The sequence below is a fragment of the Sardina pilchardus genome, chromosome 6, assembly GCF_963854185.1.
Source record: "Sardina pilchardus chromosome 6, fSarPil1.1, whole genome shotgun sequence".
Lineage (NCBI taxonomy): Eukaryota > Metazoa > Chordata > Actinopteri > Clupeiformes > Clupeidae > Sardina > Sardina pilchardus.
In genome coordinates, this window is record NC_084999.1 from 11653782 (window position 1) to 11797066 (window position 143285).

General features: G+C 41.9%; 10 protein-coding genes and 1 non-coding gene across 17 annotated transcripts in view; 3 read left to right on the forward strand and 8 right to left on the reverse strand.

Annotated features, from left to right (window-relative positions):
* Positions 1–15878: 15878 nt before the first annotated feature.
* si:dkey-7j14.6 (uncharacterized protein LOC556585 homolog) lies at positions 15879–21092 on the reverse strand. The gene is made up of 7 exons (XM_062538426.1): positions 20956–21092; positions 19237–19424; positions 18970–19071; positions 18633–18689; positions 17851–18015; positions 17485–17604; positions 15879–16201 (listed from the first exon to the last, which is right to left on the reverse strand). Exons 2-7 carry the CDS (start codon positions 19405–19407, stop codon positions 16103–16105), a joined length of 714 nt encoding a protein of 237 aa, XP_062394410.1. The 5' UTR covers positions 19408–19424; positions 20956–21092; the 3' UTR covers positions 15879–16102.
* A 5558-nt stretch (positions 21093–26650) lies between these two features.
* LOC134082600 (semaphorin-4B) lies at positions 26651–38493 on the reverse strand. 2 transcript variants are annotated; one of them, XM_062538427.1, is made up of 14 exons: positions 38285–38493; positions 36680–36834; positions 34709–34774; positions 34513–34608; positions 34046–34139; positions 33776–33898; positions 33490–33617; positions 32895–33070; positions 32357–32492; positions 30941–31121; positions 30701–30816; positions 30167–30330; positions 29634–29704; positions 26651–29284 (listed from the first exon to the last, which is right to left on the reverse strand). In XM_062538427.1, the coding sequence occupies exons 1-14, from the start codon at positions 38394–38396 to the stop codon at positions 28647–28649; spliced, it is 2256 nt and encodes a 751-aa protein (XP_062394411.1). In that variant the 5' UTR covers positions 38397–38493; the 3' UTR covers positions 26651–28646. The 2 variants fall into 2 exon arrangements, with proteins under 2 accessions (XP_062394411.1, XP_062394412.1); XM_062538428.1 differs by lacking the exons at positions 36680–36834; positions 38285–38493 and having other exon boundaries at positions 34046–34136; positions 34512–34608; positions 34709–34719.
* A 687-nt stretch (positions 38494–39180) lies between these two features.
* Positions 39181–70311, reverse strand: adam15 (ADAM metallopeptidase domain 15). Of its 4 annotated transcripts, XM_062538429.1 has the most exons (25): positions 69584–70311; positions 67441–67544; positions 60895–60971; positions 59858–59936; positions 59508–59584; positions 56880–57090; positions 56334–56399; positions 55883–55954; positions 55247–55416; positions 54780–54864; positions 54078–54226; positions 53372–53549; positions 52729–52821; positions 51553–51748; positions 49738–49846; positions 47259–47454; positions 46878–46955; positions 46529–46640; positions 45995–46157; positions 44436–44538; positions 43119–43184; positions 42616–42702; positions 41770–41826; positions 41401–41570; positions 39181–40817 (listed from the first exon to the last, which is right to left on the reverse strand). In XM_062538429.1, exons 1-25 carry the CDS (start codon positions 69891–69893, stop codon positions 40748–40750), a joined length of 3078 nt encoding a protein of 1025 aa, XP_062394413.1. In that variant the 5' UTR covers positions 69894–70311; the 3' UTR covers positions 39181–40747. The 4 variants fall into 4 exon arrangements, with proteins under 4 accessions (XP_062394413.1, XP_062394414.1, XP_062394415.1 ...); XM_062538430.1 differs by lacking the exon at positions 41770–41826; XM_062538431.1 differs by lacking the exons at positions 41770–41826; positions 42616–42702.
* Positions 70312–73268: 2957 nt separating this feature from the next.
* Positions 73269–78548, reverse strand: dcst1 (DC-STAMP domain containing 1). The gene is made up of 14 exons (XM_062537961.1): positions 78475–78548; positions 77830–77955; positions 77670–77744; positions 77446–77574; positions 77096–77235; positions 76831–77002; positions 76570–76713; positions 76177–76298; positions 75645–75802; positions 75390–75489; positions 74517–74625; positions 74116–74232; positions 73500–73577; positions 73269–73467 (listed from the first exon to the last, which is right to left on the reverse strand). Exons 1-14 carry the CDS (start codon positions 78530–78532, stop codon positions 73295–73297), a joined length of 1701 nt encoding a protein of 566 aa, XP_062393945.1. The 5' UTR covers positions 78533–78548; the 3' UTR covers positions 73269–73294.
* A 192-nt stretch (positions 78549–78740) lies between these two features.
* dcst2 (DC-STAMP domain containing 2) lies at positions 78741–87242 on the forward strand. 2 transcript variants are annotated; one of them, XM_062538435.1, is made up of 15 exons: positions 78741–79114; positions 79232–79402; positions 79746–79847; positions 80627–80821; positions 82339–82404; positions 82640–82853; positions 83496–83653; positions 84137–84301; positions 84612–84779; positions 85217–85317; positions 85700–85830; positions 85929–86056; positions 86182–86275; positions 86582–86800; positions 87011–87242. In XM_062538435.1, exons 1-15 carry the CDS (start codon positions 78841–78843, stop codon positions 87219–87221), a joined length of 2397 nt encoding a protein of 798 aa, XP_062394419.1. In that variant the 5' UTR covers positions 78741–78840; the 3' UTR covers positions 87222–87242. The 2 variants fall into 2 exon arrangements, with proteins under 2 accessions (XP_062394419.1, XP_062394418.1); XM_062538434.1 differs by lacking the exons at positions 78741–79114; positions 79746–79847 and having other exon boundaries at positions 79238–79402.
* Positions 81066–81137, reverse strand: trnaa-cgc (transfer RNA alanine (anticodon CGC)). Its single transcript has one exon. It is a non-coding gene; the product is annotated as a tRNA-Ala (tRNA).
* Positions 87243–92655: 5413 nt separating the features above from the next.
* nadsyn1 (NAD synthetase 1) lies at positions 92656–95509 on the reverse strand. The gene has a single exon (XM_062538436.1). It carries the CDS (start codon positions 95442–95444, stop codon positions 93351–93353), a length of 2094 nt encoding a protein of 697 aa, XP_062394420.1. The 5' UTR covers positions 95445–95509; the 3' UTR covers positions 92656–93350.
* A 301-nt stretch (positions 95510–95810) lies between these two features.
* On the forward strand, positions 95811–114657 carry trim33l (tripartite motif containing 33, like). 2 transcript variants are annotated; one of them, XM_062538437.1, is made up of 17 exons: positions 95811–96514; positions 96784–96881; positions 97256–97394; positions 97623–97740; positions 98907–99023; positions 99293–99407; positions 99781–99924; positions 100175–100286; positions 100381–102260; positions 104800–105102; positions 105198–105273; positions 105439–105572; positions 110388–110560; positions 110960–111065; positions 112392–112460; positions 112981–113115; positions 113942–114657. In XM_062538437.1, the coding sequence occupies exons 1-17, from the start codon at positions 96283–96285 to the stop codon at positions 114161–114163; spliced, it is 4173 nt and encodes a 1390-aa protein (XP_062394421.1). In that variant the 5' UTR covers positions 95811–96282; the 3' UTR covers positions 114164–114657. The 2 variants fall into 2 exon arrangements, 1 of the variants encoding a protein (XP_062394421.1); XR_009939639.1 differs by lacking the exon at positions 113942–114657 and having other exon boundaries at positions 110960–111145; positions 112981–113042.
* Positions 114658–114739: 82 nt separating this feature from the next.
* zgc:171704 (Ras-related and estrogen-regulated growth inhibitor-like protein) lies at positions 114740–116796 on the forward strand. Its single transcript, XM_062538438.1, has 4 exons — positions 114740–115240; positions 115361–115414; positions 115509–115585; positions 115690–116796. The coding sequence occupies exons 1-4, from the start codon at positions 115105–115107 to the stop codon at positions 116101–116103; spliced, it is 681 nt and encodes a 226-aa protein (XP_062394422.1). The 5' UTR covers positions 114740–115104; the 3' UTR covers positions 116104–116796.
* Positions 116797–120714: 3918 nt separating this feature from the next.
* On the reverse strand, positions 120715–131299 carry plin6 (perilipin 6). The gene is made up of 8 exons (XM_062537962.1): positions 131261–131299; positions 130678–130876; positions 129328–129410; positions 128283–128520; positions 127279–127460; positions 122084–122155; positions 121510–121707; positions 120715–121224 (listed from the first exon to the last, which is right to left on the reverse strand). The coding sequence occupies exons 1-8, from the start codon at positions 131288–131290 to the stop codon at positions 120781–120783; spliced, it is 1446 nt and encodes a 481-aa protein (XP_062393946.1). The 5' UTR covers positions 131291–131299; the 3' UTR covers positions 120715–120780.
* Positions 131300–140343: 9044 nt separating this feature from the next.
* The window catches only part of syt11b (synaptotagmin XIb), a 17102-nt gene continuing 14160 nt past the window's right edge, over positions 140344–143285 (reverse strand). The window contains exons 3-4 of the mRNA XM_062538439.1: positions 141666–141786; positions 140344–140654 (exon numbers count right to left, since the gene is read on the reverse strand). Coding sequence (XP_062394423.1) covers positions 140344–140654; positions 141666–141786 — 432 coding nt within the window. The remainder of the gene's footprint in view (positions 140655–141665; positions 141787–143285) is intronic.

Below are 143285 nucleotides of genomic sequence, written 5' to 3' on the forward strand. Positions count from 1 at the left end.
AGTTTCTCGAAAAAAATGTTTGGGGTTTCTCACCATCCATTGTCAGTAGATCCAGTTCAGAGGTCTGTACTGTATGAACTTTCCGACAAGCGGTGTTGCTCTTGTCAACTCTTTCATCCCCAGTTTGTAAAGATGTTTTATCGAAAAGCTGAATAATTGAGTTTCTTTTCAAAAAAAAAAAACATTATCATTTTTACTCTTTCTGGGTTATCTGTGAGTTTGAGTTGGATGTCTCGACTCTCGAGACCGGTCTTGGTCTCGAGACCACTTTTACGTGTCTCTGCTTGTCACAGTCTCGACCGTCTTTGGTCTTGTCTTGGTCTCGGATCCACCGAGGTGAAGTTAGATTCATATTGGATATTCAACAGATATTCAGATTTTGTTATTTTTATTCAACAGATATTCGGATTTTTTGTTTTTATTGAAGTATCCCTAAGTATCCCGAGGTCTTCATGTGGTCAGATAGAGAGTCCAAAATGAATTTATTCGAGCCAATACCTTTCCGGAAATGTTGCTGCTCCTACGGACTTGACAGATGACAGCTGCAGCAGTTAACAACTACATTCCCGGAAAGGATACGGGCTTGATTAAATTCATTCTGGAGAAAGTGTCTTTTTCTCAAGATAGCCTATCCGTCTTTACAGTAGATCTGTCCCCTTTCTCACCACTCCTGTCATTGAATAACAGCCTTCTTACGGGGGGACTTTACTGAACTCAAGATTAAACTTCTGCCATGATCTCAATCCTCTAATCTGATCTAGAAAAACAGTTTGGTGAGCCAAAGAGGAAAATGCATAAGTGAGGACCAGGGATTCTGGATTCTGTAGATTTTGTTAAGAGGAATGGTCTAAAATCCCATTCACTAAATGTAAGGGATGTTATATACTTTAGAAAAAGATTATCAACTGTTTTGGTGGCTAAGGGGGCTTTATAGAGTATAAAATAGGCATACAATGGATAGGCTAATTCATAATTGTGGCACATATTTATGCCCTTCAATGATTTTTCCTTATTGGTGTCACTGTAGACCAAGACAAAGGGCTGAGAAGCAAATGGGGCGTAGTGACATTTCACCAACTTTACAGGAGAGCCAAAACAAATCTAACTGCTACTATATGTTCACAGTTAAAGACCTTTGGTTTTTGTTCAATAACTTTATATTTCTAAATATTTTACTTCTATAATTTTGTAGAAAGAGCTCATCAAGAGCTTTCAGGTGATATAACTCAATTTTGACCAAAATGTCACTTACGCCCCTTTGCTTCTCAGCCCTCGATATATTTTCAAAACGTAAGTCATTTTTCAGGCTTTCTTTTTCCTCGCCCTCTTTAGCAGTCTCTTTTGTCTCATGGTGGCCATTTTTTGGCTGAGGGCATCCCACTTGGAAGGAATCGAGGCTTACCTGCATCAGCTACTTCCAATATAATTGTCAATGTTGGTAGGGTAGGTTGGGTACCGACCCTGTACTTTTACCAGTACCGACCGAATCTCATCGGTATTACCGGGTATTGGTTCACATGAAATCGTTAAATTTCGGGACTTTCATGTGCATCAGGAGCGGAGTGCACCATCTGAACTCATGTCTGAGTGTAACGTTACAGTATGTCTGTCTTAAAAATGAAAGTAACTATGGCTAACTTAATAGGCAACATTTAAGGGGGGCTGAGTAAGTCGTTTGAACAGTTTGTCCAGGTCGGAGAGTGCGTTGGAGGTGACAGGTGACACACATACATGGAAACCCACAAGCACCTACACACACATGCACACCCACAAACACTTACACACACACCAAGGTGTAGATCTTATCTCTCATGTTCTGCTGATGTTAACTGGAAGAGAGGCAAATGTGAGAGGGTGTGAATGTCCCATCCCAAATCTCTAAAATAAGGTTAAAAAATGTTATTCTTTTCATCAACTTGCTCACTGTCATATCATACTGTATGTACAAACATTCATGGCATGGTTATTACCATGGTCAATTGGAAATAAACAGACCACACAACTTAACAGACTGCAGCTGAAGCTCTACATTAGTGCCATGTGTGGCCTTACAGTAAATATCAATGATTGATATGTTTGCAGTTTGCACCTGTTATCTTTTAGCCTCCATATTAACTAAGCTACCGTCAAAATAGATTGTCAAATTCCCTCAGTCATTGTTGTTGTCATATTATGAGTAAAACATTTAGCCTACATGGTAATTTGTGAGATTTGTGTTTTGTGTGTGTGTGTGTGTGTGTGTGTACCGGCACCGGTATACAGTAGATATCGGTTCAAATGCGATAGGTACCCAACCCTATGTTAGTGTAATTGAGTGTGTAAGAGCAATCATTTAATTTTGTCCTGTAATAACATAATTCTACAACTCGTGATACATTATACTGTAGGCCTATTACAATAGCAATATGTGTTGATAAACATTTATTGTTGTAGCTCATTTCAATAATGATGACTTACAGGCTACTTCTTTCTCTCTTTCTCCTTGATCTAACTCTGCATACATATTGGTAACAAATTGTGAGTCTCTCATATTTGCCTGTAGATGGAGGCAGAGATTGAGGATCAATTGTTCACTGCTGTGAGACAGATAAGGCATTAGGGTAGTCTGGCTATCACCATAAGATCAATCTTTTGAGATTGAACATTAGTCTGGGGAGTCTGCGCTTTATTTCTACTGCAGAAGAGGCGTGATCAATGGGCATAGTTCAATGTACTGTACGTTTGGATAGTCCTTCAACCAATCAGACAAACAATCTGGATGTGCCTGGTGGATAAGTCAGTTTGTGATTGGACCCAGCAGATGTGGACAGGAAGCAGGACAGATAGATATGCAGGTTTCCAGCCTGAGCTGCCGGGCGAAATCCAAATCAGATCCAGATCAGGCAGGGTTCACCCAGCACCAGGGTGTAGTTCATCGTCACCTCTATGCAGACCATTCACCACAGTGAGCAGAGTCGGAGACAGGAATGGGTGTAGGTGTCTGTGTTGTATGTTGCAAGTCGCTTTGGTTAAAAAGCGTCAGCCAAATGTAATGTAATGTAGAGGTGTGTTTGCATGCTGACATATTGTAGGCCTATTTTTACATTTTAGATTGGATTGCAAAAATGAACTATTTCGATCATTATAAATAATGACATTTTCTGTTACATTGCACTTGTTGAAACATGTTGACATAATTGATATCTGTGTTTGGATGTGGTAAGATAAGACACACTTTTCCATGTAGGCTACAGAGGGAAAGTGATAAAAGGAGAATTCAAGAGAGACATGACTTAATTTTCATTAGGAAGGCACCACCCGCGTGTAATCATCTTTGTCATATCTCTTTTTTTCTTTTTTTTTACCTACAATCTTTTACCTTTTACCAATCTTTCTCTTTTACCTGCAGCAATGTCTGCAGCAAGGAATTTGCACATCACACGAGTTTGTCGAATCTAAAGTACCACATCAATGCAAAAAAATAGTGTTGACAGTGAGGGGCGTATTAATTCCATTATGTCCCCTAGGTTATAACTGTGGCCTGTGTCTGATTATTCAGTGATTCCTTTGAATTGAAATATTATTTTCACAGCAAAAATTGTATATGCGATTAATTTAGATGAATTACTCACAGAGTGTGTAATTAATTAGAATTGTAACAACTTTAATCGATTGACAGCCCTATATTTAACCCATGCTCATGTAACATGCATTGTGTCCAACCAGCGCGATTCAGCCCTGCACATGCCAGGACTCGAACCCGCGAAACAGCAGCACCTTGGATAGGGAGTTGGGCGTGGTGGCAATCGAGTTAAAAACCTAGGCTTTCTAGAAGCGTCGAGGAGTGAGGTTTACCAACGCTCCACACGCACAGCTCAGCCAGAGAGGGTTAAAGCGGAGTAATGAAGGATCTTTGGCTCAGCTAGCTGGCATCCGTTACACTCATAAGACTTTACTATCTCCAATGATGAGTTACACATTGACTGTCTCTCTCTATGCAGTCTCCTGGTGAAAGGCTGATGTGTTTTTTTTTTTTATTATCATATATTCAGGATAGGCCTATAGTGTTTACATTAACATAGAGAAACCTGGTCATGAAGATGATAAATACTTTGACTCCGGTTACTCATTAATGCGTCATATTAATGTGTTCTAGTCGGTAACAATCACAAAACAGTGATAAGGCATACAGTATGTATGCGGAAGTACCACAATTTATTTTGGGGTACCCAAGCTAGCGTCACTAGGTTTACAAGTACAAACACAGAAACGGAATCCTTCAAAAAACCCTAAACAGGATATGAAGGTCCATGTAAACGCACTCATTGACAATTATAACAGTAGATCACAATAAAAAGAGGTAGATTATGCAGAAAAACACAGGCATATACTGTACAAGTGGATCACAATGAGACACAGGAGTTAGGAACAAGCCATGTACATTCCTGTAAGATATTAGCCTGGCTGACGACCACATCTCAATGAGACGTGGTCTGGCAACCATACGTTAATTTTCTCGTATTTGAAGAAATGCCCGTTCATTGGCCGCCACAGATGTCTATCAAATGTGTCTGTGCATAGCTCACCATCGTCTTGCTTTCCCTGCTGTTCTGTGATTGGTCCCCTATCTCAGGCAAAAATTAGGGCGGTAGTTTCCAGGCTGCCTTTGCAGTGTGAATGAAATCGCGTGCAAAGCAGCATGGCAACACCCAGGCTAGTAAGATATAGTCTTTTAAAAGGTCATGCAAATACTGTCAGAGAAATACATTAATACGGCTTAATTCATTTCAGCTTTTGGATCAGGTGTCTCCCCCTCAGTTGGACCACGATGAGGTTCTGTGTCTGTGGGGCACAGTGGGTCGGTGGTGGTGCTGGAGACGGGCTTTGGCACTGGGCTTCCCTAGAAGGAGACAAGACATGAAACACCAAACACCAAAAACACACAGCAAACAACTCATGCATGTTTTTCCACCACCAAAGTATAGGCTATAGGTATCATATTGCAAACCTTGTTCGCGGCCACAAGCTCCATATAGACAGTCTTTCTGACCTTTGCTTATACTCAAACAACCATTGGTGTGTGATTTCAGATTATACAACAATTAAAATATACAATTTGTTGTAAAGCCACTTGTTGTAATGTCATCCAACTTGCACATGCTACCACAAGCCTTCCTCCCATGTTCCTTGTTGGTTGAATGCACTACCAGTTACTACTAGAGTAGGAACATCCCTCTCCACATTCTTAACTTCTGAAGACCCAGACACTACTTAGAACTAGCCTTGCTGAGCTTTGACTCACCACCTGATTGTGCCTGTTGAGGTGTCCACGACCATGGCAACCTTGACAGGGACAACAAGATGGCGGACATTCCCAGCTGCATTCCCCCTCCGGACAATTGCACTCATTGATGCACTTACTCTAACTGCACTCTACCTTTTTTTGTTGTTGTTAGAATTAGAATTGCTTTAAAAAGCTTAAAATGTTTACCATGTTGTAATTCGCTTTGGTTAAAAAGTGTCAGCCAAACGTAATGTAATGTACATGTAATGTAATGACTTGATTTAAACGTGTGTTCAGTGAGTATTTCCATGCAACTTTCCATGACTGGAAGCAGTTTTCCCAATTTAAACAGTATTGTGGTTTTACAGCTATATAAAACAGTAACACTTGTTATGAATACTTACTTCTGATTCACCTGAAGGTAGTAGATTGTACCCATAACATACTATGTAAAGTCCAAGAAGAAATTCCAACGCCGACATACCAATCAGTACACGTAAAATGTTGTTAACAGTGTACTGCAAAGCAAAGAAGAAACATATCAATGGGACATTTGTGGTGTGGTTTCATTTTGATATGAAAGGTATTCAGTCATGTATAATTTGCTTGTTTAACTCTGCAATGGTCCTTTTCCGGAATATCAATTGGGAATATTTCAAATATTCAAAATGGTAATGTTAGCCTCCTTTATTAGCCTGCAATAGCCTACTATAAACTTCAGTAGCCCAAATATCAACGCTGTCCGTCTTTCACTACTTTATGTTCACATAAGAATAGGCTGCTTCCATAAAGGGAGACACTTGGAAGACTGTAAGCAGGTTTACAAACTATTTAGCAGACATTACAATGTCGTAATGTTAGCAGCTACATAAAGGGTATGTCCGTAATAACCTTTTTTTGTCCATTTCTCACTGTTTAAAAATCTAAGGGGGGAGCTGAACAAGTTTAGGCTATGTGCAATGTTTTAATCCAACATCATGAGGTCTCCGTTCCTTCTGCTGGTGCAAATGCAAACAGTAAAAAAAGCCCTCAGAACTGTGTAGATCTAGGGCTATCCTAGAACCGTGTTCTTAGAACTATTGTGTCCAAAAACACCTTATGACATTACACAACTTGTCTCCCTCTAGAAAATGAGCTGTAAGGTTGTAATCAAATTGAAATTGAAATCAAGGTTTCAAGATTTCTTTTACTACTGGGGCACATAGGAAAACCTACAGATATTCCGGAAGAACTCATGAGTCTTGAGTAAAGTCTTGGGAGTTGTGTGGGAATCTTTTTTTTTTAAGATAAACAAAACGTACCTCAGCAGAGGCTGTTGATCGGTATGGTATATTGCTTGCCACGAATCCAACACATACAAGACTGAACAAAGCATCCACTAAGTGAGCATAGAGATTAAATCTTATCTGTGGACCCAAATACAATCATAATCATTTGAAACAACTGCAATACTGTTTTCAGTTTTCATTTCACTTTCCAATATTACACCGACATTATTTGACTATGAACCCCCATTTTACTTTCAGGACAGCAACTGAAAATTACAAAGCACTGTAACATACAATAAACTGAGTAGGAGGAATATAAGTTCCAGATATTTTAGAGTAATTATGGGTGTATGTGTAGCCTATGTGTGTGTGCATGCACGAGAGAGAGAGGGGGGAGGGTGTGTGTGTGTGTGTGTGTGTGAGTGTGAGTGTGAGTGTGAGTGTGAGAGAGAGAGAGAGAGAGAGAGAGAGAGAGAGAGAGAGAGAGAGAGAGAGAGAGAGAAAGAAATGGGCTTACCAAAGAAGGTGATGGCTTTATCCCAGGAAGCAGAAGACACAGTCCTGACAGCAAGATCTGAGTTAATACGCAGAGGAAGACAGGCTGAATACAATATATGTAATGGCAGGGCACCTTAACACTTAATAAAGTAAAAGGACAACTCTTCTGTCCGTCTCAAGTCTTACCATATCACACATCTACACTTACCGCGGCAGCATATGGGAGAAGCGCAACTCTTACTCGAATTAACGGGGTGTACTCAACATTTATGCGCTGCAACATCACAGCAAGTGCAAGTACCAACGACCCAATGCTAAGTTCAATGAGCTGGGAAATTAAGAAAAAGAGAATTATTATTACCCTGCCAGAAATCATATATGACAGAGCTTTGTTTAGCACAGCGACACACAGTTGGTAGACTCAATACAGTTGAGACATTTTTTGTTTTTTTTTTGGCTATTCCACTACCGCACAAAAACTGAAAAGAAAGCGATTTTTCATGTATTTCTTTGCTTGTCAAGTAATTGATATTTTCCACAATTAGCTCACAAACACTACATTTTTGTTTCAACTGTACCCATATGGGGTCCACTCCGCACAGTAATGGCACATACTGTATGTAGCTGTGCCCACCAGTGGCACACTTCACAGGTGACCACATGCCACACCTGGAGCAGGACACCCACTGCTCTCCCGGCTATGACCTTGAAAACCACCCGTCGCACACCAGGCAATGGGTGTTTTCTGTGCTTTTCGTTTTTCCCCTTTTCCGTTTTTCTCTGTCAGTATCTTCATCTTCATCTTTACGGAGGACAATTTTTCCCCTCTTCGATGACCTCCTTTACAGGGGTGTCAGTGAGAATATTGGCCATTCTGGAGCCAGCTTTTGGGTAAGGCCTGATTAGTTAACTCTGGAACATGCTCCTGGTGAACATAAACACACACACACACACACACACACACACATTGGGTCAGCTTTGATCAGCAAACTCTGGCCACAAACACACACACACACACACACGTGCGCGGGCAAACAAACAAACACACACAAACACACACACACAAACACACACACACACACACACACACACACAGACACACACACACACACACACACACACACAGCCTCTACATATGCTCTTATTGTCTTTACATAAACTCTGTAAGAAACTGTAACATCATAAAGGGTGAATCCCCCTGCCTATTTCAAAACCTGCTATTATCATATAATATTCATGTTGGAAAATATGTCCAGTGTCAATAGACAGTTAAAATATTATAAATATCAAAATCTATTTTCCTTTGTGTCTTACATGGGATAATTGTGACTTCCAACTTTTATCCCTGCACAACTAAACAGCATGTGACGTAATAGTGCCGAAGAAAATCAGGGCTGGGTTTCTAATGGAGACAGAATTAATTACTAGGCAGTGGAAACGGGTAGCTAAATTACTGTAGCCTATACCCCGCTGACCACCTTGCATATTTCTCTCGAGTTTGCAATAGCCTGACACGATGTCATGAAATATGATATGAGTTTTTAGGGCACAGAATATTATTTGTAAACATACAAGTTTAACAGTAGCCTAACAGTATGGATAAGGAGCCATTCATTGTTGAAGAGATATGAGGTAAAAAATCTTACCTTAGGGGGGAAAAGAAACGTTTGCCGATGTCTTCCGACAGGTTGTTCCAATCTCTCCCATGATCACAGAGAACGCATGCGGGTCAAAAATAACAACGTGGGTTTGCTGCGCACGCTGATAACAAGATAGGCTTAGGCATTTGAACTGTATGCATACAATACAATGTCTCAACTGTACTTAGTCTGCTCTATAAGAGCCTGCGTGTAAAAACATTTTTTAAAAAGAATTTCTATTGACAGAACAGATATTTTCGGAACAGACAGCTTTCTCACCCCAAACACTGCGAACATGAAATTCCCTGCCATCATGTAACCTGCAAGCCAACAGTATAAATGATTTGTAATTATTCCAGTCTGTCTACTGTAGGCCTACATGCAAAACAACTATGAAAATAGCCTACTGTTCAAAACGTCAACAACCTAAGATTGAACCTGTGGTTATAGCTGCATCAGCAGAGCAGAGCCAACGATGTCTACAATTAAGTTGGCTAATATTTTTGATTCGACCTAAATGGGAGGGCTCAAGCTAGGCTAATATCAATCGGCAAATAATGCACTAAATTACAGCATCACACTCGCATGAAAACCTCTTGTCAGAGCCAGAGCTGGTCAGAGCAAGTTGTCAGTGCAAGGAAGTGATTATGGGATGAACACGCCCCAATGAAGTCATGCATGGATAGTCCATTGTCGGCAACAGGGCTCTACAACCTGTCTTTTTGCAGTGAATTCAATGAAGTATCTTTAATTGAATCCTGTATTTTGGGATAGTTCAATCTTTGGGAATATATAGTCTGAGACTGTCACCACATAAACAAATCAATCTTAAAAGTGAATGTATAGGCACACTCATAGCATACTGCACAAAATAATGGATAAACGTTATACTGTAACATTTAACATTTAAACATATCAGCTCTGTTATGAGTTCTGTGTCCTTATCCAAACTGAGAGGCAGGAACATGACTGGCTCATTTGGCCATAGCAACGCCATTCTCCAGGATAAAGACAAAGCATCCAGCAGCCTCAGGCAAAGCTAGAAAAAGTCTGCTTACAGTAGGCTACATCCGCAGGCACTTTAGTGAGGTTGGCCTTGATGTTTCCCATATTGCATTTAGGCTACTTCAGCTCAGATCATTTACCAACATTACATGAGGACAGGAAGTGTGCGGCAAAGTGATTATTGATTAACTGAGGATGCATTTGCCCACTCATACACAATGCATGACAAAACTGCCTTCGTATTCAAATGGATATACTACACTGTAGCCTACTGCTAAACCGTACTAATAAGGCATATACGAAGTACAGGAGAAGATTGTAGCTTGCAATAGATGCTCTCTGTGATTTAAGCCTAACCGTGTCACTGATTGTATATTGTAGAGAACAGGCAAGGTTTTTGCAGTAAGTCAATATTGCGTGCAAAATTCTGTGAGATACTGTACAAGTCTGAGGAAAAAAGTATGAAAACTACAATTAACAGCTACAGTACACCTGGTCGTCTGTATATATCATGTAATAAAAACAGGAAGGCCTGCAACATTATCAAGTGTGTGTCTGTGTCTGTGTCTGTGTCTGTGTCTGTGTCTGTGTCTGTGTCTGTGTCTGTGTCTGTGTCTGTGTCTGTGTCTGTGTGTCTGTGTGTCTGTGTGTCTGTGTGTCTGTGTGTCTGTGTGTGTATTAAGGACACTAAAGTAAAACACAACCTTGTGGCACCTTCCTTCTGATGGTTATTATCAGACACAAGCACTGTATTAATAGTAATACTTTGTAGTTGGATATTCAATCTATTGAGAAAGAAGGAGTTGCTAGTAGGGCCTAAGCTCATTCATTCTGACAGTTTTGTAGAGGGAATGTTGTCAGACAGCTGTTGACAGTACCCCGCCGGCGCCGGTATGCCAATCCAAGCTTTTTTCATCTGTTGATCCTCGTTAGCGGAACCAAAGATTGTTAAGGCAGAGCAAGATACTTCATCAGAAGTCACTTCCTGGAACCCGAATCGCATGAGGAGTCAAAATCCTCCTGAGCAGAGGCAGAGACTATTCCACTGAAGTCTATGGGCATAGCTCAGCAGCTCACCATATGCTAAGATTTGGGATCTGTAGCGACTAGGCCCTGAGCAGTCGCTGAGAGGCTAAGTTATGGGTGTAGCTGCTTGTATGACGCGCCGTGCAAAAGAATATCCGCTGAGTTCCAGGATGCGTTTGACCGGTTTATTGAAAAAGGTAATCCAACAACTTAATCATAACGTGCTCAAAGTAAATATGTTCTCAGCAGTCCAACAAAAAAGAACGTAAACAGTGGAAACATCGAAAACAGCGTTAAGCGGCGGTCAACAAAAAATACGGCCTCCCAGTAGCTCACCCTCTCACTGTGTCTAGCTACTTCCTCCCGTGCACCTGTTGATAAACTAATTAGATGTCACCGCCCCCAATTACCGTGTCATGAAAATAAACCACAAAAGACTAACAAAATACAAAACCCAATTAACCCAAATATAAACCATGAAATTATATTACTTACTAATTCACCAATAATCAAAATCTATATATTTATAATAATAAACATAATCGTGGCTCCTACATACCAGCCCCTAATTATTAAGCTATTACATAATAATTACTCGATAGGAGTCATGCAATAATTAAACTAAACAAAATACATTACATTACAATCTTCTTTGTTGTCTTCTTCTTCATCATCCTGTAAGAAAGTCAGTCGTAGGGCCAGAGGTTACTAGCACATAGCCCTGTGATCTGTGTTCACCACAGTCACTATTAGTCATGCGTCAAAGTCAGATGTCTAGTCAGATCTAGATCTTGTCCTCTGGAACAGTTGCCCCCCCTCCAGGATCAGCCTCCTGCAGCAGACATGCTATGATGATAGTAAGTGCCAGAGCAGGCTTCTTAGTCTTGATGCGCACCTGATGCACATAGCCCCTTCGGTCTGGAAAGGTTTGAAGGACTCGTCCTACGACCCAGGAGTTACGAGGTGGTGTGCTCTTCCAGAACAGGCCGGTCATGTACTGGACCCGCTTCCATCGCCTCCGTGTGTACATGTCCCCTTCCAGGAAGACTCCTGGTGGCAAAGATGGCATTGTCTTTAAAAGCAGTAGGTGATTAGGCATCACTCTCATCCGTCGGTGAAATGAGGAATCCTTCTGAAGCCTCTTCTTCAGATGTAAGGAACGCTGCTCAATGATCACCCTGTTTGGCATACTAACGTCCTTATTCCTCAATTGCAGATTGATCTGATGACCATTGACCGGTCTTGCAGAACTCGTAACCGGCTCCATGAACCTTTGTTCCTCTCTTGCCATACCAGGCTGTTCCTCCATGCTGCACTCAGGGGTCTGTCTGTGGCTGCTGCCACAGTTCGTTCAAAGTCACAACTGACACTCTGTTGACCGTTGGCTGCTCACCTTCACGGTCTTCATTCAGTGGCCCATTCACCGTCCAGCCCAACATTGTTCTGATCGCATAGGGTCCTTCTCTGACACTGTGAATCACTTGCAATGGTTCCAAGGCTTTGGAGACATTTGTCCCAATCAACAGATCAATCCCTGCATCAATCTCAGGCAAGTGAACATGCTTCAGATAATGCCATTTCTGAATGTCACTCTGCTTTGGAATATTTCTTCTGTGAACTGGCATGTGTGTTTGTGTGTAGGCCTTGGGCAGCTCACAGAACTGTTCCTCAGTCAAGCCAGCCACTTCCAGTTCTGACACCACATGGCTGCTCACCACTTTCTCTTGGCCCATCGTCCGTAGAAGAATGTGGACCATCTGTCCTGGGACGTTGAGTTTCTCCCTTAGAGCCTCTGAACAGAACACTGCCGTACTTCCTGGGTCCAAGAAAGCATAGGTGGCGACAATCGTACTGCCCTCCTTGGACTTAACTTGCACCGGAACTATTGGTAGCTTACAGTCATGATCACCAGCCCCTGTAAGCCCACTTGACATCAGGGCGCTGTCGACGGACACCTCTGATTTCCTCTCAGCTTGGTTCGGATCTTCGTCTTTTTCTTTTTGTGGAATGTGAAGAACAGTTAAATGTTTGTGGCTTTCATGTGACCTCTGTGGCACAAATGTCTTTGCTTTAGCACGGAGGGTTTGTCCTTTCATTCCATCTGCGCGCTTTGATGCAGAAGTTCTCTCTCTCAAGATGCTCCGAGATTTGAGCACATCCAGTTTTGCCATGTTTGCTGCAATTTCCTCGTCCAATTGAAGTTGTTCTTTCCTTTTGCGCAGCCGTTCCTCCTCCTCTTCTAGTTCATGCTTATCCTTTAATAATTGTTGTCTCGTTCTTAAAGCTGCCAAGTCAGCCTCTGCTTTGAGACATGCTTTCATTTTATTCACACTCATTTTTCTTTCATTTTGAAGCCTTTCAATATTGTTTGCCAGAGCCTTTGCTGTAGGCTTAGATTGCCTTTCCTCACTCTCCATTTCAGAGCTTGAAACTTGACCGTTTTGACTCATTTTCTTCTTTCCAGTTACTTATCAAATAAATGTGCATCCAAACAATTTCAAGAAGTACAAAACTTCATACACATTAGCGAAGCAGTGGCAATTTCAAAGAGTCAACGCTGAGATTCAACATAGCATAGAGGTAGCTAGGCTTCAATGCATCCAAACATTTCCACGGATCCACAATCGCCACGCACATTAGCAGAGCAGCGGCAATTTCAAAGAAACAAAGCGGAGAATCAACGTAGCACGGAGGCAGGCTATAGTGCATCCAAACACTTCCACAGATCCACAAACGTCACGCACATTAGCAGAGCAGCGGTAATTTCAAAGAGTCAAAGCGGAGAATCAACGTAGCATGGAGATATAACAGCACCAGATCCACAGAGTCAATGCCAGCGTTCGGTATGACCAACTCAAACGGTGTTCAATCCAATAATGTCCCCAATGGACAGACAGTTCATGCGTGCCGCATTCTACAGCACGATGCGCATTTAAAACACCAGCAAGCCTACCTGGCTTTTGAGTGCGTCTTCCGAAGCTGTGGCCAGTGATGTATAAAGTACTAGAGATCCAGACTTGAGTAGAAGTACAAGTACTCTATCAAAAAAGTGACTTGAGTAGAAGTAGAAGTGCTCTTTAAAAAACGTACTTAAGTGGAAGTACTAAAGTATTAAACATGTTTTGTACTTAAGTATTGCAAGTAGTTTATTTTTTAAAATACTACTCAAGTACTGAAAGTAAAAGTAGAAGTATTATGTAATTAGCTGATTTGCGAACGAGATGGGTGCAAAAGGTATCAGCACAATCGTTCAGTGCAGGCCCCTTGGCAGACACACGGGGGCCATAGCCTAGGCCCTAGATTAGGCTATAAACATGTGGTAGTAGTTAAACAAGGTGAATAAATATGTAGCCATCTATCTATCTATCTATCTATCTATCTATCTATCTAATGCATCAGTCAGTAGCCATAGCATGAAAAATACATGATAAGACTATAGTGTCACAATTGTTTTAGCATAAGTTAAGAATTTTGATACTGATTTGATTTGGGAGCCCCACCACACCAGTGGAGACCAGACATTACAAGGCATACTTCCCCACACTCAGTGAAAAGGTGGCTTCATATCATATTTGTATTTCAAACATTTTGAAATTCATATGAAGTTTACATTAGGCCTATTTATGATCTGCACAATTCAAATACATAGTATGTTGAGTATTTGATATAGATTTTTTATTTTGACTCACATTTTACACGATTGTCATTGACTTACATTTATCTTTAATGTCAACTGTCTAATTGAGTGCCTGTCACTTTAAAAGAACGTGAGAGTAATTAGGCCTCAGTCATGGTAGGCTAGGTTATCCGGCTAGTCTAGAATAGGCATAATGCATAAAAATATGTGGAAGCAATGCTTATGTTTTCTATGTAATTTATGTAGTTTAAATAAATGTTCTAAAACCAAACAAGTGGAAGAACACAATATTGAAGTAGTAGGCTTATTGTGGGGTGCTACACACACTGAAGTCGGAGACCAAGAAGAAATGTTGCAATTTAAAAACGGGATTAGGCCTACTCGAGAATGACTTATTGTACAAATGAATGCTTCTCATGTAGCCTAACTTCACCTTGATTTTCTCGCGAACCCTTAATTACAGTAACTATTTAACACCATTGGAAAGCTAAGATCGCGCTGTCAACAAGTGACACGCATCAGTGTGACTAGGACTTCGTGAGCAATCCGGAACGGATTTGTTCGTGACCGACACACCAGTAACGAGTAACGATGGAGCACATAAAAAATGTATCGGAGTAAAAGTACTATACTCATCGAAAATATGTAGTGAAGTAAAAGTAGAAGTAGCAGAAAAAAATAATACTCCAGTAAAGTACAGATACTGCATTTCAGTACTTAAGTAGAGTACTTAAGTAGTTCTACTTCGTTACTATACATCTCTGGCTGTGGCCTAATGAGCGAGAGTCCGTGCAGTCTTCCTTCCTTTATCTCCGGTGATCCTTTCTCCCATTGATCCTTGAGACGTCCGCATTTGCTTTCCTAATGCCGTTTTTTGTTGACAAAATGTAGCGACTAGGCCCTGAGCAGTCGCTGAGAGGCTAGTTATGGGTGTAGCTGCTTGTATGACGCGCCGTGCAAAAGAATATCCGCTGAGTTCCAGGATGCGTTTGACCGGTTTATTGAAAAAGGTAATCCAACAACTTAATCATAACGTGCTCAAAGTAAATATGTTCTCAGCAGTCCAACAAAAAAGAACGTAAACAGTGGAAACATCGAAAACAGCGTTAAGCGGCGGTCAACAAAAAATACGGCCTCCCAGTAGCTCACCCTCTCACTGTGTCTAGCTACTTCCTCCCGTGCACCTGTTGATAAACTAATTAGATGTCACCGCCCCCAATTACCGTGTCATGAAAATAAACCACAAAAGACTAACAAAATACAAAACCCAATTAACCCAAATATAAACCATGAAATTATATTACTTACTAATTCACCAATAATCAAAATCTATATATTTATAATAATAAACATAATCGTGGCTCCTACAGGATCTTTGGAGTTATGTGAATTTTGGCCAAGGTCTCATGACCCTCAAACCCTTTCGACAATGTCAGGTACATTTTTTAGCGCCTAAATTAATGTAATGTAATGATGGACAACTTTGTCAGAACGGATGACCTGTGTAACATGAGAGAACTATTAAAAAAATATGGTAAAAATAAGAGTCATCACCTTTATTAGACTAGTGTGATTAAAGTACATCAAATTACATTAGTTTAGAACAACACACAAGATGCCTTAATGGTAGACTTACAAAAAGGAGTTTAGAATATGTGCCTCTATACTTGTACTCTATGCACTATGTTGTTCATTATTCAATTCATTAACAGGAATCATGATAATGAGTCTAGAAAAGGTGTGCAAACGATCCTTCTCCTTTCCTTCAAGGTGAGGCAGGAGCAGCGACGTCCTCTTCCTTAAGCAGAGGAACAGTGCTATCAAAGGCAGCGCCAGGTGCAGTGCTGGACCCTTTATCACCAACCTGGAATACAGCGAGGAACCATTTCAGACAATCCGTGCCGTTTATCAGCATAGGTTTGAACTAGGGCCGGGACTTTAGCGCGTTAATTACGATTAATTAATTACACAAACATTAATGCGTTAAAAAAATTGACGCATTTTAATCGTATGCCTATTTATTTTTGCACCGCGGAACGTTTCTCACTGGATGAGTTTCAGACGGACCGATTATACTGGAGCACCAAGTAGTTCGGTTCAGACCATAGACTGTAAGGTTCAGACAAAACAAACCACAGTGGCACGGTGAACATGAACAAAGAAGCTGATGTGACCGCGTTGGTTGGCCCCGTGGATGGGAAATGTTGTTACAAAAAACGAACGGATGGAAGCGCAGATAAGAGCATGGTTGTGTGCAACCTATGCAACAAGGACGTATCACCACAGGTATCACCTCAGTGCAAAACATAAAGCAGCTAGCTGCTAGCGTGGACAAAGTATTGTGATACTCCAGTCCAGACACTTGAGGGAAACCTCTGAGCTTTATTTATTATTAAATAGCAACCGAGTTGCTGTTACAGCCACAACTCACGCTAATAACAGTAATCCACCGCACCTAATTCCATGTCCAACTTTCATAGACCTAAAAGAAACTTCACACTCAGAACCGCATACAAGCACACACGCACACACGTAAACTCCGCCCCCCAGTTCCCCTTAAAGGGACACAACAATTTCATGAACTCAACTCAAGGTAACAGGTGACACAATTAACAGGATATCACAGTATTATAGTTTACAGAAGGTCTATCTATCTATAGGCTACATGAATTTCTGAAAATGTACTATTTGTAAATATGGTATTGCTACACTTTATGGCAAAAATTGCACTGGTCTGTTGGACTTATTAATAAACAATATTTTTGTTGCTTAAGCTTAGGCCTATGTATTCAGTCATTATCCAATAGTAGGCTATACTAAAAATCCATGTGAAAAAAAAATACTTCTCACTGTTCTCAGGTCATATATTTATATACAATTAAAATGCGATTAATTTCGATTAATTAATTACAAAGCCTCTAATTAATTAGATTAATTTTTTTAATCGAGTCCCAGCCCTAGTTTGAACGCATCTTTATGGAGGAGTGATAGGTCATTTTGAAAGAGTGATGGACTATCAATTGTTTTACTTCAATATCAAAAGCAACTTTTTGGCGGGTGAAACTACACACAATGTTTTTACTCCATACAAAAAGCAAAGCTCAAACAGTCCTGGCATCTACAGAGGAGTACAAGTACAGAACTAACCAGTTGATCAAAAGACTGCTGTTTGATGGCTTTCACAGAGAAGACTGAGATTGTGGTGGAAACACAGACCTCGAACACAGCCATGACCAACAATAATCCTTTCATTCCATTGATCACACTCTGTTTGAGAGAAACAGTAGATGAGGTAACAAACTGTTAGGAAAATCACCACTGAGCTGCAAATGTTGATTTGAATATGTATGTCGGTAATTAATCAACTCAAAAGTTAACCAAATTTAACACTGTTAACTACATGTATGACCTATTCTTCTCAAAGACGCCTAAGAAACGACAACAAAAGCATAAAAGTGTAGGTATTCTTTAACCCTAAACAGCAGCAAGTTTGTGTTTTGGCATTTCACCTACCTTGTGCTGCACACAAGCTGAGAACATACGATCGTAAGAACGATCTCCGTCTTGATAATTTTGGCATTCAACATGTCGCTGATTGGCCAGTTCCCAGCAAAAGTATCCAATGGCAGCTAGGGCCAACAGAGAACTGATGATGTTCATGGCCAATGTTCCTTTAATCTGACAATGAAAGGTCCCGTATCATGAAAAATTCACATTTTCAGTGCTTTTAAACAAGCATTTGGGTATCTGGGATGGTTACCGATGTAAAAAAACACTAAAGTAACAAAATCCAGTCATTTGTTTATACGCTGCCTAGGTCTGGAAATATGTAACTTAGTGAGACGTTCAGAACTTCCTGCACAATACAATGTGGAAACCTTATGGTTATGGATGTATGGTACTTTTTGGCAAATTCAAAATATGTGTGTTTGTTCTACCTTTTGGTATTTTGACCAAAGTTTGACATAGATGTAAGACCTCAAGGAAACCAGATTTCAATGTGCCATCTGACACTATTAGCCTAGCATAGCATAACTCACTGTAGGCCTAAATGGCTTATAGCAGTTAGCCTATAGTTCCATTTTAGCCAGTTTTAGGCTACCTGTTGTAATCCACTTCCCTATGTTACTCTGGGGCCGAATGCAAATTTGTCAAAATGCTGGTGTATTCCTTTAAGTACATGATAATTTGTTCATATTGAAATGTATGATAATGTTGTCAATAATCCCTGCTGTTTTTAACTTAAATTAACTACATTTTTTGGGGAATAAAAATGTAATGTAAATTATTTTTACCAGACGAACATGCCTTCCTTTATGTGCCGCAGCAGATACTGATCCTGAAATGATAACCTGTGAATTAAAATGAGCAATTTCATGCAACACCAAATTGGCAACCATGAATAAACATAAAATCGACATGAATGGCAAGGATGGAGCAGCTGCATCACATAAATCACTATGTTACATAAATAAGGCTGCTGGAATTAAAAAAGAGTTGAGTAGACCTATAATCTTTCTGTACTTCATTCATTTGTATGCACAATGAAAAAAAAAATCCTCAAACACACTCGGAGGGGATTTGTTTTCAAAATCAAATAAGTTAACATCTTCTGATCATTTCCATTCTTACAAATATTCCTAGACACAGAGGGACCTCCCCAAGGATCTCAGATGACAAGAAGCCTAGCACACCAAGTGATACTGCCATCATCCCAAGGAATATCTGCACCATCTGCACAGGTAAAAACAACAGACATCATTACAGGACACTGTAAAAAACTGAAAAAACAAAACAAATAGGCCTATGCATCAACATATCAGTGATGGTGTAGTAGACGATAAAATACAGTGATAAGGTCAGTAATTGACCTTTTAAAAACACGTCTTGAAAACTTACTCCAAGTTGCATGGGATAGCCTTTTTGAAAGAGCCTGGTCATTTCAGGCACTTTTTCATATTGCATGGCCGGCTTTTTAGATTCTGTAACAGTAACATTAGTCATGGGAAGGTCACAGTGGTCCTCCAGTGGAACCACTGTTGTGACAACCTTAAGCCCATTAGTAGGCATTGCTGACGACAGAAGTTCTGAAATTAGAAAAACAAAAATGTTGGAATACACTTGGATTTAATGTAGGCTTGCACAATTAACGTGATAAATTGTTGTTAAAACGTGAAAAAGATAGTGTTATAACAATAAACTTCACGGACGTAAGACTGAGCCACACTAATGTTCAATCAAAAGATTGCGCTTAGTATGGTGATGGCCAGACGTGAGCCTTCTACAGACCCGGTGGCTGGACAACCCATGTGGCAGCTGGCTTATGCAGTGAAGGTGGAAAGAAAAACACACTTGTGACAGTACAACAAGTACAACAAATAATCGAGGGCACACCTACTCCAATTATTATAGTGGGTGTTAAATATTCCATAACCACTCGAGAGAAACATGACGCAGTGCACTTTATTTCCTGCGTCATGCTGCCATCTAGTGGTTAAGGAATATTTAACATCCATTACCAAGTGCCCTCGACTATTTGCAAAAGGAACACGGCTATTCACATTTGTAGGGTAGCCTACATCTTGTGAATGATCTTAAAGTGAACTTCTTTCACTTTGTTTGTAATGCAATAATTGTTAGGTAATAGCAGAGAGGGTTAAAGCGGAGCTTTGGTAATAGCCCTTTTCCTAGTTGATATATTGGATTAGACCATTCCAGTAGCCTATTATCGGTTTATTTTTGGTTAAAAACCGTCAGGCAAATGTAATGTAATTTGCAATTTTCTTAAATTGAAGAGTTTGACGAACATGTTTGTTGTCACACTTTTTGTCAAATATTTTAATATCATTCAAGATTGTGTTATTACTGCAGTAGAAGGTAAACCATGTGACAGGTGACTTTTAATGAGACGTAATCGTCCTTTGGGCATAGCTTTAATTACTGTATGCGTGCGGGCTCCTAGATCTACGAGAAGTAGTGCTGACGCCATTGTCGAAGGAAGGTGAAATCCGAAATCTTAGCTGAAAGCCTCCCCCCAACCAGATTTAGTTGCGAGCATAAGACACTATGGTGATCAAAAAACAGAGCCACTTTCGTGTCACACCATAACCTCACTTTGATCGCAACATACCTCGCTAACCCACGAATCGAGGTTCGTAGTTCACTCAACTGGTAGCAACTTCTTTGTTTAACAGAAATATTGATGTTTTAGGATGCTAGTTAATGAAATGAACTTTCTTGACGGCAGAAACAAAAACTGAAGTGGGGTTAGGGTGCCAGATGATGCGTAATGCACCGCCCTGGCACACTCCATAATAACAATTTAGATATGAATTTCCCGTAGGCCTAATGAAAAAAACTGATGAAAGCACTAATTACCACTCTCAACCAGAGTATACTTCCAGTTCTAGCAAGACTACTAAAAGCACGGCATCATGCCATGTATTTTTAGACACAAAACGTATGACAAGCCGAACTTTTTGAAGCTAACTGTGACATGATATATAACGCTTTATCTCCTTCGATATTTTAACTTCGGTCTGTTATGAATAAGGCTAGCCTACTACATTATGTCAAGAGGTGTTTATGGGAAAACAAACGACAAATAATATTTCTCACCTTTGGAAAACAGTTGCACAAAAATAGAGGAAGTAAATCTCAGTGAAATCTACGCGATTCCCAGTCGGAAGTAACTTTCGATTTGAAACGGATGTCCTTATCCATACGCAACGCAGTTGATTCGTCCTCCTAGTTTTATTAACCCTATGCGGTGCCCATTGATTTATGTAGGCCTGTGGCACAATGACTGTAAAAAAGTTTTGCTTGTAACAGTCTTTGAAAACTCTTTACAAAAAAAAAAAAAAAAAAAAAAAACCTGAATGCATGCACAGACATTATAGGAGCAATTTTGAATTGAATTGGGGGGTTGCATTTAAGCATGTGTGTAGTCAGTGGTCAATAAATACTGGCAATACTACATGTTATTGTTTGTTTGTTAATTTGTTTGTTAACAAATACACAGATTGCACGCACGCACGCACGCACACACACACACACACACACACACACACACACACACACACACACACACACACACACACACACACACACGCACACACACACACACTGGAGCTTGTAGCTGAGAGCCCCCCTGGTCCCAGAGTTTAAAAGTAGAGTAATCTTAAGATACCGCATCTCCTTATTTGGGCAAAGATGGTAGGTAGTTCTGTTGATATTTCTAGGTTGGCTACTGCTTTAGTTGAAAGCACTTTTCTTTCTTGCTGCATTGCATAGGCCAAGTTATGTGCCTCAGATGTTCTGCAATGTCAATGAGCTTATTTTCAATTCTCCTTTTCATAAAATAAACAGTCTAGTCATCTGTAATGCATAATTCATTATAGCTGTTGAATCTAAGACTTTAATATGTATTGTTTTACTTTCAGATGTTATGTTGATGTGCCACCCTCTTTGAGTTTTTGCCTCAATCCAGCCATACCATCAATTATTTTCTAGAATCACCACTGCACATCACACGTTTAAGTCCAGCACTAGAAGTGATTTAAACAATTTGTTTCCGTTTATCTCATCCTGTCTAAGAATATACAAGATATATGCACTAAGAAATAAGACATTCACTGACATTGAAGACAATGAAGGTCGCCCTCATGATCAAATAAATAACCACAAGAATAGCACAAATGCAATGATACGCCATCATGACCAAAAATAAAATATTGATGCACTGCAAGAGAGGAAGTGTGTCATCAAGACACCTCAAGGATACAGTATACTGTATACTGTGTTATTATTTACATTAAGAAAAAATGTTTTTAATGCAGGGTTTGCAGCTGCGTACCCAATCAAATGCATTCAGTCGGTTGAAGTATATGATTAGAATCAGATTCACAGCATCAAGTACTGCGGTCATAACATGAATGATCAGCACAAGCAGCATCTGTGATGCCAAAACACAATTAATAAATTACCATATGCAATTCTAATTACAAAAAATCTGGATCTTTTTTCAGTAGAGCCATATAGCCAAAGTACATTCACAAATGTAACAGACCTGCTGAAATGAACAGCTAGAAACCAGCTTATGATGCTAGCTGATTTTAGCTGGTCTCTGCTGGTTTTCTGCTGGTTTAGAATTTTGGAATAAATGTTGATGTTTTTGTTTAGGTTATATAGACAGCTTGCTACCGAGGAAAAACTAATTGGCTCCAGTGTAAGGCATGATAAAAAAAAAAAAAAAAAAAATGCCAACCCCATGCATTAGGCGTCAACTCAGTCAGATTTTACGTCTGACGGTGTTGAGGTTTCAGCTGACAGAGTTGAAAAAGTGCTCCCAAGAACTCTATATGTAATGTATAGCAACCACATAAAACAATTCATTATGAGCTAATGAAGTTAGAAGAGGCCATGGGACAAGTGTGAGTCAGTTAAATCAAATATCCATTGTGTGTAGGCTATAATAAACTCAGGGAAGTTGTAGATTGAGACTCAGAACAAGTAGGCTAAGAGGTGTTTTTTCGAGCCTGACACAAAGCAATGTCCCAGAAATCTCACTTAGCTGTTGTGGAGCATTTGTAACCTATGCCCTTGCTTGCATAGACTATGACTATGACAACGCCCTTCCAAATGTGTGTTCACCTTGGTTTGGTTTGTCCACTGCGTCAGACTTTGTCAACATAGGAGCACACAAGGCTGCAAATGCTCCTGTATTCCTTTTCCCCTTTCACTGGGTAGAGTACGCCTATCGAATACAGGTGCCATGCGCTACCTACCTCTACTTCTTGAGAGGCTTGGAAAGACACTCCTCCTGTGCCAATAAGCGGTCACTTTTCATCTGACTATGGCTTTTCATTCTAGCTGGACACCTGCACTGGTCAATGTTCTGCTTGTGTTACTTTGTCGGCCTGCAGCTAAAACTCCCAGCTGTAGGCCTACTGTACACTGTGTGAGTGAGTGCCCTTGTAAGGAAGTTAGTTCGGGATGGGTGTGAACACTAAGAGTCATCCGATTAGAATGAGAAATAATGAAGGTCCACACTGCCAGTTTCTTCAGAGTGTTGTATTACAGTAAATTGTGGTCAGTACAAGGCACTTAAATAGTATAGGTAGCCTATGTGTGTGCATGGTTCGGGGCAGCCGTGGTGTACTGGTTAGCGCACCGGGCTTGTAACCGGAGGGTTGCCGGTTTGATCCCCGACCAGTCCACCATGGCTGAAGTGCCCTTGAGCAAGGCACCTAACCCCTCACTGCTCCCCGAGCGCCGCTGGTTGGGCAGGCAGCTCACTGCTCTGGGTTGTGTGATTCACCTCACTGTGTGTTCACTGTGTGCTGTGTGTTCACTAATTCGGTTAAATTGGGTTAAATGCAGAGAACTGAATTTCCCTCACGGGATCAAAAAAGTATATATTCTATTCTTCTATTCTGGTTCTGCAATTTAAACACACAGAAAATAATACACATTAGCATTATATGTAATGTTTCTTATAAACAGCCCTATCCTCCCAGCCTTGTGCCTGTGAGTAGCTCTCCTGTGCCAGCAAGCTGCCCCTATCCAGTACTTGCTGAAGCTCCGCTTGCCTTATGTTTCTGGCTTGTTTCATAAATGCCAACCATGCATGCATAGCACCCTGGAGGTGAGTTTCATTGTGAATGCTTGTCCTTCACAAATGAAGGGCTGTGTTACAGTATGTAGTTAATGTACAGTGAACTCAACTGAGAGAGAGTTATCAATAGCCTCGCTCCTTGGGAAGAGAACACACAAATTTACACACAGTGTCAAGTGCATGCAGTGTGGTAGAGGCAGCGTGCATACACTGCCGTTCAAAAGTTTGGGGTCACTTAGAAATTTCCATTCCACTCCATTATAGACAGAATCAGGGCAATATATCAGGGCAGCAGTTTTCAAATTACATTAGGTGCTTACCGGTATATAAAAGAGTTCTCCAATGATTTCTCAGATTGTCTGTTATCAGAGCAGTAAAACTGAATGTGCCTTTAGAGCATTGGATGACTGGTAGCCTAGCTGATAATGCTAATCTATGTAAATAAATACTGTATTAGAGATCAACCATTTCTTTCTACAACAGTCACTTACAACATTAATGATGATAACAAGGAAATGTGTAAGTTACTCCAAACTTTTGAACGATAGTGTACCTGTAGGCTATATATAAAATCACCATAATCAGTGGAAGGAAAGTAGCATTAACCAGGTTTTCTCTAGCCTGTAGTGTTAAACAAGATCAATTTGTAAAACAGAATCCAAGCTTAACCCCAGCTTGCCCCCAGCTTGCACACCAGTTTATCGATGTGAACTTTGAATGAAATTATAGGAGGACCTGACTTTAAAAATCCCGACCTACAAAAAAATGTGTTTTTGAGATCAACACAGAAAACAAAGTGTTTTAATATAAAACACGTTTACAGTATATTTTTGTAGCCAAAACTTGTATACATTACTTTTTAGAATCAATACACTTTTTAAAAAAAAATATTGAAGTGGTTTTGTCCCTTATCTCAAGAATCAGTGAAATATTCTAGAGATGGATCACTGTTAAGGGGGTGGCATCTTCTGATTTTTCGTGAGTGTGTGTTGTTAAGAGTATATAAGAATTGACCTCAACCACAGATATAGGCCTACTGTATGGGCTTGTTATTTTGACATTTCATGTGGATAACATGCTCCCAGTATCGAGAATAAAGCTGCAGTCTCACATCAGTTGTCTTGGATACATTTTGACCACATAAAGTTAAAGGACTTCAGTATCACGTTCAGTTTCAAAGTAACTGTCACATTTGAAGACGAGCCCTTAAAGGAATAGTTCGGAATTTTGGACATAGGACCTCATTTCCAACTTTACCGAGGTGATATAGGCTAACGCTGGTTTTGAGCTAACATATTTCTACGGTAACATCAGTCTGACATCAACAACAGTCTTACTCACTCCACCGCACACCCGATACAAGTAAATTAAATCGTCGGATCGATATACATGTCCGTGTTGATAGAATAATTTTAGAAATAAAACTAACCTTGCAACTCAATGATTTATTACATTTTGAGGGACTAGTTTCTCAATATCAATCCGCCACTGCCATACAGGGAACAAAGTAGGCTATTGCAATGCGATGCAAAGTTCGTTTTATTTCTAACATGGTTCTATCAACACTAGGCATGTGCATCGATAGTCTGACGTTAAAATGTATTTGTTTCGGGTGTTCTGTGGAGTGTTTTCAGTGGCAGGCTGGATGTTACCTTTGACTTGCACTATCTTGGCACCAGATTAGCACAGGATGAACGCTGCAACTCATAGGAAGGGCAGAAATTCACTGAAAATGGTCTTCACCGACCTATATCACCCAGACTGAGTTGGAAATGAGGTCCTATGTCCAAAATTCCGAACTATTGCTTTAAACACTGTGCTGGGTCCATCGTGCCTACTTAGATTTTTGGCTTGTCTTTCCCATCCGTGGCCTTTAGGTGGGGCTGTGTGGCTCTCAAGTGTGTTTGATTGGCGCAGGGCTTCTGATAGTCGTCCTCTCTTGTCCCTGCGCTGCTTGTCATACATACAGTACACATTCTTGGTTTGCCTCTCACCTGACTTTTGTCATCACTTGATGTCCACATTTCCAAACTATTCCTTTAATGTGAATTAATCTAAAAAAAAACTGCATAGGTCCATTAAATCTAAGTCTATAATCACCCAAACTAGATACCTCATCCTTGATACTCAAGATTCTCGAGACAATTGGACAGAGCATCCCTTTTGTATGAAGCATAGGCCATACTGTGAATAGGTCGCATATAGGTATATGCACTACAAGCTTACACATGTAGGCTACTACTTTTTCTTGTTTGTGCACATGAAATGCTTGCACACACCCTATCTTTCACATGTAGATGAAATGCTTGCCCATACACCACGTTTTCATCCACATGAAAATAAAAAGCTTGCATATACAGTAAGCCAATTCTGACTTGTACACCCCTGTCCAAAGCTCACATCTGCAAGCTTTTTGTGTGCATGTGCAAGACAAAGTTGAGTGTGCAAGCATTTCATGTACACATGCAAGAAAAAGTATTACATTTGAGCAGAGAAAGTAAAATGTTTTAGAATGCAGTGAGGCCAGGCAACTGTGTGTGTGTGTGTGTGTGTGTGTGTGTGTGTGTGTGTGTGTGTGTGTGTGTGTGTGTATGTGTGTTACCGCCGTGCCATGTCCTGGCTTTTTCACAGCACACATTAAAGCCACCACTGAACCCAACATCTGAGTAAACAGAAATAAAGAGGCATAGAGGCAATATCACTTTAATGTCATATATTATTATAGCCTATTATATATCATATCATATCATCATATATTTAGATATATTATGACACGGAAAGACAAAGCAATCTTCAGTTGCATGGACATGGTAAAAGTAATGGGAATATGATCTAATGAATCTTCAGGCCTATCTAGGCTATCGAGTTCTTCCAAAGAGGCAAGAAATGCCCGACGGCATCTAGACATGGCGTCAGATCAACATAACACGCCTAAAGATTACCTAATATCCCACATCGAATATCCAACGTCCAATATAAAACCAACTTTAGACACCCCCCCTAGTCGAGTGTCGATCACTTGCTGTGCAACATGCGGATTGACAGCTGTTGTTGCTGCGAGCAATTGATTTAGCCAATGAACAACATTGCTTCAACATTGGTGTTGGTGTTGCTTCTCATGACAATTATATAAAAACATAAACCATTAAAACATACAAACATTTATTTACAGCTGGGTTCAAGATCACTAGACACACCAAAGGTAGGCCAATGATTACTGCCAATCTGTCTGGCAATGTGAAGTTGCCTAAAAGGTCTGAAAATGCAGCATATGATGCTGCGATCTAAAGAAATTCAAGAACAGATTATAATGCAAGTCACTGACATCTATCGGTCTGGAAAGAGCTAGTTACTGTACAGTACATAGCCATTTCAAAGGCTCAAAGTCTCCAATGAACGCGTTGTGAGAGTCATTATCTACAAACGGAGAAAACAAGGTGAACCTTCCCAGGAGTGGCCAGCCTTGGTCAACGAATAGTATAAAAATTAAAAAATAAAAAGGAAATACAAAACATGCAAGGTACATAAAAGCACGAAAGGGCAATAGTTTAAAAGTGTTTAAGAAGTAATACTTAACACATAAAAATAACCAACACAGAATGATTATATGTATGGCAGAAAATGATGGTCATTTTCTGACACAGATACCCAGCCAACACATAAATCTATACATCAGATTACAATGAACAGCAGAGCAGGTAGGTAGGCCTACCCCAACACAAACAAGGGTTAGGGATGAAAAAAACATTTTTCCGTATAAGTCTCCTGGGGCTACATGCCCACCAAGTTTCATGTGCCCCGGTGTTACAGTGTCCCGGGAATCGTTGACCAAAAATTCAGGAAGTAGATGACGGGAGAAAGAAAAAGAAAAACTTTGACAAGAACTATATGACCGCTACGCTAGCTACGCTGATGATAATGGTCCCGAACTGTGTGCACACATGTTTCCTTCCAGGGCCAAAATGGCTGACCACAGGGCTTGATAGTCCCTCTTGTGGAGTATTAACACCCAAATAGTTAACACTCAGAGTTTTAAAGAAACCTGATAGAGCTGTAAAGAACAAGCTGTAAAGAATGAGTCATCACAATTTATGTGACATCTTTAAGTATTTTAGTTTTCGTGAGAAGCCGCATTTTGTATCATTTGAAACTGTTTGATGGTCTTCTTTGGAATGCCTGTGAAAAGCCCATTGCAGTAAACAACCCTACTGGAGATGAATACATGAATACATCTTCTAGACAATGTTTTGACATTAGCCCTCTAAGTTTGGCAATATCTGAATGCTTGAGATGGTAAAAAGCTGATTTAGTACAAGCTTTCATGTGGCTGTTTAAATTTAGATCACTGTCAATTATGACACCAAGACTTTAAATGGTATCTTGTCAATACACTGACAAAGATTCAAGGGGATCTAGTTATTAGGCGATAAAGCTAGTAAAATTGGGTGACCCAAGATTGACCCCTGAGGAACACCACAGGTCTAGGACGTTGCTGTGATTTTGCCAATAAAAGGAAGATTGAATATTGGCCTGTAGTTGGTGGCCTCCAAATTATTCTTCTTGAGAAGGGGCCTAACAACAGCTGTTTTCAGGGACTTAGTCATTTAGAATCTTCATGTCTTCAATTAATCAATTAACTACAGCAACAGCTTAGATATAAACTGACCCTTTCACCACCCATACCACCTAATCCTCAAGTGTCCGTCTTCCCCAGAGATGGCTCTTTCTCCTTCCCAAAGCTTAAAGTGGCTCTGCGGAGACTTCTAAGATGCCACATGTAGAGCCCAGCCAGCATCAGCATGCAGATGGCCAGCAGGATTGAGACAGCCACCAGCTCCCCGTAGTAGCTCTTGACGGAAACGACTTCACTGGCTTTGTTCAGAGCCGCGTTCTCCATCTGCGTGGTGATGACATATCCCTTCGGTTCCTGAGTCACAACGGTGTGGCCAGTCTGAGTACGTGTACTGGTAGTGTGGCCCGGGCTCTGCTCAGATGTTGGTGATGTCTTCCCTGCTGTTGTAGTCGGAGTGTGTTTACCTGACTGCGATGTGGTGTATACCTGCACGCTTGTAGGCTTGATTTCAGAGATTCGCAGTTTCACTGAGAAGATGCCCAGGGTCTGCTCAAAGCCTCGCTCCTCTGACATACAAACATAGCGCCCAACAGTGAGCGGACTGCCAGCGAAGACCAGACTGTTGTCTCCTGGCTGAAGGAAAATGGCGGGAGGCAGGTGAGTATTGTTGGAGAACCTCCAGGTGAGAAGTGACTGGCTGGAGAGTGTTGGGCAGAGTAGCACTGTCAGTCTGTTGAGTTCCTGGTAGAATTCAATTTCTGGAAAAGATTAGAATCAGAATCAGACTTAATTGGCCAAGTGTGCTTGCTCTGGCTCTAGATTCCAGGAGATTGTGTTCTAGTAGTCATAATAACAATATACAATATTCAATATAAAGTATATAATACACAACATTATTGACAATATTACAAATTTTTGGATCATGAAAACCTGAGAGTAAAAACATAACTTGGTGGTTTTGGTTTTGATTGTTCAGTAAATGGGCTTGGTTGGTTAATTGGCCGCTGTAGGAAATCCCTTACTGTACCTATTGCACTAGGAATTTGACACCTCTCTGGTTTGTATATGAAATGAGTAATTCTATTGTAAACAATATCACAAACATACCTTGGGGACCTTTCTCAGAGACAGTAGTTTTACATTGTTCTGTCACATTTCCGTGTTCGACATCTTGTCGCCTAAAAAAAAAATGATAGGTAGACATTTATAGATGTCACTATAACAGCAAAGTACATTGTCCAGGCAGACCTTACATTTACATTTATTCATTTAGCAGACACTACAGTAACTCATTTAGGAGGCATTCTTATTCAAAGCGAATTAAAGAGAATACCATTCAAGCTCCAGTACAGGGGAGACCCTAACTAGGAATTACTACAGCATCTGTCAATACTACTAGGGGATATTGTGCCAATATTAAAAGTACTAGTCCACGTGTTGTAGGAGGAGAGAAAGTGGTAGAAGTAGTGGTAGAAGTAGATTAGGAAAGAGGGGAAAGGTGCAAGGTGTGTGTGTTAGACCTAACTTTCTCTGTTGCCTTTTTAGAATAATTTCTAATGGATGCCTTCAAAAAGTATAAAATCTATAGGCTATATGGGGCTTATGGATGAATGACACATTTGTTTATGGGTGAAACTTACACATCAGATAAGATGTCGGACACCCTGGCACAGACTCCATTGGTGGGATCCCACCCACAGAAGGGATCTCTGGCCAACACACATTCAGCACAGGTCTGATGAAAAGAGCAGTTGGACACTGGGACCTGAGATATCCCCTCAGGTGACCCCACAAACACCATACCCTGAGGAAGAGAAAAACACCCACACCCACAAAGGATGTGAGGGTAAAGGATTAAGAGGCATTCTTTCAAACTGGACTCAAAGAATGATGAAGACTTGACCTCACTTAAGGTAACACAATGTAACTATTGGGTTACCATTCAGCACTACGAGGGCATCCAATTTGTCTAAAACCAACAAAAAGGGTCAGGCTCCTACTTGTGACAACAATGTTACATAGTGCATTCTGAGCACACATTGCCTAAAAATGAGTTTGAAGCTTTAATTTTAAGGGGGAAAAACTACATTGTGTTGCTTTAATAGTTTGGTACCTATTTCCATTGTCTACGGTATAGAGCATGAGATGAGTTCAAAGTAGCAGCAGAAACGTACTATGGAGGCTGACAGAATGATGTTTTTCACTGTCTGTGGAGATCTGAAGACTTGAATCTCCTCTATGATGTGGGGACCACCTTTCAGCAGAACCACTTTATGAAGGTATCCAGATTCTGACAAAAATAAATTGAGAAGGATTTAAAGAATGTACAAAGTACTGTATATGCATCAATATAACATAAAATATAAACTTTTCACTTCAGGAATCATAATTTGAATTCTTCTGTTTGTACACACCACTGAGTAAGAAAAGAACAGTGTAGGCTTGACCATTGGCTGCCTGAGTCTGTTGACCCACTACACGACTGTATGTCTGGTCTGGAGATAAAAGAACCATATTGTCCTTTGTTTGCACGTTCTCAGCCAGAAAGGTATCTTTCACCAATCCCAAGCCTTGAGTGTTGTTTGCCAAGTCACACTAACAAAACAAAAAACAAAACATAATATTAATATCCTTTGGAAGCATGTTATTTATTATGACACACACAGAAATGTACTCTTGGTCTGGGATTTCCCATAGTGACCGATCAACAACCAAGCCTATTTTTCATTACATGCCGTAAGATTCAACAGAAATGCACAATTGGCTTGTGGCAGTCACAAACACATTCACATGTTGTAGCCAATATCTGTAAAGGCCCTGCTTCACAGTCCAACATGCGCTGTCACAGAGGCCAATCAACAACAAAGTCTATATGAAATTACACAACAGAATGCAACAATACATTATCCACTGGCAGTCGCAAAAACCTGATTATGTCTCCAGGTGTCGCAACCCTGCAAATTCTGGATTCTGATTCTGATTCTGATTCTGATTCTGATTCTGATTCCCACTTTCAAAATCCTACTTCTGCCCTTCAAAGCCTTCCATGACCTTGCTCCTCCTTACCTCTGTGACCTTCTGATCCGTTACACTCCATCCCACTTCCTCAGATCCTCTAACCTGAATCTCTCTTACTGCCCCCCACACCAGACTCTATCCTCTGGGTGGCAGGTACTTCAGTGGTAATATGGCCCCTAAGCTCTGGAATTCCCTTTCTCAACCCCTCTGTGACTCCCCCTTCTTTCCTCTGTTCAACACTCAGCTCAAGACCTTTTGTTTCATGAACACTTTCAAGGAGAAATCCGGCGAGTTTTTCACTTCTGTTTTCTCGAGGTCACCGAGTACTGTCGGTACAATAAAAAAACGAAAACAATCGGTTTCACCTAACTCGAGTTGCTACAGCCAGCAGCTAACTCAGCCAGGCAGCTGCAGCGCTACAGTCTGTGGGCATACTGTATCCCTGAGCTCCCATTTACATGCCCCTAGAGTTCTATTTTCCCTCCTAATAGATACACTTCTATATTTGCTTCTACATTTGCTCAGTCTCACCATACCGATTCAACTAGTCTAACAGTCCAAACGCTGAAGTACAGCGTGAATATCCTCAAAATATGCCCAAACAATTCCGATCTTTTCAGGTATCGAGCTGAAAGCATTCCACAGCAGACTGTATGGAACTGATCAATCATTATTTGCAAGCTCTAAAAAGACCAGGTGTAATACACATGTCAACTATAATAGGCTACCATCTATAATGAAAGCTTTACTTCATTTTTTATATTTAATGTATTTATCTTTTAGCATCGTATTGGCATTGTTTGTCCTCTCACCTTTCCAAACTGAATGTTTTTTTCGGTTTGAGAAGTATATCTATCACCGCTCCATTTCCTGTAGCTCCTTGAGAAGGCCGTCTTTATGTCCTGCAGCTTAAAGGCACACACAGCAGACACCCCTGAAGTCAGGGACCTGTCAAGAAAGACCATGCTGGGGATCATTATTTTTTAGAGAATCCGTATCTTTCTCTGTCCACCATTCACTGTATGTTCTTTATAATAGTCAATGCTGTCCACAAGTTACTTTCATCACATGAAACTACACTGCATGAGAGTAGGCTAAATGTAGTCCATAATATAAATATCCAGCTCTGAAAAAAAAGGGACCACTGATTTTTCTGACGTCATCCTACCACAAGTCTATATATATATATATATATATATATATATATATACTGTATATATATTTGTCTGCTGTACCTAGCACCAAAAGTACAGATGTCAATGGCAATGTCAGCTGTCAGTTTTACAATACAAGACAATACAAATACAAATCTATACTGACGTGACTTTTAATCTGAGCTGGGGAACTGACCATTGAGATCTAAAGACGCCGTAGAAGGTGATGTCTTTTGAGGAGTCTCCCTCCGAAACAGGCACAATGTCATGGAGGATGTTAAATGGAAGCCCCTCTCCTTGCTGGCAGACGAGTTGAGCCTTAGCAAAAGTAGTCCAGCGTTTCTGCAGGACAAATTCCCCTCCAACATCATCCTGCCACAAGGATATCAAGTCAAGATTTAATTATGCTTTAAATATGATTTCCAACTAATTACAGTAAGTGTTCACTAAGACATATGAACAGATGTAATTCAATAACAGTGAATCTTTACAAAATAGCAGCAAACTTTTGCAAAGCGTTCATAACATATATTCATATTCTAGGACCAAAGATAACTCGGATTCTTAATATAGGCTAGTAGACAATAATACCATATGGTAAATGCTATGGTATTATGGTGTTTTTAGTCTTTAGATTAACATTCTATTACTCAATTCTCAATCTATTACTTTATTTCTTGTTATTGTTCATTTGTATTGTAAATTTACATATTGTACATTTTAAGAATCTTAGGGAGTTTTGGGAGAAGGTGTTTCCACATTACATCTTAGTGCATACAACAGGCACCCACCTTGCAGACCTGCGCCACTCGAGAGACAGTCAGCTTGCTCATAAAGTTGTACTCATTACCAGTTTCAGAGAAGAAAAAGTAGACCTTCTCGTCACCAGGTATGGCAGATGACTTGATGAAAGTTGGTTCTGAGATAGAGACCCGATAGAGACACACACACACACAGACACAGAGAGACAGACAGACAGAATGAACACATCACAGACAATTTGGACTTTAAAAACATCACCATATGAAAATGTGGCTGATGTGGTCTGCTATTTTATGGGACGGTTTTCAAACAAACCTTGTAGAACTTTCATAGGGTTGTCGAGACTCACGTCCACTCGACCATTTCTGCTAAGGAAACGTGACACACTTGGCGTCTTTCTCATATAGTCTGAGATTGTAGCAACATACATCTCACCATCTGTGGGGGGTCAGAGTTGGAAAAAGGCTGAGAATTTTCAGATAATATACCTGAGAGCTGTCAGTCGGAACACAGAGATAGCTGGTTAGCTGAAAGCTATAGCTGGCATTCCTGGCAATTATTTTTGCTTTGTCTTAATCTACCCACCAACTGAAATTGCTGTATTTCTTTCCTCTGGGGTGAAAGGACAGCGACCTTTGGCCCCTGCTGGTTTTCTAAGATGTGTCAACGTTTCTATATCCTAAGAGATAGGGGGGAGAGATAGAGAGAAAAAGAACAATTAATTAAAAAGCAAATTCAGACTTGTCAAATGAAACCATAAATTGGATACTTAGTGCGGCAGATTAGTGAAACAATTATCCCCTTTGTGGTACAAGCATCAAATGTGGCACAAATATTCTTTGGGACCCACTTTATCCAAAAAGCACATTAGCCATGCAAAAAAAAAAAAAAAAAATCAAATGGCCGCCATTTTCCAAGATGGCCGCAATTGAAAACCATTACACGTTATTCATGCCAATTTTGGTGCTTGTACCACAAAGTGAACGATTGTCCTGGAATATGGACTTAACCTGCCACACTAACTGTGCAAGTTTTTTAAAAAAGTGTCTCACGATGATTGTGTCATGAGGCTGGAAGGCATGGGTCCCACACACATACAGATGGGTAGCATTGAGATGTTCCAACAGGATGTAGTTGTGGCAGTTCAGCTGGGAGAACACATCGCTTTTGTCATTCTTATGGCTAGATGACACACTAGAACATTATATTAGATAAGTGATAATATTGGCTGACGGAAGAGCAAATTACCATGCCTTTACCACCCCATCTCCCCTGGCAAGTAGTAACATCCTTCGTAGGTGGTGCCCATTCAAGCTGCAAAGATATCATATGCACACAATAAGGACAGAAATACACAATATGTATGTTATGTTATACTATGTCGTGTTATGTTATGTTATGGCACCCTGGAGGACATTTTTGAAAAACCTATTATGACTTCTGGCAATGGACAGACTGAGATGTACAAATATGACATAACCATCAACAGATTTAAAGGTAGGGTAGAGGATCCTGGGAAACGATTCCAGCAAAGCTGCATTTTGAAAATACACAGGTCAGAAGTCCCAACCTCTTTCTTCAGACTTCCCCCGAAGTCACACCTCCAGAGTACAGGAACATGAAATGCTTGTTCACGAGCGGGAGGGAGGAGCAGATTGCAGTTTGATAGATGCATCAGAATCCAATCATCGTTAACAGTCCGTTCAGTATGATTGGATAATGTTTTTCCTGGATTGTTCGTTCTAGCTCACAGCTCTGCACACCCCATTACTCTTGGTGAGCTATCTCACAAATTCTTCACTCAACACATGACTCAAAACCTATATCATGATGAACAGCAGACCTTACAAAAATCATGTCTCTGTACAATACTGAAAGTGGTTCTAGAGTAAATTTGAAATTGAAACCACATTTCTACATGGTCTCAAACTTTGGGCCAAAATTCTGATGTATTCTAATATAAACTATTAATGTCAGAACATACATTTTTGTAAATTGATTAGCCAAAGACTATCCCACCATCATGGTTCTAATATTGCCAGATTCCAGACAGTCCCACTCACACAGATATCAATATGTACAGTATTTTTAGCATGCTTCCTTGTGACACAAATGCAAAAAATAATGAGACATAAAATGAAAGGAAAAAGGAAGATATGTATACTGTAGATGGCAATTACAATGGCCAAGATAACTATCTTATTTTAGATGAACTGCTGAACAACACCACTGACCACTTTAACATCATTTGTGCTGAAATGTACACTTTTTTGACCATATCTGAAGTGACACTCAGCAAATTTGTTTTGTGGTTGGGAACTTATTGCAGCATCATCATAACTCTACCTCACAGTACAAATATTTCCATCCATAGATAAAAACAATAATAATTATCAAGCCCAACCTCTGAATTGTGTTTCAAACTGCACCAGATTGATGCATTCAATGGATGACACAACATCAGAGGAACGCAGGCTCAGCCAATGATCAAAATGTGTATTTCAATTTCTATTTTGTTTGATTACAGTTCATGTAAATCTCTTTAAAATTGCAGTGGTCCTAGATCCCTTTATCCAAATGTTAATTTAACTCTGGGATCCTGGTCCCAACACTGAGATCCAAAGATGGTATGAAATATTTTGTTTTCATTTTTTGCTGAACAAATGTTTTTTTTTTTTTTTTCAGCAACATTTGCTGAAAATAAATTATTATGGCTACTACACTGACAAACTCTTAAGTCAAGAGCTGTATATCCTCTGATTTTATTATTTACAGATACAGTATACAGGCGAATTAAGTCTGACTCAGTTTTATCAGAAACTTTAAGGCCAAAGTTGGAAAGAAATCTGCTACAACTTCAAAACCGGATTAGGCTACTCTTGAAAGTGTATTTTAAAGGGGACTGCAATTCAACGTGTGTTCGGTAAGACTAATTCTGATGTAGCCTACAGTTTGTTTGAGCGAAGAGTTTGTGAGATATTCCACCTGTGCTGTGGTCTAGTAGTTATCCACAGAAAATGAACAGATCGAAAAAAGAAGAATGGATCTGGCATGACATTTCTTGTGCGTGAGATTGATGCTGAAAGTGTGACGCCAGATGTGTGAGAGTGGCAACCCTGAATTTTAAATTATTCAAGCATTTCATTATTTATTCAGATGAAAATCTTAGTGAACCAGATATTTCTATTCAAACAGGATGTTTGTCCATTCTATACCCACCTTTTGTTTCAGAGTTAGAACTCCAGACTGATGTACATTCAGTGAGAGGATGGCATCACGTGCGCCCGCATACAGAGTGGCACCATCATCACTTAGCAACAGGGTGGTTGCATTTTCAACATCAGAGAAATGAGCTGTAACTCTGACTGAATTTCCTGTAGCAGAGGAAACAAAACACACGTTTTCTGGAAGGCATGTGAAAAATTATGAATTATGAATATATGTAACTCTTGACCGTTACAACACAGGTGTTTACCCAATGCAAGTCTCGGCTGAACATGGAGAGACAAGCATCTCCATGTAGGCTACAAATGTAATTTTTGTGCAAGAGTCACTCTCGGCTGACCTACCTTTTCTCATGCAAACCAGTTGGGTACATGCAACCTGCTCTAGCATAACTCTATTTATATTTATAGAACATTCAAACCACATCTATGTAGCCTACGACGTGTCTTACAGATGCAACTGTGGTTAATGACATTGATCTGACATCACAAGACACACATAAACACAAAGAGAAAGCCAAGTCCGTGGAGACATCATTGTGACATGTTCCACTGGCATATTCTAAGCATCAGGAAATGGGGTACATCCATTTGCTTTTTCTGCCATGACAGTATACAGGATCGTGCCAGTGCCCCTGCGGTTTCAGCTCGTTTTAAGAGAAACAGTCATGTTGTGACAAATGCACAAACCTCTGACCACAATTTGTAGCGTTGGCAGTTGACACAATTTATCTACCAATAGTGAGTCATGACATTATGTAAGGGATATTCCGTCTGACACGGCACATATGGTGCAGGGTACATTTTACTGGACAGTAGGCCTGAGAGGCTATAATTGAACATCCAACTTGTTATTTATTTATTTTAAAATCAAAGTATGGGAAAATGTGCCATTACATGAACAAGTAATTGTTTAGGCAGGTTTAAGGTCTAAAGTAACAAAGTGATATCAATGTTAAAGGGATGGCAAAGCATTGACAGTGAAAGGTCATTGATATTAGACATGGGCTGTTCTACACATCCCACCATATTCTTTCATCACCCACAAAGTCCTTTTTCTTAAGATGACAGCTTTCAACTCCTCGCTTTCTACACATCCACTCCAGATTGGGGTAGAAGCACAACTACTCGACTCTAGGTCACTTGTCATGTGCCTTTTCTGTGTAAAAGTACATTTATTTAGCAAGAAAAGCACATGAGTACATTTGAGTTGAAAGGGAAATTTCAAATATTTCCACATCTTTCAGACTATCAGCCCGTATTATGTACTTCTCTAGTGCATTCTGAACTACAGCACTCATATTACTCATCTCGCTTCAGCAGAGGTGGAAAAGTCCAGCTTCAGAAAGTAAACGTCCAACCATGTGTTTGTTCTACCTGTGTACTTAACACAGGTGATCTCTCCAATTTGCTGCTCTCCCTGGTTGAAGAGTTGTGCTAATTAGAATCAGCCGGTTGAAGTTAATGGTTGGCACAGATACGTGGTAGGACTTTTACTTTGTGAAGCTGAACTTTTCCACTTCTGTATTTCAACAAGAATTAAACTAAATTAAACAAGAAATGTTATGTAATGTCAACAACAGGTAAGGTCTTGACTCACCGCTGCCATCAATAGGGAAAGAGACACGAGGAGTCAGTCTGCCATGGGATGCTGTTGTACATGTGAGCCCCACGACGACTACAACCATCCAGCACCTGGCCACATGAGCCATGCTCCAGTCCCGTAATCAGCTCCTTCCAGATACAGTATAAACCTAAGATACAGTTTTAAAAAACCTCAAAGTTGCCGATTTGAGGAGTGCCACTCTTAGTAGTAGCCTGGTAAGTTTGAGTGTCTATAGACTGCTCTGCAGTGTAGAGCTGTTCTGAGATAGCATCAGATGAGGAAATGGTTGAGCACATTTTTTTTTTCGCTGGAAGCCAAGCAACCAGAGAGTGGTGACAAGTTTCAGTGATGACTATGCCTATATTTATGCTTTTTAAAAATATATATATAGAATATCTAAAAATTGAACAACTTGATTGACATTTTAATCCAAAGTTAAACTTTGTAGAAATACAATATTTAGATACTTTAAGGGATAATTACTGAATATATAAACATAAATATAGCTTTTGGTTTGTACAGTTTTTGAATTAATCTGTTCGTTTGAGAGTTGAGATTTTATATTGTAATAGTAATTTGTAGAGGTTGGTTGGTTATTCTTTACACATCTTTTATGAAACATGACATCATATCCTGACTTTTTTTTTTTGTTGTATTCACTTCCACATTCTCTGAGCTGAACCAATGGTTTTCTGAAAGTATACAGCCATCTCTTGCCAACTATATTGCTTTTAACCTTCTTCTTAATCTCCACAGTTAAACCTGTTCACCTCTCCATAATTCATGTTTATTGATTTCACCCAAAACACATTTCTTCATCTTTGGCCTTCTGGGGCCAAGTTTCCCAGGACAGAAGAGTGGAGAAGAGGGGAAGAGTGGACACAGATGAGTTACCACACCATGACTTTATTTCCTTACAGTAATCTCAACATGAGAATGAAGGAAAATGACAAAGAGAAATCTGATGAGATGAAACCTCATGAAGTGTTTTGAAAGGACTTAGTGATGCATCCTTCCAAAACAAGAATGTCAAACACCTGCACAGAACCACAACCATGTTTGACAAATGCTGTGTGCACCTTGGATTAAAAAGGATGGAGATCGAGGAGAAAATAAGGTTGAGGTCCAAAGGCCGAGGTCTAATACTTTTTCTGTCCTTCATAACAGAGTTATTGATACTTCTTTCTGAAATGGGTATTACAGTACATCCTGTATTTAGCTGTGACATGTAAAAGACAGTTTGTGTGATTATGCCAAAACAAAACAGGAATAAAATTTGCCTACGTTTTTCAAAATACTTCAATCTCACAATTGAAAAAATCAATCACAGATAGATTACAAGAATGTTAAATGGATGCATTATGATGGGCAAACATTTTACACATTCTGAGAAAAATGCATAAATGCACCAATTAAAATGTCTCCCGAACTTAGTCACCATCTTGTTTGTAATGTAACATCAGGCAAAATGAATAGAACATGAAGACAGAAGGCAAACGTTTGCATAATTGTGCAGTGAAATGCTGATGATCTTCATAAACACAAATCCATGGACAAATCCCTCCAAGGCTGCCACTGACACACAGCCAATGACATGTTCGACTTTGTCAGAATGTCTCAGATTTCCATGGTAACATTCAATTCAGAGCAGATATTCCAGTGCCTGGTTCCTGATGCAAGGCCAGTCATAACACCTTTTATGCATTAATGTCTTTGTGAAAATTGCTTATGGTGAATTCAATGCCCCAGTGCATTGAGCAATAAAAGGTCTACTTGCATAGACTAGACCACTAAAGCACATGTGTGAAAATCTAAAGCCTAACATCACATACTGTAACATCGACTGTCAGAGTGATGTGATGGTACTATTGAAACGTCACATGACCACCAGTCAGAGATAGACATGACAATGACCTGAGCTTACCCTAAAAAACGGGGCATTGCTAATAAGTCACATAATGTTGGAGCAGCTTGTATGTTTTTTCAAACATTTTTTTTTAAAGTCTCTCATACTTTCACGCCCACGCCTCGATCAGACACAAACAGAAAAAAAACAAAATCTGAATTGGTCTTCACAAACTAACTGTCATGCTGAAGGCGGTTTGAGTTTTTGGATGTCTGTGAATCCCTTAAAAAAAAAAAAAAAAAAAAAAACCATCCAGGCTTTCACTGTGGGTCCACTTCAAAACCTCGTTGTGTTTGGGCTGTAGCAGACAGGCTCCTCCTGTAGCAGTTGCGCTGTTTAATACTGGCCAAGTGAGAGCGATGGGGCCAGGCCGAGTCGCAAGAGGAAGCTATCGCAAAACAGGGAGGAAATGAAAGTGCAGCATTTGGTTTCAGCGCAGTCAGTCTTAAGGCATTTTGCTCCGCAGATCTCCCACAGAATCAGTGCAGCGAGAGCTACTGTATGTCCACTCTCATGCAGGGAGAGTCCAGACGAGGCTCCCAGTTCCTGGGCTAAACGGGAGGAGGCATGTGGGGTTTTGGAGGAGGCTGGGGTGCTCTTATTGGGGGAAGAGGTGGATGCCTGTGGTAGAGAGGAGGAGAGAGAATGGTGGGTGAAGTGGGATTGAAATATAGCTCGAAGACATGCAAACACCCACCAACACCCACACAAGACACAACCACCCACATATGAAACATGCAACACACATGTGAACACATATGCAAACCCACACAAGACACAACCACCCACATATGAAAACACACATGCACATGCGAACACAAATGCAAACACACACATACACATGCATACATATGCATACACGCACACACACGGACTAGGGATCGTAAGATTCACCGATTTGTATGGGTACATCAGTATGAACATTTACAATACAATTGCATCAATGCCAAAATCTGTGTTTAAAAATTAAAAATTAAAAATCTGGATGAACTCAAGTGTGTGTCATGTGCAAAGTCTCTATATCCATAAAAACCAATGAATCGTCACCAGTTTACACATGAAAAAAATCTGCATTGCATCGTATGGCATCGCATACACACACACACACACACACACACACACACACACATACACACACACACACACACACACACACACACACACACACACACACACACAGGTTCTTAAACTAAGTACTCTTTACCTCGACGGGACTACACCAGCAGGAGGTCCTCGTGTAGGCAGCACCCCTCTGGTCGGCAAAGCCGTGCGATGCCTGGGGGCAACTGCGGCGAGTCCGGGGGGGTCGGCGGAGTTCAAGGGAGCCAATGGCAAAGGCTTCTTGGGCACAGGAGGCTTGGGGGGGCCTTGATTCTGAAATGACACACAAAACACTCTTGACAAGTCTGTTTAGCATTGACGTTAGCGTTAAGACTGGTGTGAGACCTGTGAATTCACACCATCACCCGCAATAGTTTATAATCAGCATCAGAGACACCACTGATCCACAGTTGAGAGTCTTTATATGGCTATTCAGCGTTAGTCTGACGCTGGGCTACTGCTCCTGTGATACCTGGCTATTCGTGTGGAGGGGGTCGGGGGGGAGAGGCTTGCTCGGAGGCGCCGGACGCTTTGAGGGCGAAAAAAGAGAAGGAGAAGTGGGTGAGAGCGACCAGTTGGCTTCCTCATTACGCAAACAAAATTACCATGCCACTTGCCACACCACACCACAAAAACAACACCACCATACAACACCACACCACATGCACACAGACACTCGCTCAGTCCCAGCATGCCCGAATCAACTCCAAATTATAATCCCAAAGGATAGAAAGTCAGGGACAGGTTCCAAAACGCATGATCACACCGAACAGAACAATGGGCACCAATCACTCTTCCCAGCTTAATCACAAGCTGTGTTCACGGACACCTAATATCTGCTGTAAGTGGAGATGAAGCATGTTGAGGGACAGCATGTCTGCTGTACGCTAGGCATCACAATTTGCAGAGACTTGAATGTAAATTGCTTTGAGGATCACTATCCTCAGAGGGTGAATGCAGTGAATGCAGTGAACCACACTGCGGCACTCAGTGAAAACCTGCTCCATCTCCACATTCAGCTCTAAGAGGTCATCCCCATGCACAATCACCACAATCACGAACACAGGACCACACGCCAGCCAAACAGCTGAGGGGCAAAGAAATGGAAACGTGGACAGACATGGATCATCACAGGGCATAGATAGATCATGCAGGCCCACTACATTAATTAGGTCTGGAGAGAACTACAACACAATCCCAATGATTTGATGGACTGGATCAACCAACACAATATGTCATTGGCACATGAAGGGATATGATCGGCACGATGATTATAATGATGATGCCTAGAGGCTAGAGCTACTCGGCCCCCGGGTACCTTGCGCTGAGTCTGAGTCTTGCCCTCAGAGGGAGGGGGATCTGGGGGAAGAGGTTTGGAGGGAGGGGCAGGTCTTTTCCCCGCCGACTGGGCAAGGGGGAGAGCGGGAGAGAATAAACAAAGAAACATAATAGCATCACGTTAGATCATCACGGCCCACTGAACAACTCAAGGCCAACTGGCAAGCTAAGATGTCAAAACACACACACACACACACACACACACACACACACACACACACACACACACACACACACACACACACACACACACACACACACACACACACACACACACACACACACACACACACACACACACACACAGACACGCACACACGCACACATGCACACACGCACACCACTTTATGGTCAATAGCTTGTTCCTTCACATCACAGTCATAACAAATAAAAATAGGAAATGCGCTAGCCACACCGACACTGACATTCTAAGAAATAAGACTCGCTTAGTGAACCACCAACACCACCACTGCTGGACTTTACCTGGTTAGTCTTTAAAAGCGGGTCAGGGGGAAGTGGCTTATTAGGGGGAGCAGGCCTGTCTTGTACCTGAGTTAAAATGACAGAGGAAGCAGAAGAGAAAACAAGAGGCCTTTTATGGCAACGTGCAAAGTCAATATATTATTGTCTTACCTCGGTGTGAGAGTGGTTGTTAGTTTCAGAAAGTCTAAAGCGAGCAAAGGGTATCAGCAGCTCACATTACCTCGTTCCTCGTATGAAGGTAACGAGAACGGAAACCTATGATGTAAGCTACAGGGTTATTTATAGTCTGTGTCTGAAAGTGTTGTGCTTGAAACAATGAGCAAAACACAAGCTAACCATATGAGTTAAACCAACCAAGAGAGTTAAAGGTAATACATGCAGGTAACACACTGAGAGTGAGAAGGGTGTGCTAGACGAAGTGCTAGCTGGACAGACATGCATATAGACATGACATATATATATATATATTGTTTTGTATCTAGACAGGGTCAAAGGAACAGAGTTTTGACTTCTTGTTCCACACAGGCAGCTAATTCTCTTGTCACAGTGCCGTGAAGCTATAGAGGCCCACATGGGGCCATCCAGCTTCCGACCACAACACACAAGCTCAAAATCAGACAGTGCCACTGAATCCATTCTGTGCCTGGTAAGGTCGTAAGAGATACTTATCATTGAAATGATCATACGCCAGTCAAAACAAAACAGGAAAATCAACCAGAAATGGCCTACACATGTATGCATTTCTGTACTGAATGTATAATAACCACTGAACTACAGACATACTTACCATACATTTCTTTTCAATAACATCAGCTTACACATACTGTACACACACACACACACACACACACACACACACACACACACCACTTTACGGTCAATAGCTTGTTCCTTCACATCACAGCCACAAAATAGGAAATGTGATAGCCACATGAACACTGAGCCTTTGCCTGTGAACCAAACGGAACAACACTATACATAGATCTCCTCTCTACACTTGATTGAAATGTAGTTTCATGTTAGACCTTCAGCAAAACCAGTCTGCCATTAAATGCCACCTTGTCATACTACCAGTGTGTGTGGAATGTTTGATGCGTCAAGAGGCTCAAGACACGAATTCAGCCTCAGCTGAATGTTTAGATCAATAAAACATCTCAACTTGAGCTGATGTGAATCTTCTATTATCAGTTGAGCTGACAGAAGGAGAACCTGAGGAAAAGTGGCAACTAAAACTGATGAGGGTTCACCCTCCTTCTGTGGCCCTGTCGTGAGACAGCAGCACGCAGAGTGCTGGGCAGTGAGAGTAGTAAAGGCTACCTTGCTGGTGGTGGTCAGAGGGATGTCGTTCTGCTGCTTGCACTTCCTCAGAGGCTGGACCTCTTCTCCCTTATGAACTTCATTGTGCTCATTTGCCTGTGACCTAGAGGGGAACGAACCAGTGTCAAAGGTTATATCTCACACTTACGGACTTCACTTGGTCATCAAGGAGCTAGTGGGGAGTGTCATAGGAGAGCATGGATCAAGGGAGCAGAGAACATGTATCAAGATGACCGATACATAAATGAGATCTTCTCATTGCTAATATTTTCATACAACATACGCAACACAAATCACACAAGTAGTAACATCAAGGCTCTAGTACAATTACAAGAGAAGGATATTCCCAGCACTAGAGAAGTGCCTTTAAACTGCTGCCAGTGTTGTTGCACTAACAGGAATGGCATAAGAATGACAGATATGATAAATAAATAATTGATAGATATGATGAAGTCTGCTGAGTAGTACGTACTACTCATGGGTAACTTGAGAGCAGACTTCATCATATATACTAATGTGAGATGCTTAAAAATGATGGTCTATGATTTGATAAGGTAAAGTACAAGGACAAATGGAACAATGTTTTGTCTCTCACTACAAATAATGACCAGACAGCATTCTGAGGAGCCATGGCTAACGTCAAATCAGGGTTTGATTATGTAAAAATTATCAGAAAGATAAAAAATATTTTTATTTACCGCCAAGTTAACTCTTCAGAATGGTCAAAACGGTCAGAATCACATTTGGAACTGACTGATATCTCTACACAGTCATTGCAACACACTAGTCAGTAAAATCAGCGCCAACCAGGATTTCATGGAAGACTTACACACAAGGTAAATATTTGGGTGATGTAAAGGTAAAGACGGGTCTGGATCTAACACAAGAACTTTGATTTAACAAGGGTCCGTTTCGGGATCATTCAGCTCATTTACCCACAGCTTTACCTATACTTAGATGAGGGATCTTCCAAATAAATCTTGACATGGGCCACACTGCACACACTGTTTTGAGGGCAGGACGAAATAAAATGTTTCCAAATTTATTTGCACACCCTGTTGTTCAGTTAGGAGAACACGACAGCACCAAAAAGCTTCATCCATGGTATCAAGTTCCCTAGAGGAAATACTGTATATTGATGCCTAAATCAATTAAGCAATTCCTATCTGTCAATTTGAATATAAGCACATTACTGTTACACAACATCGATACTTCCAGAAGGCAGGCCTGACTCTAGGACATAAAACAGCACGAGCAAGGTTTTCATTCAGTTTCCATGGACGACATGTACTAATTAGCATAACAATCCTTTGCTTTGGAAAAAAGGATCAACAATCCCTCTGAATCAGTGCATTTTTTAAAAAAAAAAACTTTGCTTAGGGATCAGGCTTAGCCTCACGTTTCAATGATTCCCTTCAGAAATAGGTCACCTAAATGCATACAGTTTCTTTCATTGTCCTGACTGATGAAGGTAGGCTTGTTTGTATGTTGCTGACCAAACTGACTGTACGGCCTGGCCTAGCTTAGCCTATAGCGCAGCCTGTCCTTTGTGCTCTCACCGGCTCTGGTGTTGGGGCTCTCCCTTCTGTAGCGGGCTGATGCCGAGGCACGCCAGCTTGCGGCGGAAGCGCGGGATACGCAGGGCGGCACACCACAGCACCACCGAGGCTGGCAGCACCAACAGGAAGAACACCAGCAAGGCCACGCGCGCCGGGTCCGAGTCTAAAACAGGGCAGGAGGGTTAGCATGCTTTTAGCAGTTACAGAAGAAAGATGCTTACACTTACAGATCAGTGCATAATCCCATCTGAAAAAAAGGAATGTTTTGGATAATGCTATCCAAAAACCTGTTGTTTATTTATTTATTGTTTTCCTGTAAGCTCCTGCATCTGAAAATCTGTACGCATTGTGCACCATGAAACTAAAAGTGCCAGTGCCATTGTTTTTGGTGTAACAATCAACATAATGTTCCTTGCATACAGTAGGTGCAATGCGAGGGGAAATGCCCTCTGTGGGTAGAGTAGACACAGGACAAAGACTACAGCAGACGAGCAGTGACTGCACACACAGGTATGTGAGTGTTGCTATAGGCACCTTTGGGCTGTCTGGCAGGTCCGCTGTCCACACTGCCACCTGAGCCTGAGTATTTACAGTCGGGAGGGGCCCAGCCTGGCTCGCAGTGGCAGTTATTATTGCTGTTGCAAACCTGGTGAGAAACAAAACAGCAAAACAGGAAAAGAAGAGAAGAGAGCGAGAGAAAGAAAAAAGAGAGAGAGAGAGAGAGAGAGAGGGAACTGAGGTCACGGTGTGAAAAGACCATATCGACACCAAGATAGAGAGAACAGGATGAAGAGATGTTGTGGTTTTCAACACCAACACCATTTTTTTTAATTGTGCCGTGCGCTGGAGATGGCAGTTGTGCAACAGCAGAGAGAACTCTTACCCCATGACCACTGCAGTTCCTCTTGCACTCCTCCACCCTGAACACAGACACATCACGGCAACGCTGGTCTATGCACGCCTGAAAGAAACGTTAGGGCGTTAGGGCGTAGCATCAACACCTCAGATTTGACACAGATTTCTTCAAAACTCAAACTATAAACAAACATTAAACAGATTCATATCTAAATGTTTGTGTTCAGCAGAAAATCTATTTTATGTAATAAAACTTTAAACTCAACAAAACATTTAAAAATGACTATATATCTATCTAAACCAATTCAAACCAAAAACATGATTAAGAAAAAGTAACTGGCACAGGAATAGATGACACTTTAGGGGAGACCATGTCCGAACACCAAATCAGGATGGGTCGAATGCCTACCTTGCCTTGGCCACAGGAGGTCCCCTGGGTTACCATTGCAGGATCAGAGACATCGTCTCCGAGGTCAAAGAATGTGCCACGGCAGGTGAAGTCACTGTGGTTCAGGCGCACTTTGGTGGTGAGGATCTCTGCATTGGAGCCCAGCAGGGGGCGATCATTCCCACCCTGACACTGAATTCTTCCACAAAGCACGTCTCTGTGAACCATTTGAGGCCATTCACATATATTAAGAGGTGTTTTTACACACACATGATTTGGACATAAAAAGGAACACTTCTCATTAATCTATTATACCATTTATATAGAACTGTAAACTGTGAACAACAGTAAGATAATGTATAGTCATACTGTATGTATGTCACTGAAAAATGATATAACTGAACCTTAAAAGAAGACCAGGGTTTCCCCCAGAAAATTTGTTAGTTAAGGTGGTGTCTGTCCAGGGGAAGGGGGCGTCGCCGTAGCGTCCCCGCCACAGCCCTCGATGGGGGGGGGGGGGGGGGGGGGGGTCGAGACCGTTGGTTGAACTGCAGCCGAGACCGAGTGACAACGGCCGAGTCTTTTAGGAAGCAAGTCTGAGTCGAGACTGAGTCTTAAAGGAGTCAAGGCCGCATCAAGACCAACCAAAGAAAGAGGTTTTCATAATTTACATCACCAAGGATCATATAACAGTTCAATTCCCAAAGGGTAGAGATTGTTGGCTACAGGAGCAGTCTAGCACACACTTGTCTAAATAACTTCTTTTCTGATTTACTTTAAGACAAGGAGGTCAGCTGAAGTAAAAAATTAGTAGGCTGTCAGCATTTCATTAATGTTGAAAATGTTGAATTTTGACACTAATGACAGCAATATACCTGGATTTCACATTCATTGTATCAGATTTAATTGAATCAGCAACCAATTAAACATCATTAACACAATTTAGACAATATTATACCTTAAAAGTTTACAACTCCAATGCAGGGCCTTTTGTATCTTTCAAAACCTTTGCACTGCTCAGCATAGCACCATAGGATATATTTTAAAGCCAGTCAATATTATAGTATTCTATTAAAACCAAGAATATTTGCAAATTGCAATGGTGGATATTTTAGAATATATCATGAAATAAAGATGAAACTGTATGAAAATGTAACATTGCGACTGTATGGTATAGTTAATGAATTGTGATTTAGTAGGCTAAAGCTGCAATTCTTTGATTGAAGCTGTAGGCCTTTATTGTGCGTGCCTGTTGCTCATATAGCCTAAGAGAGCCGGAACGTTTTTAATGCTTTTAAAAATATAATTAGCGAGATCGTACCGCATTGAACACTAATATTTTGTCACTAGCAACCAGATCTGTGATCTGTCAAATACAGTTGCATGTTCAGCTCTGAACAAAAACATCCAGGAATTATTTCTACAAAACGGAAACATGCGTCCCGCCCGGTCGGGATGAATGAAACTGGCATGGGAGACAAGAGGCTATAGTTTAAAGTTTAAACTAGCCTGTGTAAACCTCAGACAATTTACAACACGTGAATGAATAGCCGTCACAAGTTGTTGTTAGCTGTAGGCTAGATGGCACAAGTATTTGTCACAACAAATTACAAGATGCAGTGGGCTATGCATTCATAGTAGACGAGTGATTAAAAAAAAGATAAAGCGCTCAAAAGTGTTATGCCGCTCATCCCACACATTTGGTAGATTCAACGGAGAACCATTCCTGTGAGAGTCGTCAAATCTAGCTAGGTTTAGGCTATTTGTGTTCGCAGTCACTCTGAGATATGCGTGGCAGTGGCACCTGACCTGATATCAAATACTCATGCTGAATGAGCGCGTCGCCTGTGCGCATAGGCCAACTCGATTTTGAAAAAGTTTATTTTTTTATGCGTTCTACAGAGAAGGGAGACCAGCGGCTACGGTTTGGAATGACATGGAGAAAACATGACAGAGTAATACGGCGAATATCACTATACATAATATATTTATTTATTTATTTATTTATTAATTTATTTATTGAAGACGCTAGTTAAGGCGGCAGCCCTGTGTTGTTAAGGCGGCCGCCTTAGCAGGAAAGCGCTGCGGGAAACCCTGCCTTAAAAGAAGACAGATTACTGCTTCATATCAGTAGTATTACTACTACAATATCCTATTCAATTATATAACAGGGTTATATAAGGTTACTATAACGGTCATGGTTTATATTTGAATTAATTATAAGAATTAGACTTTGCACAACAGAATTGTAAAGGTTCACTTAGACAAGTACTGTAATTTCCCGACTATTAGCCGCAGCTTATACATTGATTTTGCTAAATTTCTTCAGCTTTGAGGTTAATACAGGGGGGCAGTTAATATGGTGTTAATATGGCTTTGTTTCATTTAACTTGCATAAAACACTGTCCTGCGGCTAATACACATTGTGGCTTATATGCGGGAAATTACTGTATTCAGTAGTACACATACTGTACACAATGATGGTCTTGGTGATACTTACGCGCTGGGGCATGGGATGTAGGAGCCGTTGGCCATCTGACCGCAGTTGCCGTATTTGCTGCCCTGTTTGTTGACTGAGGAGAAGCACACAGGTGGAGCTCGGGTGGCATCTGAGGAAGAGGGGAAAACAACACTCTGAGCGGATGCAGAGCTAGTCCTAACAGTACAGCAGCAAAACATCGTTATTATGCGGCTTCCTTCTTAAATAAAGTATGTTTATAACTGCGGATGATTCACCAGTGTATTTTTATGTTACAAACACCATCCAGGCCAAAAGTGTTTTGTGTACCTATGTAGGTGGGGCTAAAGTTCGGCTGCACCCAAGCTATAAATGAACGAGCCCAAAACAGTCTAAATAGTTCACTGCTCTTTTGTGGAAAATAACTTTCAGTAATGAGCCCAAAACTGTTCAATTAGTTCACTGCTCTTTTGTGGAAAACAACTTCAGTTAATTTACTTAATACTCACTGCATCACAATACTGTGTAGTACCCAACCCCACCCAAACAGCCTGCTCTCAAATTTGTATCAATTATTCAAAACGTTGTCAGCAAGTCAAGGTTTCCTAGTCAGAGGATGTGAATGCCTGTGAGTCACCAGTGAGATCATATGTTCAGCTATTCTACCTCAGGACAAACAGCCCAGAGACTTTTTTTAATACGACACAGCTTGGTTCTCACAGAGCTAGATCCCTGCAGCTGGAATGGCCTGATTTTCACTCCACACAATGCACATACCACAGTAATCGTGTCATTAGTATATAAATGAATGTGGAGAGCAGTGTAGTGTGCTTCCATAGTTATACTCTCTTTGAAGTGCCTGACAACTTCTCCAGATGCATGCGTGCATGTTTGAGTGAGAGAAATAGAGATAGAGAGAGAGAGAGAGTGTGTGTGTGTGTGTGTGTGTGTGTGAGAGAGAGAGAGAGAGAGAGAGAGAGAGAGATAGACAGACAGACATTTGTCCTTTTCTTGGATATGTGGATCAGTGCTAAACTGATCTTTCCGTCCACTGCAAGGTACCGTGCGATTTTTGCATGATGTCAAAAAAGCCTTATGCCCTGGGTCGTCAGATACAGTAAACTTAGCATGAGAACCAGCTAGTGATGGACCGGTTTTCTTGTGAATACCAATTGTGTCACGTGTAGCGTTGTATGAAACACAATGCAAGCCAGTGGAGGAGAGCCATGTGTCTGTGTTCAAGACAAGTCTAAACCTACAGAACTCTAGCCTAGAAATCTACTGTAGACGCCCCTAGCGGCAGTCTAGCAACGCTCCGTAGAGCTTGGGAGCTGGGAAATGGAAGAATCACCGGACCAATCACATCGTGTATAGAGTCGGTGGGCAGGCTTAACTTATCATAATGGTGAATGATATGCAACCAGAAGTTGCGACGGTTTACACATCCTGCTACTTGAGAACAAGAAGATGATTCCTTTAGCGTTATCCTATTGCGTGGAGAGGGAATTTGAAAGATAACTGTCAATCCCACCCCTCCGATTGAGTTCCCAGACCCTACATCTTGATGTGGGTCATGGCTGGTCAGGCTAACAGAACTCCACTTTCAGCGCCTCGATAAAAATGCCCGCGATATTGGGGAGCGCTGTGGCGCAGCAGGCTACAGCGCTCATACCACATATGGGTCCGAGTGCCCACGGGGACCCAGGTTCGAGTCCGGCCTGCGGTCATTTCCCAGTCCCACCCCATCTCTCTCTCCCACTTACTTCCTGTCTCACCCTTCACTGTCCTATACAAATAAAGGCAAAAAAAGCCCCAAAAAATATACAAAAAAAAAAAGGAAATGGCCGCGATACTCACTGGGACCCCACAGCATCTGGCACTGGGCGTTGAGGCTGGCGCAGACGCCGCTGTAGCAGTAGGAGGCGCCGCCCTCGCACGGCTCCCCGTTCTGCAGGAAGACGTTGGGGGGGCAGAAGGGCGTGGTGCCGGTGCAGTACTCTGGGAGGTCGCACTCGCCCAGCGGATCTCGACACACCGAGCCCGCCACGCGAAGCTGTAGAAGCAGCAAAGTGGAGACAGGTGATCGGGTGTGATTACCTGGGCCCTCGATCCTCGATCCTCAATGCTCGGTCCTGCAGGCTTGTTCCCACTGATCTATATAGAACACTGGATAGACTATCCCATTGTTGCCGCCCCATCATTATTTATCTAGATCAGTGGGAACGAGGACCGAGGAAGGAAGGGAGGATAGATAAAAAGACGAATGACAGAGGCCCCGGGACTGGAAGGGGGCATATTGGGTGACAAAGATGATAGAGACCTGGTAGTATCCTCAGCATTATAAGACCTCTGAAGTTAGCCTACAAAAAAGTAACCAAGGCTGCCATCTTTGCCCATATAAGGAGATCCTGGTATTAATTGAAGCTAACTACTGTACCTATGGCAAGTTGCATTGCAAGTTAGCTCTGGGGTAGCAAAATTCAAAGTGTGCCTTCTTAACATGCCAAAGATCACAGCATCCACTTGAAGGCAAAAAGTGTGTAGAGCAAAACGTCTGCATTTCTGATTTCTTCCTCCACGAGTTTAACAGGTGCGTTAATTCAAAAACCACAGGAAAAATCTCAAGATACCGGATCTCCTTATATGGGCAAAGATGGCAGCTTTTTTTTTAGGAAAGGGTCTTAGGTCTATTTACTCTCACTGCATGGTGGTTCCTTGAACACAATAAATTCATTGAAAACACAGACTAGTTGACCCAGAACAGTGTTTAGCTATAAAGCCGGTGAGGACAGCTGGCAGACGGCAGTAGTAGGCCAGAGGAGACTTACTAGCAATTCTGTTTGAAAAAAATCTAAAATCATTCCAGGAACATGAGTGGCTTAACAAAAGGTCCAAATAGTAGCATTAAAGTGCAGGTGAAATGACAAAAGGAAAACAAGGAACAAAGAAAGTCTGCCACTGCTTGACTATGTTAATGTTAAAAGGTGGAACGTTCATGGAATGTCCATGAAGAGACTCCCATCCCAAGCTCACCTTGCAGTTCTCACAGCAGATCCCATCAGAAGAGCACTGGGCACCGGGCATCAGCTTACACGTGCTGGCATTGCAGCAAGGGTCATTACACTCCTGAAAACAAACACATGGGTCGTGGGATAACAATCACTAAGGAGGTCAGACAGCTCTGTGGACTTCAGACCCTGCCACTCTGTTGACTCAAGGTAGCGGCAGACTGGTCACAGACATACTGTACCCCAGACAGAAATCTTGACAGGCTTATACTGTACACTTCTTCAGCTGCAGTGGTGGTGCTAAACAAGATTTATTTCTTCCTTAGATTTACATCATATTATATGTAGCACATTTTAAGGTACAGTAGTACCTTTTTTCTTTGCCACCTGGCTAATGCTGAGACTTATGAATGAATGAGCCATGAAAATATGTTGGTCTACTGTATGAAAATAATAAACTACTTCTTAAGTGGACAAACCACAAGCAAATTAGCAAGTGGTGTGATATATTCTCTATATCTTCACACAAAGCAATTGTGTCATATTTAAAGCATTGGTTTGAGGCAAATACTTTCTTATCTTTCACAATGTGATAAATGTGGTAAAACACCTTGCATGGCAACTGGCAACGTTGACATCAGCTGAGAATCCGGCAAAATCACACTTACATCCAGAAGGCCACAGTCGCACTCCTCGCCTTTCTCCACGTACAGGTTGCCACAGCGCGGGCCGCCCAGGAGCTCCTCGGGCTGGGGCACGTTGAAGAGGCACATCCCGCCGCCGTGGAGCAGACTGAGGGACAGGTCTCTGGCACTGCAGCTGCTGAACAGCTGACCTGGCATTAGGCTGGGGAGGGGAAGCAGACAGACTTACTGTAACACCAGGAGGGCAACATGGCTACAGTACATCAAGTGGAGGCGAAGGGCCATTCAGCCGGGTAAATCAAACTACTCATGATCTCTGTCCACATTCTAGTTTTCATCTTTTTTTAAAAAAAATGCATTAAGTGTCCACACTGAAACGCCATAGAAGTTTTTCTTGTTGGTGATGTCTGGAACACTCCATTATGTCGGTCAGTATCGTGGCAACCACACGTCAAAGGTGACCTCTCCACTTTCAATGAACAGAAAACCTCTCTATCAAAAAGGTATCAAAAAACAAGAGGCCGAATTGTAGAGTAATGAATTGTGAAATGTCTATGAATTGTTAACAAAATCATGATCAAATGGATCACATTACATAGAGAGCCTCACAGGGCTACATGTACGTAGGCCTAAGCCTTGAGAACTTAAATGTTCAGGCTGTGCTCCAAGTTGAAGAGCCCTCCAGGGGTCAGTGGCGTCTCCCTGAGTGGTCTGGTCAGTGGTCACTCACCCCGTGGAGGGCTCCATGATGCAGCCGCCCATGCGGCGCTCGTTCTGGCACTGGCAGCGGCGCTCTGCCGTGTCGTGGGTCATGCCCAGGTTGTGGCCCAGCTCATGGGCCACCGTGGAGGCCACGCCCAGCACACTGACCAGGTGGTCCTGCAGGGAGAGACGGAGAAAGGGAGCAAGAGAGAGAGAGAGAGAGAGAGAGAGGATGAGAAGATGGGAAGAGAAGAAGAGAGAAAGGGGATGGGGAGAGAGAAAGAGAATAAACAAGAAATTAAAAGCAAACTAGACAAGCACTCAGAGAGCACAGACCTCCGCCTGTATTGTTCTTCCTAGGCTGTCATACATTTGAACCTAAACTATTCAAACTATTCGGCTCTGGAATCCCGACGGTGTTACGCATCACTCCCAAAATGTAATCGTTTCTTCCTTGGGTCATTTCTGACCTTCCCTGAAAATGTCATCGAAATCCATCCATCACTTTTTGAGTTATCTTGCTAACAAACAGACAGACAGACAAACAGACAAACAAACAAACCCCGATGTAAAACATAACCTCCTTGGCGGAGGTAAAAAGAGAAATATGGTTTAGACAGAAGGCAAGCGCTGATAATAAACCGCTATATAACAATATCCTATGTGTCTCCGTTTGGAACAGACGGACAGGAGTCATTTGTGAGTTCCATCGATCACTCCACGAACTCACCACATTGACCCCTCCAGATCTGTCCTTGGAGCACATGGACGACTGGGACGCCATTCCCACTGTTGTTCCGTCAAATGAATCCCCCCTGGAAAGACACAGCACCAGTCAGACACAGTCTCACAGTGAGTGTGTTTACATAAACACTGAATATTGACAGAAACCTACAGTAGGTGTGTTAAAAGGATTTTGTATAAACCGATAACGGCAGTAAGCAGGCAATGAATATTGGTTTATTCCGGTTTATTATTGAACACTAGAATTACTAGATAACTACAAAAACCCGATAATAATAATTTTTTAGAGTGCATGTAAAATTGCTCATTGATACACCATGAAAAAGTTCCTGTTTGTGTCTAAAAGTAGCACACTCAACACTGCATGCAGGAACAGAAAACAAAGCATTCTAAACTAGAGCACATTAATGAAAACAGACCCTCTTGGGGACGAAGGAGAAACATCTCACTCACATGATAAGCTGGGCGTTGTCATGGCGCAATCTTGGAAGCAGCTCTCGTGTCCTCCACTCCAGAAAGCGGTTGAGGGTGTCTGTGGGGCTCTTGTCCACCTGGATCTTATCCTGGTCGCTCCAGATCTCCAGACCAAGGAGAGCTACACGCACATTCAAGGGTCTGTAGAACTGCAAGAGGACAATCAAAATATGACAATCAACATGACAGGACAAAACATAAGGAGGGAATCATATTGTGAACGTTGCCTCTGTGCCATTGCACTTGCAACAGATGCGTTTCTTTTGTCTTGAGTTATTTTCTGTAACAGTGGTTGTGTATAACACTTTTTTACAATTATTTTTCATCTGTGTTTCAGATGAATTATATTCAATATTAACAATGAAATCCTTTTTTGAACATTTAGATAATGGATGGCATTTACAAAATCATGGCGTAGTTAAATAGTCGTGATCTCAGTATCGACCAAAATATATTGTGATTGTGACAGGTGACACTCATCTTTAACTCGTAACCTTCTGAAAAGTTGTCAGAGAAGTCTGTGGCTAAATTTTTGTTTGGTTGTTTAATAAAACATTTAAGAACATGGCTCATGGATAATCATACAGAACATGTAAACAACAGGACAGGGCTTACCCAATCCACCTGGTTGGCCACATCCAGCATTCTATAGACCATCGTCTTATTACTCCTCTGGTAGTTCAAGAACTGTGTAAGAAAAACATGGCATGACCTGATGACTACAAACCCACAAGCTATCGTGTGTGTGATCTCCAAAATGAGCAAGGATAAAACTTTTCAGCAGATTGCTACTGTCACAGCAAAAGCCTATCTAAGTAAGGGGCATCACTAACTGACAGACACAGCACCCTGCTAGGCAAACACTTCACACACTTTCTTTTCACAATATTCACAGCTTGTGCAGAAGCTTTGATCAATGTGGCAGGGCCCCAGGCAGACATGAGAAGTGAGATGATGGGAGTGAAGAAGTGCTAAGCTTCATATGAGCTTGCACAGCAGCCTGACACGCCATTTCACCTTCTGAAAGTTTATGTTTATTTGTTTGTGAGGGAAAGTGTCCTCTCACCTCTTTATGGTCTGCCACCAGCACCAGCTCAATGTACTTGGTCTCAGACAGGATGTCCCTCTTGTGCTGTGGCAAGAGAGGCAATGAGTTAAACCGAGCAGTCGCTACTTGTTGTGACTGAGTGAAATAATCTACGACCAATTGCATAAGCAAAAAATAACCACACAGTATATGTACTATACTGTATGTTCATATGATCGCAAACATGCACACACAAACACATGCACATAAGCATGCAAAAACACACAAAAAAACACACACACAAACATACACATACAGCTGTTTCAGCCTGTGCGCATAGTACCATGCAACAACACAGAAACTCATGCACGAACCGGACATGCATGCATGGGGCACACAAAAGTGCACTCAAATAACCACAGAGTGAAGGGAAACAAACACATGAAGACAAACACACAAACAGATAAATGCCAACATGTGCTTGCATTTACACATATTGTATACAAGCTCAGCACACTGAAAGAAAGCACACACCGTGTCCAAACACAATATCTCAACACCCCCCCTGAACATGAGCCCCTTTACCCGGTGCACTTGTGGTGGGGCGTAGAGGGGGGGTACAGGGGTGTGGGAGACCCCGCATCCCCCTGGAGAGGGGATCCGCTGGTGGGTGGGGTACAGCAGGTGCATCCCCTCCTCCTCGAAGCCTCCGCTCTGCTCGCCGCTTTCATCCCACTCGTCGTCCTCCTCTGGCTGCAGCTCAAAGCTCAGGGTGGAGTTGATGACAATCACCCCCCTTTGGTGGAAAGAAAAATAAACAAATAAACCGAGCTCTTGGAGACCTTTCATGTCTGAGCTGATGTTGATCAACGATGCATTTCAGAGGAAGTGTGTATGATCAAAATAGAAGAGAATGTTTTCTGAAAAATTAATTATTGAAGAATGCTATCACTGTTTCTTCTTCTTTCCAAGGGGACGTACACACTGGGGATAAGTATATTCCACAAAACTGCAAGATGGTTTGGAAATAGATATTGGTTGAAAAACACAATCCCCTTGGCCAAATATTGCTGGATTGATGCCTATGTTTGTATCGGAGTAGATGCTTTACATACACAAATACAAACACAAATAACAACAATAACACAAAAACAAACAACTGTGTCATGGGGATTTTTGTCCAGTCTTTCTGTCCAGTCATATTCCAAAGTATGTTTATCTGCTACGCCAAGAAAAAAAAAACAAATCCGGTGAGTGAGGCTCTCTGTTGAACAAGCTGAATAGAGTGAGCTTAGAAAGTACTTATGGTCTCAGTCCCTGAAGCTGACTGAACTTGGTCCCCTGCTCCACTTCTACCTCTGTTGCTCTGTCAGGGGCAATTGGCATCACAACATCTAGAGCAGGGGTGTCCAAACTTTTTGGCTCAAGGGCCACATTGGGTCTTGAAAATTGGCCAGTGGGCCATAACCAATGAAAACCTAACTGTGGCGGGCCAGATCTATGATAAAGTAATGCATGCTCGGCGAGCCGCTTTAAAGTGCGTGGCGGGCCGTAGTTTGGACACCCCTTATCTAGAGGGTCTTTGAAGTTCACAACTGAATATATCAACAACTAACAGAAGAGAAGAGAGATCCTGAAAGCTGACTCAGTAGAATGACATCATTGTTGGGAGCAGAGAGAGAGAGAGAGAGGGAAAGAGAGAGGAAGAGTGCACTTCCTGTTTATAAAAAAGAGAGTTGGAGGCCAAAAGCCTGAAGTATTCTGCACAAACAACATGTGCAACTACTGGCTGCATTTCCAAATGTCAACAAGACGCTATGTGTATTTTCTGAAAGATTCTGGTAGGCTAACTATCACGCGATGCCCTACTGTACTGTATATTGCATTAATCCTGGCTAAAATGCCTTCCTGATCACTGCAGTTCTTCCTTTTTTACTTTTAACATTCTGATGGTCAGATCCAAAATATATATAAAATAGTACTTTTATGTACTTCAGAACGAAAAGATAAACAAATCAGCAACATCAGCAAATCACCAATCATACATTAGGGGGTAATGTCACACATTGAGTGACAATAAGGGATTTGCTATTTCAGTATTCTGCTGTCTGTCCTCCACGGCCTTCTCTGAGAACAATCACTAGACTCCAGCTGCCATGCCATGCTGCCATGTTTTTTTTGTTTTTTTTTAAGTATATTTTTTGGGGCTTTTTTGCCTTTATTTGTAGAGGACAGTGAAGGGTGAGACAGGAAGTAAGTGGGAGAGAGAGATGGGGTGGGACTGGGAAAAGACCGCAGGCCGGACTCAAACCTGGGTCCCCATGGGCACTCGGACCCGTATGTGGTATAAGCGCTGTAGCCTGCTGCGCCACAGCGCTCCCCCTGCCATGTTTTTTTAACAGCAAGGTAAATTGATATGTCCTGATGACTGAGTCCTGCATGAGAGACACATGCACGTGAGTGAGCGCTTCTAGGGTTGTGTGTGGGAAGTTTGTTGCTACTTTTTTTCTCTGCCAAGCTAAGAATATTCCATGGACTTCATCCAGGTGGGCCAATACTTTATTCAATACTTTAATGGCAATGGCCAGAGGTGCCCCGTGTTGTTTTAAAAAGTGAGATTAGTACTCAGCTCTAATGTTCTCGTTTTAATCCGGATTGCATTACGGAAGATGGAAGTGTGACCCGCAGCCGGCACACGCTCTTGCGACTCACGTTTCCTCGACCTAGCTGGCCCCATTCACTGACATTCACTGCTCTGTTCGTAAGCCTTAGGGCTGAGATGACCCAAGATTAAGGTTAGAGGATAGACACATACCTTCACATAAGGCCAGCTTCACCAACTACATAACACTGTATTCAGTACATATATGACAGGGATATTGCCTGAATCCTTTCATTCAAACTCACACAGTACCTTCCCTATGCAACACTAAGACGAATACAAGTGGCCTCAAGAGAATCTGTGGTAGTAGGTGGAGAGTTAGTAAAATGCACATGAACTATTTGAACCTGATATGAACTTGAATGGACTCACAATGACCCCCTAGAAGGGCAAGAGAGAAGCAATTGTTCAGTGATGCATAAAAAAGAATGCCACGGCTTTGCGTACCAAATCTGGTGAGGTAGATCAATGTTTTCATTCAATGAAATTCACAAAATGACACTGTTACAACCTTCACTTTAACGGTTAAATGGACACTAAGATCTTCTTACCTGAGTCCAGCACAGGTGCTCAGAGCCACTCGCGACTGAGGAAATCCTCTCACAGAACCGTGGTAGTAACAGTGAATCTGGGATCAGAGAGACGTTCAGCGTGAACACGTTTCTGACATTCACTACAAACGTCTAAGATATCACTGCAATCCCTGCTAGCCTGTTCTGACCCTCATATTCAAACAGAAGTCATATTATGCTTACTCCTGGCATAATAACATATAATACTATAATTATCTATAAGAACAACAGTGGATATAATAGCAGGCATGCTTAACGGAGATAATTGAATATTTGGGAATCAGAGTGTTTCTTTCCCGTATAAATATGGCTCTGGCTCGTAGACTTACCACAGGGCTCTGGTCCATGGCAACCCCTGTTCCATTTGGGAGGTAGTAGAATACATTTGGTGGTTTGGGCAGGAGATCTCTGAGGGAACAAAGATTAGTGGATGTTTATTGAACAATTTAAAGTACAATACATGCATGAGAATCAGTATTTAAAGACTTTGGGAAAAACAGGCGGTGAGAGCATAAGGCAGTCGTGACAGAGGTGAAGGGTCAGGACAGGACAGGGTAGTGAATGCTGGAGTCTGGGTCCCATCACCACGGACTACATGATGTAGAGTCAAAGTGAACAGCTTCGCTGTGTTGTATTTCACTTCAAAGGCTCAAGGCTATACATCTAATGTCCTCAACTGAGTCCAGAACATGGTGCTTTACTATTGGTCCCTTTACTAATTGGCCCCTTATTAGTCATTTGAAGTGAGTACAGTAAAGCCAAGCAAAGTCAGACCAAGTACCATATAATTGATTTTAAGGTTCTGTTAATTACTTACAAAGCTCTAAATGGTATAGCACCTTCATGTCTCTCTGAGCTTTTAATATCTTATCAACCACAAAAAAAACCTTATATCTTCCAATGCTAATCTTTTAATTGTGCGTGCTCCACAAGCTAAGCAAAGAAGCTGATTTTATCCACTATGCACCAACGCTATGGAACACCCTGAATATTTACATCAAACAGGCAAATTCATGTAAACATCTTTATAAAATATCTGAAAACTTGTATATGAGAGCTTTCAGTTAACTCATTTGTATCTTGTAGCCCATTTCTTCTCATTCTACTGCTGCTATTTACAGGGCCTTCCTATTTACTTCTTTGATGTTCTAGTTATTGTTTTGTTGGTTTATTTGTTGTGGTTTGTTTTTCTATTGCTGTGTTAAATGCTCAACTTTGACCTGCACTCAGTGTATGAAAGATGCAATAAAAATAAAGTTTACAATTATTATCATTATTATTATTATTATTATTATACATTGTATTGTTATTATTATTATTATTATTATTATTATTATTATCATGCAACCTAGGTGGGAGTACTTACTGATTTTTCTCCAGGTCCAGCAGGTAGACCCTGCTTCCAACCTTAAGGCCACACTGGAGCTTCTCTGGGTGGCCATTCTGCATGGACAAACACACAGAAACACACACACCTTAAGGTCAATCACTGACACATACACAGATACTGTATGCAGACACACAGACAGACACAGATACGGACAGGGACGCACGCACGCACTCACGCACGCACGCATGCACCTTCAGGTTAGTTACAGCCACACACACACACACACACGCCAGTTCAGTTCAGTTAAGGCTACAGTCCCAGTTCATGCCATGTGTGAGACGCAGCCCATGCTTTCACTCTTGGCGCTGTTGGGGAGGTCAGCTGGTTGATTCAGCAACGCTACTTGATCTCTTGAGGTCAGCGAATGCAGTGATTAGACAAACAAACAAAACCCCCCATTTAATCACACAACAAACACTGTCTGTTTCATCGATGCATGAAATCTGAACAGCTTTTGAGGGTACGGTCTAATTAGAACATTTAGCCTGTTACACTTCTAGATAAATCCTATTTCTTTTCATGTTGATTTTTAATTGCTAACAGGTTTCTCAACATGGTGCTCTCATGATTAGAGTACAACAGATTAATTATAGCTCACTTGAGCCATAGCAACTGTATTCTAAGCAGGTCATCGCTGGGTAGTGGTTACATTTAGACAAACCCTTACAGAGGTCACACCTCTGTGTGCTACAATATTTACCTTGTGGTAAAACTGTACTTTATTCTTGTGTAACTCCTAATTGGATTTGCGACCAATCCACCTGGATGATCCTGAGCTTGCCAAACAATCGTCTACCAGACATAGCCCATTTCAGGATACCATTGCCTTGCACCATACTTCAAGTCTAAAGAGGAGTTGTCAGGAATGCAAGAATAGTTGACGCCTAGGTGGTTCCTAAACTTGCTGCCCTCGAAGTCTCCACCAAGCGCCAAGCGTAAGCACGTTAAGCACCACTGGAGGTTTAGATCTGCTGAACTGGCTGCTGACTGAGAATCTGTTGACCTCTTTAACTTCAGGCAGCATGGCAACAAACACACATCCCTCTTTGTCTCTTCTCTCTTTACACACACACACACTCTTCTCTCTTTACACACACACACACTCTTCTCTCTTTACACACACACACACACACACATTCTCTCCTCTAAACCACGAACCAGCCCTCCGATGACAAGCCATGCTGTCCCACATCCACACATGCCTCTTTCCTGTGCTTTCGTTTCAGTTAGCTAAAACAGGAAACGGGTAAAGTCAGTCTTACACACACACACACACACACACACACACACACACACACACACACACACACACACACACACACACACACACACACACACACACACACACACACTCACACACACACACACTTAAAGCCCTCCACCCCCACAGTTACGGCTCTCAGGGTCCCTAGGTCTCCAGCCAGGCTGCGGGCTGGACCTGCTCTCAACACCTCTTCCTGCCATTCAACGCAGCCTGGTCACCGTTGGGGGATGACAAAAGTGAAACGCCAAGGCTTCCTGCAGCCCCGCTGCCCAAACGGCTGATGGCTTCCTGCTCTTCCCTGCCGGGGGGGGGGGGGGGGGGGGGCAGGCTTCTGGGAACTGCCCTGGCATGCCCGGACAAAAACCTCTTTCAGGCAGACGGACACACAGACACACAGACACATGAGCAGGCGGACCGTCCGGCGGACAGATCGAGCGAGGAAAAGGATGGCCTCTGCTGAGACTGGCGCATTGTCTCCGAGCGCAGGGAAGCAAGCGCAAACAGAGCAACACAAATGGCTTTATGGCGGCGAAAGAGAGAGAGTGAGAGCATTCCGTCTGTCCTCCCCTAAACCCCCCAGAGAAAGATAAATCCACATGAGCAGCAAACAGCTGCCGGAGAGTAGCCGCCACAGACGCAAGCCCTTCAAGGAGAATGTCAGGAGGGGAAAAGTCAGCAAAGAGTCAGGACTTGCCATGCTTTACATTATCTGGCCTTGCTGGGCCTCACAATGTCACTTAGTGGTAGGCGACAACACAAATCTATCAAGCGAGATCCCAGAGGATTGTTCACAGTGGTTGGGCTGAAACAGTTCCAAGCCACATCTAAGGAAACCATGAAAGTGGTAACTTGTGTAAGTAGAGACGGTACTCTCAGAGAATAGGGCCTTTGATTGATGGTAGGCCCACAGATGACTATTTGCAGCCTTTGCCTTTTCCTTACTTTATTGTTATCAGATGGCCTCAGTAAAGATCTTCTGGGAACGTAACTGACTTGAACTGGGTGGGTCCCCAGTTTCGAGCGTGTTTCCATGACCACGAAACACATCAAGTAAATGGGTGGACATCTGGCTACAGTCTTGGCAATTCAGCATGAATAGTTATGGAACCAAGGCAGGAGAAATGAGAAATGTGATGCAAAAAAGAGGGAGGGGGGGGATCCCCTCAACTTGTCTTGAGGTTGAGGGCACTGTAACCAACTGACGTCAGAAAACAAACCACCTTTTTGCACATAACCACCACAGAAAATGACCACTTCCAAAATCCGACCCAAAGAAAAAGAGCGAACACTGATAATTGAACAACTAGATGAACAACACCGCAGAGCAAACTTGACATTCATCTGGTGTTGAATAGAAAGTCCAAAGGGCAGCCTGTGCCCCAGACCAAAACAGAGCCCACGGTGCTGTTTCCTGAGCTGAAGCTCCACATGAGGGATCCTAATCTCTCTCTAATACCCAAAGCCACTATTTTTTAGAACACCAACCAAGGCCATCGAAACTATTCAGGGTGAAATAGAGAGAAAAAAACCCACCCAGGCGATAGGTACAGAGGGTAAACTAACATGACCACTCTTTTTAATGCTATAATGCTTTACTTAACTGTTTAATGCCAAAGCAATGTTCATTGATGTCATTTTAAGTTGACATTTGTATTGAAGCGGATCTGAATTTTGCATTTGGCAGAAGCAGAGAGGGGAGGATGGAGGGGGTGAGAATTAGCCCAGAGAGGCAACGGTGAGGCAGAGGATGGGGAAGAAAAGGAGGGGGTGGGTGGGGCTGGACATCGCTGAAAAATGGCCCATCCTGCGCTGCGCCTGGTCTTAGCACTAGCACGTTATCACACCCAAACATCTGGCCAGGAGCCACCCTCTTCCCATCCTCGCTCCTGTGCTTTCCATCGAACTACTCCTTCCCACTCTCTCATTCCCACTCTCTCCTTCCCCAAGCCCACTTTAAGAGTCTCATAGCTTTCGCTCATTCCATGACTGAGGGCTGGGTGGTTAAATCCTCTTCCACACCCCTTTCCTTTGAATCATCAACGTCCACAAATTCCCCTCATCTAAGTCTCACTGCATCCCCTCTTGGCTGGTCCTTATTTCCCACCTCCCTCCTCTATATCACTCCCTCCATCCATCAATCCACCCTGTCTCCAACCCCCATCCCCCTTTCCTTACATCTCACGTTCACTCCACCCCCCTCTCTTCCTCTCACTCTCTCTCTCTCTCCGTCTCTGCCTCTTTCTCATTCTGTGCCTGTGTCTCTCACTCTCGCTTTCCGCCCCTCTCTCTACCTCACTTACCCAATGAGGTCATGTCCCTGGACATGTGCTTTTTCCAGCAAGATGAGCTCACTGCCAAAGGGCTGCTGGGTGGGGTCCATTCACCCAAGGCTGTGCCGTGGAGGGGACGAGGCAGGAGAAGAAAGGCCCGGAAGGGGAGGGGCAGGGGAATAACAGAACGGAGGAGGTGGGGAAGGTGGGGAAGCTGGGTGGGGTGGAGGGTGTTTCATCAACACAGCACCTTGCGTCTCAGCGCAATGGCGTTCCCTCCCTGAATAGGAAATACCTCCCAAAGAACAGACACATCCCCGTTAATTGTCTTGTTTGTTCATCTAAGGGTTCGGTTATCCTGTCTTTTTTGTCAAATCCATCCTTGATTATCTTCTGCTAACTGACCATCCTCAATGCAACAAAATGCCAATACCAATCCACTACCATTGACTTCAGTAATAAAATGTAATGACATTTTAACTAGTTTCTGGGGAACCGCTTTCTCTTTGAGGCTACAAATGACTAAGCTAGGGTGACATTTGTTGTTCTGTGTAATTAAAATCACAGCGTTATCTGGTTAGAGAAAGAGGCCCCCCTGTGGTTCCAACTTAACCTCATGCGCCCAACTCCTCACTTGCTGTGGTGTCACTCCACAGTCACTTTCTCTGGGTGTTTTAAGGGGATCAGGCGGAGCGGTCCTCAAGCCGCTCCCTCTGCTCGTCTCTCTTCCCTCGATGGTGTGGCCCCGAGGGGATGGGGGGTGGGTGGTGGGTGAACATACATACTAAGTACGGATGGAACCGTCCCCCGAATTAGATTAGAGCTCTGCTCCATAATCCGTCTTAACGTAGCGTGCCCTGGGGCATCTCACACACCACCACCACCTGTAAGTGTGTGTGCATGTCTGTGTGTCTGTGTGTATGTGTGTATGTGTGTGTGTGTGTGTGTGTGTGTGTGTGTGTGTTTGTGTGTGTGTGTGTGTGTGACAGAGAGAGAGAGAGAGAGAGAGAGAGAGAGAGAGAGAGAGAGAGAGAGAGAGAGGGGGGGAGAAATAGATGGACTGCACGAGCCGGCCTATCAGTGCTTAAGTATGCGCAAGTGCACTCCCCATGTCTCACAGTATGTTTAGCGGCTCCACGACCGCAATGTTAAACAGCTCTACAGATCACATGGAGACTCATGGCAGTGGTAGAGCTGTAGAAAGGAGAAGCCCACAGACTGTGAGATTGGACAGTTACACTCCATTCCTTGAGCGAGTTAAAACAGCCCTTGTGCTGTAGCAGCAGGCACAGAGGGCTTTGATTGGGACGCTCTGTGGGCGAGCCGGGCGTCTTTTGATCACTGAGGTTATCTGCCGTGCGAAATCAAACCGAAACAAGGCTGCATTGATTCACGAATGGCACAATACACCTCTGTGTGGCTAGCAACATCACAAACCCACATTTCTGATCACATTTTGATATAACCTACATAACAGGAACACGCCTAAACCCTTCCCTTTAATCATGGTGGGGTATTGTCCTTATTGTGGTAATATTTGTACGACCACGCTAATGTTTAACTGGGAGTGAATGTTAGTGTATTCAAGAGCGAGGTGAGGTCAGGTCTTGGCTATAACCAGCATGATCTTTATCATTTGAATACCTTGGATGGAGTGAGGCGCAGGCTTTATTTAACTGATGGGTGTTGATGAGGGTGTAGGCTGCATATTTGCGACACACACCCATGCCAACCCACCCCCCCACACAACCCCACCCACCCTTCCTTTCTCCCTCGCTCCCGTTTTCTGTTTCAAAATAAGGCTAAAAACAGCTCTGTGTTTGCTGAGCTCATTTGCACTGATTACATGCATATGTGGACGAGACGCACAGTCACAATATCCTCCACAACCCACCCGTCCAGAATGCGACCACGCATGAGTAAGAGGCCATGGAGAGTCTGTGGGAACCACTCCCCCTCACGTCCCTCTGAGTGCATTAACGCAAGTGAGTCAGCCTACATAGCAATCCAATCTCCACTGAGCCACTGTCATCTATGAGACAGACCTTGCATGTGCTTTCGCCAAAGGAGACCAATCAGCATGTATGTGAATTTGGACCCACTTGCTAGTTCCGCTTGCATTGCGTCTCAACTTCCTTTTCTGAAGACAAAAAAAAAATGTTTGGTCCTCACACACATCCCCCTGAATTCAAAAAGATCTGGCTCGATCGGACATAGTCATAATTTATTTTCTGCCTTCCTGTGTGTGTGTGTGTGTGTGTGTGTGTGTGTGTGTGTGTGTGTGTGCGCGCGCACGCGTGTGTGTGTGTGTGTGTGTGTGTGTGTGTGTGTGTGTGTGTGTTTGTGTATGTGCGTGTGTGTGCATGAATGGAGGTGAGGAAAATGTGCCACCTGGCTTCCCTCTCTGCTCTCATGCGCAGGAAGGAAACAGGGCCGGTGGACATTTCTTCCTGCAGAAATGAGCATGATCTGAGAAGAGGGACAATCTGGCCACTCTGGAGGTACTAGGCTACTTCCCCCACAGCTGACAGGAGCCCTGAAGTCACATCCTGAAGAATTCCCCCCCTTTCTGCCTCTCTCCACCCGGCAAGACACCAGCCACTGAGTGCACTCATTGTGGATTAACTGAGCCTTGAGTCACACTTGGCTTTGAATCATTAGAGTAAAACTATGGCAACGGACACGGCTACTCAGAGACATCTTAGACTTAGGCCCTTTATAACTGTTCTGAGCGTCCTGCTTAAACAACAGTGAAATTGGTTGAAGGTTTTTAAACAACAATATAATTTCCTTCTCTCTCTCTCTCTCTCTCTCTCTCTCTCTCTCTCTCCCTTCACAATTGACATACTGTGGGCATCACACAAACTAACTGAGGCTTTGGTTTAGAGAATAATTTAAGTCACTGTGCAAACCAGGAGATGGAGAGTTTTCTTTACAGTCCTCTCTCCAGTATTATCAGTACAAGTGCCTTGAATCTTCCCCTCTTACCTGCAAAGCCTCTGTTAGACTCTTCCTGTGTCCATTCACAATGGCAAAGGGTTTCGTCCTTTCCAGCGGCTTGGCTTTTCTTCCATGGTGATGCTCATCATTGTCTGGGATTTCACAGGAAGGAAGTTTATTTTAAGAATTGTTTAACCATTTTTTTTTAAGCACTACATATCACGATCATCAAGAATTCCATGCTTTGAGCTAGAAACACTGAAATCATGGATGATGCTGGTCAATGAAAATGGCTGACTGCCCTTGAATGTAGAAGCAAAGCCCTGGCCAGTGGTATGGAAGCCATCCAGATGCAGTTTCATAGTGGATAACATCGTCATAGCTGCACTCATGGCTTCAATCATGTTGTCCCAGTCAAGTTCAGCTCAGTTCAAATAAAAACTGCACCCTGGCTAATTACATGATCAGATGTCTGTGATAAATGATGGGGGCTGTTCTGAATGTCTCAGATATTTCGTTCAGATGACCGGGTGAACTTGATTTAAGGAGGAGTAACTTTAAAAAGTAGACATCAGCACCATCAGCACAAAGACCATACAGTAGGATAAGGTAGAGGTACAGCAATGACCCACTGCACACTTGGCCCATGTGAGCACGTCACTAACAAAGGCGGCCGGACAGCGGCCAAGAAACAATTGGATGATTAAGTTGCTTAAGCGTGCAAGGACATCAGATAGACTAGGCTAAAGACTGGACAGGTCTAAAGCATGTCAGCATTCATCTGGTTTGCTGTGCGTCCAGCTGACCACTGGACAAGGCTAGTAAAATATTGAAATATTGGTTGGATTCTTTGGTTATTTTTTTGTGTTTTTCCTCAAGAGCTGATTATCCTTAATTATAGTACATTTAATACAGTACTGAAGTACATTTTGAGAAGCAAAACAGCAGGACAGTGCATCCTGTCTCAAAATGAAATGTGGTAATTTGGTAAAGTAGCAGAAAACGTGTTTGGCATGATTTGTCGGTTATAACCATGGGAACACTCGTGTCATTGTCAGAGTGAGCCAAATGCGGTGCTAATGGCCTCCCATTATCCAAAGCTGACGCAAACCTTGACTTGACAGGGACCCAAAGGGACCTGCCTACACTGAACACCACTGTTGCAAATCTGGAGTGAAACCACACAGGTCCCATAAGGTAAGAATAACAGGGTGTGTGTGGAGAGAGAGAGAACCTGGAGGAAACTCCACACAGGGATTTTTTTCCCCTTTCCCTTCCCACGGAGAACACTCCAAATAGAGTGTTTTCTCCGTGGGCGAAAAAAACGAAAACTCAAGCTGTGAATTTTAATGTGTGTCTGGCCGACTCCCAAGAGCCCAGTAGACCTATCCAACCTGTAAGAATTCATTACTGGGTTTTATTAAGCCATTTGAAGTTTTAGCAAGTGGCCACACTGGATCAGCTTTACTTGGTGGCACAGATATGCCAGGTGCCAGTAGTGTTCATAACACATGCATGCACCAGTGCAGTGCCTGTGTCTGAGTAAGCCTCGCTCTCACTCACATCTGTTCTTAGTCACAGCTGAACTAAGGCAACTCATTCAATCACAACAGAATGGTTATCACTGTGACACAGCCAGTGTACAGAGCAGAGGGCAGCTGTTGTTGTGGTTATGAATGGCTGTGTGTTGTTGAAAGGGTCTTCTGAAAGGCCACAGTACTTAACCTTACTACCTTACAAGTGATGTTGTGTGGGCCTTCCTAAAATGCACTATGACAGCACCGTTTTCATTCTTGGAAATCTGTACAGGCTGACAGAGTAAGCTACTGTATAATAAAAGCTCCTCAAAATAACTCAATCAAAAACAAATATGGAGCAATGACCTAACACAGTCTGGCCACTTTTAGGTGAATGGACACACCATGTGGTGACCTCGTGTGTGGAGCACTTGCTAGGATTAGGCCACCTGAGGCAAGTAATACCTCAAGCATTTAATGTGGCCCGCTGGAAGCACGGGTCTGTCTGTAAGTTATAGTTAAATTTATTATCCAAACAGTGGCGTAAAGTTCGCCTAAACTGTCTAGAGCTGTTGCAAAAAAAAAAAAAAAACTCATCGCAAACAAATATTTCAATATTTTCCTGGACACAGGCAAAATAACTAGAGAAGTCATGAGTAACAAAATTGTCATACCTGTATGTAATGACTGGCTCGTTGTTGAACTTGTATTTTGTTGTCGAGAGGTCTCCTCTTTTGACTCTGTAAATATACTAGGGGAAATGTCTGTTGTTTCCACATGTAAAGGCTGTGGCGCTTCAGTGTCATTGAAAAGTTCTAACCGGCTCTGCAAAGGTAATAGCACTGTCATGGACAGGGCACCTTTCAGAAAACCGCAAGGGGTACCCTGAAGTAATAACACAGTTAATAAGACACGAAGTGGCAGCACTACTGCGCAGGCACTAAGGATCATAGTTGACGTTTTAGTGTTCGAAACCAGTGTCATCGAAATCAAGGGTCAATCTTCAAGTCCAGCTCTATGCCCAGTCTAGACCCCACTGCGGCTGATCGTCCAGACTCCTTATTCTACGGGTAAAACACAGGTGGGACTTCCATGGACTCGTTGAAACAACATAGACGCTCCTGAGTCCTGTGTTAGAGACGATGTGCAAAATAATCGGTCTGCTCAAAACAACGTCCACGAGGCAGCATACAACTGTACCTACCGGCTTTGATCACGCGAAATGTCACATTTTGCAATTTCACATTAAAACCGCGTTTCGCCTGAGCATGGTTACGCAGCTGACGCATACCACAATCCATCTGCTGGTCCAAGGGACGGTGAAGTTACTTTGTGTCCGATCCCGTGTCCAGTTTCTCAGGTTGTCCAAGTAAGTTCAAAACGAATTTACATTCCAGCAACATTCGCTCTGCCAGTGATGTGAGGACTCAGTGAACACTGTTTACTCGGATGGTGTAATCGTATTTTGCTGCGTAGAAACCAACTAGGCGGGATTTCCTTTCGGCTTTTAACCCTTTACCCTCCTTTAGGTGGCGTCATGTTTCTGGTAGATGTTATTTTTAAGAATACATGTTTTATTTCTAATGTATCTATTCAAGAAAATATCGCAACACGTATTCTAAGATAATGATAATATAAAAACACTAATCCATCATGAATGCTAAGTGGGTCTATTATGTTGTTATTGTCTAATGTGTACAAATCCTCTGGGATATTGGCAATCATCCAGCAAAACAGCATCAGCTAAAGAAATTCTGAGAGATGCTTGAAGACATCCGGATGTGCAGAAGTTATGACTAATGGCTAAAGTGGAGTGGAGTTGGCTCATACTAGACCAGGCTATGTTGAAGTGCCGGAAATCATCCATTGTTTTTTGAAACAATAACAACAAGAATTTATCCATTTAGATTTGATATATTGTCAGAAAATGCACTTTTCACAGAACAGTGTTTATCCATTACATTTATCTATTATCCATGCATCCATAAAACCTTTAAAACACACACAAAAAATAGGTTACATTAAATTGTAAACGGAAGAGCGCAAAAAGTCAAAATCGTTCGGCTGTTAGTGAAAAAGAAAAACTCTAGTCAACATAATAAACATCTGTATCGTTGGCACTGTCCACAGGGTCATGTGGTTGGTGCGGAGCACAGGCACAACAGAACTGATTCAGGTCTCTCCAGCACTGAGGGCAGTAGACCACCCCGCAACCTGACCCAGCGCACTCAAGCCCCTGTCCTCCTCTCTGCCGTTCTCCACACACACAGCACCACTGCAGTCTCAGGCCCAGTCTCCCCATCTGGACCACCAGTGCTGAGCGTAGCTGAGAAGCGGGACAAGATGGAAAAAGCAGGAAGAGACATGGAAATCAAACTGTGCAGAGCTCCCTACAACACCTCTCCTAAGAGGACTCTATAGGCTCTTCTCAACCCTCTCGCCCTCGGTCCTCGATCCTCGGTCCTCCGGCTCGTTCCCGCTGATCTATAAAGAATGATGGGGCAGCAACAAAAGGATAGTCTATCCAGTGTTCTTTATAGATCAGTGGGAACGAGCCGGAGAATGGAGGCTCGAGGACCGAGGAGAGAGGGTTGAGAAGAGCCCCTATATCATGTACACATACGCATCCAAATCATCAGAGTCTAATTTGCACAGTGAGAACCAAGAACCATGGCACATGATCAAGCATGTTCTGATTATGACCTTCTAATAGTGTCTGCTTCTTTGTACAGTTACATAGTTTCTGAAACCAGCCACACATTGATAAGCTATTGCATCGTAGTATTTATGATTGACAGCGTGTCTAGTACAAGGGTTTAAAAGCAATAGTTCTGGACACTTACAGACATCTGTGATTTTTGTGCAGTCATTAGTTTTCTGCGTTGGATGTCAACGAACATCATGCGTTTCTGTATCTGCAGATTGTAGAGGAACAGAATTCGTCTCTTCTCTCTCTGTGGATGTGACCGTCAACACACACACATAGACAAAGAAAGATTTCAGAAACATTTATTATGAACATTATGATAGTGGTTATAGCTGTGTGTGCTCAACGTGAACATGCATAATGTCACAGTCTATTAATGTCACAGACCAACGGAACACTAATGAATAATGACACACACGCTGATTCAGGCTGAAGGCATGACAAAGGCAATGGTAATCCACACCAGTCACCCCCCCCCCACGTCACCTCGTCCCGCACAGAGCACACACAAATACACGTGCACACACTCACGCCGGCATATACCGGCACGAGCTACATTGAACACAGTTGGAGCTAATGCTATTACAGTAAGCCCTTCTCAGCTCTGCACTGCTTTGAGAGAGTGGGAAATGCATTTCTTACAGGATTGGAGAAATCCATCCCCCACCATTCTCTTCATGAATATACATATACATTATATACATTTAACCCTGAGATATAGCACAGAATGTGTAATATCTTCTTATTCCTTGTTATGCAATAGCTTAAATATTTTTTCATGGCAGGTTCATTAGTTCTTGCCAGTGTTACAGATGGATTGAGAGCTTGTATGAAAGTTGAGGCTGAAACATTTTGTGGATTGTGCTCAATTTCTCGACACAAAGAGGATTTATCCAGAAAAAAAACAACATCTATTTTATATGCTAAAGTAGGCCATTCTGAAAGATGCAGTTTCCAAATATATGTCAATAAAATATCTGTGAGAACAAAATCAAAATGAACCCCACCAAAAGGTTTGTTTTCTCATATCAACAGTGAATAACTTCATAAAAGAAATCATATTACACAACGCTTTTGACTGTTTTTGTTTGTTTTTATCAAGAGGGATGTAAAGGACTTTTCTGTATTTGTTCAGACTTTCCTGTGCCAGGACTACAAAGGTTACACAATAATAAATACGCTGCTGTTGGAAAACCGGGCTTGATAAACATGAATTGGCTGGGAAGCATGCCAACATATCAATCTGCAAATGCAGCAGCCGGTGCTTTTAACCACCTCTAACAACACATCGAAGACACGGGAAACATTACCATAGCAGCACCTATTGTGATGTATTCAAAAAGGTCATCACATCCTGAAGTAGGAACCTAATCTACTAAGTGGAATGAAATGCTTGCTTAGGGACAGTGATTCGAAAATATTAAAAAAATGTGATCTTGCTGCCACATATGAGCTCAACATATACTGTATTGCTGTCATGTTCATTTGCTCTAGCAGACAGCCATTTTGAAGGTAATTTGTTGTCGATTAAGCTGCGATCAATACTCCCCTACCAGATTAAAACCCCTATCAGATTAAAAAAAAAAAACATATGTCCGGCAGGAAGCAACAACAAACACAGTATCATGTATCATTTTAGATCAGGGTATCTATTTATGCAACTCAGGATTTATGCAACTCACGTGCATGTACAGTAAGTCACTCTCACCTTGGGGAAATAGAAGGCTGCGATGACTCGGCGCAGGCGGTTGGTGTACACCTGTAGGCAGCACATCAGGGCCATCATGAGGAGGGGGACTATACTCCATAGGTACTCCTCCCAAGTCAGAGCATGGGGCTCAGGCAGACAGTCTGCAGAAAAATACACATTAGGCTACAGCACATCAGGGCCATCATGAGGAGGGGGACTATACTCCATAGGTACTCCTCCCAAGCCAGAGCATGGGGGTCAGGCAGACAGTCTGCAGAAACAAACACATTACAACACATCATAAACTGTAGGACACTAAATGACGTTGATAAAGCTCCACTGAAACGGAACAGAACAATTTCTAAAAGTGTTCCTATTATAAGTCAAGCTGCATGATGGGACTGAATTAATGTTATCGTGACAGAAAAAAAAGTTTTAGTTAAATGGAATCAGTATAGAGCTCAAGTCTAAATCATAAATTGACTGATAAATTGATTCGAGTCATAAATTGACTCGAAAGCAATTTCTGGATAAATTAGTCCATCATCGCTACATTTTCTGGAGATATTAGTCCGTCATCACTGCCTAACTTCTGCAGCGCTTCTTTTTACACCAGCAGATGCCGTGACAGCACGCCTGCCAATTTGACTGCCGAGTCTCGCTGTCAAAACATTGTCATCGGTTTTATTTATAAAGGCAGATAACAGGATGTACAGAATTAGAACTCTGCTGAGCCCAGCTGATGAAATTAAGTTTCCCGTTTTTAATATATCCCACAAAAAAAGACAAAACAACACAAGGTCCCCTACTCTTGTTACTGGACTGCATGTCCACACTGGAGGTGGTGTTGAAAGCGCCTATGGTTTTCCGCAGGAGATTAGCCAGTATGGATTCTCCACCGACATCAATGTCAATGTGATGATGACCTAAGGGGTTTAGATATCACATTAGATAACAGTCAGCTTTTATAACTCTATATGGCAGTTAATGCAACAACTGTCAGATTGTTTCAGGAAAGGGAGATCTATCTCCTTCTGTCATGCTTCAGAGCCTATTGGTGTTGGAAAAGTGTGGCCATTTCTACACATGTTCTCGTGAACATATAAACCTGTTAGTCTGTTCAATACAGTACATTGCAACAATGTCAATTTAATGTCTATTCCACATTATATTTTCAATGATGAATTATCTGTTGGCACACCCTACTCACTCGAGAAGGAATATTCTGTGAATGAGTGTCTACGGATGATGTCAAAGACATGATAAAGGATCCAGTCCACAGCCAGTAGGACACACGTGAAGAGTGTGAGAGAAAGCACCTGCAACAGGCCAACCACCTGTAGAGAGAGTTAGAGTTGCTATTATTTATCACTCCTTATTTTGTGTCGTCTGTACTTTTCACTGAAAAAGCCTGATAGGCCTGAAACTATTCACCTCTGCCAAGAAGGATTTTAAAAATTATTTTATAATTATTTCATTATCATTTATTGTTGCTTGTTTTGCTGTTCATTTGTCTGTCTATCAGTAATATTAGGGGAGAGAAACTGCCATCCTGATTTTCAGGAAACTTATTTCATGAAATGGGCCAAGGGACAATTTGGAGTCCAATCCGGATCAAGGGGTGGATCCAGATGTTTTACCACTTTCTTTAATATTGTGAGATACGGCATTTGGCCTTTGCGGAGATCTATGCTCTCCAGAGCCCTTCAAGAATCTCATATCTTCTAAATTATTCAGCATTCGAGTGGTTAGGCAGCAGTGCTGTCAAAGAAATTGCCAAAATATGACATACAGTGTAGCCTACCACAAGCTTGAGTTCGCTAGGATGGATAGAAAAGCTCCAGGGGTTGATGAAGTGTTTCTGCTCAGCCTTCTTCAGAGGTAAAAGATACCTCTTACCCTAAAATGGCAGTTAAACTTCTAAAAAAAACATGACTATCAGACATATTGCACACAATGCACTGTTCCACTACATTACTGTGCCATTTACTATTTCTTAACAAAGGATATTATATTCTTTTGACCATCAAAGCTTAAAAAATAACACTGGCTTGAATATGGGACAAACAGCTAGCATTCTTACAGCTTTTCTCCTGCGTGCATCAATCTGCCTGAAGTATGTTGTAATGTACATATTGTCAAATCGAATATCCTGGCAGTACTGTCTTGCATATCCAAACGCGCTTTGTGGATATAAAAGAAACAAGAGAACATTAACTTTGTGTAAGCCGGTGGTGCTGTAAACATAATCTATCATTTCATACAAACATTTGCTACAGCTGTCTGTCCATAATATGGGAATTTGATTCATTCAAACAATACAAAATGTGAAACTTACGAAACAAACACAGTAATGAAGGCAAATGACAGAAGGACGTGAACCAATTCCAAGAGCTGTTCAACAATAGCCTTCTTCTCCTCAAATGTCTTGCTGAGTTCTGTAGAGAAATCTTCCTGAAGCATGGACAGACCAAAAACTGATTGCTGCTCAACTTTCTGTACCCAAACAAAAGAGAAAATGGTGGTAAGTGTTCTTTTATTTGATTTTGAAAAAGAAGAAAACAAAGTATTGATATATAAAATCACATTTGCATAGCCTTTATTGTTTTGCTCAGTGTAAATATTATGACAATGTTACAGTTAAATATCTCACAATCTTAAATCTCAGGATGGGAAATGTATTCAGTAGCTGTTTGTTTGTCTCACAGTAATTTGCTGATGTAGGCCTAAGAGTAATCTAGGCTCTGACAGACAGATGTTTATAGATTACATACAGGGGATTATACAAGATAAGACACCGTATACACAATTAGAGACAGGTAAGCAGATAAACTGTGTTCAGTAGGTGTGAGAGAGGAAATGGATTGGACCTGGAGGATGACATTAGTGGTGAACTCTGCCCCGAGTTTGCCTATGGACAAATTGAGCTTGTCAAAGGTCTGCCCGAAGTTTCCCTCCACAGGGATCTCTTCTCTGCACCAAGGTGTCATGACTAAGTATAAAACAACACACGTTGTAATGTGCTGCACCTAACAAAAACAATATAATCTACAGCCACAGACAATATTATGCATGTGATGGAGAAATAAGTGGAATTCATTTAACTTATTCAAGGAAATACAACACAAACATTTCATAGAAATTAATGACTATATTACTGCACAATTGTAAGGGAATCTACATACAGAGTACCCTGATATATTAGACGCAGTACAATTAAAAGAAAACCACTTTTCTTCAGATGAAAACTTCTGAGTACTGACCTTTCATGACATCACACAGGAAGTCAAACTTCATAGGCACACAGAGCAGGTGGTTGATGAGAGGCACACTAATGGTGTCCATGCACTCTTGCCACTTGACATCAAACCATCCCCGGCAGCGCTCCACTCCCTCCTCCACCACATCTACCACAGCCACCATAATTGTAGTTCTTTGAGTTGTCACAACATCCTGTACTTATGATCGCAAATGATCGGTTACATGTCCTTATCATTATTACAGAGCTGGAGTCTGACACTTACAGTCACAGCGCATCATCGTTTTGGCCGCAAATACTTCCTGTGTGCTGTTCAGCGTTGCGATAGAGTCCCCTTCAGTGTTGTTGTATCCATACCGTCCCATAACCTCATCTCTGATGCTCTGAAAGTTTCTACTGATGTTCTTGGCTTCACTCTGAAGTTCCCCAGTGTCATCCTAAAATAAACCTAATGCCTTAGCAGTGGATCAGTGACCCACTGGAGAATGAACAATGTGGTATACTGTTTATTTCTCCAACGGAATACATACCACAATCTCCTGGACAACCTGAACAAATGGGTCTATCACCACTCTCCACATAACTTTGCTGTGTTGAATCTGCAAGTCCAAGTTACAACCCATGGAGTAGGCCACATCCTGAATATTGCGGGGGATGTTGGTGACCGGACCTGACAGAAAGTTGTCAATAAGTCAGCTGCCTTAGGTAATAACACTGAATAATGTTCAACACAATTTTTACTGAAAAAGGCTTTATCTTCTGCCACAAGGCCTATATTAACTGTGTGAAATAAATCCAAGAGGACAAAATAAATAGCAAGGGTGTATTTTATCTCCTGTGCCTGTACAACACCAGCACACATGATAAATTAATAATTTACCCTGGTAGAGGCCAAAGAAGACAAACAGCATGAGGTAGGCCCTTCCCTGAGAACCAAGGATGCTGGGAAACATCAACAGAACCGAACAGCGGAAGAGTGTGGAAAACATTCCACCCAGAATGCACACACCTGGAAATTCACTAAAGTTAGCCTAACTGAACCACACTATGAGTCTGAAGCATACCTGCACACAGAGGTCTTGTCACTTTATTAAGACTACTCACCAACAACCACATATCCAACAATTAACCTTTGGATGGTGGTCATCACAATATTGTGCATCAGGCCAAGGTATAATCCTAAATGAATAAAAAGAAAGTGCATTTTTAGTCATGAAGGTGTTTTTTACAAACAAATCTCACTTGACATGAGAATTATTCATACCTGTACCACTAACTGTTCCAAAGAGAACACCGCACAGGAGACGAGGCCGACGAAACTGGTGAGGTGGACTGAATAAGAATTTCCGAGCGAAATCCGGGAGGATCCTCTCGCAAAATGTTTCGATGGCTGTCAGAAAAGAAATCCATGGGATAAAGGGATCAGTATAGCCTATACACTAATCCAGCGAAACACGGAAGTAACACAAAACCGCCATTACTGCGTGCCTGGCTGCTAAGAAATTAGCTTGTTGGTTCCATAGGCGGCTGTTGCAGAAGTTAGCTGTCATTAATACACGTCTTAATACCATATGGTGTTAATAAATTACCTTCATTGGTAAGTTTTGGTACAGTCTGACATCATTGATCCAATGTTCCCTTTCACCTGACATTTTCATTCATTAGCAGTCCTCTCGTTAGACATTCTCTGACAGGATGCTTTCATTGAAAAGCACAGACAAGTGTCACTCGTCACACTCGCAGGCACGCAGTAATGGCGATATTCAAGATGGCAGCGCCCATAAAGTTCGCGCTGGATTAGTGTATATGATGAAGTCACTTAGCCCTATGCCTTCTAAAATTGTATTGGCCTGAGTGCTGCACACTAAATGGTACTGGCCTAGCTCTGGGGTAACAAATGCTCTCTCACTTGAGTGGCATGGTTTGCGTCGTTTGGTTCGTTGGAGATCAACCAGTGTGGATCCCATTGCATCTCAATACCGGGATTACATGAAGGACCCTGGTGGAATCGATGATGATGGAATCTGTAGAATGCATAGACATATATACAATATATATCTATGGTAGAATGTATAATGGCGTCACAAACACTCTACAGGTCTTCTGTTACATTTTAGACAAAATAATTTTGTCCTAGACTGATCCACGCAGACAACACTCTCCAAAATGAAAAGGCAAAAGGTAACATCTGGCTGCAGCTGCTGTTTGGCATAGCTGTTAGCTACACCAGGCCGCAAGTTTTACACATTGACGTCAACGTTATTGACAAGGTACCATGCTTCTTAAGCACAAACTAAAATCGCACAGGCTGAGATACCATGTATCTAAAGAATCGCCATTCAAAAAAATGAAGCGCCGTATTCGCAGTTTTTTGCTCGGCTTATTCCTTGCCTCCGTTTATGGCATGATGGCGTTGTTTGTGCAAAATCACGGTCTATGGTACAGCGTTATCAGTACAGTGGTCATTGCTGCACTCACAGCTTTTGGCATGAGCCTATCTGATGGCGTACGGGCCAATGTCATGCTGATGCTACCGACTCTGTGTTCAAGTAAGTTCACAATTCGACGTTTTGTAATTATTGCTTGCTGGTAATTAGAATTACCATGTGGGCTACGCTCATTAAAACAACTGAAACTCTACTTTCAAACTCTTTACTTTTACTTAGAAAATGGAAAATCCATCCTGCTGTTCCTCGCCTTCTCGATGGTCGTTCAAGGCCCCATGAGTAACACGATGGAGAACTTCGACCGTGCGGCGGGCAGTGTGGTGTGCGGGGCCGAGCTAGCCATGAACCAAACTCAGGAACTGATGCAGCGCGCAGCCACACCTCTGCTCCGTGGGTACCCTCTATAATACCAGAATACAAGGAGTTTTATTTGTCACATCATGCATACCATTACTGAAGGCAGACAGTGTGAACACACCAAAGGTGTTATTAGGGCCAGACACATTGATCATCACTAGTTACTCTTAGGCTAGAGATGGGCTTTCCAACTACCAACACTTTGCCTCCATATCTGTTTTCAGCATTGTCACTAGGCATACAGCATACATGTTCAGATAAGCAGCAAATATAGGGGTTTTGTGCCTTTAGTTTGTGCATTTATTGGGAATGGATAGGCTACTAGATATTTCCGTCATTACAAGTCCACCCCTTACCGTTTAATTCTTTTCTTCAGCTGTGTTGACTAAGGTCAAAGAGGTGACACGGAATGCATATTCCCTGGCAGGAAGAGTGCAGAACCTGATCATGTCTCTCACTGAGTCAGTTCAGCACATCGGTGAGTCATAAGGAAGTGTGGGGAGATTGATATTCAATATTCAGGTTCTCAAACACTTTGGAGGTGGGGAATTGTCAAGCCCCTCTTGACTCCATCAACCCAGCAAAGTGTTTTTTTTTTTTTTAATCATTATTATTATTATCTTTTTATTATTATTATTCCAAGTTACATTTCCTGTCTCGGTCCGCTGTATCAGATTTTATTTTAATTCTGTGGTCTGTTTATGACTCTTATGATTGTGTTTGGCTGTTTTGTCTTGAATCTATGATCTTCCTTGCAAAAGAAGAGAGGCATTATTAAAGATAGGCGCGATTAGTTTTATTATTATTTCCTCCTGTTCGTAATGTCACGTCTCTGTTCCTCACTAGTGGGGCCCGAAACACACTTTGAGAACCACTGCACTAGAGGGACGTTTTCATAGCATTTTGAATCTTAAAGTGCTTAAATCTATCTCATGGAATGGGCCTGAAGTACCGGTGGTAGTTTATTTTTTATTAAAAAATAAGTGTATAGATAGATAAATATACATAAATGAATGATGTCATTGAAGAAATTTGAATTTGAATCTGAATTTGTTCCACATTAATGTTTCTTTTGCCCAAGTCGCTTTTTATACATAATAATGCTTATAAGTTTGATCAGCCTATTGGTTTCTGTAATGCTATGTGTTTTCTATATCTTTTCCAATGCACTATACTATAGCATACTCTGTCTGTATTTCTGTAACCTGCGAATGCTGTCAGAATCAATTGTAATGACTGAAAGATCTGTTGTTTCAGCTCGAAGCCTGAGGAATGTGTTGCATTTCTTGGCTGGAATCGGAGACGTTTGCAATGACAAGCTCGGCACACCGTACAAGAGGTGTAACCAGCTGTTTGATGAAGCTTACGATGACTGCAGAGAGCAGTTGTCTGTGTTCTCCTTCCTCTGCCACATCGTGGATGGATTCAGGCCTCTTTGTCATATTGCTAAAGGTCTGTTTGTATATCAGTGTCTCTTGGTTCTTCTGAGAGAACCAAAATCTGCTTGTATGCTTGTTAGTATCTCAACCAAATATTCTGTGCTGAGCAAGAACACCTAAATTCAGCATCTTATAGACGCAGTTGGTGGAGAGTTGTGTTTACCAAAGGACAAAGTGTACCTTTCTTTCTTGGAATAATGCTAAGGGTATGTTTTGGACCAGGTGTTCAATTTAAAACATCTGCAACAATCACAGAGTGGAGATGCCGGGGATTGAACCCGTGACCTCATACATGCGAAGCATGCACTCTACCACTGAGCTACATCCCCTCTCACTATAGGCTTTTGTCCTGTTTCTATAACCCAACCCTTTGGCTATGTCTTTTCATTCCACCGTAGAAATTTACTGCCATTGAAAACCTTTTAGTAATCAAAGCACTCCTTGCAACAAGCAGCAAGCTAACCTTTTGATTAATGTTCCTGACACTTTTACCATCGTAGAGGGTCAAGGTGTCCTCTGTTTTCTGAAAGCAGTGTTTTTTAGGCCAGGCAATGGTCAGTCTACAGAAAGTGTGTGGGCAGCTCTTTCTGAGCGTTTCGCATTCCTGTGCTGGGTGCCTATGACTCGCTCACTTCCTTCTTTCGTCCTGTGTTTTCTTTTCAAATGAATTATTGTTTGATATCCGCCCGTGCCCTCTGGTCAGCCTGGCCAGCACTTTTTCTGGCTTCTTAGTCCAAACATGACCTCAGACTGGAGACAGGGGCCAGACATGACATATGAGAAGTGATTTAGCTGAAATCTTGAACCATGTTACTGGAAGTATTGTTGCATACCTTTAAGAGTGTACATACTAAATATATATAGTGTATTTATGCAAATCTTTTTGTATCTTCTTACAAATAACACAACTGAACCACACAGAGAGATATTTGAAATTGCCAGTGGATTCCTGTTATGTTTCTTCAGAGCTCTAGGTCAGTCTAGTACTGACTTGGCCAAAGTTGGGGAATATGGGGATATTGTTGAAATTACACTCTTCTAGTGTCTGTGCCTGGTGCCATTATATAAAAGTGTCTGCTAAATGAATACATGTAGATGTAAACACATAACATTTATTCATTTAGCAGACACTTTTATCCAAAGCGTATGTTGTGCATACACAGTCCTGGCTCTGTAAATTGAGCCATGAAGACAAACAACCAAACAACAAAGTGTGCCAGGAGCACAAAAAGAAGGGGGGATAGATAGATGGATAGATAGATAGATAGATAGATGCAATAAGACAATGACTGTACAGTACAATGTACAACATACAACACGACAATGTACAACACTTTGTATGAGCTCAATTTGACAACAAATGTGATATAAGTAGTGCACTGTGCCTTTAAAGGGAAGTCATGAAATAAACATAATAAAAAATAACCTTTTCATCACTTACTATGAGTGAATTTAAGTGGAAGTAAATGTTTTGTGAGAAGTGAAATGTGTGGTTGTGTTTTGCGCTCAAAAATGTGCCCTTTCATACAGTTGGTCAGGTCTTCTGCATCATCCCTTCATATATTGCCGATCACATAAAAACAAAGATTGCTGATGGTAAGTAGAGCAGTTGTGCTTTCAGGTTATACTGTACAGTATGTAAATATTTGAATCAAAAGAGTTTTGATATTTAGTATTTTATCATATTTAATGTGTGGTCAATTTATATCATTTTAAACAGAATGTAAAGGCTTTCAGATCATTCAGATCAGATTTTCTGTATATTGGTCAAGTTTTTGTCAGGTTTTTTGGTCAGCTTTGTTTTAACTTGTCCCCTTTGTTTATTCTCCAGCGACTGTGGAGGCATTTGAGAAACTGAGAAAGCAATTTGAATTCAACATATCAGCTTCGATGCACTTTGACATGCAACTCAACAGTAGCCAATCACTTCAGGAGATGTCACAGAGAATCATGGAGGAAATCTCAGAGGAGATAGGCCTCTTCCAGAAGCTCTCAGGCCTGCTGTCCTATGTGGGCCTCTTCCTTCTTGTGTACATTTACATCCAGTAAGTGGTTGGTTTAGCCTAACCCTGTGTTCTGAACATCCACTCATTCAGTATGCACTCACTGTTTAGTAATAATCATCGATCGTGACGTTTCAGGCCTGTAATCCCCTCCTCAGACGTCTTCAAAAACGGTGATGTTTCGGGCCTGAGGCGTCTCAGACGTCTGAGGAAGGGCTTACCTGCCCCGAAACGTCACGGTTTGAAATAAAAAAAATTGGGAGCATAATTCTGGTTGCAGCGGACTTTTCTCTTGTTTTAGTACTTGCCTTTTTGTCCTGCTCCCTTTTTAAAATTGGATGTGCGGTGCTTTGATTGCAATTTCCTAGTAATAATCAACGTACATGTATTCAGTATATTGTGCATTAGTGAATGAGTGAATGTTCCAAACAGAGGGCAAGTCTAGGATGAAATGTATTTACCGTAGGACAGATCAGGGGGTAGCTCATATTTGCCCTGATAATCAAACCTGGCTCTAGCATTCAGTACCTGAAGAGTAAGCTGACATTTGTGTGGCATTAGTGGATATAATGCCACACAAGGCCCCTGCTGTTGCAAGACAATGTTGGCTACCCATGAAATGCCAGCTATGTTGTGTTTGCATTCCTCAACCGTCATTTATTATTATTATTATTTGTTTTCAAGGGCGGCTTTGTACAAAAACAGTTACCTGAAGCGTGACGACTTTGACAACAGCTATGTGACGGAGCGGTTCGTCCAGCTGGACCTGCGCCGCTTGTGCGAGAGCAGACCCACAGTGCTGCCCCTGAGCCACAGAGAGGCTCTCGCCTACATCCAGCCTCGTGAGTGCACTCAGGGTGTCGGGCCAGTCCACACAGTGTGTGTGTGTGTGTGTGTGTGTGTGTGTGTGTGTGTGTATGTGTGTGTGTGTGGGGGGGGGCTATGTGTGTGTGGGGGGCGCTATGTGTGTGTGCATGCGTATGTGTGTGTGTGTGTGTGTGCACACAGGGTGTCGGGCCAGTCACTCCAACGGACACAATAGGGGAAGGAGAGAGGGGAAGGATGGGAGGAGAGTGAGAGTTACGGGGGCCGAGGGGTGGGGGGGAAACAGGTCAGTGAAGATGGGAAATGTGCACAGAGAAACTGCGCTTTAAAGGGGGGAATTGACAAGTGAGGAAGGACTGTATGGGTGGTGCTGATAAAGCTCATTACCAAACTCACTGGGTCAGAGAGTAAACACCACACCAGTAAGGGGGAAAAAGTGCGTAGTATTAACTGTTTTGATTTGTTCAACACAATAACTCATTGATTATCTCTCTCTGCAGTGTCTCTGTATCTAACGGGCAGAGAGAGGAGAGCCTTGATCACGAGCACCGTCTCAGTCCTGCGCCACATCGCAATGGGCTCGGCCATCATGGCTCTGGACATCATGGTGTTCTGGGTGTTCGACACAGTCCATCACCTCACCATGGGAGAGATAGTTGCCAAAGGTGATTAGGTTGAATACAGTAATTTCCCGCATATAAGCCGCATTGTGTATAAGCCGCAGTTTTATGCAAGTTAAAAGACACAAAATAATTTTAACACCATATTAACTGCCCCCCTGTATTGATCTCATAGCTGAAGAAATTTAGCAAAATCAATGTATAGTAGGGAAATTACGGTAAGCTTCATAAAAGTCCCAGGTTAACTGTCTGACTAATTTAGTAGTAGATTTGTGTAAATGGTTTATTTACACATATCTATTTCTGTTTCTTTATTATTCATGTTTTTTATTTAATATAATGACTACCTCTCCAGCCCCTATAATGGTCGCAGTTGAAGTGAATGGCTCAGGCTACACGTCAGACATCTTCAAGGATATCGTGGCTTCCTTTGACATTCTGCAGAGAGGCAATGTCACCATACTGAGCAAAAAGTGCCTCGTTGAGCCCAGAGAGCCTGACTATACAGGATATGTCTTCATAGGTATGTCCACACGGATAGAGGTCCAGCCACCAGCCATACACATTATTTGTATGTACACATTGGTTATGGAATTACTGTCCAGCAATGACATCTAGTGGTAGAAATGGGTACCAGGCTTTTAAATTTGAGTTTCATGTTGATTGATGGCTAACACATGCAGTTTACACAGCAAAGCAAAGCATTTTTTTGTTCTCACAGATGAGGGTGACAGGTCATAAATCCATGAGACAAAAATAAACAAATACATTGAACATTAGATTGAAAGTCAGTGTAGCTGTTCAATTTGATCACAGTTTTTAGACATGTAAAGTTAAAGACTTTAGTTTACATATCTGAGAAGTAGAGTGTTCACTTGTTTAGAAGCAGCATTAGTGGCAGAGAGATAATCTTGAATACACGGCATTGTGTACTACCTTCCTGTTGGTCTTCTGTTACAGGATCTCTTTATGGCCTCGCCCTTTTCACAGTTATTGCTGGCAGCTATGTCAAACGTTTACGAAGGCTTATTTGTGCCAGCTACCACCCCAAAAGGGAAAAGGTAAGCTACCTGATCTTATCTACCCTATTCAACACATCACTGACATGTGTGTCAATGAAGTTGTGTGTGCTTTCGCTTGGATTTATGGTGAACAAAAGGGATGTGTGTAACATGACTAAGCTCTTTAACAGTCATGCTAGAGTCATGTATAGCCTACAACAGGTCATTTTAGTTATGCTGGGAATTCATGCAATGCAGGTCAATGGTGCAATCACCAATGACTGTGACACAGAGGTGTCTGTCTGAAAACACAATGACAGCGTAGTTCCGTTTGGACTCTCAAGAGGCTGTCTTTGTGTGTGTATGTGTGTGTGTGTGTGTGTGTGTGTGTGTGTGTGTGTGTGTGTGTGTGTGTGTGTGTGTGTGTGTGTGTGTTTACTAGGAGAGGATCCATGCTTTGCATCAGCGTATCCTTACCCAACGGTTGTCCCTCCAGAAAAACTTGCTAAGGTTTGCGGTCACAAGCAAGGGGGATGAACAGTCTGGTACGTTCCTGAGAGCACTGGCCTTGATGTAAGTATCAGGTAACAGACAGGTCTTCTTTAGTCCTCATGTACTGTCATGTAAATAGTGGGTGCGGCACCTCACATATGGCGTTGGTCTGCTCCAAGTGTCCCAGGTATATCAAGGGTGGCCCGGTACTTGGGGGCCTTTGACCAGTCCTGCATGGCTTGTGGAAATGTCTTAGAGAGTGCTGATGATCCTAACGCCCACACCTGTTCTACCTCACAGTGCAAAGGTACTTTAAGACACCTTGAGGGACATGAGTCCATCCCATAGATAGAGGATCCATTCACTGTACACAAGACAGACTTGCTCAATGCAAAAGGGGACCATATACTGACAGGTGTGTTTCCCTCGTAGGCCTTTACTGCCTCCCGTGCTTCAAGAGTATGGACAACATCTGTGTTTTGTGCATGGGGCCCCTGACATTCCAGGAAGACAGTGAGGAAGAGCTGTAAGTTATGTTTGGACAGGCCAGATGAACAAACACTGAGTGGAGCATGTTGGGGCGGGAGGGGGGTATTTTTTTTTTTTTTTTTGTCCTTAACCCATGTATATTGTAGTCCAGATTACAACTGAAAGTGTGTGTGTGTGTGTGTGTGTGTGTGTGTGTGTGTGTGTGGTGTGTGTGTGTATGTGTGTGTGTGTGTATATGTGTGTGTGTGTGGGGGGGGGGGGGGCGATATATGTGTGTGCGTGCGTATGTGTGTGTGTGTGTGTGTGTGTGTGTGGTGGTGGTGGGGGGGGATGTCCCTCTCAGAGACTCCAGTGATGATCAGCAGGTCAGTCTCTGGACCACTGCTCTCACATCTCCCCACATCAGTCAGAGCAGGGACCGGAGGAGGCTGATGAAGAGGCGCATTTCCGTGGCAACAAGGAGACGAAGGTCAACTGGACAGCACAAGAGTAAAAGGCTGGAGGACACAGCTGACAACAGTGAAAGCAGTCCTAGCATCAATGATTCTGATTCTGATACCAGGTAGAATAATTGGTTACTTATAGTAAATGCTCTATGTGGTTATGTCCTAACTGTATTAACTTTATGGAGTTGACGTTGTGGACCTATGAACAATATTTATGCTGTCTCTCTCTCTCTCTCTCTCTCTCTCTCTCTCACACACACACTGTATGTGTGTGGTATGCGTGTGCTGGTGTGCATGGGTGCGTGCATGTGTGTGCATGTCTTAAGTGAGCCAGACATGTCATATCAGTACCCAGAATCCACCAAACTGAACACCAAGTCTTTCATCGACATGTTATCTGTAAGAACCGTGGAAATTCAGCAGAGGGACGGCAATGGTCTTCGTACTAACACACAGTCTGTGAACAGGAGTCCTTCTACAGAAATGCACCTGGACACTGTTGTAGTACAAAGTTCTTCTTCACAGAGGCACTTATAAACTTGTTTTGTATAAGTGAAGAAAATAAAGCCTATTTTTCAACGGCTTTCGCATACTTATTGTTCGCCACATTTTAACAGAGTTGAACTTGTGCCTTTCGTTTCCAGAGTTGTGGTTTGGAGTTATTTTATAGGCATGACAGTTTGTATCTAGCTGTAGAGTTGTAAAAGAGAGCAAGTACAAATGACATGTCTAGGAATGTCCCCATAATCATATCAAATAGAATGTGGGTGAGCGAGTTTGGTTTTGGTTCATTTTCCTGCATCTTCTGCTTCAGGAATGCCTGGTATGAGCCCACGGCGTCAAGCGTCATTCCTTCACGTTCAGGACAAGTGGTTTTGAACTTTTGTGGGTTTCTCTATTCTACCTAGGTAAATGTTCTGGATTGAAATACTAGTGTCGTGGTTCCACACACACCAAACTAGAAGTGAATGGGTAGGCTATTTGAGGAATTACACATATTATAAATTCGACTTTTTAAAAGCAAATACAGAAGGATTACAACAAAAGAAGACGTCTAGTTTAGTTAACCCTGCGCTTATCAGTGACACACGTAGCCCATCATCCTATGCTCAATTTAATAGCCAAACTTAAAATAATAATAAGGAAAACAAGACAAACATTTCCATACAAATCCAAACACTGACTGTTGCGCAATTTCCAGTTCCAATCGCTCGATTCTGTAGCGCATTTACTTTGCATAGTTTCTTGCATTTCATTGACTGACGTGGAAGGTGGGATGGATCCAATTCTTTCAGTGGGAGGATTCGAGATCAGCGTCGGAAGGGCTGTTGAACGCCAAAGGGAAAGAGGCTATAAAATATACTTCCTCAGAAGTTTGAACAAGGTGGTGGTTGCTTCTCGACTTGCCAACACGGATTCAAATGGCGACTAAGGTGGGTCAATTTTTGGCTAGTGCGTATTTTCGTGTGATTTATAATTGGGAAAAATATCTGTCTCAAGTAGCCCATGAGTGCCTTATTAAGTGTTGTCAGCAGTTGATATAAGAGTGTTTCCAGGAATCATTGTACTTGACGTTCTGGTGTAGGCTACGTAAACTAGGTTATAGCCTATAGCCTACCTAAGTCTTCATGTTTGGCAATTATCTAATTCGGACTGCAGTAGCCCCCATTGCAGTGCCATGTAGCCTAACTTAAAATTTGAAATAAGCAATGCGCAATATTTCGTATAAGATGACAGAGAAAACGTTCATGTCGCCACTCGTGAAAGTTATTTCCATTGCCTAATTGTTCAACATTTTGATGTGCATAGCCCAAACATTTGCCATGTCTGTGGCCGTCAGTGCGCATAAATGGAAAGCACGGGGAATCAATCAAATCCCTGCAGGCAAGAGCTTAAAGTGGGAGCCTTAGCTACTTGTGGCTTCTCATGAAATATATACGATGTGTTTGAATAGACTAAAACAAGATACCTGGAAAAACATACGTCTACGCTGTCGTACAGACACCATACAAGTAGGCCTATGCCAGATAAAGTAATTGATGGTAAATGGGACAATGTAAATAAACAATACAGAAATAAATAAATAATGATAATCCTTCCTTGCCTGGTTTGTAAGGGAAGAAAATGACAGGCCAGACTGCTTGCTCGGTAACACCTTAAAAACAAATACTGCTCTGCAGTGTGTCAACAGTGCATGACACAGGTGTGGCGACTTCAGATAAGTTCCTGTTGTTTTTAGAATACTGAAGTATTAGTATGCCTGAAACCATTTAGTTGTCTGTAAGTGCTTTATAAAGGCTTCGCCATTCAAACAGATTATTTTAAAGCACTTTGAGTTGTGTGAGACTTGATGCATAGCCTACACAAGAACAGTTTTCAGAATATGGCCATTTACATGATATGTTTAGCATATATTTTGCCTTGGTGAATAGTAATATTTTGTTGGTTTTGGAATCATCTGTTTATGCTGGCTTACTATTATGCTAGCACATACAGCTCATCTAAGCAAAGAAAGGGGGGGAAAGCGAATTTACTTATGCAAATGATTATTGACATACAAATGATTTACTAAAATCGAAATGATCTTCCTCTTTAGTGCTCAGATTTGGAACAGGCCCTCTTTACGCTGGTCAGCAAGTTTCATGATGCCTCCGCTGATAACAGCCCCACCCTAAAAGTGGAAGAGTTTCAGGGCCTTCTCAACAACCAGTTGCCCAACCTGGTCAAGGTAAGCCTTGTCTCAAACCTGGATTTATTTCATCATGGTCTGTAGAATGTATATTGCTTTTATGTTGTTTTTTTGTCATTTGTAAAGTTAGGTATATGACTATTATGTGTATTTTGGTTTAGAACAATGCAGATATTGCAGTATACAACATCTGGCCTTACATTGGTCTACTGTACGTTGGTCTCGGTATCTCTTTTCTTCGTAAGAATGGTAGCCAACTTAAACTGGTACTTCAGCAGGATTGTGAACATTCATTTACTAGACGGAAACCAATAAAAATTGGAAGATTGTAAAAGATTGAGATTGTGAAAAAGCTATAAGAACACCTATCTAGAAGAATCCTACGATAGACATCCAAACATCATCCATTCAGGAAAATGATAGCATTCTTGAGATATGTAGTAAACAGTTAGCGGGAATTCTTGTCTGTCGGCCATGGTAAACATGAGTGTGTAATTTCATCATCCTAGACCACAGGTGAGGGCGAGGGCATGAGCACGATCCTAAAGGAGATGGGTGTGGAGGACGGAGGCGGAGTCAAGTTTTCAGACTTTTGGAAACTGATTGACAAGGTGGCAACCAGTCAGCTCGGCCTCCTTAGCCATGAGAAAACCACCAAATGTATGAAGTGTGTGCTGCTCTGAGCCTGGAAGCCATTTGTAAGAATCGCTGAAAACCGATCAGCCCTGTGTTTTGTTAAACCTGCCCAGCCAGGTGAGGTGTTTTTACTTTGACACACCAGACCTGGCCACTAATTTCCCTCCTATCGATTCCACACTGCTATTCTCTACTCCGGTTCACGACACCTTTGACATTTTTCACCACTATTCTCATAAAAAGGGACTCTGCATCTTGTTTTCCGACATCCCTTGATCGCCTGACAGAACTCTTTCAATGAGTATGCACAGGTCATGTCATCCTATCTGGTGCTACAATTAACATATTTGTGTTTTTACTATGATGTTTTTGAAGAGGATGTATTAACAGCAACATTACTATGATGGTAATAATAATTGTGTATAACATGTATATGAGTGTGTAGGACATAGCCATCTGTGTGTTATGATTTTGTCATTTTAATAAAACCATTCATTTTATTTAATTACAATTTGTAATGGTTTATGATATGATTTATACAAGTCAAGACCACTAAGATGCAATGACTGAACACTTAAGCCACTTGATGAGGTGGTCTCGAATATGACCAGGCCACTTATCTTTTGTAGAGTGCATTCTAATGCATCGTCAACAAGAATATCCTCTAGTGGAAGTGATGTAGTCAACAACCAAATGTAAACACAAGTGATCTCCTTGGAGATGCACTGCAGACAGACACATAGCAGTGCGTCCTAACAGACCATTCGTGACCTTGTCACCCGTGGTGCATTTTAAAATCCCCGTAGTCCCTTGTTACCCCTCACATTATTTTTAAGGACTTACATGCATGACCACAGGTGAATACATGTAGATCCAAGCTATTATTATGTTTGTTTAGAAATCTAGGGCTGCAATCCCAGAAAAACAGATGCCATGGGCCTTATAATGCCCAAGTATATGTATGTATGTATAAAGACGTTGAAAATAACATACATGGTTATTCAGATGATGTAACATCAAAATGCTAGCTACATATTAGTCTAATTCAACATTCCCCTTGCAAAACACACTGAATTTCCTCATGCCAGTGTGATTTCTCACTTTGAATGGTATAGGATTCAAGGCTTCAAAGGTTATTGTCATATGTAAAAGGTACAATGTACCAAGTACAATGACGTTATTGAATTCTTTCTCTTCAGACACAAGGATTTCATTATAAAGTGCAACTGCAATAAATGTAATATTTTGTCAAATAAAAACCTATAACATGGCAATAAATACAGTAGCAATGAGAAATATGTTTTAACGTGTGTACTGAGATTGAACAGTCTTACAGCATCGGGATAGAAACCATCCCTCTATTTAACTATCTAAGGTGGCACTTAATTCCTTTTTTCCATCAGAAAGGGACACGTTAAAACCTCAAGTTTATCCCATTGCAGACACATAAGTGGCACCATGTCACATTTTCTCCACTAGAGGGAGCTAATACACTATGAACCCTCCCACATTCCCTCATTCAGGGACACTCTTTACAATACTTGTTCACATTTTATCCACTGGGGGGACTCTTACATCAGAAGTGGTAGCACCCTATATTGGGCCCAATATAGGGCACTAAGAAGTGGCAGGGCAGTCTGTCTGTTCTAGCCCTGAGATTATGGGTGCCTCTCATTTGGGCTTTTATACGTTCTCCCTCGCTCCTCGGGCCTCGATCCTCACTGCTCTACATAAAGAATGATGGGGCGAGAACAGTGGGATAGTCTATCCAGTGTTAGTTATAGATCAGAGGGAACGCCTCTTGAGGATCGAGGAGGCATGTTGAGAAGCACCTAAGGTCTTAATTTGGCACTTCATCTGATTGAGCAGTGAGCACATTATGCTATTTCACTTGTATGACTGGGCCCTACACAGTATCACATTCCATCCTCTCCTGGAGGGGAAGCATAGAGGGCACCATAATGGAACCATTTTCTGTACTCTTTCACACAAGCATACGGGCATTCGTGGGCATTTTTGAGCAGTAACCTATGGGTAACCAGGTACGCCATGCTGTTGGAGGTCCAAACAAACACTGCGTCACCAATCACATACAGTAGGAAATTCAACATTGTTTGCCCCTCCAAGTGGTCTGTGACGTAAGTTTGTGTGAAAGAATGTAGTTGAGAGTTGAGTCAAGTTAAGACCATTGTGATGGCATCTCATAGGACGCCGCATCACATTTTCTCATTAAGAGGACACTCATTAAGAAATTTTATGAAATGTTTTATTGCTCTAAAGGAAGCATTATGATTATAATTCATTCAGGGGACGTTGTGGGCATTTAATGTTAACTTCCTGGGTCAGAAGAGGTCAGTGGGGCTCTTCCAGTCATTTTGACCACTCTAGAGAACACTTCTGCAAGTGGTTACCACCCAGATGACACTTCTGCTGTTTTTTTTCATACCCTGATGACACTTCTGTTAGTGTTTACCAACCCAGATGTCACTTCCGTTAGTGTTTACCAACCCAGAGGGCACTTCAGCTTTATTTCTACTGCACAAGAGGCATGATTAATGGTCATAGTTCTAATGACCAATGATCCGGGTGCGTCTTTTGGATAAGCTGGATAAGTTTGTAATTGGACCCCAAAGGTTGTGGACAGGATCGTTTTAAATATTTTTTTTTATTTAACAAATTCTCAACATTCACATATATATCTTTTTTTTTGCTAGACCAGTATTGTTCTTCACTTTGTCCAGCAGAGATGCACACATTTGAATCACACATGTAAAGATACACATTTTCTTGAATTAGACCTTAAACCACCTCAAACTGTTTTCATTGGCAACTCCATAAAGAACAATAATGTTTTCACACGTGATTACACCCGATTTACAGTCAAAATAGCTGCACAATAGAAATCACTCAGATTATCTCAGTTACTGGGCCATGGGATTGATTGGTCAAGTATCTAGTGTTGTAATAAACAACAACTGTGAAGTCTCTGGGTCTCCGACATGATAAAACCAAAGATTTAACAGGCTGTGGTAGAGTCTTTGATAAAACAATATTTCAATAATTGCTTAATTGTACTTTATCACAGACAGTCTGGTTTCACAGACTCATGTGAACTTAGCACACATCTTTCAAATTACAGTCTCATATAAAGTAGTCTATGTACTGTACTTCAGTGTAGGTTTACACAGAAACAACAAAACTACTGTATAAGCAGGACTAATTGTTTTAAAAACAATGTTTGAGGTGAGAAAAAAAATAACAACATTTATGGAGAATATTCATAATGCGGCCATACAATACTCTGATGTCAAAGCCATACTTTTGTTGAAAGCAGCCTGAAATCAGAAACCTAACTCCTCATCAGACACCTTGTTGTCGATTCTGCGGAATTGCCACAACCATTGTATGTTGTACAGGAAGGGCCGCATGTCAAAGCGGTTATCATCAGGGCTGTAGCTCTCAGCATGGTAAGATGGTGTGACTGTGGTCATCTTGTGTCGGTTTACAGAGTACATTCTGAAAAAATGTTTCACTTTAATAGCCACCTGAGAGGGAGAACACGTTTCTCTCCACATTTCAATCAGCTTGCAGAACATGCTGTACGGTCCACATCTTGATATTTTTCTGAGCCTCCCGATAACGGACAGTTCTGTGTAGGTCATGCCCATGTCGGCCTCATCCGTCTGTGACACCTGGCCATTCATCAGCGGCTCCAGCTCGGCTGTAGGAGGTGCAGCCAGAACTCTCCTTAGTGCAGAAAGTTGGAAGTGTTCGGTGCAGTACTGCAAGAAACTCTTCAGATCCATTTTACTAATACCGCCGATGGGATTGATGTCAGCGCTGGAGCAATCATACTTAGTGAAGTAGCCTGACAAACTCTCATCCACGTTGGCAGAGCCTAAAACCAGTAGACCACCAGGTTTACCTTGGGCCCACAGACTGAGTTGGGCAAAAAGGTAGGCAAGGACCATTCTGACACGAGCCTGGACATTCTGCAATGCCAAGTTCTCCCGTGTACTTCCTCCGTTGGCGCGGAACTGTGGCATTCTTCCAGTCACAAAGGAGAATATGCCCAGCAACCCTTTCACTGCCATGTCAATGTTGATATTAACGTGGTTGCTGCCGACTTGCATTGCCAGCTCTCTAGCTCGAGCACGGGTGTCTTCAGAGGAGTTCTCACTAGCCATATAACAGGTTGTGAAGAGATGCTTGCACAGTTCTCGGGGGTCTTCTGGTTTGTAAGTGAAATCACCCACCACTCGCTGGACATCCTGCAGTACTTGGATGTTGTTGTCCCTCACAGCATTGCACACAAGCACACACATGGAGTAGACAATACAGGCAGTAGAGGAACTATCCACCCCACCACTTAGAGGAAGGAGGAAACCAGCCTGGCCACTCCTCCTCAAATAGTCCCACAACCAACACGCAGGGCCTAGACTGATCTCTTCCTCTGGGCTGTGGAACTGCCATTCGGCAGGCTGGTGTGTGGGAAGGGCGATATCCTTACAGTCTGAAAGGGAAAAGTCTACATTTACCCTATGATACGGTTTGTGATCGTAAACTATGTGTGGTTGACACCGTTCTCCGCGATAACTTCGGACATCCTCCAGATCGAGGGTGGCACACAAGACTTCGACATCATCCAAAGAGAACTGAGTTCCCTGGGCAACAATGTCTCCATTGATGGCAATCATACAACATCCATCATAATAAAGCCGGTCCCCATCACACCCCTTCTGATTGGCATACAGGTAAATACCCCCACTCTTACTTGTGGCGGACTTGACTAGCTCCACCCTCTGGTTTGCCTTTCGTAACTCATGGTAGCTGGCTGAGGAGTTTGTGAAGATTTCAACCCCATCTAATCCCATATCTATGTGAGGGCTTTTCGGATCCCACATTTCCGCACACATTTCAGTGCCAAGACATGTGTCAACAGTCGAGAGCACACAATCTCCAAATGGGACAGATGCTTGATCAGTGACATCCCGGATCATCCTTGGTAAATAGTACTCGTCGACATGCCTGGGCTGCGTCCAAGGAGAAAACCAGCGAAACTCACGGTTGTTGCCATAATTTGCCAAGCTCATTTTTGGACGGATGAGGAGGATCTTCTTGTTCAGAAAAATGACCCTGCAATTGTAACGAACATTGCGATGCATAACGGGCATGCCTACATCACAAATTATATCTTGGGTCACCGGTGATTCAAGAAGTTCCCTAAGCACCTCGAAACAGTGGAGTAGCGTGTCCGACTCATAAAAGTGGTCTGAACAACCATACCCACAAATCTCCAGTTCTGAGCCCAGTCTATATTTCGCTCCATTAGACTTGGCTATTTCGATACTTTTCAATATTCTTGATAAGTTCCCTTCGAAATCTAAGGCCCATTGATTCAGTGAGCACGTTGCCAATGTAACTTTGCGACCCATTCCGATACCTTGCAAAACTTCACTTGAACTTTGTCTGTGTACTTTCTGCTTTGACAACTCTCTCAACTCCTGTACATCACTTCCGACTAGTCCGTTGGTTTCAATCCATCCGTGAGGAAACACAACTTCATGAAGTCGCTCAGATATAATGTGCGGCACTAGCTCCACATTACCACGCGGTTTCATGTAGGACTGTTTTTACTGTAGCATATTTTGGAGCATATTCGCCCAACCTCCTTTTTTACGCCTCATAATCTAAAATCCCCATAGGCTACCCTAGAATACCACACAGACGTAACCGCGAGAGATTGCTCGATATTTATGTCAATCAAAGGAATTTCCGGTCGAAATACGCGTCACTTCTGTCTATGGGACAGTATTTCGTCTACAATTTTTGAGAAAGGAAGGTACTGTTATCTTTAGTTTAACTATCACAAACTGTTTTTTACTTTCAATCACATTATAGTGTGGTGTCTACGTACCTATATAGTTAAAGTGATATACGCGACTATTTTCTAACGCGAACAGAAAGTTACCACTGGTAGTAACGATAAGTAACGTTAGCTAATAGCACCAGGACAAAAGACATCTGGAATAGTTAGTGACAAGAAAAGCTGAGGTAAAGATTTATTATAAAAACATTTGACGACATTGGTCTCATTGGAACTAATTAAAACAGTTCCTGTCTTTATGATATCCTCAAGATGCGCAGACAGTCAACAAATCCATTTTGCTTCGAACATCGAAAATACAATCCAGAGACGAGACACGCGCAGCGACTTCCAGTATTAGATTAAGCGACAGTTTCTGAAGACGGCGTTGGATCTGCTACGAAACCATGTCTGTCGCCAGAATTCAGAAAAAGTTGGACGACATTGATGTGGGTCCGGTGGTACACGACGTTTCGTCAGCGGCAGAGGACAAAACGACGTCTTTGCTGGAAAACTGTTGCGTTTGCGATACGCCATTACACCAAAGTCGGTTACCACAACTCTTTCCATGTTTACACTCTGCTTGCAGCACATGTCTGTCAAAACAGCATGTGGAGGAGAACAACAGAAAATCCATAGGTGAGTAAACTGTGTAAAATAGCATATATGCTTTTCAACTTTAAGATGGCATGTGAGATGAAGACTGTCAGTGATTGCTGCACAGGGTTAAATGATGTAATCTCACCCTATGGTCCTTCGAACCATGATGACCTCGAGCCAGTGGTCGAGTTTGCACTTTCAGCCGAATGGATAGTGCTGGATGTCTCGTAAATTACCCCATTAATAATGCCCGGAATGGTATCCTGCCGTTAGGATAATCTGACGTCGTTTTGTGTCTTTCTCTGAAGTATGTCCCTCCTGCAAGAAGTTATTTGGCATCACGGAAATCACTGAAAATGTTATCTTTAAGCAGTCCCTTCCCTCGTCAGGGAGTGAAGTATATAAGGTGAGTGATGTTCCCCTACTATTTATTGCCTTCCAGTCATCTATCATTAGTCATTTGTGTAGTCTACTTGATACTGCTGGACTAGGCAGTATACCCACTTAAAAAGTGCCACCATCTCAGTATACCCACTTAAAATAGGCAAGGATAATATATATTGGTTTGATCACAGTTTACCCACTACAGCTAACTACTACATCACAGTATATCCACAGCACTACAGCTAACTAGACTGCTCTGTCTATGATGACCCCGTGCCTGTAACTGTCTGTTAAATCTGTAATCCATCTTTGCTGTTGTTTAAACTCACTGTGTTCATACGAACTCTCTCTGGGCTGTTCTTTCTGGCTTCCTCCTTTTGTGGTGGTTCTTTATAGTGCGGAGGATGTGAGGAACTTGGAATCAATGGCTGGTGTAAGGACTGTGGGGAATTCCTATGCTCTGACTGTGTTTCTGCCCATAACCGAGTCAAACTCACCCGGGGTCACACAATTGTAGCACAGGAGCTATCTGAAGGTGAATATCATGGCACCATCACCCGTTGGAATTTAAAAACCTGAAATCTTGGAAACCTGAGAGATGCATTGAAGTAAATTAGTGTTGCTCTTGTAGTGTGGGCATCTTTTGTGTTATGTGGCTGTGAGTTTTCTTCATGTTGGACTGGTTGGCCACCCATGGGCCAGGGTTGCTTCGTGTGGCAACCAGCTCTAAGTGTAAAGTCTTTCCATGTTTTGTCCTCCACAGGTTCACATCCTACCCTGTACTGCCCAGCTCACAGAGACGAACCTCTGAAATTCTTTTGCGTGACCTGCAGTCAGCTCACTTGTCGGAACTGCCAGTTGGTTGACCACAGAAATCACAGGTATGAAGAAATTATGTACTGTATGCAGTTGCATTAAAGCTTGTGAAGTGTTAGAGTATGTGAGTCCTTTACAGATGCCTGAGAATTTTATTTTCAAGGGATTAGATATGTTCTTGCAAATGTATATGTATAGTCCTGAATCTCTTGGAAGCAGCTACAGTATATGAATTGTGTAGTAATCGCTACATTGCCACCATGACATCAACAGCACTAGTAACAGTTCAATGTTTATGTGCAGATTAGCCTGGTGTAGCCAAACTTGAATTCTTATCGGAATATTAGTGTGGTATCGTGCCTTTTAAATTTGAATGTGGGGCGTGTTGCAACCGATAGGAGGGAAAATGTGTCTGCTCCTAATTGGACAGACCTAACCCATCAGATCATTGAAATATGTGAATCCACTTGCCGGGGAGGGGGCAGGGCATAAATACATTCTTCTTCACAGTTTTCTGTTCGTCTTTCAAAGTTATTGCATTTTTGTTGTTACCTAAACAAAATCAACTCAAGCGTGCTCAAGAGACGTGGACGACGACATTATTGTTGCTCCTCTGTATAAAGCCCATCTAGACGATTTGATTGGCCTAAACATCTCTGGTTAAGGCACAGAGACATCTCAAATTTGTGAACTTGTAAATTTGTGTAAATGTGTAAATTCAAGATGGCTTCCAGGCTATATGAATATGAATTAAAGGTCTGAAATCAGGTTTGTTTGTGTTTGAAGATGGGGTTTTGGACTCCAAATATGCCTTAAAATGTATCTTTGGAGAAAATTGACCAAAAAGTGTTTTTCTGAATGAAAATACATCCAGAGGTGGAGACAGTATTCTTCATTGATAAAGCACTACAGAGCGAGAGCTAGCACTGGTATAAGATAGAGCCTAAAATTGCAAACATTGGATTAACTAACGGCGCAGAGCCAAATGCTTTCAAAATAGCTTTTTTTCAACCAGTAATATTGCTCAAAACAGCACCAAACCTCGTCAGTAGCTCGTTCTGAGTCCCTACACCAACAATTTAGTTTGGATTTAGAATTACATTTCTTCTATTCCTTAGAATTTACACTATTGACATTGTAATTTGTAATTTTTAATACAGCAATAGCATACTGTTGGCCGAATGGGACATTTTTTACTCAGAACTATATTGAAAAATTGTCACCTTCACAGCTATCAGATGGTCACTGAGGCAGTATCTGCTTTACGGGAAAAGCTTCAGTCACTACAGGGGCAAGTGACAAGACACAAGGAGCAAGTAAAACAGAGTGAACTGGATTTGGATCAGAGGTATCGTATGGTTTAATTTTAAACAAAATATGGCTTAAGACCGTTACAGACACCTTGTACTATACCAGCCACAGTTGTTGAATAGGATGAATAATTAAGTCTATGTGTCTGTCTATCGATCAATCCATGCATCCATTCATCCATTGATTTATTTATTTATTGCTTGTTTCGTGCCATTACTCCTTGATACTTTGGTGATGTAGCTGTTGGCATGAGCATAGCTTGACTCACAAGAGTTGCATGTTCTAAAGGCTAAATCTGTCCCTTAGACTACAGAATATTACTGACCTGAAGACTTGTCTCAAGAAAAAAATTTCTCTGGTGGTGTCAAAGATGCATCATTCCTTGCTGTTGAAGGCGCTCAATCTCTTTCAGTCTGCTGTGGTAATTATACACTGATACAAATAAAATACTGAAACAAATAAAAATTCTTACAGGCAAGCTAGACCAGGTCCACGACTGAAGTGCTCCAATCGCGTAGCGTCTGCCTCAACAAATTGTAGCTTCCACTATAGCCAACTGAACTGGCAACAACAGACGTGGCCTCGCCGCATAAAATGGCTCGTTTGCCTATTCTTATGCTATGCGAACGGAATGCTTCAGTTGCCGACCCAGTGTAGCCACAGTTACTGATATATGCCCACAAACACAACGCGTCAGGCTACATAATTATCAGCATACATGTCTAATGAGAATAAGGTCTGTTGAGTCCCAATATTTCTGATTGTTTGTTGTGGTTGATTGTGCTTGACTGAAGGCAGTGTATGGGAGAGAGGAGAAACAACTGTCCCAAAGAAAGTCCTCTCTGAGGAGACTAGAGGAAAGACAGGACTACATTATGTCTTTCATTGAAAAAACTCTCAGCATAGAAGGCCATGCTGGAATACTCCTCAAAAACAAAGTGAGTGTAGTTTTCTTTTGCTTGGACTCTTGTGCTGTATGTACAGTATGTATGTTAATGGTCATTTTGATGGCACTGACAAAAACAAAAAGTGATATCAACCCTTTCATGTTTATGAACAGTACAGACAACAAACACACACACACACACACACACATACTGAGAGAAATTGGAATAGAGCATTAGGTCTAATATTATATATAAAGCTTTAATTTCAATACTGAAGAAACAGTTATTCTTCTCTCTACAGATTGAAGGTCAAATAAAGGATCTGCTGGTTCAGAGTGTAAATCCGCCTGCTTCTATGCTTGAACTGAATGTCCAGGTCAATCAGTCCATCATGACCTCAGTGGAAAATTTCGGTGAGGCTGAAATCATTTAAATCACATTTTGATAAGGTTTTCATGAAATGGTCAGTGACTTATAATGCGCTGATTTGCCCCCCCCCCCCCCCAGGAGGAATCACTCTCAAACTTGTCCCCTTTGCACGCCACCAGTCCAACCAGTCCGAATCCCTTCTTCAGAGCGTACCAAATCTCCATAATGTCCCCAAGGACTGCATCATCAACACAGTGACGTCCACCTCCTCGTCCCCGGACTCTTCTACTCAGGAGGCGACACTTCTCGGTCGAACCCCAGTGGCTTCCCCCTCCAATCACAGTCAGTCTCACAACACCCCGCTTGGAATCCCGAACTCTGCGGCTTGCTCGCCTAACGCTCCCCAGCCGTCTACTTCCTCGTCTGGCCAGACTGCGCCCAAGAACTGCATCGTCAACACCGCAACATCCACCACGTCTCCTGACATCTGTGCTCAGGCAGCTCTGCGCGGTCAATCCCCAACAGTTCCCCCCTCTCATCACGGTCAGCCTAAGAACGCCCCACTTGGTCATTCGGTTTATGCTCAGTCTACACTCCCTCAGTCTACACTCATTCAGGCTACGTCTGCCCCATCTAATGCCCCTCAGTCTCAGTCTGCTTCGTCAAGTAGCCTTCAGCTCCCTCGGTCCTCTTTGCTTCCTTCTCAACCTCACATTAACGGACCTGCCCTGCTGCAACATAATGCTGTATTACCATTGGCTGTACCCTCCACATCTTTCCAGCAACAGAGTCATCAGGGTCAGACTGCGTTTTTTGTTCTTTCTTCACCTATAATCCAGAATCCTCCCCAGGTCCTGTGCGGTCCCTTCAGCATCGCCAATGTGACAGAAAAATCAGTAAAAGCACAGTCTTCACCGCAAGTGCATGCCCACTCTGGCTCAGCTAACTCCACGGCAAACAGTGCTAGGCCATCTCACTCGCGTAAGCCTGATCTGACAGCATCGCATAGTCCTCTGTCATCTCCCCCAAAACCAGCACAGCAGCCCTCGCCCACCAGGTCCCTTCAAGTCATCCGGCCTGCTCATACCCCATCTCAGTCCAAAATATTTCATTCTCCTCCTCCAGCATTGGTCCAGCATCGGTCTTCTGTTGACGGCCACAATCCCCAGTCTCGCCCGCAGCAAGTACAGGTTTCTCCCCATTCACCGGCTCCCCCAGCAGTATCTCCAGTAGATCGACACGGTACTCTTTTGTCTTCTCTTTTACAGCGGCCATCTCTCACCAAACATCCTCAAACCATTCGGCCTACTTCTGCGGACACAGGGAAAGCTCACTCAGGTCATTCCCAGTCTCAGTCCAACACATTTCAGTCCCCTCCCTCAGCATTGGTCCAGCAAGTACAGGTTTCTTGTGTTGACGCCCACAATCCCCAGTCTCGACCGCAGCAAGTACAGGTTTCTTATGTTGACGCCCACGATCCCCAGTCTCGACCGTCAGTATCTTCACTAGAACACCCTCATGCCCTATCTGCTTCTACATCCCCAGGAAAAGCCCGGTCAGGATGTTCTGAGACTCAGTCCAACACATCTCAACCCCCTCCCTCAGCAATGGTGCATCAAGTACAAGTTTCTACTGTAGATGCTCAACACCCCCAGGCTCCTTTGACAGCATCTCCATTAGTTCAACCCAGCACCATTTCTTCTCACCAAAAGGCACTGAAGAAGGCCTCTCACAAAAAGGCGGCCCTCTCTAACCCTTTAATTTATAATATCCTTCAGGGCCGCTCTGCTGATACCCAGAAACCCCAATCTTCCAAAACCACTCCTAATAATAAATCCTTGAGCCTTCAGGATCCGAGAACATTGAAACTGATTGCAAAAAGACTCGCAATGCTCCAGAAAAAGTCTACCAACAACTTCAAACGGCGTCAGTCAAAAGTGTGGAAATTCCATCAATGCCATTCCTCTGCTGGGACTGATAAAACCAACGAATACACTCTCAGTGGCAGTGATGCTTCAGTAAGTACAGCAATCTTAAGGGGTTGGTTTGCTCTACATAGATGAATGTGCCTAGTCCTACACTAAAAGAGAAAGATGAGCTTTTACTCTTAAGATTGAGCTTAAAGGGATAATCCGGAGTGAAATGCACTTTAGATCAAATTTTCGGACTATTGGGAGTACATACGTTGAGTTGACAAAGCCAAACCGAAGTATCCTCACGTCTTTATGTGGTCGGATAGAGAGTCCAGAATGAATTTAATCGAGTCAGTACCTTCCGGAAATGTCGCCGCGGCAGCTGCGCAACGCTTCAACAACACTTAACTAACATTTCCGGAAAGGTACTGACTCGATTAAATTCATTCTGGACTCTCTATCCGACCACATAAAGACGTGAGGATACTTCGGTTTGGCTTTAGGAACCCTCTACTCACTACCACGTAACTGTAGTGTTGTTTGGAACAGTAGAAGAGGTATAAAAATAGCGTTTTGTAGTGGCGAAAGGACCTGCCCCGGTCACTTACAGGCTAACGAGTTTTGGCTAAAAACGGTGAACTCGAACTTTCTCAAAATACATCCGAATTACATGATTTTGGTGTCAACTCAACGTATGTACTCCCAATAGTCCGAAAATTTGATCTAAAGTGCATTTCACTCCGGATTATCCCTTTAAACTGTGTATGGGAATGGGAACCGACACTATTTCTTATATGCAAGGGAAGTTCATGTTTATGTTAAGGAAGTTGTTGTGAAAAGAAATATGTTTAATGGTTCAATCTACTGGTTGTCCTCTAACCCATAAACATGGAAGATGGTCTGCCATGCTATACATCCAGAAATCATAATTTTTGATTCAGTCGGAAATTTTTTTACACCAGACCGTTTCTCAAATGTCAGTAGAGATTGGGATAGAGATTGGGATTGAAAAGGCTTCATTTACTTACTTAAATTGGTGCATTCAGCTCTCACCAAATCGCTTCAGATGCACCTCAAACATATCTTTGTTATATTTTTTTATAGTGTAGCATGGTCTTAATACACTATACAAACAAAAGAAATTAAGACAACATACAACCACCAAGTACAATAAAGTAATAATAGTAATAATAATAACAATGATAATTATGATAAAACAATGAAACAATGCAAGACGAATTATTGAAATTAAGCAAACATATCCAATTTGAGTCCAGGTCAAAATGTTCAGAAAAAAATATGCTTTTATTCTAGGTGGAAAAATCTCAAAACTTCCTGCTCCCCTTACATTTAGTCGAAGTGTAATAGAAAATGGTCAAATATGACAGTTGATAAGTAGAAAAAGTAGCTCACAACTTCAAGAAAAAAATAACTGATAACTTGTGCTTAAGTTTTCAAGTAGGGAGAATTTGATGAAAAAGTGGTTTTGTTGATACTAGCAGCAATACCAACTGGAATAAGCCTAGAGAAGGCACTCCAGAACAATAGTCGAATACCAACGTCTATACTCCTCCTTAGATGCCGACATAAGACTTCTCACTACCCCAGACCCACAGGTCTTGGATTTCCCCTTGGGGATCAATAAAGTATCTATCTATCTATCTAGGTGGCGTTATGAAAAGATCATTGTACAGGCTTATCTTTGCTAGTCAGCACTGTTGCTGCCAAGAGTACAAACTTTTCACCGTAAGTTTACACAAAGTTCCGGGGTTTAGACATTGATCACAGGTCACAAATTGCACATGGGCTGCATATCGTTTACTCACTTGCTCTTTCTCACCGGCTATTTTAAGTAGAGCCCGCCTTTGTTCACACCTTATCTTGCGCCTGCAAGGCCAACTTTTTTTTTGTTTTTCCTAACGGGCCTTGCTCAGTCAGCTTGTGACAGAGCGACACAAAGAGACATTGGGATATGGGGTGACCGAGAGTAACTCTAGTAGGATAGGTTCAGTATGTTATTAATTATTAGTCAATCTTTGTTAATGGTATGAAAAGGATGTTTTTTGTAGGAATAGGTCTAAAGCACACCCCAGGCCAGATGAGTGATTGTGATTGGATACTGTGTTTTGGGTGATTTGGAAATGGGCTCCTTTCCAGATGGACCTGTGGAGCATATGCACGTTTTTTTACAAGTTTGTCTGGGTTCTCCCAGGCTGAACATTTCTGAATCCACATGGATTCTTACACAAATGTAAACAACTAGATGTACCGCAAAATGGTACAAAATATGACCGCCGCTCAGTCACACTGTTTTTCGCCAAAAATAAATCCCGCTTCTCAATTTGTTTCCATCTCCTACTCTCATCACCTACTTGAGATGGAAACAAATTGACAAGCGTAATTTATTTTTGCAGAGAGAATGTGCAGGTTGAAGCGAAGGTTTTTTATATTATTCTACTGTATATTGTAGATTGTCTGTCTTTTGTACTTCTGGCAAGACATTGTGACAGTTTTAGCAAATACAGCAAAGTGATTTTTAAACTTATTTAACAGATTATACTTAACTTTTAACAGATTAACAGATTAATGTACAGCAATTTGAGCAAAACATGAAAACACTTACTGGATTGTGATCCTTTTTCAGGTGTCAAGCCCAGCTGGTTTGCCAGACCCTCAGAGTGACACTCAAACTTTGACCATCCAGCAAACCACTAGTAAGACAGAGGGCCAAGAGGAGCCATCAGAACAGAGGGATATCCTACCACAATTAACCAAGGACGCTCGCAACATACATTCAAACTGGCTCAATGGACTTCCACAAAGCTTTCGAGAGATATTGGGAGTACTGCCACTTGGGAAAGGGGGGCAGGATTCCCCTCAAACAGACACTGTCAAGACCGAAGATCCTCAGTCCTTGTCAAGAACGGAGTCTGAAGATTCAGTGCCTGTAAGGAACTGATTGTCCATTTCACTTTGCTTCAATTAATTTGTCTAATCCACAGGATGGTGCTGATGGTGAAATATTATTATTCTTATTGACAGGTTGGTGACGCTGATTCTGTGACATCTGACAAGGCTGAAAGCACAGCAGAAATAAAGTACTGCACACTTCCAGAGAGTAAGTTAATATCAGCTGACCTGTTTTTTTATGAAGACTCCTTTATCTAGTCATCGTTATCTAGTGTCTTGCTTTTTGTCTATGGGATATAAATCTCAATTATCACTGAGAAACATAAATACCTGTTTTTTTTTCTCCAATAACAACTTTGATTTCCATGAACAGAGATGTTAAGATGTCAAGTTGATTTGATTCGATTGGATATAAAGTTGCCACCTGCTGGACATTCACTTCCTCGGTTCAGAGTTGGCACTGATGGATCGCTTGAAAATATCCCACCGCCAGAGACTAAAGTGGAGGTATGTCTCTCAGTAATATAAGTTCATATGAATAAGCAGATACTGTAGACTTATAGATATATTTCCGTTTACCAAATTTTGTTGTCACCTGGTTTGTCAAGGTTGTTAATAATGGTATGTGATCAGTGAGTCATTGGTTAACTTCCATGGCAATCATGGGAACCATTGTTCACGGATTTGATGTTTCTAGAAAAGGTAATTATGGCCCCAGCTGTGGCGCAGCTCAATCACCGTACACAGGCGACTCGGGTTTGATTCCCGCCCTGTGGTCCTTTCCAGATCCCACTCCTGCTCTCTCCCATTTGATTCATCTCACTCTATACTCTCCTATCATTTAAAGGCATAAAAACCCCAAAAATCTACTTTAAAAAAAAGAAAGTGTAGTTCCAACCATCAATCGCAAATATGATCAGATAGTTTGGTGGTTGGAACAATAGCTTGAGAGGAGTCGTTGAAGCGTCACTCGTGGATATTACAGTTGTTTTAATTGCATTAGCTTGATAAGATTGACCCACTATATGTGTTCCCTGCAAACTGTATAATTCTCCCCCCCAAACTGTATAAATCCCCCCCATTGGAGTCACTGAGGGGGGGAATTCCCCCCGTTGTGAAAAATGAAATTCAGGCCCTGGAATATCAAGCGACATTGTGACTCGGATTTAGGAAAACAGAGGGGCTATGAAAATGGGACAATATTTAATGATTCTGCCAGCATATTATCCATAAGACTGAATACGGCCTTGCCTGGTTCAATAGTTGATTTGTGGCTACAGATAGCCTGGCTAGCGCCTACCACTTCTCAAATGAGACGTGGTCTGGCAACCAGACGTTCATTTTCTCGTATTTGAAAAAATGCCCAGTCAAGTCAAGTCAAGTCAAGTCAAGTTTATTTATATAGCGCATTTCATACACAGAGGTCATTCAATGTGCTTTACATAAACAAAAACCAAACAGTAATAGCAGATAAAAGCATAGATGAGCAAAGAGTAATAATAATAATAATAATAGTAATAATGATAAAATAAAAATAAAAAAGAAAGCAATAAAGAATAATAAACATAAAAGACATAAGGTGGAATAACTAGAAGACAGGTCTGTTTTTAACAGATAGACTTTGCCAGAGTCTAATTTAGCAAACCAGTGATAGTGATCCTTCTCAAACACCCAGAGCTGTTGCCACTCTTTGGAGATTCGTTGACGTAGGCCCATCTGTGTGCGCACACAATATTTCCTTTCTTACTGGGGAGACCTTAATGTCCAGGGCCGATAGCTCAGCCGTCCCTGACGCTGACTACCACCCAACAAAAACTATCCCCAAACGGGGGCCCTACTCACCTGAATCTCCCTTTGCCCAACCAGGGGCAGAACGTAGTACTTAAAAGGAACAAACCAGTACTACTCACCATGAGTGCAATTCTCCGGCATGTTGAGGGATCACACACATCAGGTTTCAATTTCCAAAACAAAATAAAAACTTATAAGGAAAGCATAACATCATTTAAAAATAAAGATTTATACAGAAAGCATTTAAGACTCAAGGTGAAATAATTAAGACATTTAGCAGAAAGCATCTGAGAACAATTTTGTCTTAAGTCTAGATTTAAAACTGGCTGCAGTTGGGGCCTTTTTAATGTCATCTGGAAGTTGGTTCCAAAGCTGAGCTGCATAGCAGCTAAAAGCTGCTTCACCATGTTTAGTTCTAACAGCGGGTTTTACTAACAGGTTTTTCTCCTGAGGACGAGAAGGTGTGTACTGCTGAAACATGTCTGATAGGTATTTAGGTCCTGCTCCATTTACTGATTTATAAACAAGCAGTAGTGCTTTAAAGTCAATTCTGTGACTTACTGGAAGCCAGTGCAGAGATTTAAGAATTGGGAGTAATGTGCTCAGTTCTTTTTGTTTTTGTGAGAACCCTAGCTGCTGCATTTTGAATCACCTGAAGCTGTTTGATAGTCTTTTTAGGAAGGCCTGTGAACAGTCCATTGCAGTAATCAACCCTGCTAGAGATAAATGCATGAATGAGTTTTTCTAAATCATGTTTTGACATTAGCCCTCTCAGTTTGGCAATATTTTTGAGGTGGTAAAAAGCTGATTTAGTTATCATTTTCATGTGGCTGTTGAAATTTAGATCACTGTCGATTAATACACCAAGATTTTTAACAGTATCCTTTGCTTTCAATCCTTTTGTGTCAAGGAGAGTGGCAACCTTAAGTCTTTCCTCCTTTTTACCAAATACAATGACTTCAGTTTTTTCTTTGTTCAGCTGAAGAAAATTTTGAGACATCCAAGTGTTGATTTGTTCTATACACTGACACAGAGAATCAAGGGGACCATAGTCGTTAGGAGACAGAGCTAAGTAGATTTGTGTGTCATCTGCATAGCTATGATATGAAATCAAATTATTTTGGATGATTTGTCCAAGTGGGAGCATATAGAGGTTGAATAATAGTGGCCCCAAGATCGACCCCTGGGGAACACCACAGGTCAAGGACGTTGGTGTTGAGGTACAGTTGCCGATGGCAACAAAGAAGCTCCTCTGTTGTAGATATGATTTGAGCCAGTTGGTAACTATGCCTGTAAATCCAACCCAGTGTTCTAGTCTGTGTAGTAAAATATTGTGGTCAACAGTGTCAAATGCTGCACTAAGGTCCAGTAGCACTAGGACTGATGTTTTACCAGAATCTGTGTTGAGACGTATGTCATTGAAAACCTTAATGAGAGCTGTTTCAGTGCTGTGATTTGCCCGAAAACCAGACTGAAAGTAATCAAAATACCCATTTGACGTTAAGAAGGTTGTTAGTTGATTAAAGACTACTTTTTCAATAATTTTGCCAATAAAAGGTAGATTTGATATGGGCCTGTAATTGTTTAGCTTGGAGGCATCTAGGTTATTCTTCTTGAGCAGTGGCTTTACAACAGCTGTTTTTAGGGACTTAGGAAAAGTGCCAGACAGCAGTGATGCATTTACAATGTGAAGGACATCTGAGGCTATAAGGTGAAAAACAGTTTTGAAGAAATTTGTAGGCAGGGTGTCTAAGACACACGTGGAGGAGCTGAGAATCTGTACTGTTTTTTCAAGTGTTTCGTAGTCTATCAAATTGAACTCTGACATCAAGTTAAGTTTCCTTCTATTTGTAGCTGGAAGTTCCGGGTGTTGAATGAGTAATTTAGCAGATATATTGAGTCTGATTTTGTCAATTTTACCTTTAAAAAAAGATGAAAACTCATCATCAAGTTCGGGTGCTAATTGTGAGGGAGGATTAGTTAACTTATCTACAGTGGAAAATAAAACACGAGTGTTATTTGAACTTCTACTGATGATGTTAGAAAAGAATGATTGTCTTGCTTTGCATATTTCGGAGTTATATGTGCGGAGCATCTCTTTATGGATTTCATAGTGGATCTGAAGTTTGCATTTACGCCATTTTCTTTCAGTCTTCCTACACTCTCTTTTTAGGAGTTTAACCGCAGGAATCTGTTTCCATGGTGCTTTCTGTTTCTCCTTAACTTTCTTGAATTTTAATGGAGCAATGTCATCCATAATACTTGCCATTTTTGCATTAAAGTGATCCAGTAAGTCTTCTACAGAGTCTGACAGATTACTTGACGCCTGTGAGAGTGCTTGCTCAAAAAGAACACTTGTCTGTTCATTTATGACTCTCCTTTTTACCAACATAGATCTGTTCTGACTGTGTGGGGACATAGACACATCAAAAAACATGCAGAAATGATCGGATAACGCCAGGTCTTTAACAGCTGTAGAAACATTGAGACCCTTTGTGATAACGAGGTCGAGTGTATGGCCTTGAGAGTGTGTTGGCTCCTGTATATGCTGTGTTAGGGAGAAAGTATCGATTAGTGCAATGAATTCCTTGGCATAATTGTTTTCAGGTCCGTTCATTGGGCGCCACGGATGTCTGTCAAATGCGTCTTTGCATTGCTCATCATGGTCTTGCTTTCTCCCCTGTTCTGTGATTGGTCGGCAACATCCGGCGAAAATGTGGGCGTTAGTTTCCAGACTGCCTTAGCAGCGTGAAAGAAATCACCGCGCAAGGCAGTATGGGAACACCCAGGCTAGGCTACAGACCTTTTAGACAGGTCTAAAAGTCTTCTTCGGTCCAGAGCATTCTTAGTGCTTTGTTTTGTTCCTTTTTTATGTTGTTCTTTTCTTATGCTTCCTTGCATACAGTATATGCTTCTTCCCTTTTACAGTATACGTCCTTCTTCAAAAACTTGAGACAAATATGCACTTTTAACTAGGGCTGTTCGATTTTGCCTAAAAATAAAATCTCGATTTTCTTTTCTCAAAATCCGATTTTCGATTACGATTACGATTATTTTTTAAATGACAAAAGGCAAGAATTTGTTTGAAATATGCTGTTTTTTATTGAACATTTTGCAAATAATTTCCCCATTGGGATTTAAGTGCAAATCTTGCTCTTGTTAAACCATATGAATTATTAATAATTCATTTTAAATGATTGATATTAAGAAACTTTTTTGAACTTTTGACGCAAAATTCAACACTTGCAAACAGAAGTACCGTTATTACCCTAGTTAAAGTGAAAAATCGATTTTTACGATTTCACATTAGATTACGATTTAAAATAATAATCTCGATTACGATTAAAAATCGATTAATTGCACAGCCCTACTTTTAACATTTCTTTCATATTCTTCCTTCCATCTACACAGTTACTCCTTCTACATTAATTCTACATTAATGCCCATTATTGAAATGTTGACAGCACCTAGTTTGCATAGTACCATAACATCATTAACACATGCCAGTTCTGTCATCCAACTGTGATCCAGGAACTCTTCGTGGACTCTGAGAACTCGGAGAGCTCTCCGCTGTCTCCTGGCTCTCCAGGGAGCAGCCTCCGCTGCGAGGTGTGCAGTGCAAACAGAGCCACCCTCCTGTGTGCGGTGTGTGAAAGGAGCTTTCATAGAGACTGCCACGTTCCTTCAATCGCCGCCCGGCTCTGGTGAGTGGGAGTCCGCTCACTCTGCCATTTGCGGCCATTTTCACATGGAGAACTCAACTTGGGCACTGTTATTCATAACTTCGGCTAAGCACATATATTTAGGCGGTATAAGCATATTTTATTCAAATTAGGGGCCAGGCAGACATGTTTCTCAGTTTCTCCTCATTTAAGGTTGAACCTAAGCGACTTCATTTCGTATTGGCTTTTGTGAGATATTTTACTGTGGTTGGTGGATGGATTAATTGATTGATTGATCGATCTTGACGAACTGTCCTCCTTTTATATGTCTGATTTCACCTCTATTATTGTTATTATTGTTATTATTGTTATTATTATTATTATTATCGATTAAAGATCTAATTGAATTGATCTTACATACAGTATCTTTTCTCTCCCCAGCAATTCCGAATGGACATGCTCCATATGCCAGGACCTGTCTGATTCAAGAGACCCATTCAGGAAGGATAGACGGAGGAAGTTCTGGCTGAACTCACTTGATCAGAGGGTAGGAAGGACACATGTGCTTTCATCAGTTGGTCTTAACTGTAAGGTGGGAATCACACTGGAAATAATGAAGCGTCAGTGGTAAGCGTAACAACTCTCAGACCATAATAAGTTCTGTTGTTCCTAAGTAGCACAAACGGTTTGCCTGAACTGACATTTGAATACGCTCGCGTTGCGCTTTGAAGGTTGCTCAGCTTGTTCAACACTAGCGTTACGAACAACAGCAAACCTGCCACTTGAATGCGCTAGCGCTGCAACCGTTCCGTTGCCGAAGCATAGAGAACAATAGGAAACCTGCCGCTTGCTGCTGGTCAGTGTGACCCCTGCCTATTGCTGCGTTCCGGACTAGTGGCTTTCCATTGTACTTAGGAGTACGATAGGTGGTTTCAAGTTTGTCTGAAATGAAAGTGGGAGATTTCAGCTAGGAGATATTCGACTTCTGGAATGCAGTGTGGTAAAATTCTTAACCACCAGGTAATATAGACAGGAGTGAACAAAGCTATCATCTTTAATCATGATCTAAGATGCAAATCACGACTGGGGGCATCCAGCAGCAAATCCAAAATGCTCTGGGGCGAGGCCCTGTCTTCTACAGATTCACGTTGAACTATTACATTTGTTTCCAGACAAAACCATTACAACCAGATATATGACAAAACCCAAACAGTCATGCTGCCGTGTCCACAGAGACAAGAGACAGCTCAAGCACAATACCACTTATGCACCTTTCCTGCTGTTGGAGGCCACATTACATGATATTAATTATATGGCATTATATTAATTACATTATTCTAATGGCTGTCGCGTGATCTTTATTGGAGAACCATTCATGGACAGAGCAAGTTGTCTGTACAGAAATACATCTTGTAATAGTCAAAGACTCAAAAACTGAAGAAGTTCTTCTCAAACTTAATACACTGTATGCAAATCATATAACAATAACCATAATAATTAAAAATGTAATGTTTGGGGGCAGTGTGGCGCAGCAGGCTACAGCGCTCGTACCATATAAGGGACCCAGGTTCGAATCTGGCCTGCGGTCATGTCCCGATCCCACCCCATCTCTCTCTCCCACTTGTTTCCTGTCTACCTCTTCACTGTCCTATAATAATAATAAAGGCAAAAAGGCCAAAAAATATACTAAAAAAAAAAAAGTAATGTTCAACACGTGCAAATTAGTCTAACATGTTCTCCCACAGCAGCATAAGAGGTGATGGGCCTCGTTCACTATAATATATAATATAATAGTAGCATTAAAAATAGAAAGTGTTTACATCTGGTCACTGGCCATCTACAGATCTACGTATTGTTGTTTTTTTTCTCTCAGAGATGCGAACACCTCTTGCTCGCCCTGATGTGCAAGAAGAACAACAGCGTCCTTTACAGCCCATGCAAGGTACAGTAGGCAACCGTATACACCACATCTATGCCAAAGCCATCGATATCTCAAAGTTGCGACACTACCATTGACTCCTGTGTACAAAAAATGGCGGCACATCCGGTATGTCATGGTCGCTCAGTAGTTCCTTTCAATGGGAGAATGAATGAATATCTCAGGTGTTATAATAAGACTTTTCTACATGACTTATGGTCGTATGCATAATAATGCATTTTCAGTGAGTAATATATGTATGTGGAAATGCAGTTTATAGTAATTTTCATTGAGTATTTACCGTAAATATTAATGCGATCGCTGCTGTCAATCCCATAGTAAACCAGGGACAAAGGAACTACTGAGGCTAACCACTAACCACGTGACCGCTCTAATCTGGCTCTAACATGGAAGTCAACGGATGTCGCAACTTTGAGATATTGATGGCTTTGATCTATGCTATGCACTCCAGCATTACGCTCAATGGTCTACTCTGTGATATAAACAACACTGAATTGTACGCTATTTTTCTTTTAAACTGAAGGATCCAGAGTCATCTATAGACTTTCAATTCATTCATGAACGGTTGATGAGGAGACGGTCCCCTCCGTACCGCACGCCATCTGAGCTGGTTTCAGATGTCTGGGTGTTTCTGGAGTCCGCTCTCTCCAACGCCGAGGTTTGAGTTCCCTTAAGATTTCATGTTCTGTGTTTTGAGGATGGCAACACTAGGCACTCAATAAAATATACAATGAGTGAATTGTGTGAAACATTTGTATACATTTGAAAATTGTGATGGGATATAGGAAAACCCATCACATGATGAAATTTCTCCACCTTAAGATTCTGATACCAGATGGTATCCTGGATATTTCCAGTGGATGGTATCCAGGATGTTGCTAGGATGGTATCAGAATCATTACTTTGTTCCTCTGACATTCCACTTTATCACACATGCTTAGAACGTTTTTATATTTGTGGATTACCTGAGTTAATACTAATGTCTGGTGAAAATGTAAGGTGAATAGCCTCACAGGAAGTATACCTTTTTTTTTTTAAATGTTGACATGTTCAATACTCGTTTCCCCCACTGTATATAAAAAAAAATCTGCTAAATTAATGAATCTAAAACTAGAAAAACGTAAATGTAAATAACACATAAGTGTGGTAACTGACAACGTGAAAAAGCCATGGCAGTGGGTTATTCAATGTGCTGTACTCAAGTAGTGTGGGGTAAGGGTAATCTTGGAATCTATAACAATGAGGTGAGCAGAGATTTTGTCTGACTCCACCTACTTTATGTCCTGACTAGCAAATCTATGTAATACAGAAAGACATTTATTTTTGTATTCATTTACTTTTATTTTAAGTCTACTCTGAATCAAATTCCATCTCATCCATGATTGGAATAACTCAAAGTCCACCCCTGATTCTGGATACTAAAATGATCAGAGCATGCAGTAACTCCTCCTTTTCTTTCCATCTCACCCCTGTCCGTTTTACAGGAGACTGAGGATGCTCTGAGGATGCTGAAGTCCTTTGAGAAGAGGGTCAACCTGATCTTTGGAGACACTCTCCATCAATCTCTTCTGAAACGATCCACTGCGGAAAGGGAAAAGGATCTGGGAAAAACTGGAGGACCAATTTCAAAGGACATGTCAGAAAGCGAAGATGACTCCTCAGACGACTTCACAGAACCTGTCGTCAAAAAGCGTCACCGGGACTAGACAGAGACTGAGCATTATGTCAAGATCGCTGTCGATAGTTTTCCCTCAGCCTGCCAAAAATGCACACATCTCGGAGACTGTGACTGTGGCAAGGCAGCGACTACAGTGTGACAGGAAGCAAGTCTAAAAAGAAGAGGTCTACAAGTTTTCAGCTCAGTGATGTTGATTGTGGATCTTACAGGTACAAGATAAAGGGAGAGAAACACAGTGACTGTCTGGTAATAGACACGGACACATACTTACCACAAAAATACCATACAGTTGCTGATGTTGCTGTTGGCACATTATAAGAATAGCTGAAGCTTTCAATTTCCACAATTTCAATTTATATAGAGTATAGCATGTTATATGTTTGCTATGTAATATGTTATATGTAAGCTATCCTGTTAATAAACTTTCGGAATAGCTGTTAATAAGTGCATGTCTTTTCTGGGTGAAAATGGCAGAAAATTGCTTTTTCATTGACCGCTAGAGGACGCCAGCAGCACTGCATTTCTTTGAGATCACTGAGAAATGTGTTTTCATTTCTCCTATCAACAATATTTTCTGAAGATTCATCCAGGCTAATTGTTTTCCGTGGTTTACACACATTTGAACTGGACAATTATCAATATTGATCTCGAAGTTAACATAACAATTGAACATGAGTAATGTGAATATGTTTTGAATATGGGTTAAAAAGGTAGCCTATGCTACATAATTTAGGTTAGGCTACCTACATAATGATGAATGCAGTGCAAGTCAGCCAATGCTAAACTGACAGACAGACACATTTTCTTGATTTTTTTTTGTTTGTTTCAATCTCAAACACGCGTTTATTCCTGCCTCATCAACGAATCGCAGAACTGTAAGGTCTAATGGAAAGCCTATCCAGCAATTTGAGCTCCGCCCACAGAAAGTCCGTCCTGTGTTGACTATATAAACTGTGACCCATCCTCGGCATGTTCACTGTAGTTGCAGGGATTTCTATGATCGGCCAAATGGTTGTCCAAGTTAAAAGCAACTCTCACTGCAGCAAAGCAATGATGGATGGTGCCAACGTCCTGCTGCTTGGGGCAGAAAATGTTGGGAAATCAGGTGAGAATAGCTGACTTAACAGTCAGGCAAGATATACAGATGTAGGTTATCCCTGGTAGGCTACACAATTTATTTTTGACATCCGTTGCTTGTCTTGACGTTTATGTTTGTGCCCCACAGCTCTCACTGTGAGGTTTCTCACAAGAAGATTTATTGGTGAATACGGAGATATTGGTAAGTAGCCTAGCCTAGACTAGGACACGTTATCCTTCAGAACATCCCTCTGTGACTATGCTGTAAATTAATTAATTAATTCTCTTTTTCACAGAGTCAATATACAGTCACATCGACAAAATTGATGGCCGAGACATTTCTTTCAACATATGGGATTCGTTGTATCCACAGGTAAAATGACATTACGCCTATTGCCTTTAGGTAGGCTATATAGCCTACAGCCAGGTATATCAGGGTGTTGCGCTTACCCGGTTCTCGTCTTTTATTTCCCTCAGAACTGTGTCACACCTGAGTCTATCAGCGAAAAGCAACTTCAGTGGGCAGACGGAGTGATTCTGGTCTACAGCATCTGTGACCGCGCAAGTTTCGACGTCGTGCGGCAACAGGTGCAGCTCATCAGGCAGTCGAGAAAGATGTCAGCCAGCGCGCCGATTATCATAGTCGGAAACAAACGCGATCTTCAGCACCAGCGAGCAGTCTCAAGTGAGGAGGGTCGACTCTTTGCCTTATCGGCAGATTGCAGTTTCTTCGAGATATCTGCTGCCGAGGCGTACCATGGTGTGATGCTTGTATTCCACGAACTGCTGGAACTGATCAAAGAGTCCAGGGCACTCAAGAAAGGTGTTGTTGGTATTAAGGGGATTGTGAGGACCGTGTCTGCTGTGTTTGGGAAGAAACGAGCCGAATAGATCCCTATGTCTGTAACGTTTTTTACAAAGAGAGAGAATAGATAGGCCCAATTAGCCGGCAAAAGGGCCGGTCGCCGCTTGGGCTGGCCTGGCGATGATGTGGGCGCGCGTTGACAGACAAGTCCTGAAAGATCACAAGAAGGTAAAAGTATGTTGGAAGTTAAATGGTCAAGTGACCAACGAATCTGCAAAGGCCTTCGATTTAAAGTGTGGGACAGGAACCCTGTTGAGAATTGAGTAACTTTACTTGGAAGGTGTGCTCTAGCGCAGCAAGGTGTTATCATGTTGAGGTGACCTCCATGCCGCTCATCTAATGTTTATTGCGCGAAAAATCTGAAGACTGATGGACTATGAAAGTGTTGCAATTATGATTTGGGTTAGGCTACTGTCAGTCTAAGTCAATTTTCTTTATTGGTGCTATGCATCAGCATTTTGTAAATAAAGATTGGAATTTTCTTATGGATGTAATTTGTTATGAGTATGCTACAAAGTACAGGACTGTCTATAGGATTGACAGTGAATTTCTGTCTCTCTGTTTCATGTCTTCATATTCATTGTCAATTTAGTATTGTGCTTTACCCTACAACAAAGCAAAAGGAGGATAATTAGACAAATTAGGCATTTGTTTGCAGGAATATTTGTCAAATGTTTTCAATGTACTGTAATAAACACTATTTCTTTGATTCTGATGAATTAATGGATCAGTGCTTTGCAAGTTTTTTATAAAAAATAAAAAAGTGGTCAATACAAAATTCTCCATGTGAAAGACTGCTGAACTTTATTTCTTTCTCATCCACACATCAATAAAATGCTGTTTTTAGGCTATTTTAAAATAAATTTCACAGAGGATTTAAATAAAATAATTGTAGGCTACTTTAGAGATAGGCAAAAGTAAAGTGCACAAATTAGAAAATGGAGCTGCAGAAGAGCAATAAACAGTAGATTACAGTACATCTTAGAGTTAACAGTAGGCCTATAGCTAAATGGTAAGTTGGACGTCATTGCTTCAAATAATAATTGTGGGTTTTAATATTCGAAAGTAGGCCTCCTCAAAAACAACTGCCAAAATAGTTAATGACTTGAACTGCAGACCAAAAGCACATTTGTGTGATTGACAGAGAAAATGCTCTTCTCATTGGTTGATTCACAGGCACACATCCCACGCGCCCTCTCCACCTCCACCTCCACCCCACAGAGCCCCAGACGGCCGAGCCCACGCAAGCCCAACCTCCTCTGCTGAATTCCCAGATCTGCTCTTGGCGACAGGCCGGGCTCCAATTGCTGAACACCCACACGCCTCGGATATTCTCTTCTAGTGCGGCACAATTAAAGGATCCCCTTCACTTTACACAAATAGACTATCTTTAGACTTTGAAGCCAAAACTAAAGAAAAAAGTACTTATGATGTACTTATGTAAAACTTGGGTAACCATTTTATCTTTCAACTTGTGACTCTCTACAGTACAATAAGGTCTCTACAGTATCCACAACAAATCCATATAAACCTTCAAAGGCACTCCACAGTAAATTAGTACAGTAAATCAGATACTCTATTTTATCCAAATTAACTTAACTAATTCACCTGTCTTACACATTTCACCACTTTCTCCATAAAACCTAGGTCCGCCTATTTTCTCTTTCATCTACAGTTAAGCCCAAAATTATTAGCCCCCCTTATGAATTCAGACATAATCCTTTGTTTATACATGAAAATGACCATTTCCAAAAATGTGCCTAGTTTATATGATTACAGAAGCGCAAAGACAGTATGCCCACAAAGTTTGATGATCATTGTTTGCTCATGCTCTGATTTGTGACAAGAAAAGCAAAAATTGACATGTTCAAAATTATTAGCCCCCAGACCATTAATAGTCAATAGTGTAGCCTTTCTTTGCTTCAACTGACAACAACTTCTTTGAATAGTCTTTTACTAGGTTGGCACATATCTCTTAAGCACTCTTTAGCTCCAGCTCCTTCAAACTGCATGGTTTTCTTGTATGGACTCTTGCTTTAAGCACGTGCCACAGATTCTCAATGGGGTTGAGGTCTGGTCTCTGTGTAGGCTATTCCAGCACCTTGATTAGGGTATCCTTTAGGGCGTTTTAGACCACTCTTCACTATGCTTTGGGTTATTATCATGCTGAAGGACCTGGTGGTGACCTAAGCCTAGACTAAGAGCAGGCGTCTTGATGTTATCCCTCAAAAGGTCAACATAATCTTTCTTTTTCATGATCCCATGCACCCAAACAAGGCTCTCTGTGCCTGAGACAGCAAAACAGCCCCATTACATGATGCTCCTGCCACCATGCTTCACTGTGGGAACTGTATTTTTATGGTTGTAGGCCTTCCCTTTTTTTGCCAAACATAGGCAACATCCATGTGCCCAAACAGCTCCAGTTTAATGTCATCAGACCAAAGGACAGTTTTCCAAAACTCATTTTTAGCTTTTAAATGTGCACGGGCAAAGTTCAGTCTGACTTTGAAGCGCCCCTTTTGGAGTAAGGGGTTTTTCTCAGCCGATGACCTTGGAGGCCTCCACAATAAAAATCTCACGCTACTGTCTTCCTCAAGACTTTAACCCCAGAGGTCTCAAGGTCAGCAACTATCATTTTGGCGGATGTGCAGGGTTGCTTGCTAACATCCCTGATGATTTTTCTCTCTAGATTGAGATATTTAGCATTTCCATCCACACTTAGGTTTGTTATGCACAAACTTGGAACTCTTTGTACTTTGTAATGATGCCTTGCACGGCTGTTCTACAGACTGTGAAGCATCTAGAAATTACAGTATAGCCTTTCTCCATATTATAGGCCTCAATGATGTTCTTTCTGAGGTCCAGACAGATTTCCTTTATCTTCAGTATGCCTGTAAAGGCAGTCCCCTCTCAGACAGGTGTTCAAGTGCCTGTAGGCCTGTTCCTTGAAGTCTTTAGGGAAACAATCAATGCTGGTTGGGTGTTCAGGTGTTGTCTGGACATTAACTAACTGCAAAGGTGTGGCTTGAAAGGTGACAGGTTGGTTGTGTGTGTTTAAAAGCAAAAAAATCACATGGGGGCTATTAATTTTGAACACTCCACTTTTCACACAATTTGAGATTAAGCATTCCTAATAATATATCAACACTCCAAAATGCACCAGATTCTACATAATACCACTGGCGAATGTTTGATTTTTAAAATTTGATCAGGGATGAAAAATTTAGGGAGAATTTTAGAGTAATGTTCCAAAATTTCAGGGGGGCTAATAATTTTGGGCTTAACTGTATCTCACACTTTTTTTTAGACCATTTACAGTCTTAAATGACAACATAAGTGGACGGAAGTGCTGAACCAAATGGTGCCTCGAGCACAACACAAGGTGTAAGCTACTTCGGGCTTCAGATGTCATCATGACTGATAGTTTTAAATACCAGAGCAGAGAGCAACGATGAGCAGCCTCAACAAGTTGTAGCTAAAGGAACGGTGTAATGCTAGACAATATATTATACATTTGCAGAACTGGGTGAACATGGGTAAACTGGGACACTTTTGGAAAATCCAACTTCTCAGCCCTATATCGCAAACACTCTAATATATTTTATATCAATATAAGTTATTTTTGGAAAGCTTAGGTTGTCCTTTACATGATCAAATCATTATAATTAAGTAATCATTGACACAGACAGAATTAAACTCCTTCAAAGCTCAACTGACACACCCCCACATTTTTGGGGGGTACATTGGTAAAGTGGGACAGGGCCCAAAAAAAGTGCTATTTTGCATAGTAAACCTTTATTTAACTTAATATTTTGCTCCTATTTTATGATTTAAACCATTTTAATTTAGTTTTCATTTGAATGTACATATTTTCATTACCAAATAGCATGCTAGCTCTCATTACTAGCTACATGTAGCTCACTAACATACATGATTGTATGATCTATAAAATGAATAACACTAAATAATGATACTAAATACTAATAATAAATCATAATAAATAAAACACATGTTAATGTTTCCATTTTTATTCCCATGAAAAAAATGGTTCCCATTGGATATTACACTGTCCCACTTTGACAATATAGGTGTGTCCCACTTTACCAATACACTACTGGTCAAGTGGGACGGCAGGAAATTTGCCCCTAATTAAAACATTTAATCAAATAAATGACTTTTTTTTCATTATTTTGATACTTAACGTAGTCATATTACATATGAAAACAACTTTGTAGGCTTAACATATACATTTAAGATTTGCTGGACTTAACACAATTTGCCTCAAATTCCTGTGTCATTTGACTTATCATTGTTTTTCGGGCTCCTGGCTTTGAAAGTAGTCTGGTCACAACCCCGCATATGACATCACACCCACACTGCCAATATTATTTAACCCCTTACATCCTAGAGATCTTTTGGCAATATGTTTTAATAGACAAGTCATAACTACATTGGAGATATATATGAAAAAGCTTAGCTGTCCCACTTTACCCATTGTCCCACTTTACCCATGTTCACCCTATTGAACAAAGTCACTGATAAAGATTACCTACTGCCATTACATTACGTTGCCATAAACATGCATGAATATATAATGTGTACGAAATGTCAATAACTAAGCTTCTCTCTGCCTCTGGGATGAAATCTGTGATACTCATGAAACTTGATAACTCTGGCTAAGGCAGAGAGGTTGCACAGGGGGCCTAATCTTCATTGAACTGCTCTTCTTCATTTGGAGTTGAGCTCAGATAATCAAAGGCTCGTTGGCTCTGGGAGACCAGCTGAATGATAGGTGCTAAGAGGACCTCCGCAGCAGAGGACTTGCGGCGGATCGTGTTGGTGGAGATCGGGGCCAGGGTGTCTAGCTCAGTTTGGCTGCCGCGCTTCGCACTGCCCCTGCGGCCATTGGCCGGGAGAGGGGCGGAAGTGGGTGCTGGTGGGGTCACAGAAGTGCTCGGGGTCGAGGGGTCAGACGCATGGCCTGTGGAGCCTCGGCGACGCGCGTAAAAACTCCGGCGGCGCCGTGGACGACTATCCATGGCCTTCAGGAAGAGGCTGTTGGAGGAGCTACGCGGTGTTAATGGCTCCCCAGATGTCGCCTCCTGATCAAGGTATTCGAGGAGTTGCTGCTCTGTTGGCTGCTCCAGCTGGGATGAAGAGTAGAGCAGACATGTTAGAAGGCAATGGTGAGGTAGTCTAGTGGAAAGTTTGGAAAAAAATAAAATGTGAAATAATGTATATGTAAATGATGATAATATGATAATGATATAAAGGCAAAATCCCCCTTTATGCAGAGCAGTTCCATCGAAGTCTATGGACATGACACGTATGACACACCCCCTTTATGCAGAGGAAGTGATCCCCGTTTTGCGCCCATAGACATGAACTACGACGACGTATCTTGCCCCGCCTTAAGGATCTTTGGTCCTTCTCACCATGTTGTAGAGCGGAGTTGTGTTGATGAGGAGCTGGATGAGGACCCTGCTCAGCTCTCTCAGACTGGTGGCCACCTCACCCACCTGGGCAGGCAACGCCTGGATCTGTGCCACAGGCGGCAACTTCAGGAAGGTCTGGACGAGATCAGAGAGCGTCCCCAGTGCCGTGTCTCGTAGACCCCTGATTCCATTCACCTGACACAATGGACAATGAGCTCCAATGAGATAACACTAAACAAGTCTTTAATCTTGGCACAGTCTCTCACATGTTTGTTAAAGGTTGTACAGCTTATACATAAATGATAGTTTTCTATGTATCATCCAATCAATTTATTGTGTATTGCATGTGTCTCTCAGATATCCTCCTCATTTGATCTCCCTTGGTAAAAACATCAAGCAAGCTTCATCAATGGGTACGTTTTCTCATTGTAAAGATATAAGAGTAAATTTCTGTCTCAAATGTTTCCTGTACAATGATGTTGGTATCAAATCAGTCATGTTTCCTGTTATTTGCTTTTATTTTTTTTAATACCATTGTATATGCCCCCCAAAACTTCCCAACCTATTGCACCTGAGACATGTAGAAAGCCATCAGGTTCTGTAGCATGTTAACCACCACCTCCATCATTTTAGTGAGCCCCAGCTGGGGAAAAAAAAACACAAATCATTTTAAGGTGACACAGTAAGTTACAGACAAATTCAAACTTATTACACAATGAACACGTTTTGTAAATCATCAGTGACTAACCAGTGAATCAATGAGTAATTTCCCCTCAAATAATCGCCTCAATAAAAAAAAAATATGTTGTTTATTTTATTTTATTGTATTTCATTTGTTATTATTATTTTATTTCTTATTAATTCTCTACCAAACGTGATGTACCAACAAACAAGAGAAAATGAGATCTCGGCCAAGCTTCGGTCTTGTCAGGTCCAAGTGTTGGATTAATGGGACATAATAACACAGACAAAAGCGATGGGTTTTTGGGTCCACGTGGCTTCTGTCCTGGGTGAACCCATCAGTCTCTTCACAAAAGACCCGATGGCCCCTTCCACAACTGCCCCTCATCCCTCTGCCCCGCTCTCTCATTCTCTTCCCATCAACATTAGATTGTTGGCACTGAAACTTGTGTTTCCTCCATAGCCTACAGAAAAAGAGCCAAATCGCTACTTTAGAGGCTTGGCTGTCATGTTCCTATTAGCCCTGCAGGCCTCAGCGGGAACACAAGTAAATGACCCATGTACATAAACTGGAACTGACAGCCAAGGCACAACTAGTCATTAGCCTAAAAAAACATCAAGTGTTTTTCTCAATCTACTTGTTCACATCGCCATGCTGTTGTATGGTGAAAGGTGGAGGGGGGTGAGGGGGGGGGGGGGGGGGGGAGGACCCTGCTCAGCGGGGTGGGGGTATAAAATATAAAATGTTTTAATGCAACTGGAAAGTCCAAAGAAATTATTCATCTGTACCACGTGAAGGAATACGAGACCTATGACTACCTGGGTATATGAGTTGAACATAGCAACAAGCTGTGATATAAATATAAAATATAAATATAAATAAGATAAAAATTCTATTTCTAAAAAAATTCTAATTCTAAAAATCGAACTGAAAGCCAGGTCTAACTAAGAAGCGGTGAATTTTAAGCAAATACCCCACCAGCGCACTAAACCACATGTTCACGTGTGCTTCTGAAGTAGAGCAAGTGCATCTTCGAGCCCACAGCAACGTGAGTGTGAGACCGCGCCGCTCGTGTGTGATGGATTTCAGTCTAGGTTGGCAAACGCAGCAAGCACGCATATCTTACAGGCACTCACCAGGCCGGGCCGCCCCCCTTGTACTGTAAGCTTCAATTATGTTTTGTAGGTGGGGGTGTAGAAGTGGGTCAGCCAAAGGGAGAGAGGCTGCCCGCAGTGCCCTCTGTATTCCTGTCCTGTTCAAAAGGAGAGGAGCCCGCAGAGGCGGAACTGGAGCTGAGCAGAAAACGTGACCCGGTGCTGTGGCGACAGCTGCCAAGTCCTGCCAAAGAGCAACCAGGAGCCAAGCATGGCACCATGGAAACAATCACACTACGCACACAAACCGCCCCAAGGAAGGAGGAACACAGCGCGTTCTGATACCTCTACAGAGATGTTACACGTGCTTGCACATTACATACAGTCCCAATCACCCACAATGATGCAGACACACTGTACCCCCTAAACACATGCACACACACACTGTACCCCCTAAACACAGTCACACACACACACACACACGCACATGCACGCACGCATACACACACACACACACACACACACACACACACACACACACACACACACACACACACTTTTGAACACTCCCCCACCTGAAAGGCTCACACAGGCTCACACACAGTGGTAGACGTTGCCAGCTCACGTTTCTCTACTGTGCAGTCGCCCAGTCTCTCTGGGGTGTCTGCTGGCCTTTAATGAGGCACTGTTTGATGTGAGCCGACCCTTGTGGATCTCAGTGTTTGCCCCGCTCCCTTCCCCCACCCCCCTCCGCTCCCTCACCAGACGCCCACCACTGCCACCGCCACCACCACGCCGCCGCCACCGCGCCCTCTAACACGTTTATCTTCCAATTACCCGCAGGCTAACTGCTGGGAAAATGACACTCTTAAGGCTCTGTGGGCTCTTAAGATGAGCTCAACGGGGCTTTCACAGCGACACGTGTCTGCTTTATGCTTCCATCTAGTGAAAAACGCATGGTTCGTCCTTGAGGTGTTTGAAACAGAGATCTCTTTAGTTTTTTCAAAGACGGAATTGAATATGCTGACCCTGAGGTGTCGTCTTCTCCATTCCCAATTTGAAGTGCACATGACAGTATGCTTCATTAGGTTTTGCCTATAGTCCTGGCTAGTGATGCAGAAGTCTTCGTTTATAATAACATGATTAGATTCATTGCAGTTGAAATAAACTAGTTGAGGATATGCAAACCCCCCATTGAATAGTTTAGTTTTTGCAACACATCCCCCTCACACTTGCACAACATGGTCACAGAGTCTCCAATTCTCCAATTTGCATATTCTGCAAACAAACCATAACATATGTCTTGTTATGTGTCTTATTGTCTATCTGTCTTGCTTTAAATGCATTTGAACTAGAGGAAATAAAAACGATAAAGTCTGTTAAACTAGGGGGAAATGAAAAACCACACTTGAAAACCACGACAGATACTATAATTACACTATAATGTCTATATTCTATTTAGTGTTTGCAACTTCACAAATCTCCCAAACATCCCTTCAAACCAGCAACTATTAGCTGTTAGGTACAGTACACCCTCAGCCACTGTAGACTCAGACGCCCACTGAATCCGTTCTATCTGTTCATCTGGGCTGGACTCCTTCATCCCTGTCTTATCGGACTGAGTGTGTTCTTCTCCAGCAGTGGCAGCCATGAGCTGCTTCAAACCTCACGTAGCACCACGTCCCTCCGGGCCTTCTCTAAACCAACCCAAACATCTCTCACCCAAACCCAAACAAACATGGATCCCTCTCCCCTTTTTCGAACAGTGTGTGCAAGACATCTGAGTGTGCTGTGTATTTTGGTGATTGGCATTTGCCCACACACAAGACTTATCTGACATACTGTACATGCTTGGCAACTAATCTGACGTATCTTTAGTGTGATGAATAGTTTGAGTGTCAGAGTTACAAAAATTAGTTTAATGAAAGTTTAACGATAGATATGAATAGTATGGCAACATTTATTTATTTATTTATATATTTTATTTCATTATGACAATAAATGTTAGAAGTAATAACACGTTATTATTAATGATGAGTTATTCATATGAAAAACTGCCTTAGACAGTATTTTTGTGGGTTTTTATGTTTATATTTCTTCAAATATCTGGTGATACACTAGCCCTGCCTGGCAGCTTATAGAAAATATGTTGAGTTAACTAGAGCCCATATAGATGATAGATTAGGCACCTGAATAACCATCTCTTTCTCTCTCTCAATTTTCTTTTGGTAATTGTGTTTGTTTCTCTCTCTCTCTCTCTTTCCTCCTCCATTTTCTTGTTGTGACTTTGTTTGTTTCTCTCTGTCTCTCTCTCTCTCACCCTCCCTCTTTCCTTGCCTTTCTATCAATTTTTCGGAGACCGCAGAAGCCCCAGGGGGCCTTGCACAAAGAGTGCCTAATGAGAGAGCCGTGCCTGTCCAGGGAGATCTCTTCTTGCAGCTCATGTAGGCAGGAAGTGCCAAGGGCCTTACAAGCCGCCCAACCATGGAACAGAGCACGTAGCCTGGGTATTTTTACTGCCCACCCAATAAGGCACGACCAGAAGTGCTGGGATGTTGTGATGGTCCTATCTGATACTGTGATGGTCCTATTTGATACTGTAATGAGGAGTTTCATGGGGACGTGGAGGCAGACTGCTGACTCCTAACTTGACAACTTGCTAACTAACTTCAATGGCAAGTTGCATTGCAAGTTAGCTCTGGGGTAGCAAAAATCAGTGTGTGCCGCCTTCACGTACCAGAGATCACAGTGTCTACTTGAAGGCAGAGGACAAAAATGTGTTCAGGAAAACGTCTGCATTTCACTTCAGCTGATAAGAAAGTGGCAGGCTGACAAGCAGAACATCACAGTCAGGACTGTAGTGCTCACGAAAGACTGTCGTCAAAGTGTCACCAAGTGAATCTGCAAGGTGGAAATCAAGGTCGCAGACAAAGAATGGACAAAAATGTTCCTTAGACCCATAGCTCAAGTCATTCCACTCTTACCACACCAATACCAATGTGTGATAGGACAATGGTAGTGGTGTCCTGGAATCCAGCATGTGCCCCAGTATTCAACTGTTGCTCCCTAATCAAATGTTATGTCCAAGTTCAGTTAAAATCCTCGCGGAGTAGGCTACAGTATACTCACTTGTCATGATATCGCCCATAGCGGCAACTATTTGACACTTTTCATTATACTGCATAAATGTGAAATCATTTTGCAACTAACAAAAAACTGTATTTTACAATAAACCAAGCTTGACATAAAAAAAAGCAGAATGGGGTCAGTAGGAGAACACCAGTGTGAAGTGTTTGTGAAGTGTAACTTCATGCTCTACTTGAAAAAGTATTAAATTCATAATATTTTTGGCAATGAAATCAGACACCAGTCCCTAAAGAGGCCATTTGTTGAGTGGCACCCCACCCCCTTCCCTCAAGTTTATGCCATTTTGCCATCACTAGCATTCGTCATACTGTAACTGCATAGGGATGGTGTATACTGCAAATGTGATGAGTTATTTTAATCAAAACAGATTTATTCAATTAAAAAAATAATATATTCTGCCTACAATGTTTAAACCTGCACAATTGTGTTAGGTCTTAAGTCAAAGGAGGTCGGGATATCATTACTGTAAGTGTTCAAAATTCAAATGTTATGCAAGACGCTCATAAAATAGAAAGAAATCAGTTCATCAGCCAAAGTAAAATTCTTCATCCTATTTATTATGTAATAATAAGACTTCAGCCTCAATGGACTTTCTCTGGAATTTCCTGCTGTCTGAATAACTTGCCAGACAAAATATTATTACCACTGCATTCGAGCAAGATCAGAAAAGCTAGTAGAACTAAAATGGATAACAACTGTATCCTTAAGCGTTTCATTATCAAAAGCTTTCCCTCTGTGTAAACACAAGATAGAGCGCTTGACTGGGACAAAAAAAACCAAACAAACAAACAAACAAAAAAACAAGTTGAGAAACCAAGATGAAGAAGACTACTGTTTCCTCACTGTGTTAGCAGCTCCCTCTAGTGTCTGGATGATGCGGTACAGCTGTGCCCTCAGCTTCAGGGCTCGGTGGTACAGTTGGAGACTCAGATTGAGCAAAAGCCAGCGCACACGCGTCCACAGCCCAGGTTCGTCATTGTCATCATCATCTTCATACAGCGAAGCCCTGAACTCGAATTCCTGTCCTGAAAATCACAAGGATGCAGTGTAACGCTTCTAAAACAGTGTTGCCCCTTAGTGAACTTTGATGACCTGTGGATGGGAGTAAAAGGTATCTGTGTCACGACTCACGATACCTTTAATTTCAATTATGATAGTTTTTTAAGCCCTTTCCTGCACTGGTGTGATTCTGTTGACCTTCCACAATGTCTGTCTGTCGCCGTCATCTTCCATGTTTTTTGCTACTCATGAATGCATATGAGTCCACCCTGTCTGTGAGCAATGCTGTAGGCTACTCATTCATCATTCCCTTGAATAAGAAATGCTGGACATTTGGGTGCACTGTATCATAATGCTAATGCATGCGCACAATAAGGATAACATTCTGATGACCATATTAACTGCAAGCCATACCTAGTAAGATAGTACCAAGTAAGTACCCACCTGGTGAGTAAGTGAAGGAAAGTGAAGTGAGGAAAAGTTGCCAAAGCTTTCTTTTTTTTCCGTTTTATTTTATAATTTAGATTATTCTTTAACTACTCGTCTTAAGAGACTCATATATTATGGAATGTAGGCCCACACATAACGATATACATTTTGTTTGGTTATCTGAGATAGCTGAACTCTGTTTTTCACCCAGCCACACAATGCTGAAATTGACACAAAATGTCATTTTAACACATCCCTTTTTTGTAGTGTACTGTGTTAATATCTGTGTCTTAGAGAATGATTGGGAGTTGGAGTGTTACAGTATTATGCAGTCTAGATGTAGTGAACCAGCATATCCACTGTATACTGTACATTCACTGTTAACTATGTGGTATTGAGCTTCAAAGTCAGAGACTCACGCATTGTCGGGGGCATTGGCAGGTAGTGATGGACAGCGTCCTCGGTACGCGTAAGCACCTCGTCCAGGCTTGAGGTCACCACTCGGCCCGTGGAGGAGTTCTGCAGGGCTATCAGCAGATCCCAGATGACATCCACCAGCTGCTCCCACCTGTTCAGCACCACATCCAGCCCTTCAATGACGCGCATCTGAGCATCGTCTAGAGTCAGGTAAAAGCCATCCTTCAGGTGACACAGCACCTGTGAGAGGGGAGAGAGATGGAAAGACACAGTTCTTTATCACATAGAAAAAAACAAAAGGTCCTCCGTGCTCCCGAAATCACTATCTGGTGTGTCAACGGGAAAGGACAAACTGTAGTGAAGAAACAATGTTCACCGGAGCAACTCAGATGTGAAGTTTTAGATATTTATTAAGGTGCCAACATAGTGGACTAACGTTTCGATGTTTGCCACGTCTTCATCACAGTCTAGAAAGGTGAGAGCACTTTGACTCGGCGCAGTAATATCATCACTCTTGCACTTTCAGTTTCACTTTGGAGTGAGGATATTACTGCGCTGAGTCTAAGTGCTCCCAAGTGTTATTCCGCCACACAATATAGTTATCCCTCTTACCTGCCTAGAAATGCACTACGTTTTATTTTGTGTCACCATGGTTGTGAACTGTATTTTATAGGGAAAACATGGAGGTGTTTGGTCGCTTCTAACTCCATCTCTGTTTGGATCCTAATGAATGAACTGGGCTAGCTAAGTGCTATCAAAGTAGCGCCATGCGCCAGAGCCAGTGAGTGCACGCATTGAAACGTAAGAGGTATGTATCAACTCGTCTTAGTTAAGGGTATAACGAAGTTTAATATGAAAAAACGGTGAAGTGTTCCTTTAAGACAGAAGAGACTGGGCCATGATGTAATTTCCTGCACCATGACAGTATTGGGTGTCATGAATGTCTTTGATTGAAGATCATGTGAAATGAGTCATCACAGATGGCAGGTCAGGGTGTTCCATTTCACCATTACTCCACCCACAAGATGAGGCTCTCAGGGCACCCACCTCCTCTGTGGACTGATTCAGGACTGGGAAGCTGCTCTCCATCTGGTCCAGCCCCACATTAACATAGTGGTTGACGGCATCAACTATGGCAAACATACAAAAGTACAAAAGTTAAAGTATTTTCTGGCCAAGTTTGTCACACATCTGCATAATGTTTATTTTACCTGACAGTTTAATCAACAAATCATTCCAAGACTTGCACTGCAATGGATATACAATGGATGTGTATTATGTAGATTGGTATATTTTTGATACCTTGGATCTATTCACTACAAATCAAATGTGCCTTAGACCATTTTTTCCCAAAATGACACTTACCCCATAAAATTATACAATCTGAAATATTACTGTTCACTAGACCTGTCTCCTATCTGTCTGTCAGATCTACCTGAATCCATGTTTAGCGCTATAAGGCACCCTCTTTGGCAACCCCAATTGAACTGCAATGGCTTTTCGATATTTGACATCACAAGTAGCCTTTGTTCTAATTCGGCCATTTTTTAGTGGCTATTTTTAAGTTCAAGATTGTTGTATGAAAGAGGGCACAACCATGCCTCATGTTCATGATAGCTCTCTGGTTATGCACAACCTCTCCTAATTCATCAAAATCAAGACAAAAATGATTCTATTCCATGTCTCCTTTAATACATGTAAGTGTTCAACTTTATGTATTCAGAATGGCATAATCGTATGTATTGGAGTGTGAAGCATCTGTAAAATCTATTTAAAGTAAATAAAACTATAAGTAAGTGTCCTGTTTTTTTGGCTATTCATGGTTGATATGGTAGCTTTAGGAAACTAAAACGTGCATTGCTCTACCGTAATTTCCCGACTATTAGCCACGGCTTATACATTGATTTTGCAATATCTATTCAGCTATGGGGTTAATACACGGGGACAGTTAATATGGTGTTAATATGGTTTTGTTTCTTTTAATATGCATAAAACACTGTCCTGTGGCTTATACACAATGTGGCTTATATGCAGGAAATTACTGTAATAAGCTTTCATTCCATAGAAGTATACGCTACTGCAAGCAAGGATTCTCATTTGTCCCCATATCAATCAAAGCCCTTAATATGATAAGTGCCTTAAACAAACACCCTAAACACTTTGTTACAGGAGGTTTTTGTATTGTATTTTCTTATTTATTGCCATTAAGCTTTACTGTTATTGTACATTGTGTGTCATTTATGTCTTGTCTTATTGTAGTTTTATGTGTCTTTGTAACGGGTCATATACTTTGAGAAGTCCAAATTTCCCTATGGGGACAATAAAGTATATACAGTATCTACAGTATATATCTATCTATCTATCTCTGTTCTAACTGGAGGCGTCGCGTCGACTCACTCTGTGGTCTCAGGTTCTCTAGCAGCGGTCCTGCACGCTCTCTGGCCATCAGGGAGACGACCTGCAGCCCGAGACTAGAGAGATCTCCCATGAAGCCCAGTAGAGGGTAGCGGTTCTTCACCTCCACGTACACAGTACTCACGTTCTGGAGTGCGGAACAGACCAGGGGGAGGCCAGCCACCCGCTGCACTATATTGCTCTGTAGAGGATAGAGTGGAACTACTATTTGCAGAGGGAAACTCATATCAACATATTCTAACCATGTCATTACATGTGATAACCAGCCGATATAGGGGTCCGTAGGTGCCTCATGCAGATAGTACACCAAAAATGTATGTCTACAGACACGGAGGTCTTTTCTGGCTCAAAAGGATTTTTGCATCTCAAAATGTTATAAAACTGACATTATAAACGGATGATTTGAGTTGACTGATGTTATAGCTGATGTTATAAGACTGATATTCTGATATGTAAAATGATCAGTTGACTTTGTTAAAAAATGTTCCTGTTTGTCTATACTGGGGTCTGCATTTAATGTTAGTTTTGGAGGGTGCAGTGTGTTGCCTATAGCTGATCCACTCACCCTGTTGTTTTGGCCTGTTGTACCTGACATGACACCTCGCCTCTGGAAGAGGAAAAAAGGCGCGTCAGGACAGTGGGAAGTATCATGGTGCTCAAACCCATGCCTTACAAAGACTTGCGATCCTCCGGGAAGCACCACACTGGTGGTGAACAGCATGGCTCATGAGGCAGTCAGCTGCCAAGCCGTCACAAAGACCATTTGTGATTGACCATGACAGCATGAAAATCCAGTTAAGCTCTCAAAGTCTGCTGACCTCCCGTTCGGGTGTCTGTCGCACCACACTACTCGGCAGAGGTAGTGATGTAGAATGCTCGTCTGTCTCACACATTGTGAAAATAATAATGTATGCATAGGCTTATCCACATATAAAAAAAACCATACACTGCATAACTCACTTTCAAACATTCAAATTCTTGATTTCTTCCCTAATTATTTCTTCAGATGTCGATAACTGTCCAAGGAAATATCCAAAATAATGAATATTCAATAACCTGTAAAATGTACACTGAAGTCTGCAAGTTAAGACTGCTCTTTGAGTTGCCTTGCGCACAAAAATGTAGGCTATCCCTACTACATAAATAAACGTAGACTTTACTAGTATCAGAATGAACAAATTGAAACATTTTGAAAAATGAATAAATATGAAATTATGCAGAATCACATCAACATGATGTAAATGCTTCTCATCACACTTAAGACAGTAACTAATAATAATAATAATAATAATAATTTGCCTTTTGTTACTTTACACTTTGCACCTTCTTCAAGCAATACAATTAACTCTTCTGTATTAGTGCCACACTACAAGTGGTCATAAACTCTTAGAATGCACAGGACAGTTAAAACATGTTCATACCTCAGAAGCAAACTGGTAATAATACCTTGAAGAATGCACTCATCTTACCTGAGAGATCAATTTTAAAAGAGCAGGTTCAAAGAATCAATTGCTGGAAAGAGCTATCTGGCTCAGATGTCTTTCTCCCTCGTATTAAAAGTTGTCTTCAGGGGCATCAGTGAGTCTCACATTTGTATGGTGCCAGCGCATGTGATGTGTGAATCGGAGGACACTTCTGATTCATAAGGTGGAGCAGCGCTAATTGCACAGAGAGGAGCTCTGTTCCATTACTTTTTATACAGGCCTACAGTACCACAAGCATCTGCCTCATTTCTCTCAGAGATACTAATGGTGTAATGACATGACGTCAAACCCAACTGGGAATTTTTTTAGGGAATAGTTTTCTGTGCTTCTTCAGTTGTCAGTGACCTGCATTTACATGACATGATACAGGCACAATTAATAAGGTTGATCTAGCTTGCCGCTGGATAAACCCTTGCCCTGTGGTGCTACTTTTCACTGTTGAACAGTGTAATGGTAAAGGTGTTATTGACGGGTCTTTATATTTCTGACGCAAATAATGTGTTAACCTATATCCCTTTAGCTAGTATGAAAAATCAGTTACCAGTAAGTTGTTCAAGACATAATGTTAAATCCTTGTACAAGTAAATAGGAACACAACAGACGAAATGTTCAACATGACACACCAAATTAACCTAAACTACCAACACATACACACCAGCACACCAGTACACTATAACCATCATACTTAACACCAACCTTATTGAATTAGGCCCATTTAATGGCATAAATTCACATTTAGATTTGAGTAATAACATAGATAACCTTTCATCACTTGAGAAAATTGTACGGTCAATAGTTTCCATTCATACACGACTGACAGTCATTTCCACCAGTTTCGGTGTCATTGTTTTATAACAAGAGTTGTATAATCAATTCATGCAGACATATTTAGGAACTTTCTAGTAGGCAGCCATGTCAGATCCGCATCAACTCTTTCTGTCCATATGCTTGAATAATTATTTCCAAGAAATTCTATTGAAGGCGCGACAGGAATTTTTCAATGTGGTGTGGAATTTCATGGGACAGTGTGGGGATTTCCTTTTGAATTGGTCAGAGTACAACGTCATACCACAGATGAATAAAAATTGACATGTGACTTATAGCAAGGCTCTATTCTGCGAAAGAGAATATTGAGAGAATGTCAATGTGGAACTTGCACATGTCAAACAGCATTTTAATGAGCAATCCAACTCATGAACTCCATTCATTAAAGATACCACCTCTGTGCTGCCATTGGCAAGCATGGGTCAGAGAGTCTCAGAGTAATGATGGAGGTAATGTACTACTCATGTGGTGAGGAAGGCATAACAAAAGCTGACTATAGTCTAGATCACTGGTTCTCAAACTTTTCACAATAAGTACCACCACACCACAGAGAACAATTGACTCTCCAAGTACCACCATTATGACCAGCATTAAAACACAGTAGGCCAATTTACATATTTCACATTGTATACTGTTCTGCATTGTTTTCTTTTTCCAAGAAAGATTTAAAAAAAAAAACGTTTAAATGTAAAGATTTTCATGGCCCCAGCCGTGGCGCAACTGGCTGGGGCACCTGCACCGCACGCCGGCGACCCGGGTTCGATTCCCGCCCCGTGGTCCTTTCCGGATCCCACCCCAGCCTCTCTCTCCCACTCGCTTCCTGTCATTCTCTCTACTGTCCTGTCTGATTAAAGGCATAAAAAGCCCAAAAAATAACCTTTAAATGTAAAGATTTTCATTATATATTTGTATATCATTTTAAGTGATTATTTTGTCCTCATGAGTCTTGGTGACTCCCAGAGTACCACAGCAGAGAGCCCGCGTACCACTAGTGGTACCCGTACCACAGTTTGAGAACCACTGGTCTAGATCCTTACTGTAGGTAAGTTGTACTTGAAAGTGCAAACTCATCTTGTCAAGGTGCTTACTGTATTGTAGGTCTTACATGTGAATGACAGTTACGTCTTAGGATGAAAAAATTTAACATACTGTATTCACTTAGCCTGGTTGTAAACCAGACCTCTGCATTTCCAGGGTAGTATTCACTACTATTTTGAAAATTGTAAACCCCTACTCTTTTAGGTGATACGGTGTTATGTAAACGAAAAGGTTCCTGTATAGCATGTGGGAGCTCCTTCAGGATTATTAGGAAACCCTGTGCCTTAACATATAAGAACCTAAAAGAGCCTAAAATATAAGACATGTTAATAAACAGCTTTGTTTTCTTTATTTCTTTTTTTCCTGCTTACTACATTACCCTTTTCCCACATCTGTTTGTTCAATAGTAAAAGCCATAAAACTATAGGTGTTTCAAAACTTGACCAGAAGTGCATACACATACATACAGTATGTACACTACTGTATGTATGCTTCTGTATATGTACTGAATGCATGTTTCAACTTCTTGACATTCCCATAATAGCCTGGATACCAAACAATGGGCGCCTCTCATTCGTCTTTTTATTTATCCTCCCTTCCTTCCTCTGTCCTCGTTCCCACTGATCTAGATAAAGAATGATGGGGCAGCAACAATGAAATAGTCTATCGTTAGATATACTGTAGATCAGTGGGAACGAGCCTGGAGGACCGACCAAGCATGGAGGAGAGAGGAGAGAGGTCGAGAAGGGGCCTCTGACTCCGCAGAGAGTCTGGCCTAGATCCATTGGCAAACGTTTATTTCCTGGTTGGTGGACGCTTGTCTGTAGTTTGAAATCATTGGCGCTCAATCACTAACGCTTGGTAATGGCATATGTTAGTCACAGTGGACAAAACGATAATGATATTGCAACTTCACTCTCATGAAAGATATTGAGCGGAAGACAGGCGGAGCATGGCTATTCCCTTAACCACCTTAACGTTAAACACTGAGAATGGTTTCCTAACAGTCCTGTAGGAGTTCCCATACATGTTGTAGACCTAAAAGAGTGTTTCCAACCAGTAGTGTGTGTAACTATGTAAAGTATCAACAAATGGCACAGACGTAGCAAAAAATAAGGTTTAACCTGCTCATATTGAAAACAATGTTTTACATGTTTGAGCCTGTGTTAGCCTTAAATGTTATCGCATTTTGCAAACAAAACATTGGCCAGAGTGCTTCTGCTTAGATTTGTGCCTTATCTGTTAATCATTTTGAAGGTGTGATTTGACAGAAGCATTAAAACAATGAAGGAAATTGAATGTAGGCTACTTCATATAACCAGAGACAGTTGAAAAAGTATTTAAGTATCTTTGATATAACTAATCTGGTCAGATCTTCTACAGTAACAGTGGGAGCAGACTGAGGTTGCCTTCATTACAAGGCAGGGCAGAGGGAGTATGTAAGGACAAATCAGGATACTGGGGGAATTTCACAGCCCGTTCATGGAGGATGATTCTCCCTCTTCTTTGGCGTATGTGTGCAGTCACTTGACCATAGTTCCTGTCATGAGGTCAGGACACCCAGCTGGATGAAAACTCTAATCATGGATAATGATGTTCATAATGACTCGCCACAGCTGTTGTGCAAGTCAGGGCCATACCAGTACAACCACAAACACAAAGGGGATTTGCTTCGTCAGTTAATTGTTCCTTTTTTTCGGATAGGTGTGTGTGACTCTTCCACTTGCACATCATACAGTATTATATGCATGCTTACTTGTGTGTATATATACACACATATGTGTGTGTGTGTGTGTGTGTGTGTGTGTGTGTGTGTGCATGCATGCCTTTGTGTGTCTACAACGTGCGTACGTGTGTGTGTGTGTGTGTGTGTGTGTGTGTGTGTTTACCCATGTGTGTGTGGGTGAAATGGGGGAATGAGGTGGTTTGTAATTCTTCACTTCCTGTAAAAACTGTTTCACAGTTCTACCCTCTCTGAGTTGACCATCTCATTTCATGCCCTCATGGCATGCACTACTGGAGACTAGCCACTAGGTGTCCTCTTTGTGCAGGTATATTTGCATACAATACTGCTAAGACCCTTACGTCACATATCGTCAATGAGGTCACTAAGAAAGAGACAGCATTGTTACATCATTTCCAGGAGGCATGAGACACCATGCTGAGCTCTCTGAGTCAGCCCCATTCAATCACATCGTCATAGACACAAGGAATATTCCAGAACTGAGGATCTCTACTGCCAAAGGGTGCGGTGATGTTTAACCCCAATGTTTTGGGTATTTTATATACATTTCTGAATGTTACAAGGCTTATATTATGGGCAAATTGTGTCCACTGTATTTGCAGATGAAAGAATGCATTGAAAAAGTAAAAATAAAGTCTCAGGCGAATTCTGTAGTGTACCACTTTGACGTTTTATTTGCACATTCAATATGTGTTAACAAAACCAACAGACAGACTAGCATTAGTGTTATATTTTGCGTATTATTTCATGGCATTTTGCAGATTTGCAAAGGTCAATTTTTTCCCCAGTTACTTCAGACTCACACTCCAATATGCACAGTTTGCACAATTCAAAGTACTGTATAATTTACAACAATCCCTGGTCATGATCACCACAATAATTAATTACAGCTTTCCCTTGATTTCATTTTGTACATCTGACATAGTCCAAATCAGGTTGGTTAGAGTTCAAAATACAAAAAAACAGCATTGGATGTGAAGGCTTGGCTCAGGGGAGTGAGGGGTTTAAGAATGCGTTGATTCAACTGGGAGTTAAGCGCGCGCATGTGTGTGTGTGTTTATGAGAGCCCTTAGCCTTCCAGTGTGTCCACGTTTCCTTTAGCACCACATACAGCAAGAAGCGACAAGGAATAAGTCAACGCTGATAACATCCAAACTGGTTAAAAAAAAAAAAAAAAACAGCTTTCGGTGTGGTTAAACACTGTGTACCGTAGGACACTAATAATGAAACTAACTTTAATAATTAGATAATTGGCTCCCACATGTGTCTCTGTGCAAATGAACAAACAAACAAAGGAGGAAAAGGTGCAGGGTAATCAAGCTCAGGCATTTTAAACACTTAGTAAATGATAGTGAAACGGGGTGGTGAAGTCCACAGGTGTTATGACCTAAACCAGCCACCGTAGCAGGAGCCTCCAGTCTTCTGTATGAGCCAGTGCCATGGCTCAGTGATATTATAATTCGCACATCTGCACAGTTCACAGACCGTGTGGATGTGTGTGTACTGGATGTGCCTGTACCTATACGTGTGTCAGGCTGGGCTGGGCTGTGAGGATGTGTCTGTGAAGAGTATAATGGTGCGTTCATGAGCAACTGAGAACTGTGAGAATTCCAGGGTTTGGGGGGGCACGTCACACCTGAACTGAGGATTTCCCAGTTTAAAGTGGGGGCTTTGGGAGAATGTTTTGACATTACTCAACATAGTGAATGCACTATAACTACAGTAATGGAATGACACAGTCAACAGAATTTCATCTTTAAAGTGTTACTTCCTCCCTCTTCATATGACCGCTTCGTCCTCTCGTCCACTATGAGTTAGGCGGAGAGTGGGTCTCAGCTGCGGCCGCACTCACTGCTCTTGCCGTTGGAGATCCCTAGAGGCCTGTGGCTAGTCTTATACATATGTCAGCTTGTAGACTGAAACTAATAAAACAACACAGGCGTTACGCAACGCGCATTCTCGTCTTTAATCCCCAATATGGTATACGTAATGGATGTGATTACATAAAGATGAAGACGAGCAACACGGGATAGAGGAGAGGCAGACACTCAGCCATGAGGGAAAGAGAGGGAGAGAGAGAGAGGAAGAGAGAGAGAGAGACCAGAGGCAGACACTCAGCCATGAGGGAAAGAGAGGGAGAGAGAGAGAGGAAGAGAGAGAGAGAGACCAGAGGCAGACACTCAGCCATGAGGGAAAGAGAGGGAGAGAGAGAGAGACAGACAGACAGAGAGAGAGAGAGACAGAGAGCAGAGGCAGACACTTGCCCATGAGGAAAAGTGAGGGAGAGAGAAAGAGAGAGAGAGAGAGAGACAGACAGACAGACAGACAGTGATAGAGCCAGAAAGCAAAGGAAGACACTCGACAATGAGGAGAAGTGAGGGAGGGAGAAAGAGAGCGAGAGAGAGAGCGGCGGAGGTCAGAGTGACATTCTCCACGACACAGTGGTGCCGTGGCGGAACCTCCTGCTTCTCCTCCTTCTGGTGGAGGCGTGTGCCGTGCCAAACGCCCGCTCCGCACTCCGCCGCGCCCACCCCAACCACCCGCCCGTGCGCTGCATCACCCTCCGTCACCTGCCTGTCTGTCCCAGGGACCAGGAGTGGCGCTGACCGACGGAGCAGGCACGGCATGTTATGAGAACGGGAACTTTCCACAGCGGTTCAAACTTACAGTACACTGCCTGTGTACTGTAACTGAACAACACTGTCTTGAGACCGAGTGGGAAATACACTGAAAGGGTTCCTAAGTGAATGGGTGTTCTATGGGGTAAAATAAAATACTAGAATGACACATGTAGAATGTCGATTCTACCCTACTTCCAGCAAGTTTTGTTGAAATTTCCATGACACATCCTGACAGTCATGCAGGTCATCCTGATAGTGAAATATAGAACAATTCAAAGCTTTTGCAAGGCAATGTTGGTGCACTAATTTCACTTTTTACAAAAAAAAGTCCAAACAAATACAAAGGGCAACCTAGAAAAGTGGGAAGCCTTGACAAATTATTGTGTTCCTGTACTGTACATGAAAGACATGCAATCATCGCAGTCGTAAGTGATGATCCTTTATGAAAAATCCTCCATTGTGTCCCTTACTGTCGTGTAATCACCTTTATAGAAGCCGGTAAGATTGCTAAGTGAAGTTTGCGAGCTGTCGCGTCACAATAAGAAAGCACAGAAGACAGAGAGAGCTGCCGATTAGTTATTCTGACCAAGACAGAGCAGTATTGGATATGAAACAGTAGCTGAGCACAAAAAACAGAAAAACAGAGTTTGTTTACAGTATCAACCCCAAGGCAGTCTTTGTCTTGTAGCATTATTTGTGTCAAATAATTCTAGAAGATTCGGTTTTGAGTAAGACTGAAGAAGAGCCATCAGGGAATGAGCTCAATCGAGGGCAATATGCTCAGAAATTGTCATCCCAATGGTTGTTACAGTGATACCTTTTCTCAAAGCATAGCGATATGACGCAGAGGGAATGAACCTTGTCATGACTGAGGCCTCAAGCAAGTCTTACAGTGAAAGAAATCTTCCGGAGTAAAAAAAACTGATTTGACATCACAATTTTAGGATGATTGCTGTACACTTTGAAGATCTGCCTGGTTTGCTATATTTGGTTGAGGGAAAAAATCACTCTCTTTCAACTCTGAGCAACAATATTTGTATTTGCTCACTAGCGTTCTTTTCTTTTGACATAAACAAAAACAAAAAAACATCTGTTTCATTGATCTGACATGCGATACAACCAGTGCAAGAAGATATTAGTGAATTCTGACATTGTACAATTATTAGAAAATAAAAAGCAATACTCGGGCTTGGGTCTTCACAACACCACCACCAAAAAATAATAACAGTCTTGTATTCATAGTCATATTTTGGTCTCCATCATGACTATTCTTTAGTGACAGTGTTATTGTATACGTGTGTCACCATTATGTGTTTTAGCGTGTCAGTATATGTGCTTGAGTCCTTTTCGAATGGAAACTGATGTTTAGTTCCTTTTGTCCATTTTGTTTAGAAGAGAGATCACTCTCACACAGAGGTCTTTTTCTTACATATATCAGTGTACATGATCGGTTTGTGTCCATGTATGTGCATATATGCATATGCAAGCAGGAGTTTAAATGAGTGTTTGTATGTCTACGAGAGAGAGAGAGAGAGAGAATGAGAGAGAGAGAGAGAGAATGAGAGTGTGTGTGTGTGTGTGTGTGTGTGTGTGTGTGTGTGTGTGTTTGTGACAGAGAGAGAAGATGAAGGTATCTCACCTGTACAGAGTTCTTTTGTTTTCATATATGAATGTATGCATGTGTTCCATTTGTAGGTAGGTGTGAGGTTGCCATGGGCGCATGTCGGTTCGTGTGTGCATGTTCATTTAAGTGTATGTTGGAGACTGTGCATGCACTTGTATGTGTATGTGTGTGTGTGTGTGTGTGTGTGTGTGTGTCTGTGTGTGTGTGTGTGTACATTTAGATGTGTGTGTATGTGTGTGTGTGTGTGTGTGTGTGTGTGCGTGTGTGTGCGTGTGTGTGTACAGTATGTGTGTGCATGTTCTCAGCTGGGTTCTAGTACTCGCTCAGACTGTGCCACTTGGACACCTGCCGGCGCGGGTTGCCGCAGACTTCGTGCCAGTGGGCGGCGCCGGCGGGCAACGAGCTCCGCGCGCCCAGGACCAGGCGGCCCACCACCTCGTTCTTGGTGGTGCGGTCGAAGTCCATGACCAGGAACTCCACGGAGATGTCGGGCAGCAGCTCGGCCGGCACGTCGTAGATGAACGACTCGTTGAAGACGGGGTCCAGCGTGCTCTTCTTCACGTGGGTCTTCTTCTTGGCGATGCGCCGGCGGCCGTAGAACACGTTCACTTTCACGTACGGGTCTACGGAGAATTTGGGGAGGAGGGGAGGGAGCGAGGGAAGGAGGGAGAGAAGGAGGGAGGGAGGGGAGGAGGGAGGCGGGTGAGAATAGAGAAAGGGAAAGCAGATACAGAAGAGAGGAAGGAAGGAAAACGGGAATGGAAGGAGAGAGAGAGAGAGGAAGGAAGAGGAGAAGGACAGATGAGAAAGCAGCAGTGGAAAGGTACCCAGTGGGTCCGTAGCTGTGCAGTGTAAACCTCCCTCCCGATGCCTTAAGAGTCATGCTAGTGAGAGAACTAGCAGCCTCAACGAATTTTTGGCACGTTCGACTTCCGTTCGGTTCGAGGTGTTGCTTTTTCCGGGTTCGTGTAATGCAGGGCTGAGCCGTGCAGTTCAACACAAAGCGGGTTACAGCAGCCCACTAGGGAACTCACATACTCAAACTCAAAGGGCACGGACAGCTTGCCTACTCTAATGCTGCATACAGATGAAACCCATATGATTTCAAAACCTCTGAAGACCAAATCCAAGAGATCTCAACAGACAGACTCCAAGACATGATGTAAAAATGCACTGGGAGCAGCACTGGAGCTGCCTTGCCCGCCTGCTCTGCAACTCGAGCTGGGTAGCACCAACTTCTTTTTGTTTGTTTGTTTTTTTCGTATCAACAGTACTCAGTGACCTCGAGAAACAGAGATCTATGTGAAAAAGGAGTTTTCCTTTAATAGTGCAACAGTTGTCTACAGTGGTTTAGTGTACTGGACTGTTTGACATATTCACTCTGTTCTTTACAGATTAAACTAGAAAAGCATTCAGAGTGCGCAAACCTCCAAGCAAAGCCAAGCAAACACATACTGTAACCGCCTTGCGCATCTAGACGGTGATACGGTGATTACTCCCAAAAATCAATCTATAACTATCTTTTTGAGTTATCTTGCCAACAAACAGACAGAGAAACAAACAAACCAACAAACCCCGATGAAAACATAACCTCCTTGCGGAGGTAATTAGACAAGTAGGACTGGAATACTCACTGCCAGACAGCCCGGTGATGTCCATCTTAGGGAGGTGTTTGGCCTTGAGCACCACCACGCTGAGCCGGTGGGAGACTGGCTGGTAGGACAAAGACACCAGCAGCTCTCCGCGGTTCACACACTACACACAAAACACAGGGCATAGCATCAGTATGTACAGTATACCAACTCTCACACACATACTGTACACACGCACGCACACACACTCACAAAACACAGGGCATAGCATCAGTATGTATACCAACTCTCACACATACACACCACACGCAAAATACAGGGCATGGCATCAGTATATACACACACTACACACAGGGCATAGCATCAGTATATGAACAAGACTCCTCTTACTTTCTCTCTCTCTTGCTTTCTTTATGTATCTTTATCTCTACATATGACTAACACATACACACACACACACACACACACACACGCACGTACGCATGCACGCACAAACACACACACACACACACACACACACACTACACGCACGTACGCACACACATACACATACACACACAGTAAATACTTTTTCTGAAAGCATTAACCTCAACAAAGTTCATATCTATGCACTGTTGTATGCAATTCAATGCATGTGTAATGTAAGCAATATTGGATGCCCTGCATGAATCACACCACCATACACACACATAAGGGGGAGAGATAAAGAGAAGGGATACATTTATTTTACTTTTCTATTTTATTATATTCTATGAAGCTACATCTATCATTTTGGCAAGAGTGCATTGACAGTAACTTGACTCCAGTGGTGTTCTTGTAGATTTATTGTAAATAAATTCATCAACAGTCATTGTATCTACTCAGTAGCACATCAAAACAGATCCTAACTGACTTCAGCTCTAATTGTTTATAATTAAAATGACTTCATTTGCACAATCTAATTATCACTCCCAGCAGCTTAGCTCCTCTCTCTGAAAAATAAATAAAAAATAAGTCAGTGATGGCATCATTAAGCCTGGGTGACTTATACCACTAGCACAGAGCACACTCTTAGCAAGAACAGGGAGAAGTGAGACAGACTCAATTGGACTGAACTCTCCATGTACCCAGTCTTAAATGGTGCTCCTAACAGAGACCAGCGTTTATTAGAGGAGACAGGCCTGGTGGTGATATCATAAGAAAGCCTAGCTGTTCAGGCGTAGCCTTTTCATGAAAGTCCCTTTGTGCCAGGAGATAACATGGGCATTTAAGCATGTCTTCCTCTGGTCAGCTGCAATTAAAGGCTGTAATGGCTCCGAAAATCAATACACGCCGACCTTGCGGCTTGCCAGCTCAATACACTGCAGATAGGGAGAGATAGGGAGCTGCATGTGTGTGTCCAGATTTTACATGTTGCAGTGACTTGGCTTTTTCACCACCTCCACAAAATCAAGAAAGTAGAACACATCTGTTCGAACTTGAGACCCTAAAATCCCACCCATAGTGTCTATTTATTGCAAATGTACACATTTATTTGTATACATAGCCTTATTCTACTGCCCTTAATTCTATTCTTGCTCTTCTGTGTTTTTATTCTTTTTACATTATTGTTGAGTGTTGTACTTTGAAAGCAAAGAGTAACCAGAGTCAAATTGAGTTCTGGAAATGACACTTGAATGTTGA

Coding starts and splice junctions, on each gene's coding strand:
- si:dkey-7j14.6 (XM_062538426.1), bottom strand. CDS start 19,407: ATGCCTACTAATGGGCTTAAGGTTGTCACAACAGTGGTTCCACTGGAG. Junction 18,690..18,969: donor CTCTGTGTCTAGGAATATTT/GTAAGAATGGAA, acceptor TTTAATTCACAG/GTTATCATTTCAGGATCAGT. Junction 17,605..17,850: donor CAGCTTGTGTGCAGCACAAG/GTAGGTGAAATG, acceptor TCTCTCAAACAG/AGTGTGATCAATGGAATGAA.
- LOC134082600 (XM_062538427.1), bottom strand. CDS start 38,396: ATGGCTCATGTGGCCAGGTGCTGGATGGTTGTAGTCGTCGTGGGGCTC. Junction 34,140..34,512: donor AGCCTCATGACACAATCATC/GTGAGACACTTT, acceptor CCTATCTCTTAG/GATATAGAAACGTTGACACA. Junction 29,705..30,166: donor TCCGACATCTTATCTGATGT/GTAAGTTTCACC, acceptor TTTTTTTTTTAG/GCGACAAGATGTCGAACACG.
- adam15 (XM_062538429.1), bottom strand. CDS start 69,893: ATGACACTGGTTTCGAACACTAAAACGTCAACTATGATCCTTAGTGCC. Junction 67,545..69,583: donor GAGCCAGTCATTACATACAG/GTATGACAATTT, acceptor GTGAAATCCCAG/ACAATGATGAGCATCACCAT. Junction 55,417..55,882: donor TGGCCAACCAGGTGGATTGG/GTAAGCCCTGTC, acceptor GTCCTCTTGCAG/TTCTACAGACCCTTGAATGT.
- dcst1 (XM_062537961.1), bottom strand. CDS start 78,532: ATGGGATCCACACTGGTTGATCTCCAACGAACCAAACGACGCAAACCA. Junction 76,299..76,569: donor CCTGTGTGATGTCATGAAAG/GTCAGTACTCAG, acceptor TTTTATACTTAG/TCATGACACCTTGGTGCAGA. Junction 73,578..74,115: donor CATGCAGTCCAGTAACAAGA/GTAGGGGACCTT, acceptor TTGTTTCTGCAG/ACTGTCTGCCTGACCCCCAT.
- dcst2 (XM_062538435.1), top strand. CDS start 78,841: ATGCTTCTTAAGCACAAACTAAAATCGCACAGGCTGAGATACCATGTA. Junction 79,848..80,626: donor TGAGTCAGTTCAGCACATCG/GTGAGTCATAAG, acceptor CTGTTGTTTCAG/CTCGAAGCCTGAGGAATGTG. Junction 85,831..85,928: donor CTGAGAGCACTGGCCTTGAT/GTAAGTATCAGG, acceptor GTCTGCTCCAAG/TGTCCCAGGTATATCAAGGG.
- nadsyn1 (XM_062538436.1), bottom strand. CDS start 95,444: ATGGGTCGCAAAGTTACATTGGCAACGTGCTCACTGAATCAATGGGCC.
- trim33l (XM_062538437.1), top strand. CDS start 96,283: ATGTCTGTCGCCAGAATTCAGAAAAAGTTGGACGACATTGATGTGGGT. Junction 96,515..96,783: donor GAACAACAGAAAATCCATAG/GTGAGTAAACTG, acceptor CTTTCTCTGAAG/TATGTCCCTCCTGCAAGAAG. Junction 99,408..99,780: donor ATCTCTTTCAGTCTGCTGTG/GTAATTATACAC, acceptor GCTTGACTGAAG/GCAGTGTATGGGAGAGAGGA.
- zgc:171704 (XM_062538438.1), top strand. CDS start 115,105: ATGTTCACTGTAGTTGCAGGGATTTCTATGATCGGCCAAATGGTTGTC. Junction 115,241..115,360: donor AGAAAATGTTGGGAAATCAG/GTGAGAATAGCT, acceptor TGTGCCCCACAG/CTCTCACTGTGAGGTTTCTC. Junction 115,415..115,508: donor TGGTGAATACGGAGATATTG/GTAAGTAGCCTA, acceptor TCTTTTTCACAG/AGTCAATATACAGTCACATC.
- plin6 (XM_062537962.1), bottom strand. CDS start 131,290: ATGTCAGGTACAACAGGCCAAAACAACAGG. Junction 127,461..128,282: donor GCCAATGCCCCCGACAATGC/GTGAGTCTCTGA, acceptor TGTGATTTTCAG/GACAGGAATTCGAGTTCAGG. Junction 121,225..121,509: donor CTCCGCTCTACAACATGGTG/AGAAGGACCAAA, acceptor TCTTCATCCCAG/CTGGAGCAGCCAACAGAGCA.